The 144,179-nt window shown below is 40.4% G+C and overlaps 2 protein-coding genes, 1 long non-coding RNA gene and 1 pseudogene across 7 annotated transcripts; 3 read left to right on the plus strand and 1 right to left on the minus strand.

Moving 5' to 3' along the window:
* The first annotated feature begins 3,311 nt into the window (after positions 1 to 3,311).
* On the plus strand, positions 3,312 to 35,346 carry NAP1L1 (nucleosome assembly protein 1 like 1). Of its 5 annotated transcripts, none has more exons than XM_045811134.2 (16): positions 3,312 to 3,466; positions 13,291 to 13,328; positions 17,834 to 17,919; positions 19,417 to 19,519; positions 25,429 to 25,570; positions 25,839 to 25,919; positions 26,636 to 26,764; positions 27,726 to 27,797; positions 28,609 to 28,748; positions 29,406 to 29,551; positions 29,647 to 29,666; positions 31,502 to 31,624; positions 32,341 to 32,370; positions 32,882 to 32,932; positions 34,426 to 34,497; positions 35,212 to 35,346. In XM_045811134.2, exons 2-15 carry the CDS (start codon positions 13,312 to 13,314, stop codon positions 34,459 to 34,461), a joined length of 1,176 nt encoding a protein of 391 aa, XP_045667090.1. In that variant the 5' UTR covers positions 3,312 to 3,466; positions 13,291 to 13,311; the 3' UTR covers positions 34,462 to 34,497; positions 35,212 to 35,346. The 5 variants fall into 5 exon arrangements, with proteins under 5 accessions (XP_045667090.1, XP_045667091.1, XP_045667089.1 ...); XM_045811135.2 differs by having other exon boundaries at positions 34,426 to 34,469; XM_045811133.2 differs by having other exon boundaries at positions 34,426 to 35,346.
* A 3,028-nt stretch (positions 35,347 to 38,374) lies between these two features.
* Positions 38,375 to 51,061, plus strand: PHLDA1 (pleckstrin homology like domain family A member 1). Its single transcript, XM_045811143.2, has 2 exons — positions 38,375 to 50,081; positions 50,534 to 51,061. The coding sequence occupies exon 1, from the start codon at positions 48,868 to 48,870 to the stop codon at positions 50,053 to 50,055; it is 1,188 nt and encodes a 395-aa protein (XP_045667099.2). The 5' UTR covers positions 38,375 to 48,867; the 3' UTR covers positions 50,056 to 50,081; positions 50,534 to 51,061.
* A 12,889-nt stretch (positions 51,062 to 63,950) lies between these two features.
* On the minus strand, positions 63,951 to 67,534 carry LOC148108667 (uncharacterized). Its single transcript, XR_015727231.1, has 3 exons — positions 67,381 to 67,534; positions 66,073 to 66,232; positions 63,951 to 64,484 (listed from the first exon to the last, which is right to left on the minus strand). It is a non-coding gene; the product is annotated as an uncharacterized LOC148108667 (long non-coding RNA).
* A 10,005-nt stretch (positions 67,535 to 77,539) lies between these two features.
* LOC123801216 (26S proteasome regulatory subunit 4 pseudogene) lies at positions 77,540 to 79,548 on the plus strand (annotated as a pseudogene).
* Positions 79,549 to 144,179: the final 64,631 nt, after the last annotated feature.

Below are 144,179 nucleotides of genomic sequence, written 5' to 3' on the forward strand. Positions count from 1 at the left end.
ACCTGTGGACAATATCTTCATTGTTTCCTGTTTTTGGCAATTAGGAATAAAGTTGTCATAAATGTTCACCTCTACGAGTGTGTGTGTGTGAACATAAGTTTCCAGTTCACTTGGGTAAACAGCCAGGAGTGAGACTCCTGGGTCATACGGTAAGTGTATATTTAACTTTATAAGGAACTGCCAAACTATCTTCCAAGATGACTGTACCATTTTGTATTCATATTAGCAATGAATGAGAATTCTTGCTGTTCTACATCTTTACTAGCATTTTGTACCATCAGCCAGGTGTTTTGTTTTGTTTCAATTTGAGCAGTTCTAATAGATGTGTAATAATATCTAATCGTGGTTTTATTTTGCAAGCACTGCATTTTGCAGGTCTATCCCTGTTGCCATATTACATTTGATATTCTGCTGCATAATATTCTATGATATGCATCCACCACATTTCACTATTCTCCTAATAATGGACACTGCAATTATCTCCAAATAATACCATATAACTTATTTTCTTTATTTCTTATGATCTCAGATTTCAGTATTTATTTTTACCAGCGAATTGCTTCATAGATGAGGAAAAATAATATCCAAATATCCAAACAATATCTAAACCATAGCCAAAAATCTTCTTGCACTGAGTAGATTGTCAAATTTTCTCATATAGACAAATGTAGAATTGATGCAATTGTCTTCAAAAAAGTATCACTTAATAAAGTATTATGACTTCCAGTTTGTTTTCAATGACTTTTTTATGTCCTTTCTCCCTTTCTCACTTGCTTACTTTTTTGCTTCTTTCCTTTTACTTCATTCTGTCAAACAAATATTTATTGAATGCTAGCCATTATCCAAGCCAGGAGAATACAAAAACAAGGACACTGCCCTGTAGTAACTAATAATCTAGTGTAGTGTGTGTTTGGGAAGAAGGAAACATGGGAACACACATGTATACATAAAAAGTTGTTGGAAAACAGACAAGAGTATGCAACCAGATCTGCCTTGGTGACTTAGGGAAGATTCCCCAGGAAAGATAAAAACTTGGGCTTGATTTTGAAAGAAAAGTTGAAGGGGGGAGCAGAAGGTGTAAAAATACTTGGTGTGTTGAGGGTTTGGTGAGTAGTTCAAAGTCATAATGTATGGGGTTCATGACAGTGGATAGTGGGAGGTATGGCCAGAAAAACAGGATGGATTCAGATTCAGATGGACTTTGTAGGCATTATTTTGTCATGTAGACATCAAAGAGCCATTGCAGGTTTTATGACCAAGTAGATTTGATTGGACTTGTATTTATTTATTATTTTTAAAAAAGATTTTATTTATTTATTTGTCAGAGAGAGAGAGAGAGAGCACAAGCATGGGGAGCAGCCAGCAGAGCGAGAAGCGAGCTCATCGCTGAGCAAGGAACCCTATTGCGGAACTCGATTCCAGGACTCTGGGACCATGCCCCGAGCTGAAGGCAGACGCTTAACAACCCAGCCACCGAGGCGCCCCATGATAAGCCCTTTAAATAAGGGAGTGAGGTTGAAGCATCAGAAATTAGGAGCCTAGGGCCAGTTACTCAAATTGATGAGGCTTTCTGGAGCGGGATAGAAATCATCATGAAGGCTAACTTCTCAATTTGATCTCAGAAGTTCTACAACCACAAAGATTTAAAGAAAGGAGGTGAAAGTAATTTAGGTCATTTCTAGTGTGCTAATTAACTTACATTGTGCATAGCTTTAATTAGAATAAAATAATCTTGAGGCTTCCATTGAAATTAGTGTCAAGTGTATGTACATTTTGGGCACTGGTCTACCTAGTTTATGTATTGTGGATTCTTCACGAGGAGTCATTACTGATATTATTATAATTACTTGTTAACCTCACATCATTGTCGAATACAGACAGAAGGTTAAAAAAAACAAAATCACATTTGAAGAACCAAAATGAATGGGTAAACTGAGGCATCTGTAGCATATAGAGTGGAAAAGGCAACAGTTTAATGAGATTGGGGATGCCAGAAGAAAATCTATATCCTTTAAAATGGAATATAGTTGTTCAACGTGAGCATTACAATAGATGACTCCAGGCAGTTTGAAATTTAAAGGAATGAGAATTTAGAGAAGAGGTTCTCTAACTTTTTGGTCTCAGGACCCTTTTACACACTAAAACTTAGGGACGCCAGAGAACTATCCTGTGCATTCTAGATACTGATATTTATCATATCGGAAATTAAGAAATTAAAAAAGTATTCATTATTTCATCTAAAGACAATAAATCAATTAAATATTAACATAAAAGAATCTTTTATATGAAAAGTAACTACTTTCCAAAGCAAAAAAAAATTAAGTAGAGTGGCATTGTCTTATGTTTTTGCAAATGTCCTTAATGTCTGGTTTAACTGCAGATGACTGGATTTTATTATCTGTTTCCTTTTTCAGTGTTTCCGTATCACATGTCATGTAGTCTCCGGAAAACTCCACTCTACACTTGTGAGAGAATGAGAATGCAAAAGGCAAATGACGTTTTAGTATTATTATGGAAATACTTTCGACTTCCCCCTTGAAAGGGTCTGGGGACCACACTTTGAGAACCACTGTTTTAAGAGTTAACATTAGTCAATCCACCATCAGTTGAAAAATAGCCATGATGTTTCCACAGGCCTGAGGATTTAAACAAGATATATTTTTTCACCAAGATGAAACAACAGGGTCTTCATTATAAAGCATCCAGAGAATAAACAAACATTGTCTTTTCATCCATAAAAAGAACTGAAGTAGAAATGAGGGATCGCACGTTAGGTAAAAGGATGGAGGGGTAGGGATGAGGAGGCAGCCCCGGAAGCCACTGAGACCCACCGAGTTAGGAGACGCAAAATCGGCAGAAGACGCCGCCAAGGTGGTCAGGAGGAAAGAACTGTTGTTCTTTGGGGAAAATATGGGCGGGGAGGGAAAATGATTACCGGGGACCGGGGAGTTGCAGGAATTAGGCCGGGATAGGGACGAGCTGCAGCGGTCCCCCCTCCCCACCGCCCTCACGCCTCCCTGCACCAGGCCGAGGAGAACAAGGTGCGCCAGGGGCGAGGCGAGCGGGTCAGGGACCCTCCCGGGAACCAAAGGGTTGTGATTTCTTTTCCCGTACTGCGGGGAGAATAGAGATGGCGCGGCGCGTAGCAGGAGGCGGAGGCGGGAACCCAAGGACCCCAAGCACCGCGCGGAGGGTGTGGAGGTCTTCGGGGAAGAAGGACAGTTCTGTTGCTAGGCAACGCGTCCTGGACCCGCCTCCTGCTCGCGTTGCTAGGGGACGGCGAGGCCTGGGGGGGCGGTGGAGCGGGCCCTACGTGCTGACGCTAATTGTATATGAGCGCGAGCGGCGGGCTCTCGGGTCTTTTTTAGCGCCATCTGCTCTCGGCGCCGCCTCCTGCTCCTCCCGCCGCCGCCCTGAGTCATTGCCTGCGCAGCTCCGACCGCCTGGCTCCCCGTGCTAGCCACCGGTAACGGATGGGGGTCTGAAAGGGAGAGGGGAACGTAACGTAGAGTCGGTCAGGCGGCCTGCGCGGAGGGAAGGGACGGGGAGATGAGGCCCGGGGCCGCTGGCCTCCGGGGCCTCCCGGGTCGTCCAGTGAGGCCGGAGCCTGAGCCGTCCGCCGAGTTTCGTCCCCGTAGGCTGAGAAGGCCTCCGGGATTGGCTGGCGCTTTACTCGGGAACGGCTGAGGAGACGCGGGGGGTCGGTGAGGCCTGCGAGGCCCGAGGGCCGTGCTGATGTGCGCCGAGGTTCCCTGAACCCCACCGGCTTCTGCGCGCGGGCCCGAGCGAGGCCACGGTCTCGCCTCCCGGTCCCCAGCCGCACGGCCGCTGGCTCCTCAGGGCGCCCGGGGTGCGGGCCGGGTTCGAGTGCGTAGCCCACCGCTTCCTCGACGCCCCCGCTTCCTCAAAAATAATCCTCGGAGGGAGGCCGCTGGGGGATGGAGAGAACGGCAGAGGCTGCGAATTCCGAGGGGAGGGAGGGGATGTGAAGGGACGAGGCCCGGAGGGGGCGGGGAGGCTGCGAGGCTCCTGGGCTCTCCGCCCACTGGAGGCGGCGACGGTGCTGGGAGGGGAAACCCCGGCGGTTTCCCTAGACACGTGGCCGCCGCCTGGGCTCGACTGGAGACCGGGGTCTGGGTTGTCCTCACTTTACTGAGAGTTGTAGGGGGTGGTGGGATGGAAATTAATAGTTAATAAGTCCAGCCTTTGGCTTTCAAACTCCTACCTGCTTCTCTCTGGTCTTAATCTTTTTATTGGTACCAGAGGAAAGTATGGATGTTAGGAGATGGGTGATGAAGCAGGGCCTCCACTGCTAGGATTGTAAAGAATTGACGCTTGTAAAGGGGTCGTGTTAGCTGTTATTAACCCATGATTTTTTTTTTTTTTTTTTGTGCACTTCCAGTACAGTTAGACTTTAGATGGGTGTCTTAACCAGGATTTCATTATTTGGGGAGAATTGATCCGAATTAATATAATCCTGTAAACGGTTCTAAGATGAAAATAAACGATTTGGCCTGCAATGTCTTTAATTCTGTTAGGAGTTCTTTCACATTCTTACAAATTAGTTCCTTTATTGAAGTTCCCAGAACAGGTTACTTAACTAGTTGTTTTGTTTTTAAGATGAATGGGGGCTGAGTGGAGGAAGTATGGGTGGAAATGAGGCATAAATGTAAACTTAATGGGCCAGGTTTGTTGCCTGCTGTCTTGTTGGTGCCCCTACTAATAAAAGGAGGCAGTGAAGGGAGTCGGGGAATGTGGCCCTACTTGGGAGGGCTAGGCTTTCAGAGTACAAAAAGAATGAACCCGGCACGCAATGTCCTCAAGGAGCCCCTATTTTAGATCATCACTGTCTGATAAATGATTAGTAATTAGTTCTGTAAGGACTGCACTTTAAAATCTCATAACACTGTTTGCCTGATTTCAGAAGAGCTGTAAAACGGAATTTGCTGTGTTTGAAAATAGGTAGCATCAAAATATCTTTTAAAATTAATATTTAAGTCCTATTTTCTTGTTAACCTACATTAACACTCCTGTACTTACTTTACTTAGGAAGTAATACACATTACCTTTGGATAAGGGGAAAATCTTTGTATAGACTAACTTATTTTAAATTGTTTGGGTAAATAAGGTTTACAGTGATCTTCTGGGACTAAGTCTCATGCTTGTTGGAAGTTGTTCAAATTAAATGAAAATTTAAAAAAATTAAGAGTTCAAATTAATGGTCCAAATCTAAAATGTGCAATTTACTTCTAAGAAGACTGGTCCTGTGGAGAATAGATGGAATTAAACATTGGTCATGAAACCTTGACTTCATAGATTATCATATCTGGTCAACGTTATGTTAATTTGATAAATGCAGCTTTAAAAGAATTCATCATACCACTTTGAAAAAATGTAAGTTTTATCTGTTGCAAAGTACCTATTTTTGATATTGGGCCTGTTGACAAAATATGAAGCTAATGCTAAATGTGGCACATGACTGTTCTTGTCCTCTAGAGACTTAAAAATCAACCAAACCCAACACTTGTACCAAAATTAATTTAATCCAAAATGCTGTTTGCTCATTTTATTATTCAGTTTGCCCACATTGTCTCCAGGTGACTGACTGGATTCTAAACCCCCCAAATTATATTAAAAACACCCCTTTTGTAGGAAAAGGGGCTAAACGAGGCAAAATCTGTTTGACTTCAAGGGATGAAGAAGATGTCAAAATCAAATACTACATCTTCGCTCATTTTTTTGATTAGTCGTAAATTTGAAATGTTAATGAAAATAAGATTAGGATGATTCCTGATCAGTTTTGAAAACTGATGATCGGTCCATTCAGATCTTCAAGTCTAATCAAACCTGTAATTATTTGTATTTTTATTTGATTCTTTGAGTAAATATTTTAGAATCAATATTTGGACATCTTAAAACATGAGCAAAGCAAGCGTATTGGTTATCTAGATACAAAATGTTAAGTTGTGGTGAATGCTATAAAGAAAAAGTGGGGGACAGAGTAGTATTTATAACATTCTTTACATGAAGGACTTGTTTAATAGTGATTTTAAGTGCCATTTCTGTACTAATTTCATCTGAATAAGAAGTTCTCCTTGTTGGGCAGAGTAGGGTTTAGAAGGTGAGCGTTGTTGCTTTCCAAAGCCCATTCTAAATTGTTTAGTACATTGGTATCAGACCAGTAGATCACATTGCTGTACTTGCCTTCCAAAGTGGCCTTTGTACTTTTGGTTACCAACTCTGCCTTTTACACTACATGGTTTGATACATTTTTGTTTGTTCAGAAATTTTGTACCTTTTATTTTTTTTTATTTTATGTATTTTTTTTTTTAAAGATTTTATTTATTTATTTGACAGAGACAGCCAGCGAGAGAGGGAACACAAGCAGGGGGAGTGGGAGAGGAAGAAGCAGGCTCTTAGGGGAGGAGCCTGATGTGGGGCTCGATTCCAGAATGCTGGGATCACGCTCTGAGCCGAAGGCAGACGCTTAATGACTGAGCCACCCAGGTGCCCCAGAAATTTTGTACCTTTTAATTTTTTTTTTTTTTTAAGATTTTATTTATTTATTTGACAGAGAGAGAGACAGCCAGCGAGAGAGGGAACACAAGCAGGGGGAATGGGAGAGGAAGAAGCAGGCTCCCAGCAGAGAAGCCTGATGTGGGGCTCGATCCCAGAACGCCGGGATCACGCCCTGAGCCGAAGGCAGACGCTTAACCGCTGCGCCACCCAGGCGCCCCTGTACCTTTTAATTTTTACTGGGAAAGGGGGCTGTAATGTTGAGGAGCCTATTAATTACATTTAATTAATTACACTTAATTATTTTCTAGGGTAAAGAGGGTACAGAAGAACACAACAGGGATAAATAATGTAAGAGCACAAATTACTGCGTATTATTAACTAATTTAATGCTCCTAGAAGTAGGTAGTATCAACATTTTAATGCGGAAACTGAAGTACAGAGCAGTTAAAGGACTTCTCCACGGTTACATAACCGAGGAACGACGACTTAACGATGAGGCTTTTGTATTGGTTTTTAAAGGGAGTTCCCTTGATTTAAACTGTATGCTATACATCAGCTTGGAATTCAGAAGCACACTTGCTTGGGTTCCACGGTGCTCCAAGGAAAAGCAACAGTATTTATGGTCAGGGTGTCTTCCAACATGGAATTTGTTTACATACAGTTGAGTGATGGCTCCTAAGCTTTTTGTCTGCTGTGTGTGTGTGCGTGCGTGTGTGTGTATAATTCTCCTCCCTGCCATGTGATTAAATTGGTTTTGTTATTGCTGGGTGAATTTTCACCAGATTTTCAGTCCAACCCAGGTATGTTTCTGTGCTGTTGGATAAGATGATAATCTAGATAATGAGCTCCCTTGGACAAGAAGATACGTAGTGTTCTAAAATGGGAGTCCGTTTTGCTTGCGCCTCTTAAGACAGAGGTCAGTTCCAAGTTGGCTATTGACACTGGAGAATTGAAAAAGTGATCCTAAAGAATAGGGTATTCTAACTGTGAGGCTGTGTTGGAGCCAAATAAAGTATTGAGCCCCTCGGCCACTGAGAACGTTACTAATAGAACAGCGGTGTCTTAAATATAGATTTGCTTAAAGTGCATTTGGAGGGATATGTGAGGTCTCAGGTAAAGGGAAATCTTATCTTTGGGTTATTACTGGTTCCTTTGAACTCTTGCTTTAAAACATTTGTAATTCTTAATGATTGGTTGTGTCCCCATGAAGTAGTCATTTTACGTAAAGGAATATCAACTAGTGCATTACTATATAATCTTTGTTAACAGTAGGCTGATAGAGCAGGTACTTTGGTTTTTGGAATAGTGGACTCCGCATGGGTTTTGGAAGTCAGATTTTAATTACTAGGTTCTTACCCTTCATGTGTTGCTGAGTAAGTTGCTTTTATCTGCAGATAGGAGGAAAGCGTATAATAGTCCCTTACTGTGAGGAGGCTTCATAAATGTTAGCTTTCTTTACTCCTCATTGAAAGGAGAACTCATTCAGAGTCAGGTTTTCTGGAGTGGTGAGAGATTATTTGATAACACATGTCTGGACATCTAACTACTACAGGACCACAAATTATAATCAGTTTGTGGTTTAATTCGGTGGCTTATTTCCCCCCTTCAGTGAAAGGTTTTTTTTGTGTACAAGTTCTCAGGTTAAGATTTGCCTTCAGTCACATTATTATGAACCATGCCTTTGAATTGAGATCTGCACATTCCATATATTGAGTAGTGAATTCAGTCTTTTATTGTAGAGTGACCTTTTTATTTCTGGTAATGCTTTTCTTAAACTTTATTTTTTGATGTTAATACAGGGATACCAGCTTTCTTTTGGTTAGGTTTATATTTTACTTGGAAACTATATCTTTATCTTATAGATTATGTTTACCTTCACCACTGACTTAATGTTGTGGTAGTTTTAATTTTTAATACACTACACAGTAGTGATACTTAAAAATGTTTATTTAGATATATGTATGCAGTTATCCTTTTTGCCCCTTCATTTCTTCTTGGAAATTAGTTCTTCGATTTGGTTCACTTTCCTTCGGCCTGAAGAATATACTTATTATACTATACTTATTAGAGTGCTGGAGGCATTTTTTCCGGAAAATACATACCTGTTTCACATTCATTCTTTTTTTTTAAGATTTTATTTATTCATTCGACAGAGATAGAGACAGCCAGCGAGAGAGGGAACACAAGCAGGGGGAGTGGGAGAGGAAGAAGCAGGCCCATAGCAGAGGAGCCTGATGTGGGGCTCGATCCCACAACGCCGGGATCACGCCCTGAGCCGAAGGCAGACGCTTAACCGCTGTGCCACCCAGGTGCCCCTCACATTCATTCTTAGAAAGTGTTTTAGTTGGGTATAATATTCTAAGATCCTTGGCTATTTTCAGTACACTGAGGACTCTGTTGTCTTTTGGTGTCTATTGAAGAAAAGATAGCTGTGACTTTTATGGCTTTAATCTGAGTCTTTCTCTGTGTTTTTGAGATGACGTCTTTGTCTTTAATGTTTTGCCTTTTCATTGATAAATCTAAGTGTAGGTTTCCTCTTTATTTATCCTTTTTTTTTTTTTAAGATTTTATTTATTTATTTGACAGAGAGCCAGTGAGAGAAGGAACACAAGCAGGGGGAGTGGGAGAAGAAGAAGCAGGCTCCCAGAGGAGGAGCCTGATGTGGGGCTCGATCCCACACCCTGAGCTGAAGGCAGATGCTTAATGACTGAGCCACCCAGGCGCCTCTCTTCTTTATTTATCGTGATTGGGATTCGTAGGGCTAACTTCCATCAGTTCTGGTGGGATTTGTAGGGCTATCTTCTATCAGTTCTGGAAAACTCTCAGCTTTTGGTTTTTTTCAAATATTTTCTGCATTCTTTTCTCTTAACGCTTAGAACTTGTATTAAATCTTCGTTAGACTCTATTGTATCCTCAAATATCTTTTAACATCGGTGTTTTCTATCCTTTAGTCTCTGCCATATTTTGGAAGATTTCTTCTAAGCTTGCATCCCTCAATTATCTTTCTAGCTGTGTTTAGTCTACTGGTAAACCTGCCCATTTGGTTTGATTTCCATTATTTTTCTTTCTCAAAGTTCTGTTTAGTTCTTTGCCAAATTTGCTGTATCACCTTTAATTGGCTGTTCTTTGCAGATACTTCTGCAGACATTGTAGTTTCAAACTCAGTAAGCATGGTTGTCATTTGTCTTTGTTTATAAGTTTATAATCCTTTTGACAATATTTAAGTCTTTGGGACAGGTTTCTGTTGTATTCCTTTCTGTTGCCCTTATTGCTCTTGAAAACTACTTGTATAAATTATTTGAGGTCTAGGATGAAGTTGCCTTTCACATTTGGATATGTAGGTGCTCAGGAACACTATCAGGCAGACCACTTTAAGCTCATGGCTTGAGGTTTTGGGACAACACTGATAAGTGATTCTAGTTTATTTGTCCAAGAGAACTGGTTTATCATCCCTGAGAGTGTTGCACTTTGGGGTTCCTGCTTAATGTGTAGGGTCGCTATAAAGATTTCCCACCTTGGATAGGTCTGGGGCTTTTGATTTTACCTCTCAGTAGTTAAAACCTTGCTTTTATGATTTTAGCAAATATTTATTCTGGACTTGAAGTTATTTTATGCAGAGTTGATCTGTATAATTTATTTAGCTTGTCACTACCAGAAATGGAAATTCTTCATATCTCTTAGAAAGCAATTTCATGTCTGATAAATAAAAAATTCTCATTGATTTTATTTAATGTTGAGTGCAGTTAAGAAAAAAAAAAAACAACTAATGGAGGTATATTAACTGAAACCTGTGTTTTCTCAGTGTGATCTGATTGTCGGAGAACCACCTGCCTCAGAGGCTGGGTTTCTTGTTTAGAATGGAGATTTTTGGGTCCGCTCTCTCAGACCTCTTGGTTCAGAATCTGGGCATGGGAATTAATCTCTTTCTCTTTTAAATGAACTTATTTATAATTTTAGATTTATAGAAAAGTTGTAGAGGCATTCCTAGAGAGTTCCTATATGCCCCTTACCCAGTTTTCCGTAGTGTTAACATCTTAATGTCACCATGGCACGTTTACTGGTTAGTCTGTACATTTTAACAATCATCTCAACTAATTATTTTGAGAAATATTGATCCTGTGCTAAGATAATTTAAAATGGACAGAATTAAAAAACTTGCGTTTATCGAATGTTCAGTAGTTATCAAACACAAGTTAAGTCTTTTATGACAAGTAAATGGCATCCTGTTCTGTCTTGAATCATCTTTAATAAAAAATCAAAAGAATTTCATTTCAAGAGTTTGATCTAAATGTGACCCCCATGAAATGGACAGGGAAGGTAGCAGTATAGCCATTTTTCTGAGTACATGTTAAAATGTTATAAAAATCTGAAATTAGAAGTTTGGGGGGGGTGTTTTATGTTTTTGATAATTGCTGGACTTACCAGGCTGTATATTCAACCCAGCAAGTTCCAAAATATTAGTGAAATGTATTTGTATGTGGGAAAGCCAAATAATGCAGAATGAAATGTAAGTTCTCATTTTTTCCCAGTCTTTTCTTACAGGTGACTACTATTAGGTTTCTGGTATATCTTTACAGAAATGTTTTATTCATAAAGTATGTGCATGAGTATGCATGTTCATATATATATATATATATTATTACATATATATATTATTATATATATTACATATGTAATTACATAATAAGTGTGGCATTAGCCATTTTCCTGCCTGAATATGTAATTACATATTACATATGTAATATATAGTAATATATATGTTTTCCTGTCCAGATTTTGCCACATGCCCTGTGCTCTTTCCATATCTGCTTCATTTTTGACTGCAAAGCATTTCATTGTATGCACATTCCGTGCTAATACTAAGTTTATTTTTGGTGAGGTAAGTAATTGTAGCTGCTTTCTATATAAGCTTTATGTATTACTACTCTGAAGGATGCAATGCAGCGATTGGCAAAAGCACATATAATCCCTATAATATGAGTCCTGTGCTCTCATTACTTGAGAAAGATAGATCTTAGTCAAATAATCGCACTACTTTGTAATTACAAACTTGAGACGTCTTATGATGGAAAGAAATAGGGCTTTATAGGAGTGTGTACAACCAAGAAATCTTATTCAGCCAGAATGTACAGGTTGGAGAAGCCTCTCTGAAAAAGTAAAACTTTGAGCTAAGAGCCAGAGTTGTGTTAACTGAATTTTGGAAGAACCTTCTACGCAAACATGAAAAGCTCAGGCCTTTAATATTTTTTTCATGTTAGAGTCTCACAAGTGAATAACTAAAGCTGGAGATAGACATATTTAAGGTTTTTGATATTACTGTGGCCAAATTATTCTCCAGAAAGAAAATAGTTCATAGGAACACAAGCCATATTTAAGAATGCATGTTCACCACCATTTTCCCTGCATTTAGAGAAGAGCCTTGCTGATTTGATAGACAAACTAGAATCCCACTTGTATTTCTTTGATGACTAAGATTCAATATTTTTCTTATTTTTGAATTAATATTCATAATTGTTTGCTAAGTATTTTGTTAATGTTGGCTTATTACCCAGCATCACTAGAGAAATTTATCAATACTTTTAGAAATTATTTAAAGCAAAAAATACTTAGAGTAGGCTACATTATTAGGAAGAAATATTTTCTTCACAATTTCAAAGGATGGATGTTGGATCAGTAATAATACTCCACATACTAGCACTTGACTGCTAAAATCAGTAACTCTTCTTAACTCTTTAAGTAATAATCATATAAAACATGTTGATATGAGGTGTCACATCTTGTAGCATTCTGAGAGTTAAAAGGCTGTGGTTTTAATTACTAAAAGATGAAAAGTTGACTTTAATGTGGGATCCTAAGCTTGATTTAGATTATTTTTTTTTGGTAGTCTCTGTATTCATTAAGTGTGGCATTAGCCATTTTCCTGCCTGAATATAACCTTTAGGTTTCTTTTTACCTTCAGTTTTCTTTTTCTAAAAGCAATATTCTCTAAGTTAATACAAATCTATAGTGGGAAAGGATTTAGGGTGTTCTCCGATCAGTTCTAACAGTTTTGATGTCAGGTAACCAAGAGTTTGTTGACAATATACCAGCATATCCAGGGTAGCCTGGGGGCGTGGTCTTTATCGTGATAAGACATGAGGTACATCTGAAGAGTTGGGGAAGGTTTACTTGATATAGGTTGGGACCCAGAGCTTTAAAACTGTTGTTGTTTGAAGGGCTGACATTTGATACGAGGATTATTAAACTTTTTAGAAAGATCTCTGTGGGCATAATGGTGGTAGATTTTGGCTTTTTAACATGAATTTGATAAGAATTAATACTATTAAAAATGAAGTGGATTCTGTGAGGTACAAAGTAGTCTAAAAATTTAAGCAAAAATTGACCATTTGTAGTTGTTAAAGGAGTTTGAGTAAAGACCTCTTGTATTGTTCCTTTTCTGTGATATTAGCATACATCACATTCTTTACCAGCAGTGCTATTACGAAAATGTCCTTACATGGTAGATTCTAAAAGCCTAGTAATAACTAGCTTATTTTTAGCAGTATCCTCTTCATAAATACTTGGGGGGGCTAGTATGAAAGTCCATATATATGTGCTGTGATTTTTCTTCTTCACATTGTTGTGTTTTTAATGGCAGTATACATTCCTCCTCAGGATAGTTCTCAGTGTGGTACTGACTGAAAGGGTTTGGGCATCAAATGTTTTTAATGGTTTTAAATACATTATATAGATATATATATATTTTGTTAACATTGACATTTCTCTCCATAGATAATTTGGAGTTCTTACAACATGGCAGACATTGACAAGTAAGTGCCAGATAGTTGGTTTTTTTGTTTGTTTTTTTTCTTTTCCCAGAGATTTGGCTTTACTTTGTACTGTGATGTAATTAATAGCAGTAATAATAACATATTATAAAAATGTATGGTGAAGACTGATGCTTAGTACCTGCTGTTATAATAGTTGGGTACAGTGTATCCAAGACAAAATATAGTATATATAATCATAGTCTTAAATACAATAAACCGTTTGCTAGTGTTTATTCTTAGGAATGTGCTGAGCACAGTAATGAATTAGAAATATTTTCAAAATTCATTTTTATTGTACATGTATTTCCCAAAGACTTGACTTTTTGCATTTTAGCGCATTATACATACAAGATAAAAAGCGTGTGAAATGTATATGTAGAGTTTAAAGAGCAATAGGATAAGTAAAAATTACTATTAGAAGCCCAGTATCCCTCTTCTCAATTGCACCCTCCACCTTTCCTCTCCAGATGTGTAAGCACTGTCTTGGCACTTGTCTAAATCATTTCTTTCTTTTTCTTTTCATTTCTTCTTCTTCTTCTTTTTTTTTTTTTTTTTTTTTTTAGTTTTAACCTACACATTGTTAATCGATGTTTAATTTTGAAAATCTGAATAGCAGTCACAAACTTAGCTGTGTTTAAAAAGAAAAGCAATATTACCACTATCAGTTGAAGTCTCCAAGGTAGGAAAATGAAAAACAGAATGAGATTATCTGGGTCATAGTCCAGCTTCAACTTTCCTGAAGAATTCATTGGGCAAGGTCATGCACTCTAGAAACATCAGTTTAATGAAGTTGGCTTCTGGCAGAGTTCTAGTGTGGATGGATGTCTTGCAGAAATATGGTAAGGGAGAATGAGTGAGCTGCACTGTTTGTTGCTTATGATGTCACACAACCTAGGAGTAGGATAAAACAACACTTGGACACGGATGGGGATGTGATATGACTATCCAGAAGTTGACAGGCTCAGAGCATGGAGGTGGGAAGGCAGGAAAATTTAGCACAAGGGCATCACATTCAAGTACATATAAGAATCTGGCCAATCCTTCCATGCTTAAAAAGAATGGCAGCAGGTATTTTAGTGATAATGGCTTTCAAAGTGATTGCCCTCCTGTATTTTACTGCTCCAATCTGGATTGCTTAACCTTGGTGATCTAGCCATCATTGTGGATCTATTCTATTATCTTCCTGGGGTTTCCTTCTGTTTCTTCTCTTGGGTTTGCTCTTTGCTGTATCCCATGTTGTTTTCTTTTTTGCTTCTTTAATACTTTATTGGAAGAGTACAGGGAAATAAATTATTTTGAGATAAATGACTGAAAATGATGATTCTATCCTTAAGTTTGATAGTTTGAGTGTAGAATTCTCATTTGGGAATCCTCTTTCTTCAGAATTTTGAAGGCATTGCTCCATTATCACTTGGCTTCCAATATTGCTGTGTTGAAGTTCAAAGTCATTATAATTCTTGATCATTCATTGTATGTGACATTTTATTTTAAACATATATATTTCTGGAAGCACTCTGGCTTCAGAGTTCTGAAATTTTCACATTGGTATATGTATTTTTTAAATTTCTTGTGTGAGGCATTCAGTGGTGGGCCTTTCAATCTGCAACTTGATGGCTTTCAGTTCTGGAGAATATTCTTGACTTACTTTGTTGATTGTCTTATTTCCGTTTTCTCTTTCTGGACCTCCTATTATGTTATATGTTGAACTTGTTCTTCTGATTATCTTTTGTCTTATTTTCCATCTTTATCTCTTCGTTCTTCTTTCTGGGCAAAGCTGAAGAAATTTTATCTTTCAGCTCTTGTATTGAGTTTCTAAATTTCTGTTGTGTAGTTTTCAGGAGTGTCTTTATTCTCTGTTCCTGTTTTTTATAGCATCTTGTTCCTATTTCATTGATTCTAATATCTTTTCTCTGGATTGTAATATCTTTTCTCTGGATGTTTTTTCCCTGTATAGTATGTTTGCTCTTAAATTTTTCTTTCCCCTATTTGTTTTCATCTCCGTGTAAAAGCATTTTCTCAAATAGGAGGTAATACTTGGTTGTCTGCTCACTAAGATCGGGGTGGGGGTGCAGTTGAGAGATGTTTTTTAAAAAAGTTGGCTAGAAATTTTGAGTGTTGTGGGGTGGAGGGAGGCTTTTAATTTAGATTGTAATGTAAGTCATCAGGGTGGTTGTTTATTGTGAGAATCCCTATTGTCAGAATGATGTTTTTTTCCTGGGCTGGTCAGATACCCCCAAGGAAGATTATCTGGGTAAAGACCTGGGTTTCGGTGTTGTGTGGAATCCAAATTGGGAAAAGGTGGCTAGGGAAGGGTCTCTACATTGAACATTCTAGTGTGATACAGTCCTGTATCTGAGAGACTCTTAGCTCTATCTGTGGTCTTACAGTCTGAGCTCTAAGTTTAACCCTTTCCAAAGAAGGAACTGCTGTGCTTCTGCTAGGTCGAGGGAGAGAATCTGGGAATTTAACTGCTTTATCAGTTTTTGTTTAGTCCTCCCTATTTTCTCCAATTTCATTCCCCCAGCCCTAGTTCCAGAAACATCCTTTTTGATTCTGTGTTTGGTCTAGTTTTCAGCTTTTCCCACTGTTAAGTTAGATTTCAGTTCTCTGTAAAGTTGCTGTTGCTGCTCTCGTCTTCCTGTCCTTCAATGTTTGTCTGTTTAAAAAACCCTTTTATCATAATTTTAGTAGAGATTTTGGAAGGATTAAGATCAGAGGAGTATGTGCAATCTGCTATCTTAACCTTGCAACCTCATTTTGTTTTAAAATTTAAAGAAAAAATAAATTGGTTGTGACAGCCTGATTCCTCACCATCCTCTTATTTAATTTTAGATGGCTGTGAGCCCTAGGAGGGTGGAAGGGAGGATTCTTGTTCTTTAAAGCAGGAGCCAGCAAATGTTTTGTATAAATGACCTAATTATAAATATTTTGGGCATTTTGGGCCATATGGTCTCTGTTGCATTACTCACCTCTGCTGTTGTAGTGTGAACGCAGCCATAGACAGTACGTAAACAAACTTCAGTGGCTGTGTTCTAGTAAAGTTTTATTTACAAAAATAGTGGGCTGTATTTGACCTTGTGACATAGTCTCTGGACCCGTTTTAAAGCCATAAGATGTAGATGTTCAATAAATGATTAAAATCATACTGGAGGAATAACTGTGCTATGTGATCTTTAGTTAATGGCCCTTAAATCTAAGTATGTTTAAGTTTATACTAAATCAAAGATAATTTCAGAAATCTATTGTTTCTGATGGGATGGCTGACTTTTTTCTCAGTTTGAAGGGACATACATTTTGCTGTCAGAACACAGTTGACCTTTTCTGTATTTGTTTTTATATGAAAGATAGTATTTGTCTCTGTATGAAAGTTAATATTTCAAATGCTGTTTCTAAACATGAATGTGACTAAATCTGTAAACCAAATATTAAAATGTAAAATCACAGAAGGAATTATAGGAAGACCTACATGTTGACTTAGATAACCTTATTTCCCTTTTTAATTCTCATTGTAATTTCATGTTCAAAAACTAGATTTTTAAGATGAAATGGGGAGAATGTTATTACTTTTTTCCTTTTCTTTCAATGGTGCCATCTTCCTGGCTTTGCTCTAAGTATGAAGTAGACTCAGGTCTTCTTAACTTTTTGCCCATCTCCACTATGAAGGAAAGAAAAAGGAGGAAAGTCCAAAGATACAGTACAGGCCAATGTGATTGCCCCATAGCCATCAGGGATCCAGGATCCTTGTTTTTTCAAACTCCTTCATTCTGTTGACTTTCATTCTCTAGGATGCCTTATGGTCTAGCAGGGCTGTTGGAATTCTAGTCAGCACATCCCTGTTCTATGAAGGGAGCAAGATCAAAAAGGCCTCCCAGCTGTCTACTGTCCTATAAAGGAGGCTTACTCAAAATTCTATACATTTTGTTTTTTTAACTCATTGCCCGGAGTTACATAACCACACCTAAATAAAAGGTAGGCTGGGAAATATAGATTTTTAAAAACTTGGTGTATTGCTATCTCATATAAAATCAGGGTGCTGTTACTAAGAAGAGTGAAATCAGTGGATATTGGGTAAAGAACACATACTTCCTGACCTCACGTTCCTGGAACCAACCCTATCAAACCACATTTTTAAAGCTTGGAGTAGAGGGGCCCCTGCTGGCTCAGTCGGTGGGGCATGCAACTCTTGATCTCTGGGTTGTTAGTTCGAGCCCCACATTGTGTGTAGAGATTACTTAAAAATAAAATCTTGGGGGGGGAAGAAAAAGCTTAAACTATAAATTTTATATTCGATCATGTGCTTTTAAATGAAATTTTATGTACTTCCAGTTTGTGCTTGTTTATATATGAAGTTAGAAAGAAAACTGAATTACCTTCTGAATTTCCTATTTCATATTTTTGAAAGAGGCATATTAACCTAGAAAATGAAATGAAGTGTTCTATAATTTTTTTATTTATTTTTGGTAATTGGTACATTTGAACCTTGGTGTGATACTATGATATTGTAGCAAAGAACAGTCTGAACTTGATCAAGATTTGGATGATGTTGAAGAAGTAGAAGAGGAAGAAACTGGTGAAGAAACAAAAATCAAAGGTATTATTTTAAATTACTTCAGGAGCCAGTGATTGCTGGCACACGTCTTCTAGAGGGTAGTAACAAATACTGTTCACTTTTGGATCCTTGTCTGCTTTACCCATTGGCCCATACCTCTAGTTGAGTAACAGTTCGTGTGTATGTTCCCGGTGGGGGGAAGAACGGAGGGGAAGAGGGAGATGGAGATAGAGTGGTAATAAGGGAGGAAGGTATGAATATAGTTAGTGACCCATCAGAAGTTACTCTGTGTGCCCTCTGCTGCTGGAGTGACACGGCATCGTTGTGTCAAACAGCTGCCCGTGAGGTTTTTTTTTGAATTCAGAAATGTTACATGTGTTGGTGGGAGTTGTTTTTGGTGGTAGTTCTAAACAACACTAGCTTAGAGTTACTGGAAATGTTCAGTTATTTCATATGTAGAAAACATAAAGTTGTATATTTCAACCTTTTTTTTAATCCTTTCCAGCCAAACGACGAAAAAGACATTTATTAAATGTAAACAAAAATCACACAGTTTTCTTTAGCAAATATTATAAAGGGGGGAGATAGTGATGGTAGTGGGGAATTGTACTGCTTTAGGTTATGCCCTATAGGTATGGGCCAAGAATATTAAAGTACTAGGTGACTCAACTTTTCATTGTTGAGCCAGATGGAGGTTAATTGTGAAAAGACTACTGAACTTCAGCTTCAGCTTTCATCTTGCAGCATTGTCTTAAAAGATACGTAGATCGGTATCCTTAGTGGCCAATATTGACATTTCTAAAGGCATGTTGGTTATCATAACTGTACATCATCCAATAATCAAATTAATATTAGGAATTGACCTTTAAAAACATAACTGGGAAAATGCATGTCAATTTTGTGTAATGTCTGTTGACGAAAAGATGGTAATAGAATAATTTGTTGTGCCTAAATCTAGTTTATTTTTGGATTGATACTATTTTTAGACACCATTAACAACCACAGTTTGTTTGGTTTTAGTTACAACCTTGATTATCCCAACTGTTAACTTTCTCTATTGATACACAGAAGCACACTATACTATAAGCATCAAACAAACATTTAGGTTACTCACCCCACAGTCTTTCCTCCCAGGGTCGAAAGTGTCACTATACTTGGAGTTTTCCGATAATGTGTTGTCTGCCTTCAAAGCGTTATCTAGAGTCATAGTTAGGCATGTGGATGAAGCTTTGAGCTTCTTAAAAATGTAAGGTGAATGAAACACAAGGTGGTATGAAGAGAAAGGATATTTATTATTAATAGTAGTTGTGGCAGTGGCCTTGAGAAATGGCGTTGTTAGATCATTCAGAATCTGAACTTTTCCTAACGTCAGGTTTTTCTAGAGTGGATTTTCCTCAGCTTGCTGCCCATCTCTACTCAGGCCAACGAAATATGGGCTAGTCAGGAAAACTTCATGATTGGATTGTCCTATTAAAATAGCATTAATACATTTTCATAAAATCCTTTTTTCGATGCCCTTTTTTTTTTTTTTTTTTAAAGCGCGTCAGCTGACTGTTCAGATGATGCAAAATCCTCAGATTCTTGCAGCCCTTCAAGAAAGACTTGATGGTCTGGTAGAAACACCAACAGGATACATTGAAAGGTACAAGTTCTTCTTTTCCGTAGTCCTTTTCTATCCGTCTATAATCAGCATTGCAGGTGTATCTTTTTAAGACCATCTAGTACTTAGATATGTAATAGTGGAAAGCTAATGTCTGTTAGTTTCTAGTATAGGATTTTGGGGAGTTTAAAATTTTGTTGAATACCACCAATTTAGAGTTGGTCTTTTAAAGTTTGACTCCTCTCCACAGGAAGTACACTGTTCTTAACCATTTCTGAGATTTGTTCAGAGGTTTGCTAGAAATGCACAGAATTAGGAGAAATACAGATTTCTTATTTATTTCACTGGTTCTGTAAATCATTAACAATAGCCCATATATCTTATTCTGCTTATAATTGTTTTTTTACTTGGCTTTATGATTTTAAGATCCATCCATGTTGCTATATCTGTATGTAACCTCTCGTCAGTAGTTCCTAGCTTCTGAATGTTGTTACTTACCGTGATTTGTGTCCATTATGTTTGATTACATGCTTTTTTAAATAAGCTTTTTCTTTGATGGATATCTTGATTGCTTCTAAGCTCCATCAACACAAATTCCATTGTAATGGTCCTCTTTTGGCATGCCCTTTTAAAGAATTGTGTAAGAATTTTGGGGGCATATGTACTTACCAGTGGAATTGTTAGTTATAGGGTATGCAAGCTTTAAGTCCTTCCCAGCTTGTTTTCTAGAATGACTGTATATCCAGTGCATGAAGGCAACCTTCATCGTTGTGTTTCTGCCAGCAGTTGGCATCATTCAGCTTTATGGTTTTTTTTTTTTTTTTTTTTTTTTTTTTTTTTTACCATCTAAGAGGTGCAGGCTTATTTTGTTTCATTTGTACTTTTTGTTGTCTAATGAGTTTTGAGCTTTTCTTCATGATTGTGAGCCTTTTAGGTTGCTTTCGTTGTCCATTTTCCTATTGGGGTTTACTATCTTGTTTTGCAGGGGTTTTTGTATATTCGAGGTGTTAATTTCTTATCAGTTTTAGACTTCGTAAATAATCTGTTGTCATTTGTATTAACTTTATCCATAGCATTCTCCATTAAACAGAAATCCTTAATTTTTATGTTTTAAGTTTTTCGACCTGTGGCTTTTGCTTTTCAAGTTAAGAAGTCCTTCCTAGTTTCTTCTGCATTTCCTGTTGACTAGTTTTACCTTCCATCTTTAGGTCTTTAATAAACCCTCTGAGGGCCACCTTTGTATTTAGCTATGCATCAGGGTTTTTGTTTTTTGTTTTTGTTTTTTTTCTTTTCTTTTCTGTTTTTTTTCCTAGTGAGCTTGTTTCTGTAACACTTCACTAAACAGTTCATTATTTACTCATTTATTTGTGATACCACCTTTATTTCATATCAGTTTCTTATAAACACCTGTGTTTCTTTGAGCAGCACTCTTTTAATTAATATGGCCTTTTAGTATGTCTTAATAATATCTAGCAGGGTGATAATTTAATCTTTCTATTAATTTGTTTCTCCCTTTAGTATCTTGCTTACTTCTACCCTCCGCCCCCCATCCCCTATGGAATACACTCTTTAAGATTGGCCTTGGTTGATAGGAAGTTTAGAGGGGTTTTCACAAAACAGTCCCCCCACTAAAATTTTGATAGGAGTTATAGTGATGGTAGGGGATTATTCTTCTAATGTACAATTGTCTCATCCATATCCTTGTATTTATTGAAATCATACTCTTTTATTACAAAGTTTTTCTCATAGTCTGTTCTTGATTAATTCCTATATACTTTAGTTGTGTTGTTATTGTGGATAATATCTTATTTTTTATTGTATTTCCATGTTGGCTGCTGCTGTTGTAGAGAAGAGTGCTATTGATTTATTTTTATTTTTTATTTCCTTTGCTGTTGATCTTGTATCCAGAAATCTTGCTACACTTACTATAGTAATTTGTTCTTTTTTTTTCTCCCATAGGCAAAAGATCTTGTCTGCAAATAATGGCAGTTTTAGCTCTCATCTTTCACATTACCTCACACCAAGTTTATTTTTTGTTTCATTGTAACATTGGCTAGGACTTTCAGTACTGTTTTAAACAATTAGCATTAAACATGAGCATCTTTATCTTATTTCTAGTTTTAACCAGGAATGGATATAAAATCTCTCCATTAAACTTGGTGTCTACTTAGATTTTTTTTTGTGACCTTTTTCCCTGTATGTATTCAGATGGTCTTTTGACTTTTTCTTTGAATCTATGAGGTACATATTAAATACATTTTTGGAAACCTGTATTTCAGATGCTAAACTAGCCTTGCATTCCTGGAATAAATTTAATCATGTATTATTATTATTACACTGTTGAGTCAGGTAGTTAATATTTTATTCAGGGTCCTTATTCATTAGTGAAATATACTTGAGTGTGTGTGTGTATTTATATGCATATGTGCATGTATGTATATATGTATGTACAATACAGAAACTTTCATGGGATGGTAATTCCATGCCCTGGTTTTAGAGTCAAGATTTCAGCTGTTTAGTGACATAAACAGGGTTTATGTTTTTACTTTTCCCCCTGTTTTCAAAACAACTTGTATAAAATGGGAATTAACTGTTCTTTGAACAGTTGGTAGAACTCTTCTAAAAATGGACTTTGGCCTTTGGAGTTTGAGAACCCTTCTTTCTTGGATTTGCTCCATTCCCCTTTCAAGGTTCTTGAATTGAGGGCTTCGTTCATTTGATTTTTTTTTTTAATTATCTTTTATGGCCTTAATATTTGTTTTTGTAAATGTTCTATGAAAGTTAAGTGTGAAGATCTATATGCTGAAATTAGTAGCTCAGATTTATTGTGGTGTTCACATTCTCTTATTTCTGCTTATTGATCGATGGCTTGATCTAATAGTTTCTGGAAAGAATGTGTTAGAAATTTCCACTTAATCTGTTTCTTCCTAGAATTTTATTGGTTATAGATTGGATTAATATATTTTGAAGCTGTATTATTAGTTATATGTTTGTGATGTATATATCTTGTCCTTTTGTTCCAGTTTACCAGTATAAAATGTCCTCTTTTGTATTTGGTGGTGGTGGTGGTGGTGTTATAAATTGTTTTGTCTGATATTAAGGTACTATTTTACCTTTCTTTTGGTTTTTATTTACCTGGCATGTGTTTTTCCATCCTTGTATCTTATCTCTAGTAGGGAAGTTTGCTTCTTTATTAGTAATTTTAAACTCTTTGCCTTTCTTGAAAGCAGTATTGTTTTTGGACTTAATTGCTATTATTTTATAATTTATTCTACTTTGTTTCTTTTCTCTTTTTTTGCTTTCCATTGAATAAATCAAGTTGTCTTCTGCTGGTATCAAAGTTCCTGCATTCTTTTTTGTTATTAAGGTAAAGGGGCTCATATCCTAATACCTAAGTTTATTTACCCCTATTGATTTCTTAAATTTACTAATGTCTGTATTACTTATAAATATACATTCTCTAGTCCTCTTTTTTTTCATCAAGGCAACAGTAAAATTTGCCAGGATATTTGGCCACCTATACTTATATAATTTTTAAATTTTTTTAACTTCCTCAGAAATTATTTTTAATGAATGTAATGAGTATCTCTGGCCTATTTCCTGAAGCCTGATATGCCTCATACAATTTTTATTTTGTCTTCATATTTGAATAATAGTCTGGCTTATAAAATTGAAGTTCAAAGTTCTTAAATAAAAGTTCATTTCTTCCTGTATATGGTGTTTTCGTTTGAAGCCTGATGTCGGATTCCTTTTCCTGTGTAGGTTATTTGTTTTTTCATTGAACACATTCAGAATTTTCTTTAGTCTTTGATATTCATGAATCTCATTAACCTGTCTAGGGGTTAGAGTAAGGATTTGCATATTTAACTGTGAGAAATTTATTATTCATTTCTTTAGATATCCTCCCATTTTTTCAGATATCCACCTCCCTTCTGTCTCAGTTGTTGCGACTTTTGTCGTCCAAATCATAAATTTTCTGTCTGTCTTTCCTGCTGCCTTTCTGGAGAGCTTTTCAACTTTAATGGACTTCCTTAAGTTGAACCTATCCTGTTTACCCTATTGTTGGTTATTTGTTTTAGCTACTGTATTTTTCACTTTTAATATTTCTACTTTGTTTTAGATTTCTTGGTCGGGTTTCTTCCCTCATCTTTTTAAATATATTTACATTGTTTTGTCTAATAATACGGCTTCAGATGATAAATATTTCATTCTTTCATTAAAAATTATATTCCTTGAGGGTTTAGTTTTTTGGCTATAGAGCTCAGGCTCACTGGTTGATAACAGTTATTTCCCAATAATGATTATTGAGGGAGGAATAAAGATCAGGCTCTGGTTTGTGCCAGTCCCATGGAATTTAAGAAAAGCAATTGAAGTGAACCCAAGGAGAGTTCCAGTTACTTCAGACTCAAAGTTTGCTGTCAATTCCAGGCAGTTGTGTTTTTTTTTTTTTTTTTTAAGATTTTATTATTATTTATTTATGTGACGGAGAGACAGCCAGCAAGAGAGGGAGCACAGCAGGGGAGTAGGAGAGGAAGAAGGCTCCCAGCAGAGGAGCCCGATGGATGTGGGGCTCCATCCCGGAATGCCGGGATCACGCCCTGAGCCGAAGGCAGACGCTTAACGACTGCGCTACCCAGGCGCCCCTCCAGGCAGTTGTTTTTGACTGCTTGGGGAAGAGGCAGTCTCCTTTGGTTGTAATCCATTGTACCTGGATTGGAGGGGTGGAGGAATGAGTGCTTGTAGGCTCTCAGCCAGTCCAGCTTTCATCAACTACTGAAAATGCTGGCACTGGTCTCTGGGGGTGGTGAAGGAGTCAGACACTGACTGTTGTAAGGCAAGTGGAGAATTGCAAAAGCTTTCTTCGAGCCTGCCCATTTCCTCCCTTTTCCAGGTTGCAGTTCACCCTGTACAGTTGTTAAATTAGTCTTACTCAGAGGTTGCTCGTAGTATGTGTATGCTTGTGAGTGTGTGTGGTTCCCTGAAATAGTTGTTTTCTTCTTGGTTCTGAAGTTTCTAGGGTTGAATTCTTTCTGTTTTTCTGAGATAACGGTTTTGGGGGTGGGCAGCACCTCATGCTATTTCATCACCTTGACAAAACATTAAACTTTTCACTTTTAATTGTAAGAAATAAAAAATTGGTATCTGTAGATAATTTTTTACTTCTGATTATCTTAACTAAAGTAGTGGTTAAGTAAGAGAATTATTTGATTTATAGCAATCTGCTTAGTGCAGGAAATTCTAACCTGGATTCTGGATCTATTGTACAGAGTCCCTGAAGTTAGATAAATTTTGAGCGAACACGTTTTGGGTGGTAGGGGGATTCATAAATTTAATCATACTTCAAGGGGCTTATACCCCATAGTAAATTGTATGATTTATGAATTATATCTCAAAGCTGTTATTAACAGTCCCTTCATAACATACAATATTCTTTTTTAAATGAAAGTTTAAATTCTAAATAGAGACTAAAATACGAAATAATGTAGGATACCATCCTTTTTTCTAATATAATATCCTTTTCCCTAAAAATAGCTGGACTGGATTGGATATGCATACTTTTTTTAAAATCAAGGTTATTGTCCTTATTCTCCGTTAGGATGGTCAGTACATGACTTTTTAACTCCCTAAGATAGACTGTTTTACAGCTTAGATGCCGGCACTGACAAGTCTAATGCTGAACTTGATTATAATGAAAGATTTAGGGTTGATATGATTTACATTTTCTTATCACAGCTTACTGTATCTGTTTACATGTTCATTTTTGAAGTATTTTATAGTCAAGACCATGTATTTATGTTTCTTGAATTTTAATTAATTTGAATGAGTATACCTTTTGCTTCAAATTGGAAACCTCTCATTCACTAATTTTTATGCTTTACTTTTCAATATGATAGAAGTGTGACTTGTGTTTTACTGTGATGCTGCTTAACTGGTGCGTTCCAACCTTTCAGCTTGCCTAGGGTAGTTAAAAGACGAGTGAATGCTCTCAAAAATCTTCAAGTTAAATGTGCACAGATAGAAGCCAAATTCTATGAGGAAGTTCATGATCTTGAAAGAAAGTATGCTGTTCTCTATCAGCCTCTATTTGATAAGGTAATGCTTTCACTACTTCATTTTCTTTATCTGAAATTTGAGATTATAGTAAAGCTCTGGAAATATGAACAAACTTGCAGGTGGTTTAGTCTTTAGATCTCGAAGCAAAATGGTTATTAGAGGTATTCGGGAAAACTATCAATAATAGCAATTTGGGTTGTGGTATGCATTCATTAAATCTGTACACCTCTTTAATGAGAAACAGTTTCTGGCTTGGATGTCATTGTTTTTATGCAAGTTTTTCTTTTTTTTTTTTAAATCATTTTAGCGATTTGAGATCATTAATGCAATTTATGAACCTACAGAAGAAGAATGTGAATGGAAACCAGATGAGGAGGATGAAATTTCGGTTGGTACCAACTTTAGTGTGTTTTTATACTTTGGAAATATTTTATTATAAGATTGATGGTGAGTTAACGACAATCAGAACAGATGAGCCACTGTTAACGCTGGTACCATCTGTACCCAAATTCGTTTTTCCCTTACATTTTTTAGTATTTAAATTTTATAGATTATGTAAACTTTTCCTTTGAACATGATGACATGCAAAGGATTGTTCTTGGTTTTTCCACATGGTGAAATGGAGGCTTCTAAGTGACTTGCCTACAATTAATAAATGGCAGGGTTGTGACACAAACACAGTGTTCTGTTACATGACTCTGTTTCCCCAGCATTGCTATTTTAATGTTGGTTGATAAGGAGAACGTAATGTTTTGATCAAGAACACCAAGGAATGAGGAATTGGGCAAAGTTTATATTTATTTTTTTCCTGAAGCTTTAAAATTGTTTTCTCTAAAACTGTTTTCCTATAGTTCATAGGTTCTCCCTTAGTGGTTCTCACTTTCGGGAGGGGTATGGTAGTAATATTTATAGAAGTAAAGTTTGTTATGGGTAACAGCAATGATAACACAATTGGACTAGAACTTATTTGATTGAAAATTGCAATTGGTGATTGAGGATTTGTTGGTTTCTGTACTTCACTGGATGTAAGTTAAGGGGATGGTTAAGATTTTATCAAGTGGTCTGGTTTAGGAATTCAGTAACTTAATGCTATCATTTATCCAGGAGGAGCTGAAAGAAAAAGCCAAGATCGAAGATGAGAAAAAGGATGAAGAAAAAGAAGACCCCAAGGGAATTCCTGAATTCTGGTTGACTGTTTTTAAGAATGTTGACTTGCTCAGTGATATGGTTCAGGTAATTTTACTCATAAAAACATCAGTTTACCTCAAAGGGTAAAAACCTTTGAAATTTAAATGGCTGTGATGACTAATCTCTCCTCTATAGAATGATCGCTGTCTCTTGAAACCTGTTACCTGTAGTAGGAAAATTGCATCTTTGATTAATGTAGTAAATAAATTGTAATTCATTTTCAGAAATTAGATAATGAAATGGTCCCTTCGACAGTTTCTTATCTATTGAGCAATGTTTTGCATAGTCTTGTGTCTTCAGTGTTTAAGTGTTTTTGGTATTAGTGATTGAAGGAAGAAAACTTAAAATTTCACTTATGTTACCCCAAAAGACTTTTTCAGTCTGAAACAAATATGCTGAGGGACATTTACATTTTAAAAGAATAACATAAAGATCTTTAACTCTTACAGTTGTCACTTTTTCTGGGAATCCAACACAGATACCACCTTCTCTGGGAAACTTCCTGTCCTAATCAGAAGCATTTCTTGAGCCACTACTATGTGCATTATAGTACTTGTTGCCTTATAGTGTGATTTTTGAAAGTTAAAGTCAAGAAAAAGAAATCTCAAAACAGGGACTGCTTATTGCATTTCTACTTTGGCAAAGTAGAAAAGGACCTAGCAGAATGAAAGGAACAAGAAGAGCTGGAAAAGGAAATGTTTTTAAAGAAAACATGCCTGAGTTAGACTTGGTTTTATATTCTTCAGTCCATTCAGTCTGATGATAATGTAATTCTCTGTTAAGTCACTTTTTTTCTACCTTTGCCAGTAGAAATAAGTAGAGTTTATAAGTAAACTGCTTTAGTATAAGCCATAATATACATAAGAGTAGGTCTTGTGGCTCATAATTGTTACATAAAGCCTCACTATAAATGTCTCAGTCAGCTAAATGTTTATTGTCCAGTAATAGCACACTAATCCTGAAATGCCATGTTAGATACTCATTTTAATATTTTCTTAATTTGCAGGAACATGATGAACCTATTTTGAAGCACTTGAAAGATATTAAAGTGAAGTTCTCAGATGCTGGCCAGCCCATGGTAAAAGAACTTTGAAATATTTTCAGTTTTGTAGTATTAGATGTTTATAGGTGGATATATGGAACTTTCTAAAAAGAGGTGATATTCTAAGCCTAGAGATGGGTGAGAAAAGTTAAAACTCATACCTGGTACTCTTGTTGGTAGCAAATAAATGTTTGGATGTTGGTAATTGTGATGCAGAATTTATTCCTTTTCCTCCCTCTGAACATAAAACTATTTTTGAAATATAGTAAGTCCTTGATCCTAGAATAAATACAGATTAAAAAATAGCACCCTAAATACTTACTCTGTCTTAAAAGGCATGTGTCTGGGAATTACATAAAACAGAAGATGTTAGAGGGCCCCCACTTTCCCATGATGAAAGATCAGCTACTAGTTTCTCCCAAAAACCATCAGTATTATGTGAAGTATGGGCAAAGCTACTATAGACTGTAGATTCTTCTTTCGTGTGTAGTAAAGTTGGGCTGTTCCTCTGTCAAATTCGGGTTAGAAGATGATTTAAAGTCCTCTTTGTGAGGATGGAAGGAGGGAGGAGTACTAGGTCAGTTTATCCAGTTGTTTTAACTTATTTTATAAACATGTTACTAAATAGAAATTGTAAGCTGAGCTGAGTTTTATTCAGTTTTATTTTGTGTCTTGTTTTGCTTTTTTAACATAATTTGGGGTTTATCTGACCCTGTCCCAGAATAGGAAAGGCATTATCACCTAGAAGTTTATGTGTTTATAAAAATCAGCAGATTGAATTTTCTTACTTAAAGCACTTAACATTTGTGTTGCAGGAATTTCAATAGTATTTTTTTGTTTTTTTAAGAGTTTTGTCTTAGAATTTCACTTTGAACCCAATGAATATTTCACAAATGAAGTGTTGACAAAGACATACAGGATGAGGTCAGAACCAGATGATTCTGATCCCTTTTCTTTTGATGGACCAGAAATTATGGGTTGTACGGGGTGAGTTTAATTTTACTGCTTTCACAGAATATTCTGTCTCTTTTTGTTTTACTTGTTATTTGTGATATTTGGTATTTCCTAGTGTGTACTTGATACATAATTTATATCTAAACATTTCAGAAAAGTGTTTTCTTAGATTAGCACACCTATTTTCCTAGAATTCTCCTTGGCTTACAGTATTAGAACGTTTCTTCAAAGGAAAACACACTTAAATTCATTATACTGTGAATTTGTGCTAAGTCAATATATTTATTGAAAAGTGTTTAGAAATAAAATTTTTCTCTTTATATTGCTGTCGAAAGCATTTGAGCCAATTTTTCCCCTTGAAATTTGTAATTAAAAATAATATTTGGGGCACGTGGGTGGCTCAGTCAGTTAAGCTTCCAACTCTTGGTTTCGGCTCAGGTCATGATCTCAGGGTTGTGAGATCGAGCCCCTGGTGCCAGCCTGGCGTCTGCTTGAGATTTTTTTCCCCTTCTGCTCCTCCCCCTGTTCACGTGCATGTGCTCTCGCTCTTGTTCTCCCTCTCCCTTGTTCTCTATAAAATAATAAAGAAAATATTTTTAAAAAATAAATTTAATTAGATAAATCTTAGCTCTTCCAGCAATTAAGCATAGTATGTTAATTGTGATAGATTCTTGCCCTTTGTTTTGCAAGGTGCCAGATAGATTGGAAAAAAGGAAAGAATGTCACTTTGAAAACCATTAAGAAGAAGCAGAAACATAAGGGACGTGGGACAGTTCGTACTGTGACCAAAACAGTTTCCAATGACTCTTTCTTTAATTTTTTTGCCCCTCCTGAAGGTAAATAGTGTTTTAGTTTGGGTATTAATGGTTGTTTTATTATTAAGGTTTCTTTAGTTTCTTACTCATTTGAACTTCTTTTCTCAATTTTGCAGTTCCTGAGAGTGGAGATCTGGTAAGTTAAATTGGTCTTTATTTGTTGAATTGTTCACTATGAAATTAAAGAACTGGTTCTCAGAAGTGGGGAGTTGCATAGTTGCTACTTGAATTTTGTTCTGAGGCTTGCAGTGCATGGAGAAGACCTTTATGCATCTGAAATTATTTCAGAATGCCTGTTGTGCTTCCATTGAGAAATGCTGAAAGGCTAAAGTTTTCTTTTGAGGCTTGGAAGTATTGTGGGGGATTCAAGTTCTTAAGATGATCGTTTTCTTATTGAAACTAGGATGTATTAGGGGAGCCTGGGTGGCTCAGTCTTTAAGCGTCTGCCTTCGGCTTAGGTCATGATCCCAGCGTCCTGGGATCGAGCCCCACATCGGGCTCCCAGCTCAGCGGGAAGCCTGCTCCTCCCTCTCCCTTTACCGCTGCTTTGTGTTCCCTCCCTCACTGCCTCTCTCTGTCAAATAAATAAACAAAATCTTTAAAAAAAGAAAGAAAGAAAGAAACTAGGATGTATTAAATAAATCATTTGTACTATTTATTTACTGAAACTCCTAACCACATTCTGGTTAGAACTCTTTCTGTATTTGTTATTCCAGTGGAAACACGGTTTCATGTTGTGGCCATGTTTTATGTGACCATGTAGCCAAGAGCTATGATAGTGCCTGTGTATAGCCTGGAATGAGGAACAGCCTAAGAGAGGTCTGTGCAGACAGGGTGTAAGCTACATATGTTTTGAATTTGCTCGTCTGTTGGCCAGATTTTTTAACTTTAACTCAGTTTCGTAATTATATACGTACAGAATTAGAAAGTATGTTTATTTTGAATACTTTTGAGTTGGAATAGTTTCGGCTAAGGCTAAGACCAGATCTGTAAAAGGCAAGTATTTCTGCCTGTAAAGAGTGGTAAGTGACTTGGTTCAAAATGTCTTCCATGGGACAAAAAAGGGGACTATAAAACAGCACCTGAATTTTAGGTAGAACTACTTACGAACATTGAGAGTTTCATGCTATTTGCATGTCCGTGAGTGGGTTGGGAGTTTGTGTTGAAGTGATTTTTTAAATTCTGTTGTCAAATGTTTATGGTAACAAAATAGTCTTGAGTAGTTAAAGCTAGAACACCTGCACCTGTGATTAGAAGTCTTTCCCTCAAAAGTCCACTGCCAACTTTTGTGTTTTTTGGCGTTTATTATAGTGGATTATGTTGATGAATCAAACATTCATGGAACGTTTACTTGTTTGGTATCATGGAACTTAAATGGGATTATTTGAATTTTGAATAATGTCAGCACCATTTCTGTGTTGTGCTTTGTCATTAAGTAGAAATCCTAGATTGACTTAGGATTTATTAAGTAGGATTCTAACTCCTCATTTGGCATTATACATAAACTGCTTCTGTACTATCTTTAAGGAATCAGGAGTAATCCTCCATGTTCTTTCACTATGTGCCATATACCTAATGTTATTTAAATCCTGAGATTCTTTCTTAGTATTATTCCATTTGGTGTTTTCAATAGTGAATATTTATAAGGAAAATTATAGTTACATAGAAAGTTGCTTTTATATTTTAAGTCAAAAAACTGAGCAATAACCAGTTCTAGTTTTTATTTTCCCAAATTTCTGAGTATGTACACTGACTTGGTAACTTTCTTTTTATTAAAACCCAATGAACTTAAGGTACATACAGATGACTGTTTAATCACACACATAAGCTAATTTTAAAATGACAAAGTTAAAAGTGAAGTTGAATGTTGTTTCATAGAATTTAAACCCAAGAGTCTTGCATGTGCCTAATTAAATAACAGTTATTAAATTTTTGTGCCCTTTTTTTTTCTTTAAAAAAAAAAACAACCAGGATGATGATGCTGAAGCTATCCTCGCTGCAGACTTTGAAATTGGTCACTTTTTACGTGAGCGTATAATCCCAAGATCAGTGTTATACTTTACTGGAGAAGCTATTGAAGATGATGATGATGATGTGAGTGAATCTGAATCCTGCAGTGAAATCATTTGGTGAGGGTATGATGGTCACAATTGGTGAGCAGTTAAATGAATAGATGTAATTTTTTAAAAAACAGAATAATTCAAAGGCTAATTACTGATGTCCTATAGATAACTTTCCTGAATTGTTTTAAATATGTCCTCTTAGGATCTTTGGTAGCTTTTATTTTCCTGCTAATAGGAAGACTACTCTGAATTAGTGCAACTTTACCCTGTTTGCTCAGTGTTGTAGATGTGTTATGCTCTTCTCTTTGACTAAACAAAACATGCCTAAGATATTTTTTATTACTTAAAAATACTAGGAAGCATAGAATTTTTATCCAAAGGAGTATTAAGCAACAATTAAGGTGAAATTAGGCTGCCCTCAAATATTTTGGCTATCTTTATTTCTAAATGTCAGTCATTCAAATAGATTTAGGGCCTTTTTGTGCTGTGTGTTCACATAAGTACAGGCAAGTAATATTTATAGTAATAGTTGTCTGATCACACTTATGCACAATTGTACTGTATTCTTTAACTCTTTAAATTGTCAGATTGAGTGATTCCTGCAGCTGTTTAATTTATAATTAATTGCCTTAGGGAAAGTATGTTTTCCTTTTTTTAGTTGTTAGTGGATACAAAATGGCTGTAACTAATGCAGTTTTCAAATGTTTGTTAGCTTCATTCAAACTTCATCCTTTTTTCCCTTTTTAGTATGATGAAGAAGGTGAAGAAGCAGATGAGGTAATGTTTACCAAATGAGCAAATAATTCTCTGTTTAACACATTGAGAAGCAAATTGAGTGACTTATGTATTCCTTTGCTATAATCATTATTCTGTGATATGGGATATAAACCTTTTGGAAAAAAATATGGTTTTAGAATTCTACAGCCAAACAATGTATGTATGAGGTTTCAATAAATAAATTGCAAAACTCAGAACATTTTTTTTATTTCAAATAATTCTGTTCTGCTGCAGGGTTATCAGCTCTTTGAAGAAGTCAAAAGCTGCAGTAAACTTTTTCAACGTTGGCTGCAGTAAATCTTTTCAATAAAAGCTCTCTGGATGTCTCAAGTTGTGTTGGGAAATTTTTCATATTAGAAGCTTTCAATTAAATTGCATTGTCACCATACTCTGTAATCATGAAAATCTTTTGACTTATAGAGTAACTTGTATTAAAATTTCTCCGTACATTATGAGCCATTTCTTCCTACTGTGTACCTACTTCATGGATGCATTTTGAACTTTAATATAGGAAGGGGAAGAAGAAGGAGATGAGGAAAATGATCCAGACTATGACTCAAAGGTGAGCAAAATTAGTGCTGCTTTCTATTAAGTTTAAGGCAGGTTAAGTAAGAGTTGATGTTTCTTAATACGAAGTTTATTTTTGTCCATTAAACTCTTTAGTAAATCCTATTGACTGGAAATAATGTATAGTCCACTTTAATCACCACTGGCATTTCAACAGTACATGAAATTTCAATGCACGTTTCCTAAGAAATTTTAGTTTTGGTTCTGACTTTGTATTTTTCTTAGTCTCAGGCTAAATAAACCCTATGATTCTATTTTAATGTACATTATTTTGGGCTTTTTTATTTTTTTTAAGATTTTATTTATTTGAGAGAGACTGCATACGAGATGGGAGTGGGGGAGAGGAAGAGGGAGAAGCACCTTCCCCACTGAGCAGAGAGTCAGATACCTGGCTCTACCCCGGACCCTAGGATCATGACCTGAGCTGAAGGCAGACACTTAACTGACTGAGTCACCCAGGTGCCCTGGGCTTTTTTTTTTTTTTTTTTTTTTTTTGGTTTTTTAATAAAGAAGCATTTTATTTTTATTTTTTAAAGATTTATTTAGTTATTTTAGAGAGAGAGGACAAGTGGGGTGGGGGTGGGCCAGAGGGAAAGGGGAAGGAGAGAGGGAATGCGAGCCAGCGAGAATCCTCAAGCAGATTCCCTGCCTGAGAGCAAAGAGCCTGACTCGGGGACGCGGGGCTTGATCCCAGGACCCTGAGATCATGACCTGAGCCAGAAACAAGAGTCAGAGTTGAGCTGAGTCACCCAGGTGCCCCTAGGAGCATTTGAAATTTTTATTGCTTGTGTTCTTAGGTTTTCCCTCTAAAGGATAGCTTTATAAATAAAGGTCAGTTTTTAAATAATCCGATTGCAGGAGTGCCTGCGAATAGGGAAGCAGTACTGTTTGTTAGGTTCTCCCAACCACCTCTCTTCTCTATCTTTGAGACTCCCAATCTGTTGTTCTTGGGTATTTGTCATATCAGGGTTAGTAAAGCCCTTTGTCTCCCCCAAAATATGTAGTATATTATCAGGATTCTTTTGAAACTTTTGGTTTTTGTTAAATGCATTCATTCATTTGCTAAATACTGTAAAATATCCAGAAGATATTTTAAAATCTAGTGAGCAGGTAAGAGGGGGTAGTTAAAAATCAAATTAAATTTTCTAAAGGGTATGAATTAGTATGTTTGAATAATTGATCCATAAAAAGGCAAAAGTAATTGGTAATATGACTAACATAAATGCTTTGTTATTTTATTTTTTAAGGTTATGATTTGGTGTGTTATTCTATGGAGTTCATTCCGCAGTGTAAAATTTGGGTCTCGTTTTAGCATTTTTGTGACTTGGTAGTATTTGAATAAATAGTTTACCATCCTTGCTATACCATTTCTTTAATTTGGCAAAAATTTTGATGGAACAATGAGATAATTAATTACAATAATTACTGTTGAAAAGTAACTGAAGCAGGTAGAAAAAGATAGATTGACTTGTTGTTTTCCTTTAACAGAAGGATCAAAACCCAGCAGAGTGCAAGCAGCAGTGAAGCAGGATGTATGTGGCCTTGAGGATAACCTGCACTGTAATAGCCTAAACACAACTATTATTTACTTACAGCCTTATGTTTTTGTATTTTCTTGGTAGACTCAGTAATTTTTTTTAAAGGAAAGGAACTAATAATTTTAAAGACCAATTTGTTCTACTTAGCATTTTAACTCTAGTTTTTCTGCCACATCTGTTGATTGCACAAATTCTTTCACGCATGTTCATTCATCACTACATGGTTTGGTTCTTCCGGAGTAATTTTTATCATGTAACAAAGATTTAAGATTACAGCTATGAAAGCGAACAGAACTGTTAAACTTTTTTTTTTTTTTTGGCTTTGCTATCTTTTTCCTGAAGAACCAAAGTATTTTTTTCAGCTGGTAGTTGAATTGGGTTTACATTTGCTTGCACTAGCTGTGCCTTTCATTACTTTGTTACAGAAATGCAACAACTTACACTAAGATAATTCCTCATTTAAAAAACAAAAACAAAACTTGTTGAGACAAATATATGGTTAAGAATTTCCAGTAAGACCACAACTGATAACTTAGATTATTAATGGATTTTTTGTATTTTAAGTGACATAGTTAGAAACCTAATAAGGAAACCGTAGTTAAGAAACCTAACTGATAGTGTGGTTATTGGTTACTGTAGGGAGGTGAATAAAACCTTTTCAGAAGTTAAGCCTCATTATTTTAGCTGTACTTTTAAATTTAACTTCCATTAACTAAGCATCTTTTCTTTATGGTAGGGTCTACCTTCTGCTTCCCTGGAAAGGATGAATTTACATCATTTGACAAGCCTATTTCAAGTTTTTTTGTTGTTACTGTTTGTTTGCTTGTTTTTGTTTTTGCAGCCTAAAATAAAAATGTCAAATATAATTTTAGTTCTCACAAGATAATGTCTTAATTTTGTACTAATTCAGGTAGAAGCAGAGGCCTAGCTTGAATTAAGCATTGTACCCAGTTTACCATATTACGGAAGAGAAGTGTGTCAACTTTGGGAGAGGTACTACATCTGTTAATTAAGAAAGTATAGAAAAGAAAGGCAAATCTTAAAGGATGTAATTTTTTTTAAAAGAAAGATTAAAAGGTTGAAATTTTATTTCCTTTGATTAGAGCTAGAGAGAAGGCCCCAAGCCTCTATGGTTAATTCTGATTCTTACTGCTTTTAAAATATGAGTATGTCATTTACCCATGCTTCTGTTTACTATGTATTAAAATGGGTAGTACTGTTTACCTAACTACCTCACAGATATGTTAAGGCATATTAAGTTAAATTTTATGAAATGTTTCTCGATCTCATTAAAAGCTCAAAAATTTGGACGTATTTGTACAAGTATTATATTTAGCATTTTATTCATACCAGGGTTTGATAATTCAACTGGAAAACAAAGGTTTAAGTACCTCCATTCAGGATCTGGTCAGGCAACACTCTTGCAGATCTTTGTGTGGCTCCTATCTTAATAGAAGCTGATAGATGAGCAACTCTTCGGAAAGGTCCAAGGATTGTTTTTATATGACCATATTGTAGTAAAGTACTACAGAGATCATGGGACTAAAGTAGGAAGATCATTTTTAGTGGGGGGAAACGCCATTAAATTTGAGACTGTAGAGCCACATTTAAAATACCTCAGGCTAATTACTGTTAATTTTTTGTGATGAGCTTAAAAGCTTTGACAGTGAGGGTGGACTAAATGGATTATAATTAGAGGACGCCTAGATTTCCTGCTCTTAATAAAATTACATTGTTTTTAGAGGTGATAGTTTCCTTTTTGAAAATTTAGTGTTAAGATCTTGGAATGTGAACACATCTTATTTGTATAATACTATTCATTCCTCTCCTGAGATTTTAATTAACTACTGGAAATCCTTAACCAGTTGCGTTAGTTTGTAGGGGAAAAAATGCCATGAAACACCTTATGTTTTTCCTCTTTATTTTCAAAGTGCTTTTGGTTGCTTTGATTACACATTCTTTGCTGATTTTTGTTTTTCTACCCATAGCTCATTTGATCACAGCCTTTATGAACTTAAAAAATTTTAATCTGAAGATAGAATCCCATTTTTAATGAACTTAAGTAGCAGAACCACTATTTTTTTTTTTCATTCCTTTAGGTAATAGCTATTGCCAAAGTGAAGGGGCAGATACTGTTTCATCTTGTTACATAAAGGGGATGTGGTTTGCAGAGGAATTGTTTTCTTAATAAATTTGGCATCGTAAGGGATATCAGTGTTCATCTTTGCCATCTCTCCAGTTCCAAAATGGTTCTATTCCATTTTAGAAATTTGAAATATGTAATTTGAAATCCTTAATAAAATTTGCATTTAATTTTATAAAATGTACTGGTGATATTTTGGGTGTTTTTTTAAAAATATGAATATATATATATATATATACACACTTTTTTTTTGAAGAGCAGAGAGTAGAGATGTTAGAGTAGGCTATTCTGCACTTAGGCCAGAATGGCCTGTAAATCTGTATAATTTTAAAAGCAACCTCCCAAGCTCTGCTAAGTGGAGCTTGTTATTGGAAGACTAGAAAGGTTTTTACTGAGTTAACTATAGACGTTTTTGAGACACTTTGAATTTTGTCTTTACATTTGCAGTTTATAGTTTCCCCTCACTCAGGCACAGATTACCAAGAAGTTCTATTTTTTCTCTCTAGAAATGGCAGAATCTCATATAATCACCTATATGAGCTAATACTTTGAAAAATTTTTTCTGTCATTTTATGGTCATTCAAATATGGTAAGTAAACAGAACAATAGTTTCATAAATCACTTAGTTTTTTAGTTTAAGACGGGTGTCTGAAAGTTTATGTAATTTTCAGAATTCTTTACTGAAGTAGTATTAATATTTCTGTGACATAAAAATATCTTAATTGTGTGGAACTGGCTTACAGAGTAATCTTAAGAAAAATGGGATTCTACCTCTGTTTCCTTTTTAGCTCATGTAATAAAAACAAACCTGAAAGGCGGACATTAGCTTTGATAGAAATATTTTCATTATAATGTGAATAGGCTAATGATACTGATTAGTGTATTATAAGGCCCTAAGATAACTGAATTAACTGTTCATATTACTGCTGTTTGTAAGACAGTATGAATTTGTGGGTTTATCTGAGTTGTAGGCCATTACCATTATTAAAAGTAAAACTTTAAATTATTGTTTGTGAAAACCTTATACAATACAGAAATATTAAACTAATAATCAGATATTCTTTGAATGCTTGGTTTCAGGGCTTGGTTTAGAATTTTAGTCCATTTTTATGGGTTAGTCTTATAAAAATTTTAGCCTTTATATTTTTTGACTATTTAAGTCAAGCCAAATGTTATTTTAAATGTACAGAATAAATGGGTAGTTTAGAAGTATATGTTCTTAATAGGAACCTTAGGAAAGAGAAATCCTATGCTACTTTAGTTTTTGTTTGTTTTTTTAATCTTCTGCACTGTATATATACCTGGTAATTGTGAACTGGATTTTATTTTTAAAAATATGTGTTCATAATTTAGGTAATTTGCTACTTAAAGCGCTAAGTCTAATAGCTGAAAAGTAAATGTAAATGATAATGGTGAAATTAACTAACTTATAGATGTATAGTGGTGATTTTGTATACTGGTTTAAAAACCCAGGTATCAGAATATAACTTGGATTAAAAAACCAAGTTCTTGGACTAATTAGGGATCACTTATGTGACTTCTGAGAAATGGAAACATCTTTGTTGGAGTGTGAAATTACTTAAAGGATGAGTGTTTATCCATGAGAAATTTTTAATTGATGTATTAATTATATTTTCAAAAAATACAATATACTTTGTATCTTGTGTTTCTTCCATTTGATATCACTAATGTACTTTTAGGTTTTTCAGTTAAAAAAATTAAGGCATTGACTATCTTAAGTGTAAAATAGATGAGAAATGGAGCATAACAATTTAGAAATAATAAATTGCCAGTGGAAAGTAAGTCATTAATCCAGTTACTTGATTTTCATATTGGAAATTGAGAGTTTGAACCTTTTGTAGATCTCTTAATTACTTGTCTTGAGTTTTATTATTTTGAAACTCAGGAGAAAATGTTGCTTAGGATAACAGTAGATTTTAGTTCCTTGTGTGGTTTAAACTTAAAAAACCAAGAAGGAACTTGAGGATGAGTGATGAAAAGTGCCAGAAGTTGACAGACCTCCTCTCAAGAGTTAATGCTATTGACAGTCTCATAACAGTTGTGGCTCCGATAAATTCTTCATGGAGCAGTGAAGTAGTTTCTACCAGAAAACTCAAAACTTAACGTGACAGCTTTTAGCTGGGATTTCAAGAATGAGTAGGAGTTTCTGTAGTGAAAGATGGATCCTTTGAGCAGAGAGCAGGTGAAGGTACTGGAGGAAACAGACTGTGAAAAGTCCTGAAGTAGGACAATCTGAGGCATATGCAAGGTGTTGAAAGAATGGATGGAGATACAAGGGGCCAAGCCATGGAAGACTTAGTCATAGAAGTCCTTTTAAAGGATTTAAAACACTAAAAACCACCTGATGAGTATTTAAAGTGAGGATGACCCTTCCAATGAAGGCAATTTTTAAACTAAGACATGATAGATAGTGTAACTCTAACTCTGAAAATATAGTTGAAAGAATTCTTGTGTATTCTTACATCACCATTTATTGATTTTGCTACATAGTCCTATATTCTTATGCATACATACACACTTTTCCTAAACTATTCAATAAAGTTGCAGGCATCCTACCTTTTTACCCTCATGCTGCTTTTTTTCTCATTATGAAGATATTCTTACAGAATCACAGTACAGGTAATGTTAAATGTGCAATCAAATTTATTTTGACCAGTAAAAATAAAAACTGAATACACACTGAACGCTTTGAAGTTAATCCAACACAGTAGGATTTTTTTCCTAGCCTTCCTCCAGTCCATATTTGTAACTACCTTCATCAAGTAGGTGGACTCAGGAATGAGAATTGTGGATGAGGTTGCTCTGTAGGAATAAAAAAACATGAATAAAAATGGGAAAGATCTTAACATTTACCTGGAGCTCTTCATTGTGACGGGTAACCTAGAGGTGGACAATGAGATAGGTGTCTGTTCTGAAATAAGATGTTACTGGATTAGGCTAGTTGATGTAAGTTTCCAAACTAGAAGCTGGATCTGATCTCTGCTGTTCAGTTGACTTGATGAATGGGCCTACAACCTTTAGAGCAACTTCGGTATCAGCAACCCAGCCTAACCCGCGTTTGCATTGTTTCAGCTTTGCTTGGCTGCCTTTTCTTTCACCTTTTTCCTGCCACTAGTCGTCTGTGCATGTCTTATTCAACATAGAATCTTTTTTTCTTTGATTTAATACCTACTCTGGTCCTTCAGTTCTAAACCAGTTCAAGAGGTAGTGTAGGGTTGCATACTCAGTGTTGAATTTCCTAACTTTGGCCCTGGAAGATGGTACGTGTACAGCAAACTTTTGTACGTGTAGATCAATTAGGATTTATCTGGACCGTTGTACCAAACCATTCTTATGGGGTCTTGTTGCAAGATAGATGATGGATTCTCATTAGTTCAATCTCAGTCAACCAAGATAGTCTAAGGTCCTTTGTAGTAGTCAAATCTTACGTACTTGTTGGCTTATATTGAGAAAAATGGTACAACAGTGCTGGGTTGTGTATATTGTTCTGTAAATCCAGTGATTCTATGAGACCATGGAAAGTATCAGTAGTTGCAGTTACCTAGTACTGGATAAGAAAACCACTCTCAAAACTTAAAATATCGACAAAATTTATTTTGTTGAGTCTGCTTGGTTATAGTTCATTTCTGCTGTACTGAGAGCATCATTAGGGGCAGCTTTTGAAGGACAGGGACTGGAATCATCTGAAGGGTTTTCATGCAAGGTGGTTGATGTTGGATGAGACCTCAGCTGGGATGTAGCCACATCTCTACCTAGACACTGCCTTATAGTAGCGTGCATCCTTTTTATGATGACCTAATCTGGTTATAGTCAGTCACACACACACCCTGGTTTAATTACAGAAGGGGACTACATCTTCCTGGAGGAATGATAAGATTTTGGATGAGAGGAACTGAAGTCTTAAAATGGCCACAATTTTTTTATTTTTATGAAAACAAGTTGGCTACAACAGTTTTTCAAAATGACCAGAAACATAGAAAGTTTAAATGAAATATTGTATGCCTGTTAATGGAGAAAGAATGTTTTACCCCATCATATTAGAAACTTTCGTCATTTGACTATTCTGGACAATTGAGATTCCTAAACGTACACATAATTAGCTCATTCTTAATCCTAAAAATGTCAAGATTGATTAGTAAAGGAACCTTAAATGGTAAGTATAAGATGACCATTAAGTATAGATTCAGTTTTAAAGGGTAGGCATAACATTGTGAGCAGTTCAGAGAAAAACATTGCCATACTGTTTCCATTTTAAACTAGGTGGAACTTTGCTTTTATAGCAATATAGATCTTAATCATTTTTGAAAGATCCAAATGTATACCCATTTAAGATAATAGAAATAATGCTTTATTTAATCTTTATACTTGAGGATGGTAATTACTCCCTCTTTATACATAAAGATAGAAGTTGAATAACTTGAATGCGTCCTCACCATTGGTCTGTGTTGGAGCCAGTGTGATGTCCTCTGCTTATGCTCCTATCTACTCATGAGAGAAGTCTTCACTGGCTTCTTGCAGATATTCCTGTGTGCACTAGTGGTTAAATAGGCACTTCCATTAAGCTAGGGGTTTCAGGAAATCAAATATTTTAGAGCAGATAAGAGTTTATCTGAATCAATTTTAGGTAATTGATTCAGATATGCTGCCCCCTCCCCTGCACCTGGTGTGCATACATGTGTTGGCTGAACAAACCAAATGCAATGTGGGTTAGAAGGAGTTTTCTTCTAGGTGTAAATTAAACTTGGGATTGTTTGGGAGTGTCATAGTTCTCAAACAGGCTTTTGCTTTGCTGTCTATGGCATATGGCTTTCATCTTTTTCTCTTTTTTTTAACTGCTTCATTGGCTGAAATGGCTGCTGCCCCTCTTACCCATTTACCCATCACGTACAGGTTTTTAGGCAGCAGTGGTACTGAAGGAGGTAAAAGACTTAGCATCCAGTCCTCTTGAAAGAAGAGCCTGTGATTCCTGGTTACAGCAACAAAGGGAGACTGGTAAATAGGGTAGACCTAGACATCTAAAGCTGAAGCTGAGTTTGGTAGGAGTTGGGAGGACAGAGGTTAAGGTGAAGACCACATTGGTCACATATACTGAAGATCTTCAGGTTTAGAAAAAGATTGTTTCATCAAGGATATCCTGGAACATAAAGGCAAATAACTACATTTCAGAAATAGGTAAACAGGCTCCAGTAAGGTTTAGGAATATAGCCCAAAGGATTGCGTTCTGAGCAGAGTCCTGTCCTTCATCTGAGGCTTTTCACTTGATTGTGCATGATGCTTTCCTTGGAAGCTGGGTACACAGATGAGGTCGAGACAATGAAATGAAAAGTGTAAATGGGATCTCAGTAGGAACGACAACTGCTCAGTGTTCTAGTTTCTGATCTGTTAAGAGATGGTCATTGTTACTCAATTGATTTACCTAAATCAGGTGGTTTGTAGTTAGGAGTTGTGTGGCAAATTTGTTCCCTTTAATGTGAGATTTGATTTTCCTAATAGGTTTACTGGCAATGTGGAAGCTTGCCATAAGGTTCTGTCTTTGGTAAAAGCATCTCTCTACCTTTTTGGGCTTGGCTACCCCACAGAGTTCGTTTCATCCCTTTTGCTCTTTTATCCTGTCAGTCCTGTCCTCTGTGGCACAACCTCTGCCCTCCAGTTCTTGCCCTGCAGCCTGAATTCCTCTCCTAAAGTAACGTTGCCATCTACAGCACTCAAGCAAGTTTATCCTACCATTTTCCTTCATCCTTGTATTTTTGGAAAGCATTATCTACACTGCTTCTACTTTCCTCTAATGCCTAACAAAGGCCTTTGCTCATTTGCTGAATTTTTTAAAAACGAATAATAACGATCAAATCGAATAGTCTATCCTTTCAGACTATGTGCTGTGTTGTAATAGAAGACTGCAAAAGAGGGAGTCATCTTGCAGTCTGGTCCCTTGAGATCTGCCCAAGTGGCTATCGGATACTTGAGTTGTGAACAACAGGAGCATTTACCTAGTTTGAGTAGAAGTGGGCTTAGGAAAGGATATTAGGGCTCATGGGCTCTTGATGGGGGGGGCGGTGGAGGATGCAGAGCAGTGCTCAAATTTAAAACAGGTTCACTAGTGCTCCCACGGTCAGTCACTGGAGTACCTGATGCTTCTCTGCTACCACCCCAAAGGCTTCTAGAGTATCAGTACTTCAGAGCAGTAGCAGTTTTGTGGGACTATTTACAGCACCCAAGCAAGTTTATCATACCCTCTTAACCTACCTTCATTGGGCTACTTTCCTCTGCTCAAACGTATCTCCTACATTCTGAATTTAGGATAGAAAGAAGAGAGCTGGACCCCAGCTCCATTTCATCCATTCATATTTTCATTTGTCACTAAAAAGCTAATAATTACCTTAATGTATTACCTTAATGCTCCTGAACTCAGTTACTTATTCGACATCTTCAGTAAGGTGTCTCTAACCTGCCTTTTCTATTTTGAATATATTTTCAACCAGAACTAACATTTAGACTCCTTTGGTTTAAGTGCTGTCAGCACCATCACCAAGCTCTAGCATGATCCACCATCCTACCAGGTACAATGATAAAAACATTCATCTAAGATATTAACTACTGATCAGATTAGAAGTAGTGGGCTATGATTAGGAAGGAATCTGCTCAGCCAAAAGAAAGCTAAGCCATGGTATTTGAATAGGACTTTGGAGAACAAAAGTTTTGATAAGGTAGGAAAAGATTTGGTAAAGAAAAGTGTACAAAAAAGTGACGAGCTAATACAGGGTTGAGTGCAAGGAGAGTAAATTGTAAAGGCAAGTGGTGCTTATTCTGAGGAGGGCTTTCCATGCCAGGATAAGGAGTTGGAATGTTCTATACTGTGAGAGGTAATTAAGTTTTATATCGTCCTAGGAATAGAACTGGCAGCAGTGTAATGTATGGAATAGTATAGATTCAAGTGGATAGCCTATTAGAGTACATAAGAGAAAAAACCTGAATTAGGCTATTGGCAGAAAGAACAGAGATAGCTGATTGGCAGTGTTTGAACCACAGTTGGGTCGTAATACTTTTAACCCATGAATAGAGCGCAGCAAACAGCCTATGTACTATTCTGACTTGTTTTAAGCTGTGTTATACAAATTGATCACTAGGAGGCATCACTTCATCAGCTAGTGAGGTGAAAAAGTCGGCTAGGCAGATGAACCTAAGAAGTCTGGATAGTTCTGTATCTAATTGAGTTAGTGTTTAACCTTTTCAACTGGGCATTTTGGAGATTAGAATCTTCTTAAAGTATTTCTGCTGAATAGTATTTTAAAACGAACAGAATGGCTAAAAAGTCTAAATTGCAGACTGATTGTGGACCTTTGTGTGCTGGTGAGAGTGACCAAACATTTTCATAGATGACTGGGGTTTTAGCTATTTTTTGAAATACATTTGAACCTTGCTATATCCCGATCTTTAATAATACATTGCTGTGAGAGTCTACTGTGTACTGTGAATTAGGAAGTTCATAGATTTTATAATCTTGTAATCAAGTTGTAAACAAAAGTAAACAGTTCTTAATAAATAACCAACTTCTGTTAAGTCAAATGTCTTTAAGCCAGTATTGATTAGTAGACTTTTTAAACAAGTATTTGGCTATTTGCCAAGTAGGAGAAACTGCTGTCAACTCTGTTCCGTTACTGTTTCTCTATTCTTTTGATTAGAAACCAAAAGAATGATAGTTTGTATAAATTCCTCTCATAATATTAAATTGTGTGTTGCTCAGAAAAGTTCGTAGGACTTAGATAGCATCTGTAGGACATAACATTTAAGATCTAGAGAGAGGCCTAACATGTAGTATTCATTTTAAAAGATTATACCAAATACATACTGGTATGGCAAGTTTGGGGAGTTTTTTCATAGTCTTATATTTTGAAAGGATGCATTATGAAAAATCTGTCTAAAGCCTTTGAACACACTGATTTTCTTTTTATGACAGATATGAGTTTCTGATTCAGTTTAAGTTTCTACATATATTGAGCTCCCGTGTGCCAAGAATTGTACAAGGTGATTGGAACACATCAAAACAATGGTTCTTGCCCTCCCTCTTGAAGAGGAACTGAAATTACAGGCATAATAAATTATTCAGTAGATGCTAGAAAATAATACGTACAATGGGGAAATTAAGGGGAATGGGGTGGTTGCAATTTTAGAGTGATTAGATAGGCCTCATTGAGATGACATTTGAGCAGACTTGGAGAAAGTGGGATGACCCTGACGTTGAAAATAGATTATAAGACAAGGGTAGAATTGGGGAGGCAAGTTAGGAAGGAGTCCATTGCAATAATTCATGGGAGAGATGATGGTGATTTGGATCAGGGTGGTAATGAAAGAATTGGAGAGAAATAGAATATATAGTTTGAAGACCTAACTGATTGAATTTCCTGACTCAATTTGTGGATCGGGTATCAAGAGAAATAAGTAAAGGAGAGCAGGTATGCTTATAAGTATTTGCAGTACTGGGGCAGGAGTGCAGTGGAGACACAAATGGTTAAATATTAAAAGCTTTGTTGAAATATGTTCAGTACACCTGTCTTGACAAATAATATCTTCATAAACACCTGAAAAGCCAGATTTAAAGTCCAGTGCAAGAACATTGCACAAGAGGAGAGCTGACCCTCAGCATGCCCTTCTCTTCCTATCCCTGTCTGAATTGTATGGCAAGGCGGGCCTCCTGCCCATCTCTATGGATATGCTAGCTTGCATGTTCAAAGTCTGTCCACCCCCTTTATACACCAGTGCACACATCGATGATGTAATGCGTTCCTTAAACAGTTGAGCCCATTTAGGCAGGGTAATTGGAATCCTGAGTACCTAGAGTCAGTTTAGAATGAGTATGAACTCTAGGTAGGCATGTCATTTTTACTCTCAAATAAAGCTCAGGGCTCTGGATAAGGGCCTCTTGGGTTTTTGTTTTTTTTTTTAAGATTTTATTTATTTATTTGACAGAGACAGCCAGCGAGAGAGGGAACACAAGCAGGGGGAGTGGGAGAGGAAGAAGCAGGCTCCCAGCAGAGGATCCTGATGTGGGGCTCGATTCCAGGAGTCTGGGATCACGCCCTGAGCCGAAGACAGACACTTAACGACTGAGCCACCCAGGTGCCCCAAGGGCCTCTTGTTTTAAGGGCAATACTGCTCCAAGGTTTTTGGCCTGAGCAATTGTACAGGTGGAATTGCCATCAACTGAGAAGGGGGCTGCAGGCAGAGCAGATCAGGGTGAACAGCTATGTTTGGGAGCATATAATACTTGAATTCTGTATTAGATATCCAAATAGTACTGTAGAGAAGAGTAAATTTTCAACTTACAGTAACCCGGGCCTGAACATAACAATTGGAGGCTGTTAAAACGAAAAAACTTTATTAAAAAACAAAAAACCAAAACATTAAAAACATGGCTTTATCTCCAGATCGTTATTGAACCAGTTCAATACAGAAATTTGTTTTAACCAATCATATATAAACTTGTGGTGGACTCCATGCTATCCAGAGCAATATTTTTCAATTTTTTATTAGCAAAAGCTCTAGGAACCCTGTTTTCCACAGCCTAAAATCCCCTTAGACTCTTCCCTTTAGTGAACTACTCCGTATGTGTTCTCTTGCCTGGCATGTTAATATTATTAAATGTGGTAGCCTTTGTTTTATTCTTCGGCAACAAGCAGTTGGATATAAACTGAGGAGTCTCTGGCATGTCCCTGAAAATGAGAGTGGATGAGACCAACAAGTGAGTATAGATAAAGAGGAGAACCGAGGACTGCGCTCTGGGGCATACTAATACTAAAAGATGGGGGGGAGAGGAGGAACCTGTACAGGATCCTGAGAGTGATTGGGGAGGTAGAAGGAAAATGAAGAGCTATGTCCCTGAAGCCCAAGTGAAGAACTGTACTCGAGAGGGGAAGCTAATCACCTGTCAGGTGCTGCTGGTACACTAAGTGACGTAGACCGCTATAATACGGAATTTGAATCCGCCTTCTCAAACTGGTTTACCAAGCAGTGATTTCACTAGTTTGTTTTTGAGGCTTTGTTAACTTGTGACATTTTGTACGGTTTCATTGTATCTACAACTAAAGTTGTGGTATTTTGGGCAGAACAGTTATTTCCTGTAATTCATTTTTGTGTGTGTGAATTTCATTGTCTTTTTAAAAAACGGCTAACAGGACCATTTTTGTGAATTGGTTGTGACTTGAAATAAGAGCAAAGTTGTCAGTGAACTACAGGATTCCTACACACCTGAGATCTCTAATATTATCGATGCACTGTGGTCAGGGAAGGCACCTTATAGACTGACTTCGGAGCTGCTCGCAAAGTTACTTAATCATTATGAAATATCCAGCTGGAAATCGAGTGGTTAAGTATCTATAATAAATGCTTTTGAAAATCGTGCTGGTTTTCAGACATTTTGAAGTCATTTAGAATGTGCCTTCTGCATCTTGATTAACTGCAGAAGGCTAGATAACACTGGACATATTTTCTCTTAAGAAAATGTCTTGCCCTTCAAGATTACATCTTAGTTTTTTCCCCAGTCAAGTTTATATTGTATCATTTTTCCACGTGAAATGTCTTTCTCAACTACACCTGCCCTCAGCGACTCTGAGTTGCACACTATCCTTTGCACGTGAGCTGAAGAATGGCATTCTGTTAAAAAGATGAACAGCTGGTCATGTAGAAATTCTCTGGAATGCTCACTTGTCCCACGAAGGCAGGGAAAGAACAGAGATGTTAGGTGCAATGTTTGTCACTGGTATACAGAATTTCTCAACTTAAAAAACTTAATCTTACCAGAAATCTTTATATGATTTTAATAATTGCCTTTCTCCATAAAAGACTTATAATCCATTAATAATTTGAAGGCTCTGAGATCCTGCCAAGTGCGAATCAGTTGGACTCAGGACTGTGCTGGAATTGTCCCATTTGCTAAGACATTGTCTCTTAAGATTCAGGACCCTTCTGTGTTTAAAAGTTCTCCTGTGTTTCCAATTACCTTAGAGTTCAGTTCGAATTTTTGAGTATGACACAAAGGATTTGACTGTTCCTCCCCAAGCTCATTGCTCATTTCCTTGCTTGTTGAATTCTGTGTTTCAGCCATAGGAAACTAGCAGGCGAGCTAAGTCCACCCTTCTTTCTTGGGCACGAGAAGCAGTCTTTTCTTTGGCCAACTCTGGTTTATTTCTTCGTGTGTTTCTTCTTTGTATCCTCAGGGTCGGTACACAGTCGGGACTCTCTGTTTACTTGATGAATTTCCCCACCAACAGGTTTGGTTTTGGTTTGTGCTCTCTATTCTGCCTTGTTTCCCCGCATATCTATAGAATTTTTTTTTAAGATGCGAGAGTAGTAGGAGGGAGCTAGGGGCGAGTACAGCATTACCTTATCCAGGTCACAGATAAATGAGATTACAAAACATCTGGCCTGTTAGGCGTTTCCAAAGAGAGACCCGCGGAGGCCAGTCGGCTGTCTGGAGGGCTAAGCTGTGCCTAAAGTGTGAGGTCTCACTGGACATTCCCGGGATCTGTAACTGCTGTTGATTTACTGTGGTGAGATGTTGCAGGCTGTGTGGATGGGTCCAGAAGGAGGCTAGAGAGCTTGTGTCCTGGGTAAAGGTAAGCTAGTGCTAGAGCTCCGGGGTCGAGAAAAGGAAGGCGAGAAGTCCTCTGAAGTGGGTCACCCTTCTCTACCCCTTACAAACGGGACAGACGGTAGCGCTATTGCCTTGATTTAACAATCGCCCTCTCTGCTCCAGGAAGAGCTCATGACTGGAAGCAAACATGAGTGTAAAGGCACTGTGTCCTCTAGGCCTTTGTGCTTTGAGATGTTTACATAGGGTCCGGGAGAGGCCATAGGGTCTCGGAGCTCATCGCGAATCCCCGGGGCTGCTTCCCGAGGGCACGGAGACAGCTTGGCATTCCAGGCACTGCACGGTAGCCGTACCCACCCTCGCAGCCCCGTCCTCATTTTTTGAGGCTGTTAAGCGGAGAGTCCCGCGGGCCGGGGATAGGCGGCACAGTAGAATGGCCTCTCGGCGCCCTCTGGGCGTCGGCATTTGTCGCCGGGCAGCTGGGGCGCCCTCGGCTGTCGCCGCGGGCGGAGGAGAGGAGTTTCCGGGGCTCGGGTCCCTGCAGCCACCGCCGAGAAGGAGCGCGGAAGCGAGTGGGCGGCGAGAGGCGGAGCAAGGGATGTGGGGGGCGTGGACGCGGCCAGCTTTGGAAAGGCCCCAAGTTAATGAGGCGTGCGCCGGCGGCGGAGCGCCTTTCCGAGCTGGGCTTTCCCCCGCGGTGCGGGCGCCAGGAGCCGCCTTTTCCGCTGGGTGTCACTTGGGGGTGGGGGGGATGGCCCATTCAAAAGCGCCGCGAGGGGGCCCGGCCAGTGCCCTTCAGTGAGCGCTCGCAAGAGGACGGCAGAGGCCCGGAGGCTCGCTGCTCCGGGATCTTGTGGCGCATCAGGACGCGGCTGCCCGCTTGCCCGGACCCCGAGCCGCCGCCGCCGCTCTGCTTCCTGCGTGTTAGCCTCCTCTGCGCGCTCCGGGCGGGCGGCCGCGGGAGCCGCTGGGGCGAGGACGGCGCGCGGCTGCTGCTGCTGCCCCCGGCCCGGGCGGCTGGAAGTGGAGAGGCCGAACCGAGCGGCGCCCCTCCTTATGCCGGGAGGATGTTGGAGAGCAGTGGCTGCAAAGCGCTGAAGGAGGGTGTGTTGGAGAAGCGCAGCGACGGGTTGCTGCAGCTCTGGAAGAAAAAGTGCTGCATCCTTACTGAGGAGGGGCTGCTGCTTATCCCGCCCAAGCAGCTGCAACACCAGCAGCAGCAGCAGCAGCAGCAGCAGCAGCAGCAGCAGCAGCAGCAGCAACAGCCTGGGCAGGGGCCGGCCGAACCGTCCCAACCGGGAGGGCCAGCCGTGGCCAGCCTCGAGCCGCCGGTCAAGCTCAAGGAATTGCACTTTTCCAACATGAAGACTGTGGACTGCGTGGAGCGCAAGGGCAAGTATATGTACTTCACTGTGGTGATGGCCGAGGGCAAGGAGATCGACTTTCGGTGCCCGCAGGACCAGGGCTGGAACGCCGAGATCACGCTGCAGATGGTGCAGTACAAGAATCGTCAGGCTATCCTGGCGGTCAAGTCCACGCGGCAGAAGCAGCAGCACCTGGTCCAGCAGCAGCCCCCGCAGCCGCAGCTTCAACCCCAAGCCCAGCCTCAACCCCAGCCTCAGCCTCAGCTTCAGCCCCAGTCACAGTCTCAGCCGCAGCCCCATCCCAAGCCCCAGCCCCAGCCCCAGCCCCAGCCTCAGCAGCTCCACCCGTATCCACATCCGCACCAGCACCCGCACCCGCACCCACACCAACTACCGCACTCGCACCAACAGCCGCTCTCGCAGCCGCACGGCCACCGGCTTCTCCGCAGCACCTCCAACTCTGCCTGAAGGGGGCAGCACCCGGGCCAGACAAGGTAAGGTCCCGGGAACTCAGGCTACCGAGGGCCTTTCTGAGGAGTAGGTCTCGGGAGGCTGTTGGGAGGAGTAGGAAGCCTAATTTACGGGTGTGATGCTTGGAGGGAAAACGAGAAGTTGTTACAAGTTTCTGGAGGTGTAGAAAGAAGGGAAGCAAGCTGGAGCTAGGAGAGGCCGGGCAGACAGGGGAGGTTGGGGGAACTCGGGTTAGGCTGGGAGGCCTCGCGGACCGCCTCCCTCCCACTCTGGCCCGCGCGGGTCCGGTGGTGCGCTTCCCAGCAACGCCGCTGGCTCTGTCGGTGTCATCAGCACCGCTCGACTGTGTCTGGACACTCGAGGGAGCGACCCCGGTGTCTTTCTGAGCACGCTTTGTCCGCCGGACTGGCCCGAAGAGAGCTGGGTTTTGGAGGCTTCTGAGCCAATGACTTAATTGTCTGTCGTTTCTTTCCAGGTTTTGAGGACTAGAGGAAGTGGGACGAGCACCTTTCTATTGTCTTCACTTGAATCGAAAACAAAAGTCTCCCCGCCCCGCACCAGATCGAGTAGTATGGACATCACCCTACTGATAACTTGAGATTCCTCTTAGTTTTCTGCATACTCTTCATCACAATGCAGGAAACGGTTTCAGTCCAGAAGGCTTTATTTATGAACCTTTGAAAGGATCTTCCAGTATGGTGGACCTTCTAGGAGCAATGATGTACTGTAATTTTATCTTAATGTATTTTGATTTATGATTATTTATTAGTTTTTTTTTAATGCTTATTTTAAGACATTTCTGAATGTAGGCCATTTTCCAAAAAACTTTATTTTCAAAAACCTATTCCCTAGTAAATTCTAATCTTGGAAAAGAAGAAAAAAAAGTAGAAGGGCGGTGAAGGGGAAAGCATTAAGAATTCATTATTCCTAGGGCATTTTCAGAAGGTCTGACACTTTCATTGTTATGCCAGGTGGTTGAAATTAAACTCTGTGATATTACTTACTTTTTTTGGATTTTTTTTCCTTAGAGATATATCTTCTGTAGAATAGAAGTTTAAAAAAAGCTAAATGTTCAGAGTTGTATAACTATGAAAATCTAATTGCTTTTCTAAAAGGAAATTTATAGTAATGATATCTAATTCCAAATATTTAATAATAACCCAACTGATGGCAGGACGAGCATAGCATGAACGTATGGTAGGGCTGGGGTAGTGCAGGAAAACCTTGCTTACACCATCCGTTTGAAGGGACTAATAAGGAGATGTCTGTGATTTCTGAGTATGAATGCATTAGGCATTTCAAAAAACACAGTGGGGGGGAAAGAGAACCATTCAGCTTGTTTGAGAGAACATTTGTGCTCTTATCCACACTAGAGATTACCCTTCTCCAGGAGCTTTGCACACTCTACTTGAACCACATTTTCTGACCCTTTACTGTATTCTAGAAATATACTCTGGAATCTCATAGTTTAAAATACAGTTTGTAAATATTTCGAAGGACTAGGAGTCGCATAGCTTTTTTTGTATTCATATGAAAATAATGTTGATCAGAGAAACTGTTTTGCTTTTTATTGCTCTGTGAGAAATTTGAGGGTTCTATGTTTTGTAGTTAGGTTAGCTAAACTCAGAAATTGAAAAAGGAAGGACTGGATAAACACTGGATTTTCAGTAAGAAAACAACCCAGTCTTGTCTTAGCAGCTACTTGTTCAGGCCTCTGAGGGGCGGGGGGGGGGGGGGGGGGGGGGGAGGGGAAGGATGTGCTTTTAAAGGTGGAACAAACCCTCTTCTGTGTCAAATCAAAAGGATGGTCAAAGTCCACAAGGGCAGATGCTACTTAAGCTTAAAAAGAACCATAGTTGATACCAAATCCTCTTGGGGCTGAAAATCACTTCCTATCTGCATGGCTTTACTCATGATCTCTGTTTTCCATTATCTGTTTCACAAAGACCTGATCAGTATTTTTCCAGCATCCAAACTGGAATGGTTGGTATTAGGCTATTGCTAAATTAGGTAGTCAAGAAACTGGAATTTCATGCGAGAGATGTCTTTATTCTCCTTCGACCTAGAAAGGAGTTTAGATCAAATTACTTTTTAGTGTAATATTTAAATGATGAAATTTTGAGATCACAACTCTAATCTGAAAAGTTGTGGGGGACAACTAAAACTCAGACAAATGGCAAGCAAAACTTAAGGGACTCCCACTTCCAGTGGCTAAGTCACAGTTATGAAAATATGCTGCAAAGGTTAGAAACACACACACACACACACACACACACACACACACACACACGGATGGGCACACACACATGATGGGCAGTTCCGACAGCAAATCTGAAGAGTTCTTAAGTCGAGTGTGGTTTGGCTTCTCTGGAACAATTGCTGTGCTTTTTAGATAATGTCTTCTTGTGTTATTGTTTTAATATATGCAGATCATATAACCCCTGATTAAACCATAGTTTTTTCTTTCAAGTTTTTGTGCTATTAAAAAAAGTAAAATCCATACCAAATATTTTTAAAATTAGCATTTTGTGGGCTTTTAAAAGGCATTTGTATGTTGTAAGCTGATATATAGGCTAGGTAGTATTGTTGAAAAAAATATGCCCAGGCTCCCTCCTGGCTGCTGGAATTTTTTTTCTGCCCTCCCCCCCCCCCCCAATGGCTGTGGTTGTTGCTGGGGCCACCAGAATCATGGTTCCTTATCATGTCTTTCCACAGCCTTTATTCCTTGGTCTGTTGTGATATTTACATTGAGTTGACCCTCTTAGGGGCGCTCTAATCTGAACCCTTCTTAGTATTTACCTGTGAAATCTCAGAAATTGGAAAGGAGAGGAATAAGTGTTTTTGTTGTTTGACCCTTTGAAATGATTATGGCTGAGTCATTTTTTTCAGAACAAACAAAACATGCTTACCAAAACTCAACAAAACAAAATATAAATGCAAATCACTTAATGTGTCAGTGGCCGAATTCTACCATATTCTGTAAGAAAATGATACAAACCACCTAAGGTATTTTGAGGCCTGACAAATCACCTTCATGGAAAAAGGTAAAAATGATAATTTCAATCCAGAAAAGGAAAAAGGAAAGGGCAGGTCCAATAGAAAATGCACCCCCTAAATAAACACAATGTAAAGAGTTGGAAAAGGAATGGACAAGGACATGAAAAGAAATGTCCCCATCTGGAAACTGAACTTTTGTCCTTGAACTTGTGTTGACACCAGGCCTCGGACACAGTGAGCTCAATCACTGTTCGTTGGGACAAATGAATGAAAGAAGGAAAAAAAATATGTAACTCCCAGTATCCAGGAGGTGGCTTCTCTTGCGTCACACAGTGCTTCCTTCCCTTGCTTTCATGTTGTTCCTGAGAACAAGTACCACTGGGCAAGCTAAGCCTCAAGATGAAGCTCCTTAGACAGACTTTCTTTGCAGAAATGCACATAGATCTGCGTGTGCCCTACAGGGAGTGCTGAGGTCAGAGAGTAAATGGCTATAAAGGGCCCTTTCAAAGTGAGCATTTCCGTCATAGAGGAAGCTGGGATTCTCTCATCATGTAGAAATCAACCCGACTTTATAATTTCACTTCACGTGTTTTTTCCGATGGAGGTTAAAAACAAAAACGAAAAGCAACTCATTGCTTCAGGGAGCTCCCTTCCCATGTAAACACCATGGGGAAGTCTGGCTTAAGCTGAAAGGCCTGCTTAAACTCTTTCCTGCTCTCATACACCAACGCTTTGTTTCTCTTAAAGGCCCCACACTTTAAATCTGACACTACATGAGTTTGTTGCCAGTGTGTGAGTTCAAGCACATTGCTTGTTTTCTGTCCCCAGGGAAAGGGACCGATTTCGCTGTCCCAGCTGGTTTTCGCTGGGCTCCAGTGTTTGCAGTGTCCTGTGCAGTGGCAGGCTGAGAAGAGGATTTGAGACTTGAGTGAGACTGGAACAATCCCATGGAGCTCAGAGCTTTGTAGGTGAAAATGGGCCCTGGAGCATTCCTTCTTCTCTTTTGTAAATGTCAAGCTAATTTGCTTTTGCTTTACCAATAAACTGCCCTCAGCCGCAGCCTGAAATTTAAACTTGGGAATTATAGAGCTCGATATTGAGTATATCAGCCATTCTTTCAAGAGAAATACACATGTTGACCTAAAGCAATCTAAGATGTATTAATTGTGGAATTCTTTCGAAGGGGTTGTAAAGATCTGTTTTCTCAATGCTTGACACAGTTCGAAGGGTGACTTTTTGATCTGCAGTGTTGAACTGCCAATCTGGATTTACGGAAGACTGGATGGCAAAAGGGTCTATGACTTTGTTGGCAGGACATTTGCCAAATGGAGGATAGAATCCAACAGGGTTTTCCTGGGAGGGCACGACTGTCCAGTGAAGGCAGCAGAAGGACTCTGGAAGCATCTGCATAAAAGCATAAAAGCTGGTGAGACCTACCAAAACCTGCTCTAAAGTGACCTGTCGGTGATCAGTTAGGCCTTAGGGAAGGTTGATAATAGGTGGTCCTTCTGGATCACTGTATTTATTTTGAGAAGAAATATAAAACTATTGTCCGTTACATTCCACCATCAGTCTTCTGCTTAAAGTTTTAGAATAAGCAAATCTCGGCTTCTAAAAACCAAGCATCACCAGGTACCAAATGCTTTAGAAAATGTCACATTTGTGAACTTAATAGTGTGGTCGTAATTTGTGTAAATATGTCTCAAATGATTTTGGAGAGATGTGATTTATTTTTCATATTTTCAAAATGCATTCCATTTCAAATAAAGTATCCATTGTGATGACCAACCTGTGCCCCTTTTGGAGGCCTTGTTCACATGGCATGTACCATATGCATTCCAGTGGGAGACAGGTTCTAAGGGCTTGGCTGTCATAAAGGCCATGGCCATTCTGGGAAGAAAAGGACCATTTTTGAGGTTGGGAATTTTTTTTAAAGGCTTATTTATTTATTTATTTGGGGGGAGGCCTTGCGGGGGTGGGGCAGAGGGAGAGACAGAATCTCAAGCAGAAACCGAGCTGAACATGGAACCCCATGTGGGGCTCGATCTCACAGCCCTAAGATCACAACCTGAGCCGAAATCAAGAGTCGGGTGCTTAACCGACTGAGCCATCCAGGCGCCCCTACCTGGGAATTTTTTATTTTTTTTAAAAGATTTTATTTACTTATTTGACAGAGAGAGACAGTGAGAGAGGGAACACAAGCAAGGGGAGTGCCAGAGGGAGAAGCAGCCTTCCTGCTGAGCAGGTAGCTGGATGTGGGGCTTGATCCCAGGCCCTGGGATCATGACCTGAGCCGAGGCAGATGCTTAATGGCTGAGCCACCCAGGCACCCCCATACCTGGGAATTTTTAATAAGAATGTAGAAATTCACCAAGATCTTTCGGTGAAATAATCAGCTTTCAGAATGCTAATGAATTTGAGTTGAATTTTCCATAACACCCCAGAGAATGAGAAATGGTCCCTAGTGATTAGCTTGAAGGCAGTTCCCTCTGAGTTCCTGACAGATTTGAGTCCTTGGTCTCTTGAGACCCTGAAGCCTTGACTCTGAGAGAATCATTCTTCAAACAGGTTATCTATAAAGCTTCCTGTTTTGTGTTGAGAGCAGAAGAGAGACTTGATTCTTCAAAGGAAAATACTATAACTTTACTCTTACAATCTCCACTGGCATCTAAAAGACATTCCATCTCAAAAGACTTTCAAATGGGGAATTTGAAGGCAATTTTTTTTTATCCTTTAGCAGAGTCTTACAGTGATAGCTCTCTTACTCTGTCGTCTCTTTGTTTTTTAAAGAAGAAATGAAAAATGAGAAGACAAGTTACTGCCGCTGCAAGGGGGGGTACCATGTGAACAGGTGGTAAAGCCGGGTTGGAAGGGCCTCAGAGTCCTAGTACATGGGTTCAAGTCTGCGTTCTGTCACTTACCAGATATGTACATCTTGCATGTCTTAACCTTTTGGAAACTCAATTTCCTTCTCTGTTAAATGGTTAATAAACATTTCTACCTTAGGGTTATTGAGAAGATTTAGTAAGTGAGCACACATCGAAGTGCTTAGAAGCTACCTGCATACAGCAGATAAACTGGCTCAAGAATCATTACAGAGGCACCTGGGTGGCGCAGTCATTAAGCATCTGCCTTCGGCTCAGGGCGTGATCCTGGCGTTATGGGATCGAGCCCCACATCAGGCTCCTCTGCTGGGAGCCTGCTTCTTCCTCTCCCACTCCCCCTGCTTGTGTTCCCTCTCTCGCTGGCTCTCTCTGTCAAATAAATAAAATCTTAAAAAAAAAAAAAAAAGAATCATTACAGCCGTAGGAATTGTATTTTCCGAGATCTCAGCACTTCTTTTAAAGGGTAAGACCAGTTTGATGGCAATATCCTTGTATTGAACTTTGAAAAAGAGAAACAATCATCATTCATAGTGCTCCTATTTTCATTTGCTTATTACTTTCCAATCTTGGTCCACATGCTTATGTATTTTAAGCGAGTTACCGTTAAACAATAAAAAGACTCTTCTATGTATCCGTAGAGGCAATCACCCAGATTGCCACTTCAGGACAGGGAGGAGATTTGGATCCCCATGTATGGGAGTGTTGGTGGCTCTTGTCCTCTCAGAGAGTCCTTTCCCTGAAATTGTCCTTAGCCTTGTCTCAGGGAGAGCCACCTTGCTCTAGGATGCACCCCTCCTTGGGGATAGCCCACGGCCAGTAACTGGTCTGTGGAGAGTGGATAAAGACCAGGCCCTCTTGTGTCAATCACGACAGGTGTAAGGGACATCCCAGCTCCCAGAGCTCCCCAGAGAACTGTCTCAACAGCAAATTTGCACTGCAGTTCAGCTCCCTCTCTGACCAATCTTATTTCCCTTGTTCCCTCACAGGAAAGGTTCCTAGGAACCCTGACCCTCCTCCCCCCTTCCCACGCAAACCTCCTGCAACCAAATCAGAGTCTCAGACCTCTTTCTCAAGGAATCCTGTCTATGACTACGTCTGTGTATGAATACCTATCTAGAGAGAATGTATGAATATACATACTTATACCTCTGTATGTACACACATCTAATATTTATAAATATTTGTTTCTACCACCATGCTCTGTAGGAAGGCTGGCGGTATTGGACACAGCATATAGTATAACGGTTAAGCCTATGCTTTAGAGTAGAAGCTCTCAACCTGGAGCAGTTTTGTTCCCCAGGAGATATTTGACAATGTTTGGAGACACTTCCGGTTTTCACAGGGGGTGGGAGAGGTCAGGGATCAATATCCTACTATGCTCAGGACAGACAGACCTTCACATTATTTAGTCCAAATGGCAATAGTGCCAAAGTTGAGAAACCATGCTTTAGAGCCAGATAATCTTGTTCTTGTTAGCCGAGTTTCCTTGGGCAAGTGATGTATTTTAACTTCAGTTTTCATGTATAAAGTGCAGACAATGCTAGCACCTGTCTCATGGAATTGTGAACCCAAAACTAGGTAGTTCCATAAAGGCCTGGCGCTGTTCCCGTCACAAAGCATGCATTCAATATATGATAGCTATCATCCTAACTATTACTATTTAAAGTCTTATGGCAACATCATATCCCATTGTTTTGGGATATTCTTTCATTGATTCTCCTATTATTATCCAGTGAGTTTCTGTTTTTATGCTATTGTCAATACTGCTTCAGTAAATATCTTCACGTATGCCTTCTATTGAAAAGAGCTGGGACTTGGATTCTAGTTCTGACTCTGCTTAGTTTTGTGACATTAGGCAGCTCGTTTAATCTCTCTGAGCCTTAGTCTCCTCATTTGTAAGTGGGAATACTAGCCCGGCTCTCGAGGAGATAGTATGGACACCCCATGAAGCAGTGGTGAAATCTCCATGAGTTCAAGTCCCAGAGCTACCACTTAACTACTTACGGCAAAACACCATGCAAGTGAAAACATTGTTACTATCTGGATACTATTTTAAGAGGGATTAGATATTATATCTATATATCTATTATACCTGTAGATATCATATGTGTATATAAGACACATATGTATATTCCAATCCAAAAAAGCCAGATTTAAGAAATAGTAGGTTTTTTCAACTAAAAAAATAGCATCAAGTAATTCTGGTCTTTTTTTAAAATAGAATTTAAGCCAAATTTATATTTATATTAAAGAGGAAAGAATCATGTGAGTATAACATTACAACTGTTTGGAATTACCGGCAGAGGAACACCCGAGTAATGAGCTCACTGGCCATATGAATCTATTGAACAAGGTGTTCTTACTTGCTTTGCTTCTTTTTCAAAGACCTTGTTGGAAACTCTCAGCACACAGAAAGGCAAGTAAGTATCACAGTGTGAGTGTTCTAGAGCCCAGGCCTTGATCGCCTACGGAGTGAATCTGGTTATCAAAGATGGCACAGGTGGGGGCCAGAGGACTTTGGAGATTTAGACGATGTGGGTGCATTGCGGATGCGGGCAGGTCTCCGTGGTCTGAGGGTTGTTTGGCATCTGACTGTAATTTGAAGAGATTGTTAGCACCTGAGGATAGAGACGTCCACTTTGTTACCTGATGGTCACCATGAACTGCTCTGAGGTGGGGTCGATGTGAGCGTGGCTTGTTCCCTGCCAGGGCATTCTCCTGGAGCATTTGCGGTTTAGGTAGACTCCGGAAATGCAGACGGGAAAAAAGAGTCCATGCGGTTATGTTGCATTTTCTCAAACCCTGCCAGAGTCGCTTCTAATGGAGTGAGCAAACACGCACCGCCGTCCTGTAAGACCAGACATCCTGATGAATGAGTATTGACTGTTGGACAGAAAGAAACAGGAAATGACTCTTGAAGAGTCTCCACGGTTTAATTATGTCATTGTCCTCTGCCGGCTCTCTCCCGACGCCGATCGTTCACACAGGTCAGTTATTTTGCAATTATTCTGAGCTCTGCTGGAGCAAATTCTACCAAGTACTGCAGCTAACCCTGTCAGGGCTGACTCATCACCTCAAAAGCGCAGGGCGGCTTTGTGACTAATCATGGTCAAAGAAGCCAAACTTGTAATAATTTTAGGCATATTTGCTTTCTGGTTTTTCGCTGTCGAAGTAATAACCATTTCTACAAAACTTGGCTGCAGTTTGTAAACATGCACTTGAATGATCCTTCTAAGTAACACCCAATACGTATTCGTGTGTGTGTTCACTTCTCTTGCTAGTAACTTTCATGGCTGATGAAGACGGGTCGGTCAGTTTTTTGTTGCAGAACGTGACCTCCGAAGGGTTTGAAAAGGCATTGGGCAGAGCTGGCTTCCTCGGAGCCCTGAGCGTCCTGCTTGGAGGGTTAGCCCCACCCTGCCCAGACTCCTATTACAAAGCCGCGGTCTGTGGTGGTGCCAGGGCCCTCTGCAATTTCCTGTTGTCATGTTTCAGCACCACCACTGGAGGGAATGACTACATCTCAGTGGGAGAATAATTCAGTAACTTTATCCTTAGTCCCTGACAACAAAGGAGACTCTTAGGTAGATGTCAGAATATGAGTTGTGTTTGCAGGTGTGAAAGTGAATCTGATCCTTCCACAATGCACAGGCTCACTATTCAATAATTGTAATTATTGCCAGAAGTTCTAATTAAGTCCCCGATGCCTATAAAAAGTGCCAGGTAGCTACTGGGAGACCTGAGCTGCGTGATCGTCTCAACAGCTAGTGGACCCTTCTTTGTAGTTGCCTTCTATAAAATGATAGGCAATAATACCTCTCTTCTTCTTGCATAAATGGTGAGTTTGAGACCAGAGTTGAAAATGGAATTTTAGGAGTTTAGACAAAGTCTCCTTCATCCTTCCCCTTTTCATGGAGGAAGAAAATGAAGCTGGGCCGGGGTGGGGAAGTAGGGGAGTAGAGGGGAATGGGGGGGGCAAAGACCTGCCATGGTCACACAGCGAGTTAAAGTCGATTACCAGATTAGAACCTGAATCCAGCTTTCATGATTCTTTTTTTTTTTTTTTAAAGATTTTTATTTATTTATTTGACAGAGCTAGAGACAGCCAGTGAGAGAGGGAACACAAGCAGAGGGAGTGGGAGAGGAAGAAGCAGGCTCATAGCGGAGGAGCCTGATGTGGGGCTTGATCCCATAACGACAGGATCACGCCCTGAGCCGAAGGCAGACGCCCAACCGCTGTGCCACCCAGGCGCCCCTAGCTTTCGTGATTCTTAATTAATGTTTTTCCCACTGAACCACTACTTTGTGAGGTATGGAAGATAATTTACATAAATTCAAGGTGTTGCTGTTCTTGCAGATAATTACTTGAAGAATTCAGACATTACAACTTTCCCCCCAAAAGTATACATTTTTATTTAAATTATATAAACCATCTTAAGGAGTTTATAGACTTTGAAAATAAACCATTTACTTTAATTCAATTCCACAAGTTTAAAAAGTGAGTTGTAACTTAGAACTTTCAAATATAATCCGTGTGTGGGTTAACAGAAACCTTAAGCAAGAGGAAAATTCACAAAAGAACGCAGATATGTATTTTGCAAAGGACATATTTTAAAGTATGGGTGGTTGGGATATATATATGTATATATATATATATTTAATTTATTGAAAATCATTTATTTAGGAATTGGGTTAAAAAGCTGTTGGGAATTTATCATATGACTTCTAAAATATTCAGGGAATGTTTCTAGTGTTACTAGTCACCATTGAGGTCTTGGGATTATCTTTGAAGCTGAGAATGTTGAAGTGATTTAAATGTTTATACAGTTACTTGAAGAGGTAGCTGACTGGCTTTTCTAGCCTCTCTGTGTAGGTGTCAGGAGAAATACTCCCTGAAAAGAGTTTGTGGAAGGTGATGGACCCATGGGCATCCATGAAATCCTAATAGGTGGGATGGTAAAACTTGTTGCTGCCCTTTTAGGAAATTAGGGGAACATAATCCACATGGCTACAAATTCAATCATAAATAACAGTTTTTGACCTACCTAGGACATTAAATGCCCAAACTAGACAACTTGGAGATTTCAGAACGCCTACCTTTTAATGAGAGGGGAGGGGAGAAAGAAGAGTGATATTTAACGATGTTTAACGAGTGTGTATACTCCAGCAGCCGGTGAACAGGTTTTTGATTCAAAAATTATTATGCACCGCGGGTGACGCCATTATTCCCTCTTACATAAAATGACCTTTTACAGGGCTTCATTCATAGCACTTGGCTCCCTCCCGGAGTCACAGCGCTTGTCACAAGGCAGCGGGCTGCCTGCTTGTCCTTCTGCAAGTGATGACTGGAAGGGCTTGATAGGAAGGATGCTGACAGCCTCTCTCTGACGGCAGATTGTCAGCATTCTTGACCCGGGCACTTCAAGAGCCTGGGAAAACACTTTGATTTCCATGCGGCTTTAAAAAACAAGATCCAGTTGAACTGAGTGACTGTGTAACATAGGTCCACAGAGCAGTTTTTGTAGGATTAGGCCCTCGGTGCCCCTAAACAAATTCAGGACGGTATCGGTGTCATAATCAGGGGATCCTCTTATTTGTGCACGTTTAACTTAACATAGAAAATCAATATTCTTACTTCGAATTATTGCACAGCAATTAACATGCAGAACAGGGACAAGAGACAAAGAATGTATGCGAATTAGAAGTATGGAAAGAATCGGGTGTGAAATGGGGGGGGTGTGAGTTGTAAGGGTGACACAGACAGGCGCAGGGAGTGAAGAGGTCTTGCAAGAGAATGGAGGGCAAAGGAACGTATTTTTCGAAAGACTTCCTCAATTCATACTTTCCTCAAGTACCAATGAATATTTCCCTTTTTCTCAGGATGTAAAGTTCCTACAGACCTTTAAGGGTTTGATTTGTTTCTAACAAGGGATTATGAACATTTAAAAAAACTTTTTAAAAAATTAATTAATTTATTTATTTATTTTTGAGAGACAGAGAGAGAGAGAGGAAGCACAAGTGGGTGGGGGGAGGCAGAGGGAGAAGCAGACTCCCTGCTGAGCAAGGAGCCCCATACAGAACTCGATTCCAGGACCCCGGGATCATGACCTGAGCTGAAGGCAGACGCTTAACCGACTGAGCCACCCAGGTGCTCTGAACATCATTTTTTTAAAAAATAGAGATTATTTTGGAGAAAAAGGGAAATGACGAATTAAGATTTCTTCTCTTTGGGGCGCCTGGGTGGCACAGCAGTTGGGCGTCTGCCTTCGGCTCAGGGCGTGATCCCGGCGTTACAGGATCGAGCCCCACGTCAGGCTCCTCCACTATGAGCCTGCTTCTTCCTCTCCCACTCCCCCTGCTTGTGTTCCCTCTCTCGCTGGCTGTCTCTATCTCTGTCAAATAAATAAATAAAATCTTAAAAAAAAAAAAAGATTTCTTCTCTTTTGAAAACTGTTTCTCCTCTAAATGAGAACAAAAGGGAAGTAAATGCAGAATAAAGGGGAACTTCCGTGCGTATTATATAGGCTCAGATCTTTTAAGAAACAGTTTCTGTAATTAGGCTTGAGTTTGAAAAGCTGACATGAGACTTGACTACAGGAAGGGGTGAAGGCAATCCTGTCTGTCCCACAGCATCGATACCAGCTGTTGATTCAGACAAGGTTCAGAGAGTGCTTCCCCTGTGCCAAGATCACAGTGAGCGCTCAGTAAGGACTAGCTATAATAGTAACGATGAGACTGCTGGACGCGGGCAGATCTTTGTGGGGTCTGGCGGGCAGACTTGCCATGATTTTTTGCACTTTTTTTTTTTTAATAATGTTTTGTTAATAGCACACCTTAGCAAAACTGGTTGCTAATTCACACATACATAAGACACCTACTTTAAAACAAGAATTAGGGAATGCAGACACCTGTATCAAAATTGGAACGGTTTCTCCAGGTTTTGTTAACAATGGTGGATAAGCCTGATTCTACTCTAGCCGATTTAGCTAAAAAATAAACTTAGACTTATTTTTTCTATAAGTAGAAGATGTCTTTAAGAAAATTTATGTACAGGGAGTGGTGGCAGGGCCTACAGGGGATACAAATAGAAATAAACTAGAAAGTTTGCTCTCAAGAAATTTACAGCTGAAGCCCAGGGAAGATAAGACACAATACCCTTGGTGATCTAGCACTAATTGTAGTTAATAGAGTATTAGTAATAGCAGCAGAGCAACGAACATTTATTGGGTAATTAGTAAGTGCCAGGCCCTACACTACATGTTTTATAGGAATTATCTTACTTGCTTAGTATAGAGATCTTTGATGTAGGTACTTCAATCAGCATTAGATTTGATGGAATTTAACAAGTAGCTCCAAATAAGCATAATAACATAGAGATTTTCTTCTCCTTTATGTAAAGAAGTCCGGAGGTGGGCCGTTTAGGGTGGGTGCAGTGACTTCCTGGTCATCATGGAATCGGGTCCTTTTATTTTTCTCTTCCACTGCCCAGTTGGTACAGGGCATATATCCTCATGATCCATGGTGGTTGCTGAGGTTCTAGACATTTATCTGAGTCCTGGACAAGAAGAAAGAGAAATTGGGAGCAGATCAAAAGGAACACTTTCCAGATAAATATTTCTTTTTTAGAGAAATTTTTGAATTCCCATAGGATGACTCTCGCTTACATCTTATTTTCCATCCGAAGTTGCAAGGAAGGCCGGCAAGGCACATTGCCATCCCCACTAACATCAGGGTTCTGTCAGCAAAAAGAGGGGCAAGAACGATTTGGGGGAAGAGAGCTAGCAGGCTCAGTTAGGGTTCTAGTCACCCTCCAGTTAGCAGTTGAGAAATGGAGGGTTAGGAGTTGAAGACCTTTGCCAGCAAACAGTGGGACCAGGATTGTCATTCAGGCATCTAACTCTGTGGCCTTTGTATTTAACCCCTATGCGAGCCATGGCCATGTATTGGGGTGAAAATACAAGGCAGACTTCTCACAGATATCAGGGGATGCTTAGAAACACTAACCTACAGTCTTTTAGTATTGTCACAATTCTTACCAAGGTCTTACATGTTCCTTTCAAATATGGTAGTGTTGTAATGATGCTCAATTGGTTCTTTTTTTTGTTTTTTTAAAGATTTTTATTTATTTATTTGTCAGAGAGAGAGAGGGAGAGAGCACAAGCAGGGGGAGCAGCAGGCAGAGGGAGATGCAGGCTCCCCGCTGAGTAAGGAGCCCCATGCAGGACTCGAGCACAGGACCCTGGGATCATGACCTGAGTCGAAGGCAGATGCTTAACTGACTGAGCCACCCAGGCACCCCTCAATTGTTTTTTTTTTTTTTTACATTTGAACAATTTAGAACACAACTGATTTTTAAGACAAAAGATGAGGTTACTTTCATGCCTTTGTGTCAGACATAGGAGAGCTACAAGACAGATGGAAGGTTCTCAGAGGAATCCGGGGGCTGAAGCTGGGTCTCCATGGGTGGTGCTTGGGGGTTTTACGGCAGCCAGCCCTCGTAGAGACCTCATGTCTGCCCACATGTGTAGGTTCCACGGCAAGATCCTAATCAGGGAAACAGAAGAAGAAATGAATGATTTTCATTCATGCTCAACAAGAGGAGCACGCTAAGTGTTTATTATATGCGGAAAGCTTCTTATTCTTTAGGGAGTTCCTTCAAGGGTCAGCAGAGTAGTGCAAAGAATCCTGGAGTCTAGACTTGGCTTTGCTGCTAATGAGCTGTGTGATCTTAAGCAAATGACTTCACCTAAAGTTATGTCTTCGATTGTTCCCTTTCAATGATAATATTTTACAATTTTTAGTTATTTCTAGACTCAACTGCCTTTTTTTTTTTTTTTTGAAAAGAGTACAAACTTTTAATTTGGAGGACCTGGGTTCTACTCCTAGCTCTGCCTCTCCTAAGCTGTGTGACTTTGCATGAGTCACCTCACATTCTGGAACTTCAGTTTCCTCACCTGTAAAATGAGAATAATGAAACCTGCTCCATAGAGCTATTGTGAAGATTAAAATAAATAATATTTGTGAAGGTGCTTTGTGTATTAGTACATGATCAGTCAATGCAATCAGTATGTTATTAACCCGATGTAGCACTTCTTTTTTTAATACTTAATGCATTCTATCTATTTTATATCCAATTAAGAGAAAGAGAGAGGTTGATAGATATTTTATGTCATCTCTGTCTGCATTGGGAAAGCAGGAAAGGAAGGCATTTCTAGCTTATACCCATAGGTCAATATATGGTCTCTTCTGTTCACCTAGTTAAGTTTAGATACAACACCAAAGACCTCTTTCCCTGCTGGGAAGCCTGTGTCTGTTCAGGCAAAACATCTCCGAAGAGCTTGTCTCCAGTGTGTGCTAAAGAGCTTCCCCGTCTCATGACCTCTTTATTTCCATCCATGGGAGCCACAGACAGTGAAAATCTCCATCAGCTCACAAGACCATCTGTCTGGATTCTGTGCTTTCCCCTCATCCTTCCTTTAGGAAAAAGAAGGATCTACAACAAGACACGCTTACTTGTAGGGTTTTGTTTTTGTTGTTTCGACAGTCCCATATGCCTTCAACTCAACCTCCTTCAGCTCCTATCCAGTGAAAACCCAACCGTACAGTGAGAACTGCTGACCAGAATGATGGCAGCCGCTATGTGACCCAAGTGCCTGGTTATTCCCTAGAACTGGAATCAGTGTTAACATGATCTAGAATTATTTTCTACATGCCGGCCTGAAAAGAAAATGGGTACTTCTGAAAGACTTGGTTTAGGTGGAAAATTTATTTGAACTGAACCCTCTATTACCTGAACACTCCAGTGAGCAGTGTTTACCTTTAATAATGTAACCAGAGACAATAATGATTGAGGAAATACTAAAGATGTAATAAGAGTAGTTACTATTTTGTTCCAGCACTTGCTTTATGACGCATCCTTTATCTTAACAGTGCTACTAGGTAGGTACTGTTATCTCTCCCTTTTTCTGATAAGAAAATAGAAGCTTACAGAAGTTAAATAAGTTCCCAGGATCAGAAGAAATGACACAGATCTGGGAGACTCCAGAGGCCCTGTTCCTTCCACAATGGGAGGCAGACTTCCAGCCCTTCAGACTTAGCAGGAATGGGGGACCCCAAACACAGCTGAGCTCACCTTTTCCTGGGGAGAGGGGGCCTTGGCAGAGGGCAGCTGCGAGGCCAGTTTGACTTTCCAGAGAAGAGTGTGGTGCCAGAGGCCATCACACAGCCTGCAGATTCTCTTCCCAGACCACCCTGCCAAGCAGTCTGCGAGCTTTGAAGTTATCATTTTATTTCTGGAGGATGGGGTTGTGGATCAAGGGGAAAAAACATAAAGACTAGTATCATTTAGCATTTATTTAAAAAAATAAATACACACATGCCTTTATAAGGAATGGAATGGAAGCCTTGTCTCCCAACTGCAATGACAGGATGACTTCCTGGGGAATTAATGGGAACATCTTGTCATTGCAGAGACCACCCCCTCCACCCCCCCCCCCCACCACCTTGCCAAGACCGAACCCTTGGCCTTATCCGAGGAAGACACATAAATCACAGTGAAGGGGAAGGTTGGTGGAGGACTGTCCAGCCAGTGGGGTGAGGACACCTGCACAAAACACAAGTGGAAAAGAGACAGGGGGATGGGGACTCAAGACCTGGCCCACTCACCGTACTTCCTTCTTCCTGTTCTCACCATTTTTTAGTAATTTATCAAATTTGGCCCCTTCTGACCCTCTTGCTTCTCCCCTTTCTAAGAAACATAAGCATTTTGAGGGGTTTGTGGTATCACAGAAACGATGCTGTCCTAAGGTTGGCCTGCAGCCCCTCCTTCCCTGGCTCTCTCATCTGACTGCATCCCACGGCCATGGGTGTTCCGGCCAGACAATACAACATGAGACCCCTTACGTCGGTTTCTTCCAGCTCCTTCATCATTTCTGGGGGACCCAGGCTGAATCCGCAGGGCCCCAGGAAGTGAAGGTGGAGCTACCCCCCCCCCCAGCAGGTGGGGCTGAGGCTCAGTGTGGGAGCACAGAGGGAGGAGCTGCCCCTGACCTTCTCCTCCCAGCTTTGTGTCTCAGTTGCCTTTAGAGCCTCTGCAGAGCCCCAGAGCAGAGATGCCTCCCTCAGTCTGCAGAACAAGGGCTCAGGAAAAGCTGTGGAATCCAGGCTTGCTATCCGGTGTGAGAGGCACCTCCTTGTTATAAGGGGCCCCCTCTCTCTCCCACTGGGAGCAAGTGTGAGTGTGTGGAAGACATTTTCCTAGGATGACTAGTTTTCTAAGGAATGTGGAAGTTACAGAGAGGGCAGACATGTAAACAGCAAACAACTTTCCTAGGAAGCAGAAAGGGAAGAGATTTTGAGTGCAGATGCAAATTCTAGCCCTTACAAAGAGAAAATTAAGGGTGAATAGCCTGGAAGCGTAATGAGGCTCTCACATTTTTACCTGATTCCATCCGATTCCTTCTACAGCAGGTGATGATGTTGCCCAGTAGTGAACTTCTTTCCAAGAGTTGCATTTCTGTACTCCCCACTCTACCCCCACCTTGGTCTGCAACCGCATCCCTCCAGTGCCCCTGCACTTGACATCTGGGCAGTCTGCCTACTCTGTGGATGGGGACCTTCCCTTTTGACTCCTGCCCACAGTCTGTGCCTCCCCCCGCCCACTCCTTTCCACACGATCTGCTCTCAGTGCGCGTCTGACCACTTAACATGAGGGTGCTCACAGTACTTTCTAGAAGGAGGCTTCTCTCATGGAGTGCACGGGCCCTGAGAGGGTTAGGATCCCAGGAAAGGAGAAGCTCCAGTTTCCCTGGTGGTGAGCACATGCAGTCAAAGTGTATGATAGCACATCACCAATGAAGGAGAGAAGCTGGAGATGGAAATGGGGCTCGGTGGAGGATCAGAATTACAGATGGCAGAGGAAAGAGTGAGGCCTTGTGGGAACCCACAGGTGGGAGTAAGCATGCATGGCACAAAGGGGAAAAGAGCTGAGCCAGTCTCCATTAGTATTATAGTCTTGTTAAGGATTCCTAATGTCCCCAGACCCCTGATCATGGAGATAAATGCATGGGCAATGCTGACAGTGGTACTTGGTTGGACCCCCACCTGTTCACATTTGCCTCCTCCCCTTTTTCCCTAGAATGTATAGACAGGCTGCTGGATACTTGGTGTTGACCATTCAGTCAAAGCTATTATCAGCGTGACTGCTGCCATGTCCTCTTTCATGGCTGTCTTGGGTTTGTCCCTGCAGTGACCACAGGACCTTTTAAGGTCTTGGAGTTGAGTCTGGCTCTTTCAATTTACACTGTCATCCACTGAGGAACTTTGAGAGGCCTCCCTGGTCTGTGCCAGATGTCATTTGTGACCCCCTTGTGTGTGATATTGAAGAGTGTCCAGCAGCGGAGGTCCCCACACAGGACCTGCCCTTAGCTGCCTTCCTCCTGGGTGGTCCCCAATCATCAGTTCATCTCTCTTACCTCCCCACTGCTTTTCCAGGAAATCAAGGCAGCATTTGCTCAGGAGTGTTAATCCCAGTCTACCAGGTGTCTACCGTCAAGACCAAAGTCCCTTTGCTGTTTTTTTCTGGGAGGCTTAGGGCTTCCTCACACAGATAGAGAGACCCTGGTAGCCTGTCCCATTTCACAGTTTCCAAAATAAGCATATAAATTAGTACCCCACAGTGACATATAATTTCAAAAGTAGCAAAATCGTTCTTCATGGACAGACTTGTAGAGACCAGGCCAGACTTGTGTTTTTAAGCAAAAACAGAGACTATTTCAATGAGGTCTTATTAGGCCCTGAGCTATTTTTGAGGTTGAGTGCTGGGAATCCTTTTGACTAATACAAGGCAGAATCCCTTTGGGCACATTGGACCACCCCCAGAGATACAAAGTGGATTGCAGAGGCATTCCAAAGAGAGGCTGGGAAAAACCTGACAGGAAGTATTCCCAGAACACTCTACTCCCCAAGTCCCTGTTGGCTAATGACTAGGGCATAACTGTAAACACAGCAGAAGAGCTTCAAAGAAGAGCGATTTGTGTATGTGAACCTCAGCGACTCGGCAAACAGAAAAAAATGCCCTCCTGGCTTTTGCCAACTCATAGCACCCCATATGCCGGGGCATTCTGACTTTCACCAAGCAAACACGCATGTCTATTACCCACACCATGTCCAGGCCCTCAAACACAGCCTCCCCAGTGGGCTCCATCTTTCAGCCAGATTTTCCTGGCATTGGGAAGAAGAATGATGGCTGAGACAGGAGAAGAGGGGAAGAGGAGGCCAAGATGGCGGGTTACTGGATCTCATCTGATGTCCACACAGGATGGGTTTCTGGTGATTATGGTTTTGACATGCATGACCTTGCTGATCTCCCAGTTAATCCTGCTGAGCACGGCCTGGCCTCCCAGAGCAAGGCCTACGTGAGCTTCAGAATTAGATAAGCCAAGAGCCAAAACTCAGCTCCGTCGCTCAGTAGACTTGATAGCTTACCGGACCTGTTTTCTCATCTGAACAATGGGACTGATAATGCCTGATCCATGGGTAGGATAATTTCATTTTGAAATTATAAATAAATATATTTTAGTGCTTGGCATACAGGAGATAAATATTGCTATTGTTATTACCCTTCTAGTACTTCCACAAGTATTATAAAGTAGTGACTGGTCAGTGAGTGCTTATCATAGGCTGGGGATTGGATTAAAGATTGTAAATACACCCATTTTGTGATCACCCTTGTATTATAAATTTTTTTTTTCAAACCATGATTCTTAATACAGTGGAGTGCTGCTATATGTCGGTTTAGTTAAATAAGAATCTCAGCCAGAAAAGGGAGGTTTGAATAGAATGACATTTCTGTTCGCATCTGTTTACTTGAAATTCACTCATATTTCACAAGTGATCTCTATTTGTACCAAGAAACGATATCATATTTCAGCAAGCGTTAATCCGGACTGTTCCTAAACTTCTACATGATGTTAAGAATTGGGACATTTGGCTCTATAGGCTAGATTAAAGACCTAGAGGTAAAAGGATAAACAACAACAACACCCCCCCCCAAACCCTCTACTTTTAGTTAAACAGTCAGTTAATTGAAACCTAACTATTAGGTATCAACTGTTTTAATTATTTTACTATCTGACATTATCTTCCTCGACTCTGCGTCTATACAGATACAACATTTTTATGCCACCTTCCACTTCTCCAAATTTTCTGGGCTCTTTAATAAGCGGACAGGAAACATTTGCTGTCCTGGACCATGTCTGTAAAGAGTCTAAAATCATTAGCTTGTGATACGTCATGTGCCAACACATTTAGTTCGGCAGGAGTCAATAGCTTTGGTGATTCTCACACTGAGTGCCCCCCTCTAACTGAGAAGTGCAAAGGCGCCCAGTTAAATAAAAACCTCCCAGTGGGGTGTGGAGGGCTGTTCTGTGCAGAGCAAACTCACGGCTCCACCCCCACTTTCCCGCAGGTGTCTGCTAAGGACTGTTTGCCCTGTGCCTCCCCTGCGATAGAAAGGTTTGGTTTTGTTTTTAAGTCATTCGATCTGTCTAGCAGGTCGAGGTGATCTACTTTTCCTGGGATACGCATCGAAGGTTTAATACATTTTTCTCTGACCTATAGTCATTGGATGAAGGCTACAAGCAGTAGGGGGGGGGGAACATGAAGGAAGGGTCATTGATCCGTTCCTGGAGCCTGACTGCGGTAGGATGCTTCCTGTCTCGTACCTCTTTCGATTCCCACAGTAAACTGTACATTAGTTCTTGTTATCTGAACTTCACTGGTGAGGAAGCAGAGAGGTCAAGGAACTTGCCACCAACACATAGTAGCACCACCAGGATTCAAACCAGGGTCTTTCCAATATTCACTCTGGTATCCCAGACGAATGGCACATTCAGAATAACCGGGATATCAGCGGTAAGAACACGTACTTCGTCGTGAGAGTTCACGGATTCCAGCTCCAGCTCCCCCATTGCGTGATCCTGGGCGATCTCATGCCTCTATAACTCAGCTTCTCGTCCAGAAAAAAGGGAAAATGAGAATAATAATAGTAGTAGTAATGCCTACCTCAAAGATCTGCAGCGAGGATTAAATGAGGAGGTGCCCACAAAGCCTCAGCACCCGGCAGAGCCTTAAAACGTACCGCCTGTTACTCGCGCTCTTTTTACTGATGAAGGACATCGTAAGGTTTATTGAGAAGGATAGCACAACAGTGGCTTTTCCTGGCATCTTGTCAGAACCTTCATTACCAGGGGTAGGATAAGAGAGGCGGTAATAATACGTAATTTAGGATGACAGAAGTAAGGGCTAGTGAGACTTTCAGTACGAACTGGGGGGAGTTTGAGTGCGGTGAAAACCCAAAATCTGTGCCTGAGCCTTGAGCAGCTGGACTGATGTGAGGCCCAGGGGGACGGAGGAAGGAGCCCTGCTCTGCTTCTACCAGCAAAGGGAGCGGAGGGAGAATTCCTATTCTGGCTGCCTCTGAAGGACTTATTGACAAGGACTAGTGGCTTTTGTCACCACTTACCCCAAGGTGCAGTCCCTTGTAGCTATTTCTTTTTCTAAAAGATTTTATTTGTCGGAGAGAGAGAGCACAAGCAGGGGGAGCAGCAGGCAGAGGGAGAAGCAGGCTCCCCGCTGAGCAAGGAGCCCGATGCAGGACTCGATCCCAGGACCCCAGGATCACGACCTGAGCCGAAAGGCTCAACCAACTGAGCAACCCAGGCGTTCCCCTTGTAGCAATTTCTGAGCCAATCCTTGGGAAACTGGGGGTGGATGGTGGCGGCAATGGGGTGTGTGTGCGTGTGCCGTTTGTGTGTACTTGAACACATATGTTTGTATGTGTGTGTGCATGTGTGTTTGAGAATACTCAAGAAACAAGAACCCACCGTTATGTGATTCTAGTCCATCATCTCTCCCCCTTTCATTTCTTCATTCAATACATATTAAATAAATATTGAATACGGATTATTCAATATTTCATTATTTCATTTACTCAACAACTATTTATTGAATATTTCCTACTTGCCAGGAACTTTGATAAGGTCTGTGTTAAAAACTTGAGTAAGACACAATTCTCTGTTCCAAATGAACTCACTGATAAAGACAGACGGACAGATAGATGATAGATAGATGTGTGTGTGTGTGTGTGTGTGTGTGTGTGTGTGCGTGCCTGTCACTGGAGGAGTCTGGCAGAGGTGTTTCAGATGATCAGTTTTCTACCTGTCAGGAGAGAACATGAAATTCGGTTAATAGCAAACCATGGATTTTGCCCCCAAATTAGATTTAGACGAACACCTTATAAAATACAAATGCTGTTGAAGTAACGGGTTGAAATGCATTCAAGTTCCTGTGTATGTAGTCAGTGTGCCTGACAATGACTGACTCGAATCCATCTGATTTAAATATAGGACAGGGGTGTGGATATGGGTGGAGGCCAGAGTGGAAGACAGACCTCCCGCTTGTCTTGTATGGTGTCAGTTCACCCTTGGGAGGGCAGCTCCTGGGGGACACTTTTCTTCTGCCTGTCTCTATATAATATCCTTTTGTGGTGTTGGCACTAATTTCCTTCAAGTAAAAAAGACATGCAATTTGCTATAAAGTAGTTTTTAAGGATTTGTTAATCAAGCCATCACTCTATTAATCTGTTGCCGAGGAGCGCTCCTGTCTCAGTCACAGCCTTTCCCCCGGGAGAAAGCGAATAAGAAGCCCCAGAACCTCTCAGACAGTGTAACATGTGTGGGATTTGCCCGGGTTGGTGAAATTCAAGCTTGCTATTTATTTTACTGAAATGCAGTACTGAGTCTAATGAAAGATGAAGATGTAGATTAACCCACTGAATAATTAGCTCTGACAACAAGGTGTAAATAAAGTCTTCCCTCCAGCCTCCTGGGTTCTCAAGAAGACTCCATGCTGATTTCCGGACTCTCTGGGGGAGAGGGGGAACAGACAGGTTCTGGAAGGTCTTCGGTGCCAAGCACAGCTGCTCGCCTTCCTGGTGGTGTGTCCTCGCACATAGTTTGGTCTTCTCAGTCTCGGTGTCTCATCTGCAGAACGAGGATGATAAGACCCATCTCATAGAGTTGGTTGTTGAAAGAGCCAAATGAGATCTTACGTACGGTGATGTGATCTTGGGCAAGTTATTTAAATACTTTATGCCTCAGTTTATCCATCTGTGTAATGTCGATAATGTGGATAATAGTAGTACCCACCTACTGGAGCTCAGAGAATTAAAATTAGTTAATATACACAATATCCATAAAGTGCTTAGAGCAGTTATTGGCACATAATCAGCATTATGATGACGGGGATGATCGTATCATCACGTCAAGCATTTGAGGGTGCTCGATAAGTGGTAGTTCTTATTTTAGTATTTTTTTCTTTAATCCCAGGCATGTCATTTTGTTAGAGTTCTGCTTTTATCCCTCAGCTTTCTAACTAGATTACCTAGGATTATTATTTTAAACAGACCTAAAAGTTTGGGCACAATGATTTTTCTTCCTGTAGTGGTCCGGGATGCATCAAGATTGGAGGTAGGGCTAGGGCTCTGCTTCACAGAGCCACTGGGGGACCCATGAACCTCCTGACCAGACTCTCCATACATTCGCTTCAGATTCAGACTCAACTAACACTGGCGGGCCTATTAGATGCTGGACACTTTTACAATCACATTGTAACACAAGCATTATTATACCCATTTTATGGATGAGCAGTCTGAACTCAGAGAGGTGAAATCATTTGCTTACAGTCAGAATCTGCCCACTACTCTTCTCTTTCTTCCAATCTCATAGCATTTAGAGTCTACCAAATCAGTATTCAATCCTCTCTGAGTTTATAAGAACCCTTCTTGCTTCCCCAATAAAAATGGAGTTAAAGCTTCTAGGTCAAGCTTGGGGACTCCATATGTTTTTCAGATCCCTGGAAGGTTCTTACACAGGGTGCTGGACGTCAGGATTACTTGAACCTGAATATAACACAAGTCTCATTGGTGAGTTTACTAATGGATCTTTATAACTTAGGTGTTAGCCTTCATTCAGGCCAAACCCAAGACCATTCAGACTTCAAGTTACCTACAAACTTCTTTCTTTTTCTTCCTCTTAATGCATATTGAAAGACACACTGTCTCCTGAGGAAGTATACATGCGCTTTGCCCAAAGTTTTCCCACCCCCACTCCCCGAGCCCCCCATTACATGGAACATTCCCTTTGCTCTTGAAAAACAAATCTTAAGCAGAAATTCACAGCTGTGATTTTTCATATCCAACGTTCCATGTTTGACTTGACGTGTAAAGAGTGGAAATGCTAGCTCCCTGACCCCTGAAAGGTGCTTGCAGTCTTTCCTCTGTGACCCCGTTGGGGGCTGGGAGGTCCTCAGAGCCAGCGGGTCAGGAAAGAAAACCAGCCAGGTCTCAGATGACGGTGATCCCAAGGGGCTGGTCAAGAGCAGGAAAACGGCAGTGGTGAGCTTTATGGCTTTGTTGTGCCTCCCCCCCTTCAGAGATTTTTATCATAATTCCTTAAAGCTGGTAATGACAAAACAAACATTACAAATGTTAGGGGGATTGCATTGCACTGGGGTTCTCTTTGGCTCCCTCTCTCTCACAGCTGCAAGTGCTGCCTCTTCCATGTTATTAATTTAGAGGTAATCAGGTTTACATTTGCAGCTGTGCAGCATATGTTTTCCTCAAACAGTCATGGCCACGGGCACTAGGACAATCAAGACTGGAAAAAATGCCAGCATTTTTTCCCTCTTCTGATGAATTAATAATGTTTTTTCTTTTAATGCTTGGTTTTGTATGATTTTATCAATAGAGTATGGCAAACATGTCTTGAGCACCTCCCATGTGTCCAAGGTATAGGCTCTTTATAAATGGGATCACTTCGAAATATACCATCTTGGTTTTTAAAAATGGTTCTAGTTTTATTAGTGGAGAGAGAGCTGAGGGCTTGACATGCTACCTGGTAGGAGACAGGATATGAAGTTAGACACAGTAGGACACCTGTAACACTATAGTTGGACTGTTCCATCAGGAAAAAGCTGATTAGATGTTTCCAGCTGGAAGTTGCTATTTCCTTTTCCAATTTCAATTGAACTCTAAATCGTCCTTAGGTTACTTTGATAGAAAAGCCCCTACTGCTATAATCTGGTTTCTGACCCAAACACAAAAAATGTCTTTACTTTTTGGGTAATCTTGTAGAATTCAACAGACTACGATTCCTTTGAAAGAGATTTTAACTGAATTATGGTGTGCAGATGATAGATAAGCCAGGAACAAGGCTTGCCACAGAGAAATCCTGAATGGCAGGATGTTTTTTTGGTGTCTAAGCTCCCCTGTTTCTTTCTCCATTCAGTGCAACCTGTTCATTCTCTTGCATTAAATGACACTATCAATACAAATAAAATCCACTTGCAGAGTTACCTAGCTAAATTAGCCCCTGTATGAAATGGTGCTTATTCAGCAAAAATGCAATTCATTTGATTTTGTATTTTTTAAAATTATCTTTTCACTAGCTTTCTGAACATCAGGCCTTCATGCTAAAAGATGATCCAGCTCAGTGGTGGGCGGACTACAGCCCTTGGGCAAATCCTGCGTCCACCTGCCCATTCACGTACTCGTCTCCAGCTGCTTCTGCATACCAATGGTGGGGACAAATAGTTGTAGGGCTGGAGTTGCTACAGGCACAGGCGGGGCTAGCTTTGAGGGCACCCGACTTGTGCAGTTACATGGAGCCTCGGGGTTTGCAGGGTCTATGCTGATTTGGTGCTCTGCTGCAGCCCTCTTGAAGTCATTAATAATTTTTGAACAAGGGACTCTGCATTTTTCTTTTTTACTGGGCCCCACCTGTAGCTGGTGCAGGTGACAGAGACTGTATGGCCTGAAAAGCCTAAATATTCATTGTCTGGCCTTTTACAGAAAAGTCTGCTGAGCCTTGATTTTGCTGATCTTCTGTTTTTGTATTTGTAATTATTTAAATCATTTAATGTGTATAAGAATGACCTGGAGAGCATGTTTAAAATGTAGTTACTTGGGCCCATACTCAGAGATTCTGATTCAACCAAGGTCTCTTGTGTGGCCCAAGTATTTACATTTTAAAAAACCCTAGCACCCCTCAGCTGACAGCCAGCAATGAAACAGGGACCTCAGCCCTTCTACCGCAAGGAACTGCATTCTGCTAACAATCTGAATGAGTGCGGAAGTGGGTTCTCCCTCAGAGCGTCCAGATAAGATCTCAGCCTGGCCAAGGCCTTGATTTTAGCCTTGTGAGACCCTAAGCAGTGAACCCAGCTAAACCTGCCCAGGCTTCTGACATTCAGAACCGTGAGCTAGTAAATGAGTTTTTTTTTTTTTAAACAAATAATAAAATAATATTAGGAAGCCCGGTGATGGTGGTCATGTCACTGCTTCTTGGGCCACCCCTGGAGAAAACCTGTGGGCCTTTCTCACCTGTGTTTGGGCTATCTCATTACACACAGGCTCACTGATTCACCTGCCACGGGCCCCGCCCTTTGACACTACTTTTGACCTCTTACTGTGTTGCTAAAGATCTCTTTGTATTCCCCAATCTCTGCAGAACAGGGCGCCAGCTCATGTGTATGGCATTCAAAAAAAAGCCTTCCATTCTGGCTTCCACAAAATCCATTTCCAAATGTCTCCCACCCCAGCCTGGTACAGAGGAAGCAAGTCAAAACCAAATTCCCGTTTTTACCTCCGAGTTTTACCACTCATCAGCTGTGTACCCTTCTATGAGCCTCAGAATCTTCACCTTGAAAACTGAGAAAATAATGATTATGATGTACTAAGAAGAAATACAGCAGCATTTCTCCTGTATGCTTGCCCCAAATGTCTGAGCTCATTCTAATCATGAGAAAACAGCAGACAAACCCAAATTGACGGACATTCTACACAATGACTGACAAGTACTCTTCAAAAGTGTCAAGGTCATGGAATACAGGGAAGACCAAGGAGACAGGACGGTGACATGCAATGTGGGATCCTGGATTGATCCTGAATCAGAAAAAGACATTAGTAGAGAAACTGGTGACATTTGAAGAAGGCTTATTTTCCAGTTAATAATATTGCACCAGTGTTAATTCCCTGTTTTTGATAATCATACCTCAGTTACGTAAGGTTTGTTAGGGGAAACAGGGTGAGGGATACGAGAAAATTCTCTAGACTATTTTTGTGACTTTCATGTAAGTCTAAAACTAGTTCAAGATAACAAGTTAAAGAGGTGGAAAGAATAAGATACACATTACAGGGTTGTAAGAAGTGAGAAAATAACAGCTAACTTCAGAGGGCATTTAATAGGTGTCAGACCTGGAGAACTTTAGGTGCACTAAGTCATCCCAAGAACCCTGTGTAGTGGGTAATGCCTTTCTCAGGTGCAGCACCCGGCACTTAGTAAGATCTCCCTGAGTCCCAGGAAACTTTCTTCTATTCATTGCTTCCCAAACGTGTCCACTTTTAGAGTCTCTGTAAAGCCCATTGGGGCTCCTCTTGCCACTTTGGACTTATTGACCTCCTATTGTCTGCAAAATTCATTTAGCACAAACTTTGTGCAGCTTGGTATTGTTGATTTTCTATGTCTTTTCATTCCAGCTGGAAACGAACTTCTTGAAAGCAGAAGATTTGAATAACTCACAGCGCCTCACACCAAGAATCGTGGATGTCACACATGGCTTGCACCAATAATCTTGGCTATCCCAGGATGACTTTCATCAGGAATTTTCCAAGTACCTCATCATCCTCAGATTTCCAGGGCTCCCAGGTTCATCTTGTTTGGGCTTGGGACAGGATCTCTGGCCTTAGTAGAATTGGAGACATTTGTTTCTAGTGCAGGAGGGAGTATTAGCCGTTGGCTTCTTGGATGGTTTCCTGGAAAAGCACACATTGCAGTCAATCGGACTTCTAGAGTGACATTCAGCCATTATACTTTTTAAAAATTGTTCTTAACACATAACAGGAGGGTCGTATTTCTTTTTATTTTGTCCTTGTCATCCTTCTTGCCACCTCCAGGGCCATGACCACCACTCTGACTCTGACCCATCTTGCTTCAGCCACTCAAACTATCACTGCCGGAAGAAATACGAACCTCCTGTACCAACTAGAGTGGGGGAAAAAGAAGAAGAAAACAAAGGGACCAGATGCTGCCAGCAAAGCTGCCACTGGTGACACCTCACACTCCGTGCTGGTTACAATTATTGAAGTTAGAACTAAAGACTGTCTTCTCGTGGAGGAAGAATTCATTAGAAATTGGAGCAAATGAAGCCTTTAGAAGAAAAGCAAGAGGAGGAAAGATCTAAGGTGGATAATCTGAGGGGGACCCCAATGTCAGTAGGAAACTTGGGAGAGATCACTGATGACAGTCATGCCATCGTGTCTACCTCTGTGGGCTCAGAACACTATGTCAGCATTCTTTCCTTTGTAGACAAGGACCTGCTGGAACAAGGCTTCTCTGTCTTGCTCAGCCACAAGGTGCAGGCCGTCATAGGGGTGCTCATGGATGACACAGATCCCTTGGTCACAGTGATGAAGGTAAAAAAGGCACCCCAGGAAACCTATGCTGATATTGGGGGGTGGGACAACCAAATCCAAGAAATTAAGGAATCTGTGGAGCTTCCTCTCACTCACCCTGAATATTATGAAGCAATGGGCATAAAGCCTCCGAAAGGGGTCATTCTCTATGGTCCACCTGGCACAGGTAAAACCTTATTAGCCAAAGCAGTAGCAAACCAAACCTCAGCTGCTACCTTGAGAGTGGTTGGCTCTGAACTTATTCAGAAGTACCTAGATGACGGGCCCAAACTCGTTCGGGAGTTGTTCCGAGTTGTAGAAGAAAATGCACCATCCATTGTATTTCTTGATGAAATTGATGCCATTGGAACAAAAAGATATGACTCAAATTCTGGTGGTGAGAGAGAAATTCAATGAACAATGTTGGAACTGTTGAACCAGTTGGATGGATTTGATTCAAGGAGTGACATGAAAGTTATCATGGCCACAAACTGAATAAAAACCTTGGATCCGGCACTTACCAGACCAGGACGTTTTGACAGGAAGATTGAGTTCCCCTGCCTGAAGAAAAGAGCAAGAAGCGCATCTTTCAGATCCACACAGCCAGGATGACGCTGGCCGGTGATGGGACCCTGGACGACTTGATCATGGCTAAAGATGACCTCTCCGGTGCTGACATCGAGGCGATCTGTACAGAAGCTCGTCTGATGGCCTTGAGAGAACGTAGAATGAAAGTAACAAATGAAGACTTCAAGGAATCTAAAGAAAATTTTCTTTATAAAAAACGAGAAGACACCCCTGAGGACTGTATCTTTAGTGGACCACAGCTGCCTTCAAGGAAATAGTTGGGAGTGTCCCGACCCCGTGAAGGGATGAGGTTGGGGAACTTGCCCAGAGGAACCCACGTTCCAGTTGATCTTTCTTAGCAAAACTTCCTGTGTACCTTTTTGAGCGTGACGTGTAGCGCGCCCCCCAGGCTGCCTTCATCTGTTGGTTAGTGCAGTGCTCCCTCCCCGATGGAGCGTGCTCCTTCTCAAATAAAAAACACGTAACATGAAGTTTACCATCTTAACCATTTTTATAAGTGTACCGTTCTGTAGTGGGAAGTATATTCACGTTGTTGTGAAGTAAATTACACTCGTACATTTTTTTTAACCTCTAAAAATACTTCAGTTATCCAGAATAGATGACACTCTCACTACTTAACAATAAAAGAGCTAACAATAAAGTCATTCAATAAAAAAAAAGGGTCAAAGTCTTAAAATGACATCTCACCAATGAAGATAGACATATGATAGATAAGCACATGAAAAGATATTCAACATCATTAATAATCAGGGAAATGAAAATAAAAACCTCACTGAGATACCAAAGTTGAAGATACCAAATGCTGTCAAGAATGTGGAGTTAGGGGCGCCTGGGTGGCTTAAGCGTCTGCCTTCCGCTCAGGTCACGATCCCAGGGTTCTGAGATCGAGCCCGTGTCGGGCTTCCAGCTCAGCGGGGAGCCTGCTTCTCCCTCTCTCTCTGCCCCTTCCCCCCACCCCATGCTCTCTCTCTCTTGTTCTCTCTCTCTCTCAAATAGATAAATAAAATCTTTTAAAAAATTGTGTAGTTAATAGAACATCATCCATTGCTGGCAGGAATGCAAAAAATGACAACCATTTTGGAAAACTGGTTGGCAGTTTCTTAGAAATTAACCTTATATTTATTTTTTTTTAAAGATTTTATTTATTTATTTATTTGACAGAGAGAGAGAGAGCCAGCAAGAGAGGGAGCACAAGCAGGAGGAGTGGGAGAGGAAGAAGCTGGCTCATAGCGGAGGAGCCTGATGTGGGACTTGATCCCAGAACGCCGGGATCATGCCCTGAGCTGAAGGCAGCCGCCTAACGACTGCGCCACCCAGGTGCCCCAAATTAACCTTATATTTACCATATAATCTAGCATTCCTACTGTTAGGTATTTACACAAGTGATGACATATGTCCACACAAAAACCTGCATGTGAATGTTTACTAGGCAGCTTTATTCATACTTGCCCCAAACAGGAGACAACCAAACGTCTATCCATTGATGAATCGTGAACAAATGGAAGCACATTCATACTATGGGAACCACTCAAGAAAAAAGAATGGGCTACTGATCCACACAACAGCATGGATGAATCTCGAATGTATTACAATAACGGACGGAAGCCATGTTCAAAAACACCATTATATAATTCCTTTAATATAACATTCGGAGAATGCAAAACTACAGGGATAGACTAGGGTCAGGGATAGGATGAACTATAAAGTTTGTAGTGAAATATTCCTTATCTTGACTGTGATGGCAGTTGAAACAAACTTGGACGGCTTGTTATGATTGTTCAAATTCATAGAACTGGATACCTAAATTAATTCAATTTTTACTGTATGTAAATTATAGTTCAGTTGACCTCGCTGTAAAAATACTTTAACTGTTTCATATTTCAAATAGTTGGCTCCTTAATTTACCATATTGCTGTCAAAACCTAATATGTAGGTAGATCTTAGTTTTCTCTGGGAAGTCCCAGTTAATGCTTGTTTACCTGGTGACCTAGTTGGTTTAACATTTGTCCCAGACAATAGAAACCTAGTTTGGATGATATATTAAATAGTTATGGTAGGTATTCTCATTGTACTTCAGACAGACTTTTGAGATACCAGGCCATTAAGCGGAGTGGCCCAGGATATTAGATCAGCGCTAACCTTTCTTCTGAGGAAAAGTGTAAGTTAGAGCACATTCTCACCGCCCCCTCAGGCTTGGTCTGACTGACAAAATATATGGCACAGATTCCAGAGTCTATTTAATTGAAATACCTCACATGTGAAATAGATATTATAATAGCGGAGTTGCTGAGGTGTTAGAAAAAAGTGACTTAGCGAATTGCTTGGTACAAAGTCAGTGTTCAGTAGTTGCTATGATCACTGTTGTCACCTGTTGTCATTGTTGTTATCATCATCATTCCCTGTGAGTAAAGAGAATTTTCCGAGGGCAGGAAGATCACGCCATGGAGGTGGACACGGTTTCTGTTCACTGAAGTCATATGTGCTTGGCATTTGCAGCCTCTTTCCTCGCTCATGAAGTGCACTTACTGAAAACTTGTTCCTCGCTTACAGCTGGGTCCCTCCCTGAAGAATGACTTGTAGTACCTTCAAGGACCTCCCCTCTCCATTGCTGGCCACTTGCTGGTTGCTTGTTGTCTGGCGTTTCTAAGACAGTGTGAAATCTATTTAAGTCATTTCAGGAATGCAGCACACCCAAGGTGTAAGACAGCCAGAAGCATGCTTCACCTGCGCCCCTGCTTTGTTACTGAGTGTGGTCAGATCAATGGTTAGATATTTGAGTTAGTGAGTCAGGATATTTGAAGAAAATGTGAAATTGAAGTATGATTCATTTGAACCTATGGAGAAAGAGATTCTTGCTTAATGTTTTATTGAGAACCCTCAGTGTGAGCCGCCGTGAACCTCAGGCAATTAAGCCGGATGATATTTTCTTTGGACCAACAAATGAGTGCTGTGTTATGGTATAGACTGGGAATAAAAAGAAACAGAAGATCCAGAACCTGCTTTGAAGACATTTATACTGGAGCTGGGAAGACAAAATGAAAAGACACAAATCAAGGAAATGATAATATGGAATAGAATTAAATACTACATCCCATGGAACGCCCTAAAGGATTAATAATAATAATAATAATAATAATAATAATAATACAAAGACGTGAGTTAAAGGAGAGATGAATATAAATGAGTTGTGGTCTGGGCAGGTATTTAAAAGCTCCCTTCGTAGGACGTTAGTGTCTCTTTACATGTGACTTAAGAATTTAATTTCTATCACCAACAGGGATTTCAGAAAATCCTAGTCCTATACCCAAACTGAGTGAGAAGCAGTCAGTGCATCTGGAATTAAAAACTGAATTCAGTTCATTGTTAACAGATGCAAGATTGATAGGGGTAGGAGATAGCTGGGGTTGGGAAACCAAATACTCTCCAAATGTTCAAAAGACTTATTTGTGAACTTTTAATAGCAAGTTGCTATGGAAACTTCTGTGTGTGTGTTTTAATGAATTATGGGAATTCCACTTTGCCATGAGGGAGATGGGAAGCAGAGGTTAAGAGGAAGCTTTAAAGGGCAAATAAGCCCTCTCCTTTGATAGTCTGCTCATTGATGGATAAACAAAATGTGGTGTATATACACAAAGGAATATTATTCAGCCTTAAGGAAGGAAATTCTGATACATGCTACAACATGGATAAGACTTGAAGATGGTATGCTAAGTGAAATGAACCAGACACAGAAGGACAAATATGGCCTGGTTCCACTTATACGAGGTACTCAGAACAGTCACATTCATAGAGACAGAAGGAAGATTATTTATTTGAGGGGGGGAGAGGGAGAGAGAGTCCCAGGCAGACTCTGACACAGAGCCCTACACGGAGCTTGATCTTGAGACCCTGAGATCCCGAGACCCTGAGATCACGACCTGAGCTGAAACCAAGAATCCGATGCTTAACTGCGTCACCTAGGTGCTCCAGATTTTCAGTTTGAGATGAGAAAGTTTGAGGTGAGAAAGTTCTGGAGATGGATGGTGATAATGGTTGCAACATGGTTGTACCTAATGCCACTGAACTGAACACTTAGAAATAGTTAAAATGGTAAATTTTATGTTAGTGTATCTTATCACAATTTAAGAACATTTCCTAAAAAATTACATGAGTATGCAACTAGTATTTCCCTGAATAAGTATCCTCTTTACTTATAAAGAGCAGTTAAGAATAAAAAGTGTCTCCTCCACTTCCGTGAAACATTCCTGTGTGAATCCCAGCTAATTAGATTACCTGTCAAGCCAGGCAATGATTACTGTGATGGGGGATAAAAGAGTCTTATCAATTTTAGCCTCACAAACCCAAACCTAGAAGTGATAAGATATAAAGTGTGGTACCTTCACTGATACTTACTTATGAGGTCACCTGAGCGTTGAGGGTATTCCAGGTACAGGGAAAACAATGGGTAATGGCATGCAGGCAGGAATACGTATGTGGGGGTGGCGGTGAACGGAGTAAAGGCATTGGGTGAGGGGCAGTAGAGAAGCCATCCTGATTGGAAGGAAGATTACATGAAAGCAAGAAGTGAGATAAAATGATGGGTTGTGTGAAGTCAGACTACAGAAGGAATTCAGGTTTGGTGTATACGTAATAGGCCTTGGCAGATTCTTATTCTGGTTTTGTGTGCATTGTGTATGTCAAAATATAAATCCTTTCCAGTGGGGAGATTGCATTCTTGAGAAAAGGTGGAAAAATATGTCCTTGAGCCTTCAGAATTCTTCATGCCTCTTCTAAGGGCTCTGCTATGTGCAAAGATTCTTTAAAATGCAAAGCTTTGTGCATGAAAGAAATGAAGCCATTGCAAAGAAGGCAAATTATATTTGCACAGTGCACAATGACTACACTCCAGTGATCTCAGTAAATGACACAACTGATAACTGAATTCTTGAAATCCATTCCTGGGACAAACTGCCGTAGCTAGTTATCTGATCTGCTTTCCTTGAAGGCTGAGGCGAGGGTCACAATGTGTTGACTTGTGGCATAAATACAAATGTTCCCTTCACTTTTTTTCTTCTGACATCATCTACTAGCTGGAGAACATGGAGACCTTTTGTTTGATTTGGAGAAGGCAGCGTATTTACCAATGGCTGAAGGGTGATTAAGAAATAATGTAACTTCAAAGAGTGTGTGGAGAGAGGCCTAGGTAAAGATTGCCTGGATCTCTTCTAGATACTATGGGAAGTTGACTTGGGTTAAATTTGAACAAGTCCTGTTGCATAGGTCATTGAAAGTTAAGAATAAGCTTAACTTATTGTAATAACATGAAGTTGTAAAGAAAAATTGTCTACAATGGTAGTCTCTCGGACTGTTTAAGAGGCTCTGTTGTCAGGATATTGTAATAAAATTGCAAAATCCCAGTACACTGCAGTTGATAAAGGTAGAGTGAGCCATTCTTGTGTAATCAACAAATATTACTGACGAGGGGAAACAAGGTGTTAACACAACTGCGTCTACATGGATAGGTCATATGTTGGAGACAAGTGCTATTAATTTTCAGGGGTAACTAAGAACCAGGCTGAGTCAGATTCATTCTTTTTGGCTAATGAAAAGTGAACATGAATTATATTAGTGCAGAAAAGGGCCCAACGATAGTTTCCATTTCCAGCAAAGCTGCACAAAAAATTTAAAGGGTAGAAAGTGCTCAGCATGGGTCATTTGTCATGAAGCCCGGCTTTCTGTTTAGCACAACTAAAGGTGCTTTGCCAAAAAGTAAAGACCAGAAGGGAAAATACTCACTTTAATTTTCAGGCTATTGTGTTGCTGTAGACCTGCTCTCTTCAGCACCGACTCACACGCGGCTATTGAGCATTTGAAATGTGGCTAGCCTGCACTGAGACGTGCAATGCATACAAAATATATACGGGAGTCTCTATTTTTTAGTACAAAAAAATGTAGAGTATTTTATTGATGATTTTAAATATTGATTTCATTGAAATAATAGTATTTTGACTATATTTGGTTAAAGTTAAATAAATTATAAAAGTTCATTTTACCTGTTCCCATTTCCTTTTTTTTTGGTTTACTTTTTAATATATCTGCCAGAAAATTTGAATTCCGTAAGTGGCTTACATGATATTTCTATTGGATAGCACAGGTGTAGATGTACCACACTGAGTTTAAGCACTAATGTTTTTCATTGATGCATTTCGTTCTGTTAGCACAGACATAATAAGTTGAAAGTCAGTTAAGAAAGAGGAATCAGATTGTCTCTCTCTCAAATAAATAAATAAAATCTTAAGGAAAAAAAGGGGGTGCCTGGGTGGCTCAGTAGGTTAAGTGTCTGCCTTTGGCTCAGGTCGTGACCCCAGGGTCCTGGGATGGAGCCCCAAGTTGGCAGGGAGTCTGCTTCTTTCCCTCTGCCCCTTTCCCATCTCATGCTCTCTCACTCTCTCGTAAATAAATAAAAATCTTAAAAAAAAAAGAAATCAGGCTTTTTAACCCCTAAATTATTCTTTCAAAAAATGAACAGTTTCATTTTACAGAGGCTTTAAAAATTACCCAATGTGGTTATCTTTCATACAGTCTCTTTCGCATTTATTTGTTTAATGATTTTTTTTCATTGTGCTGTCATAATGATAACTTTCTATTCTTTGGAAGAATTAGATCAGATGATTAAATTCCCTTCCGAGTATTTAGGAGGGGGCAGCCAAAGAAAGCTGATTTGAATACAGGGAATAAACAGTAATTAAACTGTAAATGTTGATTTTCTTTTGAAGTCCACTGGCGTGTTTGGTGTGAATAAAGAGCACATTGTCAGTTATTTCTGCTGCCACAGTTAGGGCACGTGAGAGTCGTTGAAAGGCTACGTTAAATTGGGGAGTTTCCCAGGGCCGCTGAACTGAAACTTCTCTTGTTTATACTAAAGCCTGGATAATTTTTTTCCCCCTCTCAAACAGTACACATTGATTTTAGATAAAATCAGAGAGGCTTTTTCCCCCTCAATCAAACTCATGTACTTTACTATAACCTGGAGATGAGCTTTTGAAACCAGGAAATGTGACTTCTCACTGAAAACCAAAAAGGGCTTCTTTCCACGGTGCATTTTTGGGAAACTTTCCATAGTTGTTCTCAACCCCCGCTGCTTCTTAGACTCACCTAGGGAGCTTTTCAGACTCCCAGGATCCAGGACCCCCTCCAGAGCAATTATTGTAGCTACTCTGGAATAGAATTGAGGGGTCAGTAAGTGATTGTTAACACTCCCCATGTGATTCCAATGCGTAGCTGAGGCTAGGAACGCCTGCTGCAGTAAGCCGAAGACACACCTGCGTTCCCTAGCTTTTCCCAGAAAGACTCAAGGAGACAGGTTTGCAGTATGTGAGTCAGAGAAGTGCCTCTGGCTTTTTTCCCTCCAGTTGAAAATTAAGAGGGGCTGCACATCGCTCACTCTGAAGCACATGGCAATGTATACTTTTCTCATGCTCTAACGTAAACACCGAAGAGACTTTGATGATAGTAAAACCTTCACACGTTTAATGATTAATTGGGCTAGCATTATTCAGGAGAGGTGATGCGGGTTATTAATTTCTTAAGACCACATACACAACATACACACACATACGAAGTCAAGATGTTATCTACTGCAAATATATTTTCGTAAGTTTTTTGTCACAGAAGTAACAGTTTCAACTGGATTCGAAAGAGAACATTTTCAGCAGGGTGAGTATGGCAGAAATTGTGCTGAATTATTTTGGGTTTAGTTGGGTACTGTCTTTGCAAATGTAATTACTATGATGAAAACCAAATTTTCCCCTTGTGAAACTAGTTGGTCCTTATGAGTCTGACTCTCTTGCATTTAAGGCCTTCCAAAGGAATTCACGGGGTGGAGGTGTTTTGTAAGTTGTAAAGCAGTAAGCAAAGTAAGTTAATGCGTTATTTACATTTTGTGAAGTTTGGAGTTTTCATGTTTAAAATTGATATCAAACAAGAAATCCATATTGCGGGTAGCCGGGAAAGGTGATTCATTCTGGGGTGGCACTGTCGGGAATGGATGGGGTGGGCTTCTTTAGAAATCTCAACATGGATGGAGGGTAGAGTCTAAAAATCCTTGAATCAGTGGCAATTTGTTGTTGGCTGTTTATTATCAACGGCTTTGAGAGGTTTGTTCATTCATTCAACAAACGTTCATTGATGGTCAACTAGGTGTCAGGTAATGTTCTAGGTGCTAGAGACATAGCAGTGAACCAGGCAGGAAAATAACAAAACACCCACCTTGCTCTCATAGAGTTTATAGTCCAGGTGGGGGAGACCAAGTAAATTATGTAAATTATGTTTTAGAGAAAAATAAAGAAAATAAAGAGGAGAAAGCAGATAGGAAGAACCAGAGTATGGTTTATCATGTGACTGGGGCCAGCCTCTGCAAGGTGACATCTGAGCAAAAGACTGAAGTAGGTGAAGGAACAAGCCACAGAAGTTTCACAGGCAGCGGGGACAAGTAGTACAAAGGGCTTGAGGTGAGGGTGTACCTGGGCTTGCCAGAGAAAATACAGGAAGTATGAATTTCAGATAAACAAGACCTATGTTTTAAATAGAAGTATGTGCCATGAAATATTTGGGGGAATACCTATACTAAAAAATCACACTGTCCAGTTTTTTATTTACTAAATCTGGCCACTCTAGGTATACTTAACATATTTGGAGGAGTGAAAGGGGGTCAATGGGTGGCCTGGAGTGAGGAAAGGGTACAGTAGACGTAGATGAAGTAAGAGAGGCAGCGGGGGCCAGAGTGTGTACAACTCTTTTGGTCACTGTAAGAACGTTCCCTTTTACTCCCGCTGAGACTGGACATCACTGGAAGGTCTGAGTGGAGAGGTGCTGTGACCTGAGCCAGTCGGCCCTCCATGTCACACGAAGAAGGACAAGGGCAGAAGCACGGAGACCAGTTAGGAGGCTACAGCAACCCTCCAGGTGAGGGATAATGGAGGTGCTGAGAAGTGGTGAGAGTCTGGCTACCTTCTGTGGTGAACCAGTAGTGTTTGCTGATGGACTGGATGCGGGTGCCAGTGGAGGAGAAGGGACTAAGGAAGATGCTGTTGCCATTCAGTGAAAGGGGGAAACTTCAGGTGGAGCAGGATTGGTTTGGAGCGGAGGAGGGGAGGAACGTGCGTTCATGTGTGACATGTTCAGTCGGAGATGTCTGTGAGATATCCAGGTGGATGTCAAGTCGGCACTTCGAGGTATCTTTTCAAATCGCAAAATCTGGAATTGTTTCCTTTCACCCAAGTGAGAAGGGAAATGAAAACAAGGGTGAGGAATGGGCAAGAAGGCTGCTTAGAATAAGGTGAGGTTCATAGCCCTGCTTTTGGGGACTTTACTGGGGGGTGTGACTGTCTTAGGGAGCTGAGAAGTACGGGCAGCTGCCAGTGTGTGGCAATCTCTTGAATCCCAGGGGAAGACAGGTCACCAGAGCCCTCAGACGACAGATGGAAGGGCTGAGCTGCATATCACATCTCCACGCTTCCAGCTGCCACGACCTAGCTGAGTCACTGACGGCTCCACCACCATTCAGTCACTCCCCCACCCCCAGTGTTCTTTCGTGTGACCAAGTTAACCCATTCTTGCCACTTCCCCTCAGAATAGAGCAGCTGTGAAAGAAATATGTGGGAGTTATTCTCCACACAGATTACCTCAGAAGAAAAGAAAATCTCTATGTGGGGTGAGACAAGCCTTTATTATTATGCTGTTGTTGTTCACAACCAGTCTTTGGCCCACTGCTGTGATGAGTGAGGCTCTTCCCACCTGAAGCTCACACGGCTCGGCCTCCACTCCACCTCTGGGAGCCCTCTCCTTTCTTCAAAGGTCTTCAGGAGACTCCTGATTCTTCCCTTCAGAGCTTAGGCGGCAACAGATGTTATCATCTCATCTCTCCCACCCACTAAAACTTGGCTCCTCCTCAAGGCACTTTCACATTTTCCCACACTTTCCTTCTTGAATCTTTTCCTGTCAGCTTCTATGTTTGCTCCTCCCCTTCTCTGTAGATGCTGTGAGAACTTGGCAATTGTCTCTCTGGCTCGTTTTTTGTTCCTTATTCTCCCCCTTTCTCCTCCCCCATTGTATTTCTTTTGACTTGCTGTATGCTGAGATTTGGTTCGCATTTTTATTCTATCTGACTCTAATCAATAAGGCTCAGAATGGAGCTTTTTGGTGTGTGTGTGTGTGTGTGTTTAACCTTCATTATGTTACTTGTGGGTTTCTTAGTTTCATTGGAAATCAATTATACATTCCTAATAATGAAACTTAATTTGGGCAAGTTTTGGTGATTTTCCCCCATGCCAAGTCTATGCTACGATTGCCAGCTGGGATAAAACATATAACAATTGCCATTAATATTTTGTTTCGAGATTATCAAATTCTACTCGAAAGTTTCCCACCGGTTTTATTCTGGGAAGAAGTTACTTGATCCAGAGTTCTCCATGGTTCAAGTCAATTGGTTTAAGTTGTTTAATGACTCTGGGTTAACTGGAACTCAGATTCCAGTTGCACACGGTACCCGGGCTCCCTTTGTCTGACCCGCTCTTTTCCGCCAATTAGCTGGGTTTGAATTCAAAAGCCTTTTTTCTCTGATGCCAATTATTGTTGATTATCTTGGCAAATTCTCACTCTGTTGCAGTTAAGGGCAAGTTTTCAATCTTCATCCATTGCTGTCTCAAATGTGTTTCCCCTTTCAGGTCCATGAGGAGTATAATATGGGTGAAATTCCTTGGAAGGAAATGCCTTCTCCTGCCTTTAGCAAAATCTGCTCGGTAGCCAGTGTTTTTGTGGTGAGTCCTTATTGTGCTGCTAGACCTTATCTTGCACAGGCCATCCTGTCTTTGGCATCTACAGTTTTCAGATTGGTTGACTGGAAAATGCAATGTGAATTTCAGTTTTTTTAAGCTGCCACGTAGCGAGCTCTTATTTTGTGCCGGTCTTTTACATGGAAGATACATTCCATTCTCACAACCCGTTTTACAGATGGAGACGGATCCTCGGAGAGGTTAAATAACCTCCCAAGTTAGAGACAGTAAGTGTGGGAAACCAGGGCTTGCATCAGATCTGATTCTAAAACACATGTTCCTGAGGACAAAACTTCCTGATGGGATATGGGGTTTAAACTAAACCAGCAGATGAGAATCAAGATGATTCCTTTCCCTTCTCCCAAAGATGTTAGTTTCCCTGGAAAATTTCCAACTACTGTGATACTCATTTGAAATCTAAAAATTGAGTTGTCTTTGCAATGTCCTCCCTCTATTCCTGGAGGCAGAACCCTGATTAACCCAAAGAAATTCTGACTCTCTAATCTGTGCTGACTTTTAAAAAATAGTCTTTTGAACATAGTGGGTTCCGGAATCAGAAACCAACTGTTCTATACTGTACATCATCAATGGACGAAACAGCTCTGAAATGCCAAACTATGGGGAACATGTACTCATTAAAAACAGACTGTTTAATTCTTCCATGATTGCTACCCAATGGCTGTTCTAATCCCAACGCATATGACAGATCCTCCGTACATTGTTGATAGATTAGTTCAGGTTAAAAATGGAGGTAGAAGATGAGAGAGCAATTTGTATTATCTTTACTGTTGTTCCCAGCAGAAGGTCAGAAGATGAATTCCAAATGAGACGCTGAACTCAATCGGTCTCTTTCAATGTGTGCTTGATGAGGTGTTTCTGATGGGGCTTTTATTGGTCAAGCTTGAAAGATCATCTTTTCAGAAAGGTCAAATTCGCCATTATCCAGGAAGAGGGAAGTCAGGCTGCTAGCACTTCTGATGCTAGGTATCTTCCTTTCTAATTTCTTACACATCAGAAAGAAATATAGAAAATATGCGTATGACAGGTGGGATGTCCGCATGGAAATAAAGACTTTATTATGTTTCCCCTCTACTGCCTACTGTGATTACATACATACCTGAGTGTAAGGGAAAGGTGACCTGAGTCAGTGTGGTAACAAATATAGTTCACTTGTTTCTTCTCCTGCCCCCAGACTTATAGGGCCCATAGAGTGTGATAGTGAAAAACTCAGATGGGTAACAGCTCTAGGCTTAAATCTTGGTTCCTTTACCAATTAGCTTCATTTTGGGCAAGTGAAACGATTTCTCTAACTTATAGTTTCCCATCTATAAAGTAGGGATAAAAATAGTACCTCTATGGGAATGCAAGCAGGTGCAGCCATTCTGGAAAACAGTATGGAGGTTTCTCAAAAAGTTGAAAATAGAGCTACCCTATGCCCCAGAAATTGCACTACTGGGTATTTACCCCAAAGACACAAATGTAGTGATCCGAAGGGGCAACTTCATGCTGATGTTTACAGCAGGAATGTCCACAATAGCCAAACTATGGAAAGAGCCCAGATGACCATCGACAGATGAATGGATAAAGAAGAGGTGGTGTATATACACAATGGAATATTACTCAGCCATCAAAAAATGAAATCTTACCATTTGCAATGACATGGATGGAACTAGAGGGTATTAGGCTAAGCAAAATTAGTCAATCAGAGAAAGACAATTATCATATGATCTCACTGATATGTGGAATTTGAGAAAGAAGACAGAGGATCACAGGGGAAGAGAGGAAAAAATGAAACAAGAAGGAACCAGAGAAGGAGACAAACCATAAGAGAGACTCTTAATCTCAGGAAACAAACTGAGGGTTGCTGGAGGGGAGAAGGGTAGGAGGGATGGGGTAACTGGGTGATGGACACTGGGGAGGGTATGTGTTGTGGTGAGCACTGGGTATTGTGTAAGACTGATGAATCACAGACCTGTACCTCTGAAACGAATAATATATTCTATGTTAATAATAACAAAAAACCCCCCAGTACCTCTATGCTATGGTTATTATGAAGATTAAAAGGATTAATGTCTGTAAAACTGTTAGCAGAGTACCTAGCATACAGTCAGTATTGAATAGATGGCAGCTGTTTTTAAAAAAATTATTACTATAGTCACAGAAAATATACTAGCTCATTAGCTGAAAATACTGCTAGGATAGACGTTTATAAAGGGAGTAGCAAGATAATAGCAGGACTCCCTGATACCAATTGTATGTAAATCATTTAGCAGTGCTCAAAGGATCATAGATCATCCTGCACTTCCGTGCTGTGAGAGAAGACTGAATCACTTCCATTTCCATCAGTAAATGCTCGGGGCAATAACAGGGTGCGGACCGAGAAATCCTGCCTGTCTACCTGGAAATGACTCAACTCCTTTCTCTAATTTAATAAAGTGGGATAATGTTGGTGAGGGTAAGAAGAGAGAATACAAAAGTAGCTAGAGAGGGAAGTAAGGATGGAAGGGAAAGGAAAGGTTCTAAGGTTAGCCTAATCTGCATTCTTGAACTAGGACCAGAACATCATTTGTAGCCTAATGTCCTCTAGGACTTGACTTACCAGGCACAGATCAGAGCTCTGAATTAAGCTGTGTGGCATGTGAGCGCCTAATTCCCACTCTCCTAACCAGCAGGGGCAAGGTTTCTTAGCCAAATTCTTTCTGAGGGCAAAGGCCTGGGTAATTTCTTTGAGGGATGGTATATTATTTTATAATAAGGTATCCAGGATGCTGTGCTATTTGTAGACCCACATAAGGAGAAAAATTGCATTAAAAAGCTCATCTTGGAGTGGAGGCAAATGCCTTTGAACTCTGCAGCTCAGCAAGAGGTCACCAATTCCCTGGCTATTGATTGGTGAGCAGAGAGGCTGTGGCAAAAGCACTTGTGTCCATTACTCTAATTAAGGAAAGGTTTGCCTTCTCCTCCTGGGTGTTGGCTTTCTACTCTGTACATGTTTTTGGATGAACTATGTTTACCCTTTGGATTAACATTTTGAAGGCATGCCGAATTTGTTTAAAACTATAATCACAACCTGAATGTTGGACTATGGCTGTGGACAATTCTTCAGATTGTGTTAGGACGACTCCACCAGTTATTTTAAACTCTGCCCTCCTGGAGCAGACACTGAGCTCCCATCTGCTTAAATGTAAATGATTCTGTCAAATTCATTCCAACTTTCATACTTGTTTGAGTTTGGTCTACTTCCTTGAAGCAAGCCAAGCAAATTCTCTAAATACCAAACAGGATGGGGATTCCAAGGGGCGTTGGGTCATTGTTCCCCTCTACGCTGCTCCTCCACCCCCACCCCAGCTAATGGTGGAAGGTGTTCAGATAACTGCTTAAGACAACATGCCAGTGGATGCTGCCAGATCATCCGCGATGCCCGTTCAACTGCTAAGTTTTCTTAGAAAATCAATGCTTACTCTGTATTCTCAGCCCCCAGCTGCATTCTCCTGACCTGATTATCTTGCTCTCTTCTGCCAATGGATTTGCATCATTTTTCGTGTGCCTTGTTTCACTGCCCTGTCTCCAGCTCTGTTGAGACTGTCTGTGGGTGGTTTCCCTGTACCGAGATGACAAGGGCAAAGGGCAGAAGCTTCCATGATTCATTTCCTCTTTGCTGCATGCAGTGGATGGTTTTCTGGGTGAGTCACTCAGATGCCAAACACAGGAGGGATTTTCTTCACATGCAGGCCCCCAGGCTCTGCTATGCCCTGAATCGGAGGAACTAAGTTCTTAATATCTCCTTAAAATTTTTGTGTTTTTTTTTTCTGATGAGTTCATAAGCCCATTTGTATCCCCTTTCTTTGTGTCTGATGACTCTGACTTGTGAATGCTGCCTACCCCTTGGAGAACTTTCTGGTATCTTGTGGAGCCCCACTGAATTCTAACTAGAATAATTGGACTTTAAAAAATCGATCCCAAACATACTCCAGTATTAAAACTGTCTCTGGTAAGTCATCTATCCCGGAGTGTTAACATCAGTCTACTTGTGGCTCCTCAAAAGTCTGTCTTTCTCTTTCTCTCCCAGAAAACAATCTATGGGAGGAACATGGATGTCAGCTGAGGAAGATGTTGAAATTACCGAGAGCTAAGCTCTGTGGTAAACTGTTTTGTTTTTTTTTTCCCTCAGTGATGGGAGGGATATTATTTTCTTTCTTTTTTTAACCTTTTAAAAATCATGAAACAGAATATACAAACAGAAAACATAAATGTATAGTATAATGAATAATTATAAAATGAGCACCCCTCAATCAAGAAATGGACCAGGGCAAGCCCAGAAGCCCCTCCTTTGTTTACCTTCTACACCACACCTCCTCCCTCCTCCTTAGAGGTAACCACTATCGTGACTTTTGTGGTAATCACTTCCTTGCTTTTCTTACCGCCTATGTTTGAAACATTGCTATTTTCTAAGGTAATATCTCTTTTATCTTCTGCTGGTGGGACTATATAATTCATTGTATTAAGTAATGACCATGGGATGACACTGGGCTGCAGCTGTATACATGTCCTGTTCTCTCCCTCACCCCCAAATTCTGCAGAACTGCTCATCTGTGTTTCCTGTGTCGTGAACTAACAATATTCCTACTAGGACACATGTTTACAGTGAAGACAGTAAAGAGGTGAAACAAACATGAAACTTTCAGTGGTCTCTCTTCTGTGTTCTGGGTTTCTTGAGCTGCAAGTAAAATTGAACGATTTTGTAACAGGAGTAGGAACGCTCCTCTTCTGCCCATACTGTCCTCCTCTCTTTCACTTTCCTGAGAAGTAGCCTGGCAAGGTCTAAAATCTACAGAACTTGGACATGAAAAGGACCCATTTACTGGCCCTGGATTCTCCCCCACGTTGCCTCCTCCTTTGAGAACATGCGTGCCATTTAGAATATTTCATCATACTCTTCACTGAAATTCCCCACAAAGATTCTTTGGCCTTCTTTGGTCTGTCATAGTTTCTGCTGAATGAGAAAAAAAAGAGAAGTGGGAATGGGACTTAAAACCTGATTCTTTTTTTTTTTTTAAGATTTTATTTATTGATTTGACAGAGAGAGACAGCCAGCGAGAGAGGGAACACAAGCAGGGGGAGTGGGAGAGGAAGAAGCAGACTCCCAGCAGAGAAGCCTGATGTGGGGCTTGACCCCAGAACGCTGGGATCACACCCTGAGCCGAAGGCAGACAACTAACCACTGCGCGACCCAGGCGCCCCTTAAAACCTGATTCTTAAACATTTTTACTTCCTGTCTTCCTTTACTTCCTTCATTGGCTCAGGCAGGTTTGTGGATGAGGGAAGGAAAACCAACATTTATTGCACCCCTAATTTTGAGTCCATTATCTTATTAAATTTTAATTACACTATGGGATAATAATAACGATGATGATTATTGTTTATTTTTAAACTATTGACCCCCTTCACCTAGGGGTACCAGGCACCAGGTCATAGAGGTGACCAGACCCATGAGGTCAGGAAGCACAGTAGTGGCCTTGAGCCTGTGGTCTGCATTGTAAGCGTAGAGTGAGAGAAGCTAACCGGAAGACGGTGAAGACAATATGGCGTTGGATTGCCCCAGACACATCCACTGCACTGTAGTGCTACTCACTGTATGGTGCTGTTTGCTGCCTGTCCATCCTGGACCTTATCCAAGAGGTGGTTCCAGCACCACCGGGACTTTTCATGTTGCCTATAAGGCAGTTCCCCAGTGTGGTTCCTGTAGCTGGTGTTTCCCCACGAGAGGAGAGCAGGTTAAATGCTTGTGTGAAACAGTTTGGTCAGTCAAGGAGCAGGTGTTGGGAAAATAAACAAGGCAGGGATTTAATTTTGGAGTGTGTCTGGAGGTGGTATTAACGGAGCATGTTGAAGTTATTTTCAGAGGTGCTTATGAATTGTTCAAATCCATGTCATTAACTTTGGGAGGGAGAAACATCTGAGTCACACTAAATGTGGAACCTGAACAAGTCTCAGGGCTTGTCACAGACGCCATTGACCTTGGGCCATTGGCTTGGCTTTCATTCATCCCACAGGGTTTGGTGCCGGGTGTTAAAGGATATTTTTTCAGAAGAGGAAGTTGGAGAGAGCAGTGGTGGCAGCTCCTGCTTCAACATGTCTCTTTTAACCCATGTGAGATGAGGAACAATTTTTCACCTTCACCCTGGCCTGGTTCTATACTGTAACTCCTTTGAAGTGATTATATTGTTGCTATCTTTTTATGAAATGCTTTTCCTTCTTTTGTGATACGTATGTAGAATGATTTGTTCATTCTTGATTTATTCGTTTAATCAACATTTTGGGGTGCCTGGGTCGCTCAGTTGGTGAAGCATCTGCCTTCAGCTCAGGTCATGATCCTGGGGTCCTGGGATCAAGTCATGCATTAGGCTCCTTGCTCAGTGGGGAGCCTGCTTCTCCCTCTGCCTACCACTCCCCCTGCTTGTGTGCACTCTCTCTCTCTGGCATATAAATAAATAAAAAATCTTACAAAAAATCAACAAACATTTTTTTGAGCTTACACTAGGTGACTTGCGCTGTCTTAGACCCTGGTGATACACAAATGAGCAACACAGATAACCGCACAATTTATTTCATTTTAAAATTTTTTCATTTTTTTCAATAAACTTTTATTTTATTTTATTTTTTTAAAGATTTTATTTATTTATTTGACAGAGAGAGATAGCCAGCGAGAGAGGGAACACAAGCAGGGGGAGTGGGAGAGGAAGAAGCAGGCTACCAGCGGAGGAGCCTGATGTGGGGCTCGATCCCAGAGCGCCAGGATCACACCCTGAGCCGAAGGCAGACGCTTAATGACTGAGCCACCCAGGCGCCCCTCAATAAACTTTTAAAACACAATTATGTAATTACAAGAAAAAAAGCTGTTTATGTGTGTGATCCGAAGGAATGACAAAAAAAAAAAAAAAACAAAACACAAAACCACGTGTAACACTCAGATGCAGGGAAATCATGAGAGTTTTACTAGGCGATTGATGTACTAGCTTGACAAGAAAATAGCCACATGTGTCATTTTCCTTGCTTTTTCTCATTTCTGTTTCTACTCTGGCAGAAAATTCTTAAATTATGCTTTTGTGAATCAGCCCCTTCTCTAAGTCATTGTAGGAGCATTACTGATTTGTTTCCTGACTTAGTGGAGTTACCAGATCTTTCCATATATCTAAGACAGGTTAGTGTCACATAGTGTTAGAATTGGACAGACCTCCAATGTTTATCCTTGAGGAATTGTATTCCAGATGGGGACGTGATCAGTGGCTGGTTAGTAGCAGCGGGTCCTGTACCTCTGACTCTAAAATGGAATTCCTGCCTGATTTGTCTTCCTGACATCTGCTCCACAACTGACAACACTTCACTATGCCACCGGCTCCTGTCTGTATCTGACACATATATTTATGTACTGACTATAGTGACATTGTGGCTAATATATATTAAGAGTCCACTGGATACGAAGCAATAAGCTGGGAGCTTTATATGCATGACATTATTAATCTTTACAATGACCTTTAAAAAAATATTTATTTATTTGAGAGAGAGAGGGAGAGAGGGGGCACAAACATGGGGAGGGGCAGAGGGGGAGGGAGAGAAATCTCCAAGCAGACTCCCTTCCTAGTGCAGAACCGGCTGTGGGGCCCAATTCCAGGACCCCGAGATCATGACCCAAGCTGAAATCAAGAATCAGACATTCAACCCACTGGGCCATCCAGGAGCCCCTCTTTACAACAACCTTTTAAGAACAGCATTATTATTATTATTATTTTCATTTTATAGATGAGGAAACAGAGTTAGAAAGGCGAAGCCAATGGCTCCCTTGCCAGCTTTTTTAAAAAATTAGATTATCTTGAAAAACAAAATAAATAATGATAACATTAGATTAAATCCAGAGGAAAATATCCATGAGTCCATAATGATATTGATAAATAATTGAATAAATAAATTGAGGAGAAGGAATAATTCCTCCTTATAGAGGATTCCAATTAATAAATGTAGAAGGGATGAGGGAAATGGAAAAATCACCATTGGAACACTACAGCAATAATTGTGGCAGGTATTGGTGCATGAAAGTTTAAGAACAGTATTTGCAGTTTCAAAGTATCTCCCTGAAGATATTTACCAATTAAAAAAGGAAAACTAGGGGTGCCTGGATGTCTCAGTTGGTTAAGTGTCTGACTCTCAATCTCAGCTCAGGTCTTGATCTTACATGGGACTGCATAAAAAGAGCTAAATCAAAGTATAAATGCAAGGCCTGTTTTAGTGTGTTTGCCTTCTTTTATATTTGACACAGCTCATCTTTTGGGTTGCTTCAGGGTCTGGCAAGTAGAAGTTCCCAGCAGGCTGGAATTTCCCACACTTGGGGAACTGGTTGCCAAACAGGTGTGATAGGGAGGAAGAGCCCACATCCTCTTCCTCCTCACCACCTCTTGCATCAGGCACAATAGTAGCCCCCAGAGATGTCAAGATGAATGTGGTGCAGGCCCTTCAAGTAACTCCGGGCCTAGTTTGGATACGGACTCATGCATGGTTCTGACGGGGGATTGAACAAGTCAGGGCAAAAGGAAGGTCAACATTGCTATTGGAACAAAAAATGACCATCACCATTTTTACACACAGGGGTGTCGACGTAAGTTACCCAGGCGTGATGGCTCTATTCTTAGAAATTGGGCTGGAACTACTCCTTTGGATAGTGGACCTCCTCTCCTCCAACATCGGGGCTGTGGTCTGGAAATTTAGAGAACTTTTTGCTCCGCATAATCAAATTGCAGGAATTGGGGACCGTTACTCAGTGCCTCAAAGGCAACTGCAAACAAACAGGCATGTGGAAGTGGGGTGCAGCCTGTGCCCCAGATTTCCCCAGATAAATCAGAGGAAGAAGGAGCTTGGAAGAGGTAGGGTGGGCAGACACTTTGCTGAGTCTGGAGTGGAGAAGTGAGATAATAACAATACAATGTAGCAGAGTCCCATGCTGGTTGTAATGGAACCACAGGAGAGAGGATCTGGCTCTTTGATGGGGTGTGGGTGGGGGGCTACAGGCATGAAAATCTTGCAGAGTATACCATACGTGAGATTAAAATATGAGTAAGAGTTCATCAAATGTTTGAGGTGAAAAGAGCTTTCCAGAAAGAGGAATCATACATTAGTGAGTAACCGTCCCATCTCTCAGGACTTTTTGATTTTTTTCTTTGAGTGAGGTATGGTATCTGCATAGGGCTTCTGCCAAAATACAGATAAGTTTCCTGGGAGGGTATTATGGTCATGTAACAGCAGCTTCAGAGGAATATACCAAGTGAGTTTTGTTAAAGGAAGAGAAAAAACCGGAGAACTCAGCTTTGGGAGGCCAGGTGCCATCCCTATGTCTAACCCTATTTTGGGCTGAAATGGGGGTCCTGGGCATCCAGAGAGATACAGAACAGTCATGCTCGATGAAGGGAGTGTGTGTGCGTGCATGCGTATGTGTGTGTGCGTGCGCGCATGCGTGTGTGTGTGTGGGTGTGTGTTGCAGGGCACAGGTTCCAAACACTCCCTCATGAGCCACGCTGGCTTTGACAAAATGGCTGGTCTCTCATTTAGATGGGAGATGATTAACCATTCAAATCGTTACTATGTTTGAAATGAATAACATGCAGAACAAAAATGTGATAGTAATAATGAAATGGCTAGTGGTTATTGAGAATTCATTTTGTACTTTATATGCAATTTCTCATTTCAACCTTCCTGCCATCTGGTAAAGTAGCTACTATCATTAGCATCTTCACTTTGCAGAGGAAGGGACAGAGAAGGGATGACCTAGCTTGGCTGTGGTCACAGAGCCAGTAGGGGCAGATCCTAAATTCCAGAGCAGCCTCTTAACCACTAGCTGTGCTGCATCGCTGCTGCTGGAAGATTCAAGCCAAGATTTGAACATAATCGTAGTGATTACATGTACACTAAATGTCTTCTGTGAGTTTCCCTTCATGGCATTTTGGGTGAGACAATACTGTGCTGGACCGTCCTGTGCAGTTGCAATTACGAGTCCTGATCCCCAACCACCAGGTACTTCCCAGTCACTGTGACCACCTAACATGCCTGCCCACGTCCATTTTCCATGCCCGACTCCTAAGAATGGTGGTAGGCTCACAAGGCAGGACCTGAGCTAATTAAACCCGAAAATCTGACCATGGGCAAGAACTTGGGATAACTTGGTGACTCTGGGCAAGCTCTTCAAGTGCCCCAAGCCCCAGTTTTCTTCATCAGGATAACTAGACTGGTTCTCCAGATCCCACAGGATTGTGGTGAGGAACCTCTAATATCAAGAGTGCTTCAAAATAATTAAAGTAGAATGTTGTGCAAGGTATAAAGATAAATAAGAAGAAGCCACTGCCCACCTGGAACTCACAGCCTCGCAAGGTGAGCGAGGCGATAATCAACCCTTTTAAGCAATGGAGTGCTTCAGAGCTTTGCTCTACTCAGTGTGGTCCCTGGGCAAGAATTGCATCCCTGCGTTGTAAAAATACAGAATCTCAGCCCTCATCCCAGCACTACGGAATCAGAATTTGTCTCATAACAGGATCCCCAGGTGGTTTGGATGCACACGAAAGTTTGAAGAGCTCTGGCTGTAGAGCACACAGGAGGGAGCGAGTAAGTCTGTGTGTTGCAGTGATGAGGGACATCTTCCAGAGAAGGGAATGCCAGGCTTTGAAACAACAAGTGGAGTTCCAACAGGCAGTGAGAAAACAGAGTAAATAAGAGCCTGCTAGGTAGAAGCATAGAGTTTCTCTCTGTGTAATTATTTCTTGGTTTGAGACATTGCAGCTCTAAAAGGAATGACAATTTATGTGTAAGCAGGAAGCAAGAGGGCCTTTGAGTACTCAGGTTCATGTCTGATAATATCAATGCAGTTCAACAAACATTATTGGACATCAATTTTTGATTATCCTTCAACACATATGTGTTCCAGGTATGTGAAGGAAGGGTAAACAAAACAAGTGTGTTCTTTCCCTAAGTTCTGAACCCATAAAAGCCCAGGTTAGAATCCTGGAAAAACCATATCCCATTTCTCTAAATGTGGGAATTTTTAAGCCTTGCCATTCCTCAGTTTCCACATCTGTAAATAAGATCATGATGGCACCCATTTCGTTGGGTGTATGAGAAGCTTACATGAGTAATACATTTAGGGAACTAGAAATGGTAACAGAGTAATAGAACAAGTTTATTGGGCACTTTCTGTAATTAGTGGTTAGTGTGGGCAGAGTAATTGGAAATTTTGGAATAAGTTAAACTTTTCTGAAGACCTTTTAAGATTCCCTGGATGGCCAAATCACCAGTCTTTTCTACCAACTGACTGCAGAGAACACTGAACGAGAGGGCAGCTAACATTCTCCATGGTACCCAATTATGAGCTCGTCCAAAGACTTTCCTCTTTAGCTATTTCATCCTGGCTCATTCCTAGTTCATTGTGGGACCATGAAACAGTCACTTCTCTCCCAGACCTCAGGATCCTCATACAGATAATGGTGATAATCATTATACCTGCGCGTAGGGTTGTTATCAAGACTAAATGAATTACTATAGGTAAAATGCTTAGAACAGCACCTGATTCATATTAAACAATTGATAAATCCTAGCTATCATCATTATCATCACTCTTCTTTTTATTATTTCCCTTAAAGAACTATCTGGGGGCACCTGGGTAGCTCAGTCAGTTGAGCGTCCGACTTGTGATTTTGGCTCAGGTCATAAACTCATGGGTCATTGGGATAGAGCCCCAAGTCAGGTTCCATGCTCAGTGGGGAGTCTGTTTGAAGATTCTCTCCCTCTGCTCCCCCCCTTCTCTCTTTCTTTCTAAAATAAATAAAAATCTTTAAAAAAAAAAAAAAGAACCATCTGGAAGTTAAGCACAATATGGGGTATCACTCACATATTGTCAAGGTTGTTTCTAACATATAGTGTCCTTTATGCTCAAATCCTTGGCTCTTCCACCTCTCTTGCTTGAGAGAAACTTGATTTGGTTGGTCGTTAGGCCACACAGAGTATTCTTAGTCTATACCTGCCATGCGAGCAAAAAGGGAAAGGTGATATATATCCTTAAAAGAGGCTATCTGTTAAGAATTCCCTTGCCATCACCACCCCCCAAACCCTGTCACACACACTCTCTCTCCAATTTGAGAATGTGGACATTCGTTTCCAAATCTGTGTCCTTATCATTGGCAATTCCTTTAAAGGGGACAGACAGACTGCGTGCGTCTATAAAGATGTAGGATATGGCAGCTGCTTTAAAACTGCCAATCAGCTACGTCTCGTATTTTCTGTCCTGCTACGCTGGGTAGTTCATTGTCTTACCTTTTTCATTCCCTTTTCATCACTACACAATGTACTATTTCACTCTGAGGAGAAAATGGAACACCTGTTGTAACTCTTTGAGGATTTTATTCTGCGTTTTCTTGTAAAACCAAACCAGAAACCCCCACTGGCAAAACCAGCTGTGCCTCATATTTAAACACAAACTATAAAGTGTCAAGGGAAAGAAAAAGTCAGTTAGCCAATGAAAACAGTACGCAGGGGGCCAGAATTGGTTTTCAAGATTTATGAGCTGAAAGCAAGTCACACTTTAATGAATATTATGTGAAACCCATCTTATTCATGGAAGACAGGCTTTATTTTCCTATGGACACTTACACGGAATGCCTCTTTTTTGAAACTCAAGTTGTCTCCTTAAAATGATATGCATGTCAGAACGTTACAATAAATCTTCTGAACACTAGAAAATAATTGATGGTTTGGTACCATGGAAATTATATATTTTTCCTCTAAAATGTGTCAGATTTTTATCTACTGGTACATGATGTGAGTGAAGTGCCGGGACACAAAGCAGGGTCTTATATTTCCACTTGCTTTACCCTTGGTTTGAGGTTCTTGGAATTTTGAAAATAAGGCCCAAATTTGATATACGGAGTAAGACATGGATAGGATGTGTCCTCAGTGTCTTCAGTACTTTTTCCGCCTATGTTCCAAATTCTCCTTCAATCCTGGCTGCCACAAGGAACTCTACCCCCACTTCCCTACCACTCCCACCCCCAAATGGCATCAGGAAAAGATGGACTCTTAGTGTGGATATGGCCTTTTAGAAGAGTATTTGCATTTAAAATGTCTTCACTAAGTGTGGAAGGAAACACTGATGCATCCGGGGTATGTAAGGAATTACTATGGTTTTGTGGGGGAGTCTCCCATCCTAGGGGCACCTGTCAAATTATATTCTCTATGTTCCTAATGTTGTGCAGTGCAGAAGCCCTAGAGGAGGAGACCATAGTTAGCTTCTCAGTGTTTCTATAATCACACTAAAATACTAACTAGGAGCCTCCCTGTCTGGCCTGGCTGGGTATGGGAGAGACAGATATAGAAACAATCTTAGAAGTGAGGCAAACCAGCCTGACAAAGAAATGAACTGAAGTATCTGTTAGAAATGCCTTCCATCAGGCGGGATGGACCCCTGTGCTGGAAAAGGAGGGTTGACCAGTTGACCAACTGTGAGTGACTGACACTCACAGATGTTGACTTTTCATGCTGTACTCAAACTGAGTAGAGCTTGAACGCAGAGGTCTCAGCCTTCTAGGGAGGCACATCAAGAATACAATGTAAATTTCCCAGAACTAGGTAGGAGTTCTTCCTTTTGCTTGTGAAGGGTGATGATTTGGAACATCAGGCTATAGTCTCCAGGTAAGTCAGATTACGAGTCCTTTTCCAGATTAGGGTATACTCTACAATGCCAGGACAGCTCTTCAGTCTCTACTTTGGGAGGTGATACATTTATTTAGTGGTTAAGAAACAGAATTTGATGTCAGACTGAAGACAAATCCCTCTAGGGCAGGAATGGCATCCATCTCATTTGTTGATATACTTGGTTCTGCCTGGCACAGAGTATATACTCAATAACTACTTGTTGCACGTTGACGGAATGAATAGATGGATATATGAATGAATAATCTGTTTGCAATCCCAGAGCTGCTATATTTTAGCTTTATGGCTTTGGGCAGGCTACCGAACTCAGTCTCAGTATTCTTGTTTGCAAAATTGGAAAAATAACACTTACTTTACAGTTGGAAGAAATAAAAATCTAATGTATTGATAGCCCTTAGCACAATGTTTTCATAAAGATAAGCTTTCATTATAATGGTAGCAGAAGCAATAATATTAATAGCTTTCATATTCACAGTACGGGGTTGTTTTTCTATGGGGGAGGAAGTAAAATACCAGGTATAGATTCCTGTGGCAGCCCTGAGAGGATGGACACATGAGATCTGCACTGCAGTTGAGTCTTGGAGTGTTTTAAAAGGTTTGGCCATAGCAAAGACGGTAAAAAAGCTGGGGTTGCGTCTTAGAAAAATTGGCTCAGTTTGAAAGGGAGGTTGTTTTTTGGGAAGTCACTGATGTGTCTAGCCTCAAAGTTCAGGCCATTTCTACCACAATGTGCCACATATGACTACCTGTATAAAGAAGAGAGGGGCTAGATCCAAGAATGCAGGTGTGTGTGTGTGTGTGTGTGTGTGTGTGTAAGGCCTGGAAGGCATTGCCCTGTTTGGTAATGGAGACAAAGAAAGTCATGGGGGGAGTTAGTGGGGAAAAAGGGAAGGATGTATGTTAATTAAAGTAAATTTCTGGGGCGCTTGGGTAGCTCAGTCGGTTGAGCATCTGACTCTTGGTTTCAGCTCAGGTCGCGATCTCATGGGTCATGGGATCGAGTCCCACATTGGGCTCTGTGCTCAGCAAGGAGTCTGCTTGAGATTCCCTCTGCTCCTCCCCCTCACTGGTACACGTGAACACACTCTCTCAAATAAATAAAAAAATCTTAAAAAAGAAATCTCAATTCCTGCTATTTTTCCATTCTGGCTAGGACTGGACTTACATGTGACCTTACCTATGGGAAGCATGGCTGATATGCTGACACACTGGGTCCTCTAACAATTATGTAAACTCATTCTTTCTGGTGAAAAACAATGACGTTTGCTAGCATGTGATCCTATACTACTTTTACAGCCAATTTTCATGGGCTTTGCTATTTACAAAGCACTTGCTAAAAGGGAATCTCTAAAAGGCATAAAGAAGAACCAAGAGAGAAAGTTGGTGCCATGAGTGTATCTTATTAGCCAGGGTACACCAGGCATTAGGCTAGGTATTTTATATACATTATATCTAATTTTTACAATCCTTCCTTCCACTTCATAGATGGGAAAACTGAGACAGAGAGAGGTTAAGTGACTTGATATGTTGTGAAGTCAGGATTCAAACTCAGGTCTATCTGAATTCCAAAGCAATGCTCTTTCCAGTACTCGGTAATAATGTGTTGAGGATGCAAAGTTAAGCAAGGCCCTCACTCTCTGCCTTTGTCTTCTCTCATCCACAGTTATCTTTCATCATGTGGATGGGCTTAGTGATAGGAATAGATATGTTGATGAAAAATAATCACTTGCTATTCCAGGGGTAATGCCTATGTCTTTTTTTTTTTTCCTAGAGTAGGCTTCATACCCAGTATGGAGCCCAACACGGAGCTTGAACTCACAACCCCAAGATCAAGACCTGAACCAAGATCAAGAATCGGATGTTCAACCTACTGAGCCACCCAGGTGCCCCAAACAATGCCTATATTTTAATAAGAACTTTGGCCATTGAGTCCTTAATATGTGCCGGTCACTCTGCTAAGAGCGTCACATTCACGATCTCATCTAATTGTCGTGAGCCCATGAGCTGCGCACTGGTATGCAGTGGGTTGGGATGAGTACGAGCACCTTCCAGCTCTCTGCTGTGCCTCACCAGGGTGGGGTCTGCAGCCCTGGCTTCCAGGCGAGACTTAATAGGAAAATTCCCCGGGGGACTCCTGTTACCCACGGTCACAGCATTCTCCGCGGGACCACAAAGAGCTGGTGTAGGCCCTTTCCCCTCCAAGCAACAAGCCCGTTGTGAGTGCAGATCTAGCAGTCCTCCCTTATCCGCAGTTTCGCTTTCCAAGGTGTCAGTTACCCACAGTCGATTACAGGCGGGAGCCTGAGGGTCCTTCCGACGAATCATCAGAAGGTCAGCAGTCGCCTACGTGTGCGTCGCAATGCCGACGTCATTCACCTGGCCGCATCTCGCAGTGTGGGCATTTTAGCATCTCACATCCTGAGAAGAAGAGTGAGTACAGTACAACAAGATATTTGAGAGAGAGAGAGAGAGAGAGAGAGAGAGAAAAGGAGAGAGAGAGAGAGACCTTATGCACATCACTTTTATTACGGTATAAATGTCTCTCAGTGAGCAAATGGAACAGCTCTGATTCGAACTTAGAGGCCAAATGCCTGACAGGGAGGTCTATAGCGGATAATCTCCGCCAGACGGTACATTCTTTGAGGAGTATTGCGTTTTGTCACCTTCGTAACACGTCGGTACAGAGTCGGGATTCCGTACTTCCGGTTACTGAGCACTGCCCTCAAGAGGTGACCGCTTCAGGCGACTGGATGGTGCAAGGCAGAAGGTAAGCCTCAGTGCTTTTTAATCGACCTGTACTAAAGCCAGGGTTATTTTTCTCTTCTAGATCTGACCGCTATGTGCTCCTTTTGGCCAGTTGTCTTCAATTATTGTGGTTCTTTCACATCTACCTTTCCCAGCAGTTTACAGCCTTTGCATTCTGGTCACATTTCACTTTTAACTAAGCCTTCCTGCTCAGACCTCTTCCCTGTGTGAATAAGGTTTGATTTCCACAAAGAGCATCTTCCAGTCAATTTCACACTTGGCCATTTCTGAGCGAAAATATGACCGTGGTGGAGGAGACATTATTTCTCAGAAATGGAGGGGGCTCAAAGCCCTTGATTGGTTTCAGGGCCCCACTCTCTTTGGTGCAGTATTCACTAGAGAGATTCGGCTCGTTCTTAGGAGCTTCCTGTGGGCCAGCTGCTACGGTGGGGTTGGCAGGTACCAGGTGTGACCGACACACATACCTTCCTCCGAGGCCAGGGCCCTTTGAAGTGCCGCAAGAATGTCACACTTCAAAGAAACCTCACTGCAGCTGTCACCTGGCTATCTAGTGGAGGTCAGGGAGTTAATATGCAACCACAGACCCAGTCCGCCCACCTCTGACCAGCACCTGGGAAGCTGAAGCACATTTTCCTCCAGTGCAGAGGATTTGAAAGCATTGCTCCTACTTTATCTCAGCAAGAGCTCAGTGCCCTGAGTTTTTAGATAAAAATCCATTGTGTGTGTCCGTCCAACAATAAAATAAGTAAATGAGCTGCATCTTTTCTTTTCTGAATAGGAATTGTTTTGTAATGAAGTAAGAATTTGCAATTACTATTAGCAGGAGTTTAATTATGGCACTAATTTGTGAAAAAAATTGTGAGGCTTCCTACAAATGTGGTATCTTTATCTGAGGATCACAATGCATTGTATGCAAATTAATGAACTCTCCTGGGCTTGCTGTGCACTCAATTACTGTTTTAAATTTTCCTTGGGCATCCAGCATTCTGGGGCTGAAGTGGGAGGCTAAAGTTTATTTATAAATTGCAGCAAGATGGGTGCAGATTAGATCTAAAAAAGGACTTCCTGGTTGTGATGTTATTAAGTGCTGGCCTGAATCACTGTGTCAGTTTTTAAAGACTTGCATGACGAGGACTTCCTGCCACTTTCGTGGTGCCCTTTTACCACTAAACGAAATCCTCCTCTTCCTCCAGTAGAACAGGCTGAGTCTTTTACTTAAGCACAAATAATAAAATATCAAAGGAAAGAAAAAGAGGCTTGTAGTGGGTGACCTAGGAAAACCCAAATTCTGTGAAGTCTGTGAAGTCTGTGAAGACAAGGGCAGCAAGGTGTCGATGCCTCAATTAACATCATAAAGAATACATTTTTCACGGGGTAGCTTTTACTGTTGTTCCTATTTGCAAATTCAGACTTTAGCTCCCTTCCCCTCTATCCTCACCTACCAATAAAGATTATAGGTTCTGTGTTTTTAAGAAATAGGATAGACAGATATCTGCATGTGTGTGCTTAGGGTGGAGTTTCATTTCAGATTTCTGTCCAATGTCTGACAGATAAACCAGCCCTGCTGTTCTAATATTCCTTCTGTACCTGGTTTATATAGGCTTTGTGTTTCTTCTACCTACTCTTCCTTGGGCAGGGAGAGAAAAAACTTGGGAACACAACAGGCTCTTTGCAAACTGTCTACAACTACTCTGATGGTGGAAACTAGCTCACCTCTCACTGTTCCCCAGTCTCCTTCTGTGAATGTCTCACGGTCAATTAGAACCATCAGGTTTCTCTCTCCCAGTGTCTTATAGCTTATTAGAACCATTAGATGTTTCTGTAGCTTTGGTGCTAATCTTTGCATGTAGTTTTCTTCTACCCTGAGGAGTCAGTGTCCTTGGACTAAACAGAGTGAATAGAAGGCCACAGGAATTGAAAACAAGGGTTTCTAGAATTGGGCTTAGTTCAAAATCTGGTTCTATCATGTACTAGCCATGGGAACTTGAGCAAATTTCTTAATCTCTCTTCCTCACTTTCCTCATCTGTCAAATGGGTACAGTAATAATCCCCACCTTACTGAAAATATGGGAGGGTTTGCATGCAAAACACTTCATAAGCACATAATAAGCACTCAAGAATGCTATGATAATAATAATCATTACTGTTAATTAATCGGACTCCAAAAATATTAGAGTGAGTCTTCTAGGGAAAGACTCATGCTTATATCTCTTCCTAGATCCAAAGCACCTTCAATTATTATAGTGTTTCTCCAGATGTGGGTTGGATCTTACTAATGCTTCCTGGAATCAATTTAAGTGGGTCTCAGTTAGCCAAAGAAAAAAGGAAGAAAAGCAGTACACTGGTGGGTATTAAGGATAGTATTGTTTTATAAAATTTTTGTTTCTATTATACATGTATACTTATATGTCATATATGTTTACTTACATACTTAGATATGTATATTTACATTTATACCCACGGGAGGAGTACTGAATACAATGTAAAATGTCTTATTTCAACTGTAATTAAAAAAGTGAAAACCATGAGGCTAAAACATACAACTTGAAAAGGAATGCTTGTTGCAACCCTGTGACTCCTCTGTGTCATGGGTTATATACTGAGCTCTTTCAAAATGATAGGGTCTTTTAGAAATAGGATTAGAAAAGTCATAAGTGCAGCCAATGAGGGAAGAAAGGAGTCATTTGAATGACTTACAGAGCAGAGAGGAAAAAAAACCATTACATATGTAGTATGTAAATTATAAAACTTCATTCTTTGAAAAGTAGATACATGCAAAGGGTTAATATCCTTACTGTATAAAGCATTCTTACAAAGTATATGAATAGCTAATTCGCAAAAGAAGTGAATAGCAAACAAGCATATAAAAATATCTTCGACCTCATTAGTAGTAAAGGAATACAAAGGAAAACAGTAAAATTATTTTTTCCACGTATCAAATTAACAATTTCGTTTTATGGTATTACCAAATGTAGAAAAAGTTATAGGGAAGTAAATACCTCCACACAAGACTAGTGAGAATAAAGATGGGTAAAACTTCTTTGAGGGAGCAATTTGGTGATTTCATTGCAAAAATCATAAAATTGTATCTACCTTTTGAGTTGACAACTCTACTCGAAAGAATCTATCCTAAGGCCATAATAAAGCCAGTGAACAAACATTTAGCAAGCAGATGTTCATTGCAGGAATGTTATAGTAAAACACTGGAAGATAAAACATCTTATTTAAAAAAAGATGGTTGATAAAATAAACTTTGGTACACTGATACAATTGAATAAAAAATAGTCATTAAAAATAATGCCATGGTTGGCTTCTGGAATAATTCCCCTTTGTGTGGGGACTGGTGCCCACAGGCAAATCCCACCTTGAAAGGAGACTTTCTTTCCTGGGACACCAGACTTCTCTGAAATTACTAAAGACTTAGACCTTAAGTTTTATAGTTTTTCCAAAGTGCACCAGATTGAATGTAGGTGTCAGTGCTAAATTGAATAGTAAGAATGTGATTGACTTTTAGTAACATATAATGTAGTAGAAAAATTGAAGGTTACTTATGCATGGGCCAAGTAGCCCACACTTGCCCTGCTGTTCCCCATAAGAGCCGGACCACACCCAGTTCAGCTTTGGCCTCCCTTCCTGGGGCCTGATGCAAGGGTCAAGCATTCCGGACTGTGTGTTATTATTACACCCACCGATGGAACTGTTGTCCCTCCCCTGCCTGGCCCAGGAGAACCCAGAGCTATGAACTGGGGCCTACAGTGCTTGCTACTTTCAGGGTGCTGCCCACCTGCCTCCCTGTGGTCTGCGGGGAACTGTGGTAGCTGTGGCACTTACTCTCCCAGCTAGCAGACTTGGGGACGCATTTAGTCTTCCTTTTTGTTTACCTCATGTCTACTGAGGCTAGCCCACTAGTTAGGATTTGTAAAAAAAAAAAATGCTCCTAGACCTACCTTTGAAATGTAGAAATTAGTCTTTAATCAGCTGGTAACCTGTAGAATGATGGTTAATAATACGGCAAGTGAAGAAAGCAGTTATGACACAATATTATATACAGTATAGTATTTTAGGAAAAATAGTGTGAATTCATACACGCTAAAAATAGGTTGAAAGGGAGAATATAATATTATTGATATTATATATTATATATTTTGTTATTATATATAATACACATTAGTTTTATGTAATTATATATATAATTTTATGGGAAGTATATACACCATAAAATTAACAGTATTTTTTTTCTGATTGGGAAGATTCAGGTGATTCCTCCTTTCAGTTTCTTTCCCTTTTGTAATTTTTCTCTAATAAGCAAATATGACTTTGATAATGAAGACAAACAAAACTTTTTGTCATTGCTGTTGTCTTATTTGCTGATGCATGGGTCTTACAATGATATCTAGTGTACAATACCCTCTCAGTAAACATCACAGAGAGAGGAATGAATGGAAGTGTTGAGCATCATTGCTTCCATTGGGAATGGAAAGCAGTAAAGAAAGCTTTTAATTCGTTGTTCCCATCACTTCCTTCAAATAGCCGGGGCTTGTTAGGTTCACAGGTTAGAGTTTGGTTAGTATGTGTTGAAAAACATAGCTTCCTTTCTGCTTCAAAATCACCCATGGCTTTGGGCTCCTGGTTGTGTGTGCTTTCTTCCTGTGCAGAGGGTTCCTGCCTGCTGACCCCAGAGGTCTGGCTACTGTACCCCAGTTAATCTGTCAGCTCAGGTCACCTGACGGGTCAGATAACCTGAGGGCGTGAGATGATGAGGAACTTGGTCCTTGGTGTTCCACTCAAGTCTGGCCAGAAGTTGAAGAGAGATGGCACAGTGGCTACAGTGTTCTTGTTTCTTCTTCTTCATGGGGTTGTTTTGAAGCATAAATTAACTGACGCCCCAGGTGTGGGGATGGGAATGTGGCACGTGATCAGCACATGGAAGTTCCTCATCCATGGCCCTCTCCCCCTTCACGGCCCTCTATACTGGAGGCTTTCCTTTGGAGGCTTGGGTAGCTAATTATTTCAAGCTGGTGTGGGAATTTAATTCCGGAGATTGATTGGTGGATCAAAACTTGGATTGTTCTGATCAAAAGGAGCACCACTCTGTACCTCATTAAGTGTCTTTTGGCATTTTGTCTTTTCTTTTTTGGCTACTCTTCTGCTCACACCCCTTTTGGAGTCTGCGCTGATGAATCTAAAGTTTTCACGGTACCGCAGGGTTTGTGGGAACTGAATACATTTCTTCAAGATCTAACATAAAAATAAGTCCTGGTCCCACGCCTAAAAGAAGTCACTGGGAACCCAATCAGAGTCGGGCAGCGAGCCCAGGCCCAGACTAATGAGACATTTACATTCTAGGCCTTCCCTTTCACTTTGGTCTTCGTGGGATGCATTGTGAGTGTGTCCCGCGGGCGGAGGCCCTCCTCGCCTCCTAGTTTGGGGCCGTGCACTCCTGCAGAAGAACAGGAGCATTATGAAAACACAAACAAATCCGACATACTTAACAAGTGACAAATCCTTAGCTGAGAGCAATTACTTGTTTTTTGTAACTACTTATTTTTCAGTTAAATTCCCTTCTGAGTCTTTGCATCTTCCATCCATGTTCAGCCTGTTTATTGCTACAAATTGTTTACTCTGACAGGAGGTAGAAGTAGACAAAGGAAAAATATAATTTCATTTCCTTCAATATTTGTAGGAACACTTGGTCCTAGGGTCAATATTTGTTGAAGTTTTAGGAGAGCATTTTAACCTACCAGATTCAGGAATATTTATAAGGCATCTAGAAGAGAATTCGGAATTAGAAAGTAAGACTTAGGGGGAAGTTGAAGGCACGGTAATCATTTTGTTTGGAGAATAGCATTGGCTTTCTAACAGTCAGATGGTCACTAGTAGATGGAAAAGACAAGAGGGAGAGTACTTCTGTTTAACTTAGGTTAAAAGAAGTATTTTTTCTCTCAGGTAATGGATGCTAGTATAGCAAAGTGTGTTTTTTTTTTTGTTTTGTTTTGTTTTGTTTTTTCCCCCCAAACAGGAAAGCTATTTGTGCAATTTGTGCCAGCGTGAAGAGAAGAGAACCCAAAGGCTTTGCGGGTAAACTTGCAGGTTTTTTCTAGGATAGGAAGAGTCCAAAGGGAGGCAGACAGAGTGGCTCCTGAGTTAAAGAATTGTTGTTTCAAATCAGGGGTGAGAAGAAACAAAGTTAAAGTTCATTTCCAGAAATCTCAGATTCCCAGATTTGGGAACTGCTTTTCAATAATGGCTCTTTGTGTAGTACATTTTTATTTGTTTTAAGCACGATTTCAGAGGTGTCAAGAAAAATAATCCCAAACTTGAAAGTAAGGGAAAAAGAGGAAGGATGTTCTATCAATATCACATTTGGGGAAATGTTTAAAAGGCCACCAAGGATTATATAATTATTCAAAGAAAAATACCTTTTGTTTGACATGCTGTTTTCTACCAACAAGGCCTAGACTCTGTGAGGTTACATGATGATTTATAGATTTATATCTGGTAGAAAAGATAACCCCAAAGATTATGTTTTCATTGTCCTGTAGGACATTGGCCAATTTTATATTTAACCTAGCACTTTTATTCCTACATTCTCCTTTACAGATTTGTATAAATACCAGGTCCCCACGTGCCCTTGGAAGCAGCTTCCATTCTGCTGGCTCCCCCATCAACAAGTTGAATATGAGTTAACGTGTGTTTGTTCGTTTGTGTGAGCCATGTTTTAGCTATTTAAGAATCGGGGCGCCTGGGTGGCTCAGTCAGTTAAGTGTCAGGCTCTCAATTTCCGCGCAGGTCATGATCTCTGGGTCGTGAGGTTGAGCCCCTCGAGATGGAGCCCTGCCTCGGGCTGGGTGTGGAGCCTGTTTAAGATTCTCTCTCTCCCTCTTCCTCTGCCTCTTCCTACCCCCCTCTAAAAAAAAAAAATTTAAAAATTTTTTTAACTATTTAAAAATCACTCTTTGACAGTGGAATTTGATCTCTTATTTTCTGAGAAAGATTTCTCATTATAACTTCTCCTCTGCTCTTTGATTAGTGAGGAATGGGGTCATGATTTTACCAACATATATTTTTGTGGAGGCCGCGTATATAATTCCACCTGTATTCTTCCAAAGTGTTTTTAAACCTCCGACAAAACTAGTTCCTGATTTTCATCAGTGTGCAAAATCTGTCCTTGTTCTTAAAGGAAGTTAGGGTGAGTGAGACGTCTTCATAGCAATCTAGGAATGTTCTCTAAATAGAAGAATCAGTGTTTAATGTAGTTCGTTACTGTCAGGGAACAGGTCTTGTATACATACAGTTTTTGCTGGCTTCCGTGTTAAAAGTTAGACCTACCCATATAAATGGTTTTGGAGTAAAAAGACTGAATTGGTTTCCAAGCAAACCAGCTCTTTAAAAAAGAAAATACACTGAGTCATAAACAGTTGAATTCAGTCAGGATTGTTTGTTCATTGCGTGAATGAATTTGACTCCTTGTCCTTGGATAATGAGCCACTTGAATTCAACTGCGTTTTGGTGTGATACAGTTGCATCTTTGAAATTTTGGAGCTGCAGAATGATCTCGAATAGTCTTAATTGCTTACAAAGGAAAACAGGCAGGCAAGAGAAACGGTGCCACTTTAAAAGCAAACAGACACATATCTAGGACTGTAGCAATTCTGTCTCTTCCATTCAGACAGGTAAGATCCCTTTATAGAAATAAATACCTGATACCCAGAAAGGAAATACTTGTTATATGAACCTATCTGGTAGCTGGAAATAAAACTCATGACAAAGGAACTCCGAGTGTTTATCTTAATGTTTCAGTATTTAAAATCAGAATAAAAGTACCAGTGCTCTTTATAGACATAGATTTCTTTAGGATACTCGTTCTATGGTTAAGTACTTAAATTCTTGCTTAGAGGTGTACATAAATGGACTGCCAGGAAGAAGTTTTTTTCTTATTGAGGGCAGTGGGTAATGATAGAAAGTAACAAGACGATGTGTTTTAGAAAGCAGTATTCACCAATTCTGCTTTCCCGTCTGTTTCATAAATATGGTTTGGCCTTTGTTTAAAATTGGGGTAAGCTTATGTTCCTCATTGTACCAGTTCCTTTATCAGCTTATTTTCAAGGCAGAGTATCAATCAATATTCGACAGGAGCGAATGCTTAATTTTCTAGGTCAGTGTATTAAAAACTCTAAGAGCAAGAAGGAAATTCTACACTCCCGTGATTGATAAATTAGGACTAGTTAAAAAATAAAAAGACTTGAGATACAATTTTTTAAACACAATTTTACTAACCAACATACCAGTTACTCATATTTTTAAGGCTGATATTCTTGGTATGGTGTATTTGCAGGCATCTAAGTTATAATAATTAAAAGTGGACAAACATAAACTCAGATTTACAAAACTGTTTTTAACTGTTGTGAAAGCTCCCTGAAGATAAAGATGTTTATTATTTGTTTCCCTTTGACTAGTAAGGCATTATAAATAAATGTAACAAAAAGCCTTTGATCTTTTTTTTTTGAAAAGACTTTGATCTTAATAAAATGTCTTCAAATTTTAAAAAAATTGTGATTTGAAATTGTTGAAATCAGTTTCTAGAACCACCCCTACCCCCAGGCTATTAACATTTTCTTGGTCTTCAGTGGTTTGTATGTTTGTTTTGTTTTGTTTTTGACTATCAATTATCAAACCAATTGATAATGGATGACTGCTGTCTTCTCTACCAGCCTTCAAAGCTCTTTATCTCAGTATGAAGGTTCCACTAATTCTCTAGTTCTGCAGGTGTTAGTTAATGTTGGCTTATCTTAAACAAGCAATGTTTACGTAATTCTTTACTGAGGCTTCTCATCTAGCTTTGATTAATTTGGGGAAAATAGAAACGATGATCTGAGAACTATTGACCCTTAGGCACAAAATAGTTGGTCAAGTTGTTTTCATTTTTGTGTTTTTTGACAACTACTATTTAGAAGGAGCCAATTATAGCAGCAATATATACTCCTAGCTGGATAAAGAGAAAAGAATAAAGGCTCATATGGGCCCAAAGTTAATCCCCAAGGCTAGATCAGCAAAGAAGCCTGTTTCTCTTTTGTTCAACAACTTCTAGGAGGGGGTCTTCTGTTGCAGTCAAAAAAAACCTGGTAAGTATTCTTAAAATCTTTCCCCCAGATTCTTTTTTTAATTAATAAAATGATACTTGGGTGGGTTAAATTGGTGATGGGGATTAAAGAATACACTTATCATGATAAAATTTAATACAGAATAAAATGATACTCAATTGTAAATAGAAGAATAATGATAGAGATAAACTATAGTTCTCATTCTTTCAGAAATTTCTGCATTTTGTTTATGTAATGGCATATGGCCTGTAACTGGTACCTTTAAAAAAATAAATTAACTGACTGCATTTTCCTGTGGATAGGCAGATGAATCTTAGACCATATTTACTAAATGAAAGACATTTTTTAAAACTTTTCCTTGAAGTCATTCTTTCACATTGTACACAAATTATTTAAAGATGACTTTCCCACAATACAACCAGCCAGCTTAATTCCTCCAAGACATAGGAATGACTTAAGACTGTTTTTAGTTTTCCTCAGAAAAGCAGCTTTAGTGAGCTCTGTGTCTGGAACTTGACGAATCTAATGTAATCAGAGTCATCCTGAAGCAACAGTCCCCACGGCCAGAAATTGCTCAAAATTGAAAGAATATAGTGGCCCTCAAAGGAAGTAACTTAGCTCAAAGCATTTGTGGAGGGGTCTGGACATTTCAGGAATTTTCAGCCTTCGGGATTTAACAGGTGGAACGCAGAACAGTTTGTGTTGCTTGGTCTACCTATCTAGTAGAAAGGTTCAGCTCCAGCCCATCCAGAATTGGCCAGAGACAAAACTGTGAGGCAAAGTTTATTCCCATCCTTGTCCTGATTGGCTAGCATCGCAGATAATCTTATGGGCCCTGGAGTCAGACAGCCTGAGTTCAAATGCTGACTCTACACTTGCTAGCTCTATGACTTTGGGTAAATTGCTTAAGCACTTTGTGTCTCAGTAAACCCATGTGTAAAATATAGATATCAGTGGAACCTACTAACATGTGAATATATTGACTTAACATGCATACGGAACTCAGAAGAACTGTCTGGTACAGAGTAAGTGTTCGATAAATGTTAGCTGTTTATTTTCATAATTCTGCCTCTGGTATACTAGGAGTTTCCTATGTATTTGTTTTCCTATGTTCCTATTATTTGCTTCTTTTTTTCTTTTTTAATGTTTTTTTTTATTATATTATGTTAGTTACCATACAGTACATCCCTGGTTTCTGATGTAAAGTTCGAGGATTCATTAGTTGCATATAACACCCAGTGCACCATGCAATACGTGCCCTCCTTACTACGCATCACCAGCCTATCCCATTCCCCCATCCCCCACCCCTCTGAAGCCCTCAGTTTGTTTCTCAGAGTCCATAGTCTCTCATGCTTCATTCCCCCTTCTGATTACCCCCCTTTCTTTATCCCTTTCTTCTCCTACCGATCTTCCTAGTTCTTATGTTCCATAGATGAGAGAAACCATATGATAATTGTCTTTCTCTGCTTGACTTATTTCACTTAGCATTATCTCCTCCAATGCCGTCCATGTTGCAGCAAATGTTGAGAAATCGTTCTTTCTGATAGCTGAGTAATATTCCATTGTATATATGGACCACAAGTTCTTAATCCAGTCATCTGTTGAAGGGCATCTCGGTTCCTTCCACGATTTAATTATTGTGGACATTGCCGCTATGAACATTGGGGTGCATATGGCCCTTCTCTTCACTACGTCTGTATCTTTGGGGTAAATACCCAGTAGTGCAATGGCTAGATCATAGGGTAGCTCAATTTTTAACTTTTTAAGGGACCTCCACACTGTTTTCCAGAGTGACTTGTACCAACTTGCATTCCCACCAACAATGTAGGAGGGATCCCCTTTCTCCATATCCTCTCCAACAATTGTTGTTTCTTGCCTTGTCCATTTTTGCCATTCTAACTGGCATAAGGTTGTATCTTAATGTGGTTTTGATTTGAATTTCCCTGATGGCTAATGATTTTGAACATTTTTTCATGTGTCTGTTAGCCATTTGTATGTCATCATTGGAAAAGTGTCTGTTCATATCTTCTGCCCATTTTATGATTTGTTTTTTTGTTTCTCACGTATTGAGTTTGAGAAGTTCTTTGTAGATTTTGGATACCAGTCTTTTATCTGTAGCATCATTTGCAAATATATTCTCCCATTCCATGGGCTGCCTCTTAGTTTTTTTGACTGTTTCCTTGGCTGTGCAGAAGCTTTTAATCTTGATGAAGTCCCATAAATTCATTTTATCTTTTCTTTCTCTTGCCTTTGGAGATGTGTCATGAAAAAGGTTGCTTTGGCCGATGTCGTAGAGGTTGCTGCCTATGTTCTCCTCTTGGATTTTGATGGATTCCTGTCTCACATCGAGGTCTTTCATCCATTTGGAGTTTATCTTTGTGTATGGTGTGAGAGAGTGGTCAAGTTTCATTCTTTTGCATGTAGCTGTCCAATTTTCCCAGCACCATTTATTGAAGAGACTGTCTTTTTTCCACCGGATGTTTTTTCCTGCTTTATCAAAGATTGGTTGCCCAAAGAGCCGAGGGTCCATTTCTGGGTTCTCTATTCTGTTCCATTGGTCTATGTGTCTGTTTTTGTGCCAGTACCATGCTGTCTTTGTGATCACAGCTTTGTAGTACAGCTCGGAATCCGGCATTGTGATGCCCCCAGCTTTGTTTTTCCTTTTCAACAGTTCCCTGGCGATTTGGGGCCTTTTCTGGTTCCATACAAATTTAAGGACTATTTGTTCCAGTTCTTTGAAAAATGTCATCGGTATTTTGATCGGGATAGCATCGAAAGTGTAGATTGCTCTGGGTAGCATGGACATTTTAACTATGCTAATTCTTCCGATCCATGAGCATGGAATATTTTTCCATCTTTTTGTGTCTTCCTCAATGTCTTTCAAGAGTGATTTATAGTTTCTAGAATATAGGTCCTTTACGTCTCTGGTTACGTTAATTCCAAGGTAACGTATGGTTTTTGGTGCTATTGTAAATGGGATGGATTCCCTAATTTCTCTTTCTTCGGTCTCATTATTTGTGTATAGAAATGCAACTGATTTCTGAGCATTGATTTTGTATCCTGCCACATTACTGAATTGCTCTATAACTTCTAATAGCTTGGGAGTGGATTCTTTTGGGTTTTCCATATAGAGTGTCATGTAATCTGCGAAGAGAGACATTTTGACTTCTTCTTTGCCAATTTGGATACCTTTTATCCCTTTTTGTTGTCTGATTGCTGTTGCAAGGACTTCTAGTACTATGTTGAATAATAGTGGTGAGAGTGGGCATCCTTGTCGTGTTCCTGATCTTAAGGGAAAGGCTTCCAGCTTTTCCCTATTGAGAATAATATTTGCTGTAGGCTTTTCATAGATGGTTTTTATGAGATTGAGGAATGTACCCTCTATTCCTACACTCTGAAGGGTTTTAATCAGGAAAGGATGCTGTATTTTGTCAAATGCTTTTTCTTCATCTATTGAGAGAATCATATGATTTTTGAATTTTTCTTTCTGGATAAAATCTAAGACACCGATCGATTTGCAAATGTTGAACCACCCTTGCATCCCAGGGATGAATCCCACTTGGTCATGATGGATAATCCTTTTAATGTACTGTTGGATTCTATTAGCCAGGATCTTGTTGAGGATTTTGGTGTCCATGTTCATTAGGGAAATCGGTCTGTAATTCTCCTTTTTTGATGGGGTCTTTGCCTGGTTTGGGGATCAAGGTAATATTGGCTTCATAGAATGAGTTTGGTAGCTTTCCTTCTGTTTCTATTTTTTGAAATAGCTTTAGGAGAATAGGTATTATTTCTTCTTTGAATGTTTGGTAGAATTCCCCAGGAAAACCGTCTGGGCCTGGAGTTTTGTTTTTTGGAAGGTTGTTTATCACTGACTCAATCTTTTCAAAATTAATTGGCCTGTTTAAAAAATCAATTTCTTCCTGTTTCAGCCTTGGTAGTTTATAGGTTTCCAGGAAGGCCTCCATCTCTTCCAGGTTGCTTAATTTATTGGCATAAAGCTGTTGATAAAAGTTTCTCATAATCCTTCCAATTTCATTGGTGTTGGTTGTGACCTCTCCTTTTTCATTCATTATTTTATTAATTTGGGTCCTTTCTCTATTCTTTTGGATAAGTCTTGCCAGTGGTCTGTCAATTTTATTGATTCTCTCAAAGAAGCAGCTTCTAGTTCTGTTGATCTGCTCTACTGTACTCCTGGTTTCTAATTCATTGATTTCTGCTCTAATCTTGGTCAACTGCTTCCTCGTGCATGGATTAGGCCTGTCCCTCTGTTGCTGTTCCAGCTTCTTGAGGTGAGAATATAAAAACTGCATTTTAGATTTTTCTATTCTTTTGAGTGAGGCTTGGATGGCTATGTATTTCCCCCTTAGGACTGCCTTTGCAGTATCCCATAGGTTTTGGACCATTGTGTTTTCATTCTCGTTGGTCTCCATAAATTGTTTAAATTGATTTTTGATTTCCTGGTTTATCGAATCATTCCTGAGCAGGATGGTTCTTAGTCTCCAAGTGTTTGAGTTTCTTCCAAATTTTTCCTTGTGGTTGAGTTCCAATTTCAAAGCGTTGTGGTCTGAGAATATGCAGGGAATAATTTCAGTCTTTTGGTATCGGTTGAGACAGTTTTGTGTCCCAGAACATGGTCTATTCTTGAGAATGTTCCATGGGCATTAGAATAGAATGAGTAGGGGCGCCTGGGTGGCACAGTGGTTAAGCGTCTGCCTTCGGCTCAGGGAGTGATCCCTGCGTTATGGGATTGAGCCCCACATCAGGCTCCTCCGCTATGAGCCTGCTTCTTCCTCTCCTACTCCCCCTGCTTGTGTTCCCTCTCTCGTTGGCTATCTCTATCTCTGTCAAATAAATAAATAAAATCTTAAAAAAAAAAAAAAGACTAGAATGAGTATTCTTTGGTTCTGGGGTGTAGTGTTCTATATATATCTATGAGGTCCAACTCGCCGGGTATGGCATTCAAAGCCCTTGTTTCTTTGTCTCTTTTTTCTTTTTAAATTTTAAGTAGGCTCCAGCCCAGCATGGAGCCCAACACAAGGCTTGAACTCACCACCCTGAAATCAATACCTGAGCTGAGATCAAGAGTCCGATGCTCAACCAGCTGAGCCATCCAGGTGCCCCCCTATGTATTTGCTCTTAAGGTTATTTTGTGTGTGTAATAATCACATATCTAGTTTTAACAGTACATTAAGAAAAATTAATGAGTGAGTCAGGAAAAATTCTAGGGATGGAGAAGCCTTTCCAATTCTCAGATGTATAATCACCTAAGTACTGTTTACTGCAGGCTCACAAGTTACTAGATAAGCAAAGTGAAGGAAAATTCCTGTTTTGAGAGCAAAGGTTAGGGTTTTCCTTGTGATACACAAGGAGGATAATTGATAAAACACTAAAATAGAAAATGTCCTGTTCTTAGTGACAGGGGTTTGTTTCTTTTATGAGATAGACCTAAGGCTTTCCAAGTCTTTTGTGTACCCAATCAAAGCTACCTCTTTTTCTCGCATATTCCCTTTACTCGTACTCATCCTTTAGGTCTCAGCTTGGACATGATGTCCTCTGAGAAGACTCCCTTCCCTCCTTAGTTCCTATAAGAAACTTTCCCACTTTCTAAACCCTAGTTATAGCACTTAGCATGCTGCATTGGAACCAGCAGTCAACCTGTTAGTCTCTCCCATTAGATCGTAGATCCATGAGAACAGAGACATTATCTATTTTGCTTATTGTTGTAAACTTGGCCCCTAGCACAGTGCTTAGTGCATAGTAGACGCTCAGTAAAATTTTGTTCTTTTACATAGGGCATCCTAAGACCTTTAAACTTTGGTGCTGGTGGCTGTCAGTTCTGAGCATTAGTAAATGTGGATGCTGAAAGGGTTGGCTTGCTGGGTGTACTCTCGCATTCAGGGTACACAGGAAGGAAAAATGAGGTTCCTGGCAATGGGCATGTGCTTCAGCTTCTACTCACTTGCTTTCTTACTCCATGCTTCACTCTTCAAATAGAATCTTTAACTCCTGAACAATGAATCGCCCCTGATAAACCTATTGCAGGGGCTGGGGCTGGACAAGACGTGTAGTAGGCATTGGGATGCGGAAGAGGCCAGTGACTTTCCTGTTCACTTTTGGACCATCCCAGAATGTAACTATATTTGTGCAGAGCTCCCATCTGTGGATGCCCAGGTAGAATTTCCATTTCCATTTTCTGGCCTTGGGCTGCTCTGTGACTTCCTCCAAAGGTTTCTGAGTATCTTCGCTGGATAACTTAGGGTTAAACTACCTTTTGGAGGAGATAAATCTTACCTGAGTCATTCAAAGGATTCTTATTATTCAGATTTCTTTGTAGGTGTCAGGTTAGCCCGGCTGGCCGGACCTGTGGCTTTCCTTTTATTATCTCATCTGCCTGTTGATCTCACTTGTTCATTTCTTTTTGCTGAATGAGGATATTAACTGGCCAAACGGTGTGTATACTATATGCAAAATGATGTTGCTGCTCTGTCAGAAAGGAGGAGCCCTTTACCTTCTTGCCATTTGAATGAGAAGAAAAGATCTATTAAGAAGGTTTGTGCTGGGTAATGATTATGTGCCTCTATGTCTTTTAATTCCTGCTTTAAAAAGGAAGTGACTCATACTGTAGATAAACGGAACTTGAAAGAATGTCTGGCTTATGCAAAGCTCTTATTTATATAGTAGTCTCTTTCATTCACAAGGAAATAGGGACTCAAGGACTTTGGAGCTCCTCCCTTTTTCTTCCTGTTCTTTGATACCCTAAATGATCTTGGGAGGATTTTCTCTGCCCTTAACATGTCCTCCTACCCCCAGCCTTTCCTTTCTCCATTGGAAATAGGAATTGCATGAATGTAAGAGCAGGGACCAGAGAGATAACTATAAGAAGTTCCTCTATCTTACGTTCCTCACTCCTGAAAGGCTCAGTCCTTCCACCACTAGTATTTCATGTCTTCTTGTCTGTCTAGATGAAGCTATATTTACACCCTACAATGTCTTCCCCAGGGTTTAATAAAGCAGTCTAGAGTACAGGTGAGAGCATGTGCATGTGTAAGCTAAGACCTGGCTCAGTCTCTCTAGCTGCGTGCGTGGTCTTGGGCCAGTCATTTAATCTTTTAGCCAATTTCCTCACCTATAAATGGAAATCCTAATACTAGCTGGGTCACAGGACTGCTATGATGGTGACATGAAACTTTAGGTAAAGCACGGCCTAGTAACTGGCCAGTGGAAATCTCATCCAATACTTGAGATTGTCATTAATAAGAATTATATTTGTAACCTGACTTAGTCTCTATTTTTTGATTTTAGGTTTCCTTCCTTCCTTCCTTCCTTCCTTCCTTCCTTCCTTCCTTCCTTTTGCCTTTTCTAAATCACTTCTTCAACTTCAGCTATTTTGTTTCTCAGTATTTGTTGAATAAATGAATTTGATGAGTGAATGGTAGTGATTTGTGTTCCCAATTATAAGAGACTACTATAGTCTCAAAAATTCTGATTTGTTCTTGAGATTCCTGGGCAGGCAGACCGGTTGCAGGGTGAAGAGTTGATTCTTCTCTATGACAGAGTTAAAAGAGTTTCCTAGAAGCCAGGTTTCCTTGCCCTGCCCACTGGCTTCTGAACCGGAGGTGACCTCAGGCTGGTGTGATCCAGAACAACTCCCACTTAGGCCTGGCAAACGGCATCCGGACAGGGCAGTAGGCAAACAGTCCTCTCTTGTTTTCCTTTCCCTTAAAATAACCCTTCATGCACTCAAAGACAGTTATTAACTCAGTTGCAGCTCAAACATTAGTTCAGGTATAAATGACTAATAAAATGAACTCTTGAGTTTTTCTCAGAGAGTCTACTTTTTTTTTTTTTAATATTTCTTTTGCTCTATGAATCCTGCTTTGTTATATATTCATTCATTTGTTCTCCCCATCCCTTTCTCCTACTCCCAGCTAACCAGTGGTAAATGGAGACTCGAGGGCTTGACATTAAGGCATTAGTGGCACAGTCCTTCCATTTACCCATTCAGCAACCATCTGGGAACATGTCCTCTGTGCCAAACAGTGTACTAGATGTTGCATGTGTATTAAGTAAAAAACAAGAGAGAGAGAGAGAGAGAGAGAGAGAGAGAGAGAGAGAGACATAATCCTTGTCTTTATGGAACTTAAACCTAGCCTCATCTTTATGGGAGATTTTAAGGCTTCATTAGGACCCATCCAACCCTCCCAATTCCATAACTGTCTTAATTCTATTTGACTTTCACCTCCATTCCACTTCAGCCATCCTTTTACATAGGCACTTCATGGGCATTTACAATTACACTTGACCTTGTCATCACCCAGAACCGAAATCTTCAACTCCATAGACTGCCTTGCTGACTACAGCCTCCTGTCCTTTCAGCTTTTTTTACCCCCATTTTCCAGGCATGCATTCCTTTGAGACCCCCAGCTCCTTTTTCTCCCAGTCTGTCAGCCTCTGCTATATGCTCACATCCCTTACTGTCCAGCCTAGACAGGATGATGGCTTAATGCTTCAATTTGTCTTTAGCCAATACCATCACATCCCTTGTACCTCCTTCTGCCGTCATATTCTTCAGGATCCTCTCCCTGTACCAGTGTACCTTCTACACGTCCACTTTTTCATCAAGCTTGTGAGTGCTGCTAGGAAAACAGTCATTCAACTTTGTCACAACAAATGTATTATCTTCACCTTTAGGCAGGCTTGTCTAAGTTTGGTAAACTTTCTATATGTCTGTGGTTATCTCTTTCTTTCATTCTCCATGATTGCTTTATTTTTTTCTTCAGGCTTAATTTTTTTTTTTTTGTGAAAAAAATTTTCATTATGGAAAATTTCAAACATACATAAAAGTGGCATAGTATCATAGACCTCCATATATTTGTTACTTAGTTCATGGCCAATCTTGTTTCATCACTGGCCTCTATCACACCACCGGATTATGTTAAAGGAAACCCTTGGCATCATATGATTTCATCCGTGAACACTGTATGTACTCTAAAAGTTAAAGACCATTAAAAACCAATCAGCCCCATCTATTCGAATGCTCTTCCTTCTCTTTGTTTAACTCAACGCTTGAGCCTCAGGTCCGGGGTCACCTCTTCTAGGAAGTCTTCTCTGACCTCCAGCCCAACTTAGGCATCCTCCTTACCCATCTGCTTCAGAAATGTCTCTTGATAGACTCACTGTTCCACCCTTGTCCTCCTGGTCAGTGCTCACACAGGTGGCTTCCCAAGTCATGGTATGTTCCAGCTGGAAAGGATCACCCCCTGATTTTGTAGGTTGAGATTTGTCTGTTTGCACCTTGCTGTCTTTAAGAAGGGAACCCAAACTCCCCATGTTAGCCATTCAGAAACTGTTTACCAAGGATCTGCCGAGGGCAAGGCTCTATGTTAGACACCTTCAGGGTATAAAGGTAGAAACCTTTCCTCAGGTTGCTTAGTGAGATAGAGGAGGTAAAATATCCACTTACCCAAGTAGAATACAGTCATAAAGAGGTTCAGATCAAATGCTTGAGACCTCAGAGGAGGGTGTGATAAAGGGCCCTGAAGTCGCCAAGGGGGTGGAGGAAAGCCCTGTGTGGGGTTAACGTTTGAGCTGAGGCATGAACACAGATGGGCAGGGGACAATTATGGGGGGAAGAATATTTGAGGCAGAGAGGCCATGAGAGAGGAGGCAGAGATGAATTTTTATTTTAAACCATGGACACAATTTTCTGTGTATCTATCTGAGAATTAGCAGGCTCTTTTCTTTCTTTCTTTTTTTTTTAATTATAGAAATTGTATAGCACTGAATCATGGATCTTCTATAATTTGAAAGATATTTATATAGTATAGATATATTATCCTGTATTATTATGTTATTTTGGCTGCCTGCTTTTTCCTAATGTTCAAAGAGGCAAAAATTTGATAATATTTGTTCATTCAATAATCAATTATTGATCTTTGCTAAGAGCTAGGTATAATAGCATCTACAAAGATAAGGAAGCTGAAATCACTGCTCCCAGGAAATGATAGTGTTGTGGGTGTGGTAAGAGATAGAAAGGTTATCGGTTGGTTAAAATACAACATAGCAATAAATTACTCTTGCTATAGAAGCTCAGCCAAAGGGAGCCCCTAACTCCATCTGGCTTGGGGGTAGGAGAAACCGTCAAAAAGGATGTGAAACCGGTCAAGCAGGTGGGGTGGAAAAACTTCCAGAGAGAGTTACAGTATGTTAGGAGTGAATGGGAGGTGAGAAAACGGAACTAGGGAGTGTAGCATTTTGTACTTTTGCAGATTTGCAATAGGGCTTCTGCAGGCAGTGTTTCTTCACTGATCCATATTGTTTCACAAGAAGAGGAGAAATAGAACCAGGAGGAGGAGAAAGGAGAGAACCTGATTCTGCAGATCTGACTCTGCAATTCATATGCTGTGTAATTGAGGAAAGTTATGTAATATCTCTGGGTATCTGTCAGTTTGGGCACAAGCCAGATTTTTTTTTTTTTTTTTTGAGAGATGGAGAGTGTGGGGGGTGGGTGGGGAGGGAGGGGCAGAGTTAAAGGGAGAGAGAGAATCTTAAGCAGTGCACACTCAGCATGGAGCCCTAAGTGGGGCTCAATCCCACAACCCTGAGATCATGACCTGAGCCAAAATCAAGAGTCGGCCTCTTAACCTCCTGAGGCACCCAGGCGCCCCAAGCCAGATGATTTTTAAAACCTTTTTCAGCTTACGTCATCTAGGTCTCTATTTTCCATATCTTTTCCTTTGATGACGAAATTGAACATCTATATATTGATGGACACTGGATTGAGATATTTGGCTCAATGTATGCTGGGAAATAATGAAACCCATTTTCAGACATTTTTTCCCCCATGACTGAGCACTGTTGGGTTTACATCCATCAGAGTGGCTGTTCATCAGCAGTTTTTCTTAGAGGGAGGAAGGGAGGCATTATTTTATTTATTTATTTTTAACATTCTAACACCTTTCCTTGCCTCAATATCAGTACTGCTCATGAACTACATATTATGGTGATAAGAACTGAAATTACTCATTGACATTATCATGGGGCTATTTTGAAAACATTATCTCATGTTCATTTCCTAGAATATCATCAAGTCTCTACAATATCAGTTCCTTAAAAGAGCATGTTGTTTTTGTTCCAGCTGAAGCCAAAATATATTCGTAAATTTTGTCTAGTACTACCAGCTTCCTTCTCTGATACCGTGGCCAAAACCATAGCTTTCTGCAAACGAGAATCTGGTAGAGTTTGCTGAATTTGAAGTTAGCTGTTTTCAGTAATTTGTTCATCTTTACTCTTTATGTAGATTATCTGCATTGTAGGTTACTTTTGGAGTGTCTCAAATCCTGAACTGAATTTCTTTCATCATTTCCTGTGCTTTTGCCATGTTTTTCTTCAGCCCCACCCTCTGGTCAGTCACTGTGTGTTCAGGCAGAGAGAACTCATTAACCCAATGTTAGATGAAGCAGCATTTCACAGTGGAATCCATCACAAATCGGTATTTTATATATTCCCAAAGGTAGAAAAAGGGCTTTCATATTATCTGAAAGTTTAGTTTGACTCCATTAATGTGGTAAAGTGGTTGTCTGAAACTCAGACACTTTTCTTGTGTGACCTTGAACTTTTATTCATGAGACCAGATGAAGTGAGCATTCATTAGTGTCTCTATAGGACTCTTTTAAAAACTTCTAATGAGTTCCAGTTTTCTTTGCCTTTTCTGATAATATTGATAGATTCATGCCTTCACTTATCCAAAACATTTAATTCATTTTAAAAAATACTACGAAGTTAATTTTAGGCAACATTCTTAAATGCTTTTGAAGTGATAACAGTTAAGAGGGAAGAGAGTCAGCAGTGTTTTGTGATATCCAAATGCAGAGGCATACACAGTAAGAAAATGTGGAGCTTCTAGGAGGCCCAGGGGCTTGATGGCTTAGATTTCAGTCACTGGGACTTGTTTCAGCAATGGTCTGGCCTTCACTGCATGAGTCATAAACATTAGAAGAGTCCATACCTTCAGCCAGAAGCAATGGAAAAGAATTTGTTAGCATGGAAAATATGGGATGGCTATATCAGGTCATCAGTATGACTCCCAGGGCTGAGTCTTTTAGACCTGCTAATAACTTTTTGAGTGAATTAATGGATATGAGTAAATACACGTTAGGACGTTGCTGGAGCCTTATTAGCCAATGAGCAGAATTCCTTGCAGGGCAGCTTGAGACTGAGACTAGTTCGCTAATGAATTTACTCAAATGATCATTTGAAGGCTGCTGCACAGAGAATTTAGTAATAAACAATTCTGCCTACTATTGACCTTTTCAACTATAGCCTTCCTTCCTAATAACATCTGATACACAGCAATGAAGACTTTTCTTGTCAGTTGATACAGCCCTTTTTTTTCTCTTTTAAAAGAGAAAAAAATTTTTAAATTTTTAAAATTTTTAAAATTTTTATAGAATATATGGTTTATTAAAATTATAAGGAACATACTAAAAAAGATATATAGAACTATTCCTACACCATTAATCTGTCCTTGCATATCAAGCAGTGTTTTTAAAGCTTATGCCAGGATAATGTCTTGGATGATACATTTCACCGTTACTTTTCAGATCATCTTTCTGGATAGAGTAGTATAATGAAGGTCGGGGTAAATGCAGAAGGGTAGGAATAAACACAGAGATTTTTATTGAACACTGCCCAGTTTTTAGGTAAGTTTTTTTTTCTTTTTTTAGAGAGGGGGAGAGGGTCCTCTTCTTTTTTTTAGAGAGAGGCAGAGGGAGAGGGAGAGAATCTTAAGCAGGCTCCATGCCCAAGGGGGAGCCCAATGTGGGGCTTGATCTCACAACCCTGAGATCATGACCTGAACTGAAATCAAGAGTCAGCCGCTTAACCAATTGAGCCATCCAGGTTCCCAGGTAGTTTTTTATATTTAATATATCATGTTGGCTAATTTAGGAGGGAAAATTATTCTTTGAGTTCTTCTTTTGTATAGGTTGTTTCACTTGGCATTTTCTGGGTCTGGAGGGTAAAAAATGATAAAATTGGTAAATAGCAATGAACATGATTATGGAAAAATGGAAATTAATGATGCCATGAAAGTGTTAAATTCCTGTCAGTCAATATGCATGATTTTAGTTTTACAGGGATTTGACAGTGAGTCTTCTGGCCTTTGGGCAGTCCCTTGGAAAGACTGTTATTGTGAAGGATCAAGGAGAAAAGTCAACTATTATAGCAGTCAACAGTGCTAGTTTAAGAAAAGAGAACTTTGTAAAGGAGTGAGAATGTATGAGAAGAGTTACTTCAGATAGGAGGTTGGTGGACAATGAACTAGAAAGTGTGGCCACTCTGGGATGAAGGTCAAGGATAAGCAAAGAGCAAAGGTGGCTAGGGGTCAGGCTATTGTATTTATTGTGCGTGTATTTCATGGAGTGTAGTGTGTGTGTGTGTGTGTGTGTGTGTGTGTGTGTGTGTGTGTGTGTGTTTAGGGAGCTAGAGGTTGAGGCATACTGGAAAGGAGACAGTCTCCGTCTAATCAAATTATCTGCTGTGACCTTACCTCGAACTGATTGTTGCCATGTGGACCTAATGTTGCCAGGTAGTCTCAGTTTTGAAAAGATGTGGGAAATATGGCATCTTAGAGGAAATATGTATGATTTTAAATGTAGCATCACATTAAAAAATTGTGTGAGCCAAACTGACCATATCCACCAGCTGATAGAACCTGCTGGTCACCTGTATTCTAGGCTGATTTCAGAACGACATAGCTACATGCTGAGATTTGTGCTACTTATTAGTTGGGTAACCTCAATGTCTTGATCTGAGTAATGGCCATGAGAAGATTCAGCACATAGGGTTGTTTTGAAAATTTAATAAGATAATTTATATAAAAACCCCTGAAAAAAGATTTGCTCCTTCTGTGTTGGGGAAAGATCTAGCTTTCCTTTCAGAAAGATGCAGGGAGAATCTATCTTTGTCTTCCTCACTTGACATTTCTTGCTAATTTCCCTCAAATGTTCCCCCCCCATCTCCCTACTAAGACACGTCTTAGAAGGTTATTCCTTAGTGTACAGAAGGTGTTAAGAGGCTGTTAGGGCCAGATGGAGAAGAAGCTTCATCCTGCCAGTCAGCTCCAAGGGTTGGGCTGCCCAGCCCCTCACACTGAGAAGAGTCCGAAGGCTTTCCAGGCTCAGTGTAGAATGGTGTCCCAGTCCATTGGTGACACCTTCTACAGGCCTGTGGGGAAGGAGTAGAAATACATGCTAATCCTGTGCCTAGTAAATATAAATGTTCATTTAAATTGATTTGAGAATGAGGAAAGGGAAATAAATTTGTCTGTATCTGACTCAGATTTGTTTTAGGTCATGAACTAAGGGCCAGAGACCATGTTTTTAATGGGCTTTACTTCATAGTTCCATGTTGTTTTCACCAAACATGATGAATCTTCAGTTTTGAAATTATAAATTCTCTAATACTGTCTCTTCTTCCCCTTCCTTTTCTCTCCCTTTGCTTCCATTACCCTCTCCTAATTTCTGTGTACAGAAAAGGAGAGATATCCCTTTGAATCCAGTAAACCCATATTGTAAATAAAGGCTAGATTTCATCTATGAAGACTATTGAAATATTATAAGATCTGGAAACTTTGGGTCCCAAGTTCTTCAGGGTCTTTCTGGTGACTTTTTTCCAGAAAAAGACTTGCTCTGCCTAGACTACATTTAGTTTTCTTAGGTAAATTAAAAAATCCTTCCATCATGGAGACCTGGGGTGGCAACTTGAAATGTCTTTAGTGACCAGGCAGAGTGTAAAGGAGGCTAGCTGTGGGAAGGCAGCAGCCCAAATGGGATAATAAATGGCACCTGCTCCTGGACTGGACACTGGGGTGAGCTGGAGGGCACATGCTCATTTATCCTCAGTTTCTATTGATTGTTGCAAGGAACTTGGTGCCCAGAGCTTCAAGAGCAGACATCCGGGTATATTTGTGGATATTAAAGCATGGTGGGGGCAGATGTAACATGTCTGTGGACTGGGTTGAGCCTCAAGGCCTTCAATTCCTGACAGGGAATTAGGGAGTGATCAATGATGTGAAGAGCAGGTAGTCTGAGATCTTTACTTATGAAATTAGAGATGTATATGTGTGTGGGGGGAGATGGGAGTGGGCAGTAGTGCAGAGAAGTGAAGTTTTAGTAATAGTCACTACAATGTCTTGAGCCCAAGTCCACTGCATGGAAGACTCCTGGAAGAGAAAATATGCAGGGACAATAGCAGCAGCGAACTTAATGCTATGCATAGGATGCACAAATGTAGGAGGAACATACAAAAAAAGCAGACAGGAAAAGAAGAGCATGGAACGAAGGAAAAGAGCTATCAACATTTTGCAACTGGCATAATGGAGCCCTTTTAGGAAGATATTGAAGAATGCAGTCACTGAATGTCCTTTCAGATACACAGGGACATGACTGATGGCGAACCAGGAAACAGGACAGGATTGAAAGAAAAACTGATTACCCCAAAATTGACTAGTGATCATTTACTTGCTCCTAAGAAGGTACTGATGCTCAAAGCCAGACTTGTAGGTAAAGTATGTTTATAACTAGTTGCTTAGGATGGTATACTTATGTATTTCTTGACTGTAAGTAATTTTCTAGAAGATTCCTTAGTGTGAAAAGCTCCACCAGGTGTATCAGTTGGATTGGTTACAGCTAGCCCCCAGGACATGGGTTGAAAGGCAAAAAGAAACCACAGAGATCATACGTTACCTCCTTTTTACAGATGAGGATCCTGCACGGAGAGGAGTAAAGACTTAACTAGTGTCACAAAGCTTGTAATCCATCTGGGACTAGAACCTACTCTCCTGTCCCGAACTCAGATCTGATCTCTGTGTTCAGATCCGGACAGCAGTTGCTATCTCCAGTGAGTTTCCCTGTCGCTGTCCCTCTATCTGCCCACCCAGTGAGGAGGAAAGGAAGGCAGAGCAGAGAAGGGACAGTTGGAATTACAAACTAGCATTTGAAAGAAACCTGGGCATATTTGTTGTGCCTTCCCTTTCCTCTTTTTAAATTTAGTGATGCCCGTAAATAGGATTCCTTGCTGAAATTACCCTTGGTGAATAAAGCAAAGTTCCTACATGTAGGTGGAATCTAATAAAAAAAATCTTCTTATTCATCATATAAATTCATGTTAAGTTTCTTGACATAGGAGCTAATTTTCCTACATTTAAAGACGTAAACAGAGCATATACATTATATTGGAACATGATTAGTGTGTGTGTGTGTGTGTGTATATGTGTTTTAACATCTAGACTTAGTTTTAATTAGAGTATTTTGGTTCGGATAGGTAACAAGATAATTGAGGAGATATGCTAACTTACTTTAGTTCTGTGCATTTGTGTTGTGGACAGTGATCTTCTAGCACAGAGATCCTTAACTTGTCATACCACCTCAGGACACGCGGCTTAACTTCTAGGCTTCACCAGGGCAGGGACTCTCAAGAGAAGAAGGTAGTGCACATCCCAGAGGTGTATCTGAATCTGATTCATGGTGGTGGGCTGGGTGGTAGAAGTGCATGTAGTTTGAAAAAGCACCCCTCAAAGAGTATGACATCCCGTAGTGGGAGGTGTGTTGCCTCCAAGGTCTGAGAGTAAAAGGAACCTTAGAAAATATCCCCCAACTTCTTGGGCAAAGGAAGAGTTTATGGAGGCTTTATGAGCTATAATAATATTGTGTGTGGGGGGAGAGGGGCAAGGAGTTTTGGGGAAAGATGCCCCAAAATAGCCATTCTCTCCAAAAGCAGTCCTCATTGTTTATAGTTGCTCCAGTGGGTGAAGGGAGTTTCCTTCCCCTGATTGTGAACCTCCTTCGTTTATTAGCTATCACCAGATTTTCAGAAGCAGGGAGGGTCTTATTTCTGTCCTCTCTGGTTCCTTATGGGTAGAGGGGTTGGGTTAGAAAGAAAGAAACAGATGTGTGAATTTCATCTGTTGAAAAAATAAGTACAATGACTGTCAATGTAAGTTCATTGATTGTAGCAAATGTACCAGTCGGGTGCAGAATCCTGATTGTGGAGGAGGCTGTGCAGGGGTGGGGGCAGCGGGTATGTGGGAAATCTCTGCACTTCCCGGCAATGTTGCTGTGAACCTGAAACTGCTCTGAAGAATAAAGTCTGTTTAAAAAAAAAAAGAGTATACCTTCTAGTTCCTTTTCAGCACTTAGTGTCCTAGAACTTCATAGATGTTTATGTGAAAATCACGGAGATCCCTGCGCTAGAAGGAGTGCGTTGACACATTCCTTTTGTCTTGCTTCTCTTTATCTTTCCCTCCTCTTCCAACCATTTCCCACCTCTTGTAGAGCTGCTGATTTTGAAATCTGTTGCCCTCTCTCTCTATGAGGTTCAGTTATGCTCAGGACAGTGCTTGGTATGTAGCAGATGTTCAATACATTTTATTGACTCAAGGAAGGAATGAATGACCCTGGCTTGGAAGCTTTGCAGTGAGATTAATCTCCATTCTATAAACGCAAGGGGCATTTGTTACGTGTTAGGGGAACTTTGGCAATTTGGAGATTTTTAGCCCATATATATTTGTCAGGGGTTAAACTGACTCTGATGTTTAGAATAGAATGTTATAAATGGAAATCAGTTTTAGAGATCATCTAATCAAGTGCTGGCATTTTAAAAATAAGATTTCACGTGTGCGTGCTCCTGTGTGTTTGAGGAAACAGAGGGCAGAGAGGTTTACTTATGTGTTCAAGGTCACAAAGTTGTAAGGAGCAAGCCTAGTATTTTGAAGCCCAGTTCTGCTGACTCCTAGTAGCACATTTGTGTTGTGGCTATTCTCAGAGAAGACCTAACCTAGGAAGATACTCGGGAGGTGACAAATGCATGCTGGTGGTGTCCTTCTTCTATGGGAATGTAGATGTCACTTATATATTTTTCCTTCTCATCAAGCTAATTTCCACTACAGAGAATGTTTTTACTTCTAGGGAGGGCTATGTGGCTTTATTTCCACCCCAAACTGAAGTTATAAATAAGCTTCAAACACACACACACACACACACACACACACACACACACACACACACACTTTCACTTAGCTTGCTGACATCAAGGAATTCTGAATGTGATCTTATGTAAATTTGGATTCCTGCTGAGAGAAGGAAATTCAGTGAAGTGGGCCCTGCTGATCACCTATAAAACATTAAGTTATATCTGTATGATCAAAACCGTGGCGGGGGAGGGGGAGCAGGGGGTTGGAGTACAACACTTATCTTAGACTTATCTCAAGTTAAGCACTTCCGTCATGATTGGCTTGAAAACACCGCCTGCCTGGTGGTGAGAGTCTGCTAACACATGAGCTGGCAACAGGAACAGAGCAAGCAATCAGTTGAAGTGAGATCTTTGAGAGCATCAAGATGTCATTAAGAGAAAATTTGAAGGCCTTTGGAATTAGATGGAGAGACGTTGAGTTCACTTTATGTTTAATTCTTTAGAAAATATTTGTAGTCTTTGCTTGCCATCCTGGCTAAATTACTGCTTTCCTGGCTGCCTCCTGGCCTTCCCACCTCCACCCCAAACATCATAGAGTCATTTTGGAAAAGAAATGATTAACTCTGATGTTAGCTGTGGTGCATTAGGACATTTGGATCGATGGAAAGAAGAGGTAGAAATGAAGCCAATGGGGTGGGTGACCCGTGAAAATGATTTAAGAGGTAGAAAATCCATAGGACCTCTTGGAGACTAAACAGTAATGGTTGAGTGGTCTTGACACCTTTTTACTGATTACTCTTTATCACTTCTAGAAGGGTACTGAGGATGCATTTCAGTATAAATTACATTAGTTTCATATACTTCACATCACACCCTAGTACATATATGACTTTTGCTGTTGTTTTTATAAAGACCCAGCTAAGCCTACAAATACTTTTGTGGCCTTGAAAGATTCACTGTAAAGATACAAGGGAAAATGTTTCTGAGTTTAATTGAGTTGAGATCTGATTAGATCCTAGCTTTAGTATTTTCTCTCCCTCCTACCCTCCCTCCTTCTTCCCTTCCTTACCCTTCATTTCTCTTCCTTTCTCTCTTTTACTATTCCTCTTTCCCTTCCTCTTTCCTGTGAAGAGAGGAAATGGAAGGAGAAAGGTAAGGCCGGAAAATGTGCTTTATAAACTCTTTATCCCTGCCAGGATATAAATATTTAACAATTAATAATAAAATTTAGACTTTGAGTATAAACAATTTCCCTTCTCTGCTTTTTGTCAGATGAGTAACTAGGGCTTGGCCAGAGAAATTTCATGAGGCTTTAGGCTCCTCCATTCTAGGGGTCCCTCTTCCCGCCCTGTGGACCGAGAAGGGGGGGAAAGCTCAGGTCTTTCTGCAGCACCCACGTGGGGCATGGGTTTGCACTCCTGAGCATCCCCCTTCTGGAGGTGAGAGCGGAGAGGCACCTGGGTCTGGGCTGTTCCTTCTGCCGCTGGCTGTGTGTGTGTGTGGGGGGGGGCGTATTCTGTACAGTGGGGAACATATGAGCAGCAAACAGTCCCGCTACTGCTGCTCTAGCCTCCCCCTCCATGGGCTTCCTGTGGCACCTGGTCTGTGGGAGGAGCTCAGAGCCTTTTGATTGAATTTGGCCTTATAAGGAAACTGTGGGGTAGTATCAGAGCCATTTCCTCAATCTCTTTGAAAGTTTTCATCTAATCCTTTCTGGTGTGTAGTATCTCAAAAAAATTCTCCCTACCTGTTACCCTTTCTCTCACCCTGAACACACCCTGGACGATGCATTTCTGAGACTATATGGATGTTTACGCTTTTAGCGAGACAGCATTCGCTATTGGGGAAATAGGGGAACGTTTGTGTTGTTTTCTCCATCTAATTTAAAGCAGGGTTTAAAAAAATGCTAGTCTTGGGGGCGCCTGGGTGGCATAGCAGTTAAGCGTCTGCCTTCGGCTCAGGGAGTGATCCTAGTGTTATGGGATCGAGCCCCACATCAGGCTCCTCTGCTATGAGCCTGCTTCTTCCTCTTCCACTCCCCCTGCTTGTGTTCCCTCTCTCGCTGGCTGTCTCTATCTCTGTTGAATAAATAAATAAAATCTTAAAAAAAAAAAATGCTAGTCTCAACCCGTTAGTGGTCCAACAACTCGACAGAGTGGGCTTCAACTTGAAGCAGCATTTTATTTATTTATTTATTTATTTATTTATTTATTTATTTATTTTTTAAAAAAGATTTTATTTATTTATTTGACAGAGATAGAGACAGCCAGCGAGAGAGGGAACACAAGCAGGGGGAGTGGGAGAGGAAGAAGCAGGCTTCTAGCGGAGGAGCCTGATGTGGGGCTCGATCCCAGAACGCCGGGATCACGCCCTGAGCTGAAGGCAGACGCTTAACGACTGAGCCACCCAGGCGCCCTGTGCAGCAGCATTTTAAAAGGGAAAAATTGAGTGGACAATAATCAGGGCGAGCACTGGTTCGTGGCGCTTCTGTTTCGGTGGCACATCCCCGTGGGGGCGTGTATCGGGCTATGGAGTGAAGCGCTTCCTTAAGGTGAGTCCACGGGGCACTCACCTTGATGGAAGGCATTCATACTTTCTTGGTTTAATTTAAAGAAGCAAATGTGGTCTTTATAAGATCTTAAATCACCCAGTTAATCACTGAGGTTACAGTCCCAGAGCAACTACTTTACCTGACCAGAAGTAAGAACTTAATAGATCACAGGGCTAAAATACATCGTTTAAATACCTATTTGTACCAACTATTAACACCGAGCCAGGGGCTGATAGAGTCAGCTCGCTGGGGCCCCACCTCAACAGCTAGCTGATCATATTTTGTAAAGACGTCATCTGCTTCTTTAAAAAGTCCTTTTGTATTGTATTGGGAAGCTGTGGGAACATACTAAAATGGTGGTCAGGGGAGATGGAAGGGGCTTTTCCTCACCCCAAAGAGCCTTGGAACAAACAAGGTTTTATGTGGCTCAGGGTTTTCTGTTGTGTTAGATATGTGCGGTCAAAGGCAGAACAGAGCTGAAAAGTACAAGAGGAAACCTCCTGGTGACATCCTCTGTTCCTTTTGCAGCTACTCGCTGTCTTGTTTGCAGGGCACAGAGGGGGTGACGGCCTGATGTGCTGATCTAGTCATCTCATTATCTGTATGGGGTCTCTCCAAAGCTGTAGAACTCCCAGAGTGGGGTCGTATCAGAGGAAATGCATCTGGGGATGGTGTTCACAGCTGGAGAGGAGGGCGGTAGAGGCCTGCCCGGCTCTGCAGGGAAGCTCATCTCAAGTCGCTCCTGAGGACACAAACCTAGCACTGGAAGGGTTAGAAAGGCTGTGAGTGCCACACACGGCTGTCCCTTTCCTGGTGTGTGCAGCTTGGACCCGAGCTGCTATTTCGTCTGACAAGGATGGAGGCTTTTTCCCCTTTGGGCAATCTGCCCTGTATTGTACAGAGGAAGGCACAAAGGAGCCAATTGATTTATAGACTCCTTTTAGGGAAAACAAAACAAAGCAAAGCAAAACAAAACAAAACCCCAATGAAACTAAGGCTATTTTTCCATCTGACCCTGGGGTTTGCCATTCCTGAAAATAGTGCGTCTTGTATGGATTCACGGCTTTGGAAACACCGCCTATCATCGAAGGGCCCATCTTTAGTCAGGTCAGTGAGGAAAGCTCATTTAAGCTGTTTTTATTTTTATTCTATTCTAGAACTAGCCCACATCTTCCTCTCAGACAATGTCATGGTTCCCCAGACTCAGAAGCTGACAGGTGACTTAAGAGAATATACTGATGTCCCCTTTGGAAACCAGTCTTTTAATTTTGTCTTTATTCTTGCTCCTCCTCTCCCCCCACCCACTCCCCCCAATCTGTTATTTGAGAGGCCAGGACAAAGAAATGCAAGAGGAAGGCCATGACTTGCTAGTGATCACCCCTACCTCCAAGGAACAATAGGGTGTCCTTGTGCGCTCGGTCTGGACCTCTTGAATATGTTGTCTGCCAGTCTAACTCCTTTTTTATGTTCATATATAAAAAGAAAAATAAATTGGCATATCGTAATGGGAGAATTCACCTCAAGCATGAACATCAGAGGTACGGCTTTAACAGGAAAATGCCTCCTGTCCTCTCTTCTCAGGATCTCGGCCTTTATTCCAAGACCTTTGAACTCGCATTGTTGCTGACTGTGGTTAGTGAGAAAGCGAGAAAAGAGGAGGCACATTTAATGCTGTGGATGGGCCCACAGCGTTTTTCATTCAGTAGAAGAAACCGGACACTCGTGAGGGAGAGGGGGACAGGTCAGCTGTGTCTTGATTGTTAAGCTCCTGGAATATCTAGGCCTCTTGTTTTCTTGTCATCCTGTTATTTGGTCATTAACCCTGCTGCCCAGGAATTGAGTGCTGGAAGGATGAGGGGATAAAATTAAAACCAATGAGAGTAAATGTAGTCAAAAGGTATAGACTTCCAGGTATAAGATAAATAAGTCCTGGTTGTAATATACAGCATGGTAACTATAAAAAACAATAACAACAAACAAACAAACAAAAGCCCCTACAAGTAAGCATTTCTGTTAGAGAGTAGATGAATCTGATTCCATTTAATAAAAGAGAGTTTAGCTCAATCTTTGTCCTTCATGTGGTAAAAGGAGGGTGTCCCCTCAATCTGTTCTTTATTTTCTAGCCACTGCCTTTCAGTAATTTGATTTCTCAGGGTATTTGACCAGTCAAGCATATCCTGACCCTAGTTACTGAAGTGAATCGAGAGCTAGCTGTACGTCTGCTCATTATTTTGCTTACTTCCTAGTCTAAAAGCAAGAACCATTGCTCACACTCCAAACTTGGGCCAGGACTTGGCATCATACAGTGTGATTCGAGGGGGGATAGGCTCCCTCCCCACTAACTTTCCCACTACCCAGTTGTACTACCTGAAACTGTACCAGTAGAGAGTAATTCATCTGGGCTAAATAATAGTTTTATTTTTCCCAGGGAGAAGTAAGTTTTAAAAAAACTTTCTCAGGGTGCCTAGGTAACTCAGTCAGTTAAGCATCTGCCTTCGCTCAGGTCATGGTCCTGGGGGTCCTGTGATTAAGTCCCTCATTGGGCTCCTTGCTTGGCGGGGAGTCTGCTTCTCCCTCTCCTCCCTCCTCCTGCTCTCTCTTGATAGCTCTGTCTCTCTCTCTCAAATAAATAAATAAAATCTTTTTAAAAAATTACAAAAAACTTTCTCACTTTTCTAGAATTTTGAAATTGGTATGTATTACAATTTATGAATATATTATAGTGTTTTTCCCCCAAAAAGTTTTATTGCACTTATAATGCATTTTCAGTAGATGGTAGCTTAGAATATTATCAATATTATATATTGAGCCACTATTAGTTAATCATATCTAAGCATGAATTGTTTTAGAATTTTTATATCTGGAAAGCTACCTGAGAAAAGGCCTTTGTGGAATTAGGAATGCTAATGTATATTTTAAGTTAATATTTATGGATCATCTTACAATGTGCCAGGCTCTGCTTTTGTTAACATGATTTCACTTGATCTTCAAAATAATCCTGGGGCACTTGGGTGGCTCTGTCGATTAAGTGTCTGCCTTTGGCTCAGGTCATGATCCCAGGGTCCTGGAATCGAGTCCTACATCAGGCTCCCTGCTCAGTGGGAAGCCTGCTTCTTCCTCTGCCCCTCCCCCTACTCGTGCTCTCCCTCTCATGCTCTCTCAAATAAATAAATAAATAAATAGATAGATAGATAAATCTTAAAAAAAAAATCCTCCAAGGCAGGTATTTTCTTTTATTATTATTACTATTATTGTTATTATTATTATGGAACTCTGACTCAAATAATTTGAATGTCTTTCATTTATTTACATAACAAATATTTATTGATATTTATTATCTACTAGGTAGCAGGCATTCTTTTTAAGTACCAAGGTCTCAGAGATGAATAAGGCAGTTACAGTCTCTGTTCTCAGGAAGTGAAAAACAAGCAAAAATAGTGAGGTAATTTCAAATATTAAATGCTCTAAGGGAAGTAAAACACAGTGCATCTGGAAATTACTGATTGTTGCAGGGCTTACGATGATATAGGTGGAGGGAAGAGCAGGTGCAAAGATCTAAGGCTTTGCTTAAGTCTTCGTGACTTTTCAAGGTCACCCAACTAGTGAGTGGCGCTGGGTTTTAATCCATTTCTGAAATAGTAAGTGGCAGTGGCATGTGTGGAAAGTTTTGCTTATTCAAGGTGAAGCCATGAGCGTTATCAGAGCATGTTATTTGCAGATATTTGCAGAGCTGGAAAAGTGCCGGGACACCTGGGCTGCAAGGTCCACCCCCTACCCTTGGAACACTAGGGACTGCAGAGGAAGTATTTGTTCTAATCATTTCTGGAAATGGGATTGTTCTTTGATGTTTTCTCATTCTGTTTGCCTGATGACCACACCAGAATCAGACTTTTTAAAGGCCTCTCTTGCCTAATGAACTAGATGCTTTGGAAAAATCTGCCAAATAATAGAAATATTTCTCTTTCAGCTTAACTGCTGACCCAGACTAGTCAGAGAAATGGCCTTTCAAAGGATAAATCTATGAAATTCCATTTCTGGGGGCAAGTGCCTTGATTTGCATTGAGCATTGTTGTAAATGTCAACTGTCCAGCCCCCAGTGTCAGCTTGAATGGCCAGCAGTGTTTATCCTCCCAAGAAAATTGCACTAACTTATTCAGCGCATGGTGGGGGCTGTGAGACCGTACTGTTTCTTGTTAACCTCAACCATACCCCTCTTATCTGTCCTCCTTCCTTCTTCTTCTGTGAGTCACGTCCACATATTCCAAAGTTATGATGAAATGCTGACTTCTTCCCTTCACTGGGCTGTTAGTTTTCCTGGGCTGGTCTGCTGAGCTGGCATTCCCGTGACTGATCCTATGGACGTTGCTGGGAGGGTAGGAAAATGTGAGCTGGTGGGAGAATGTGAGCCAGTTGAAGAGACTGAACAAAGGGACAATATGTGGCAGTTTCCCTCCCTGCAACTGGAAATAGATGTGAAGACCAGGGCACACATTATTCCAAATAAAAATCCCCTAATGTGTGTGCTGTTCTGTTTGCCACCGCATTCCTAAGACCTAGAACATAGTAGGTGTTGAATAAATACTTAGTGAATGACTATCACGGCAAGTTATCTACCAGTTTAACCACACTCCGCATGGTCTTCTCGGTACCTTTCTCACAGACACTGCTGGGCTTTGCCAGTTCGCTCGTGAGGAAGGGGTTGAGACTAGAAAGGGAGGGAAGCCTGGTCCTATTGCTGGGCTTGATTGGCTGCAGCTATCATGACTCTTTTTCCAGCTGCAGAGCAATTTGTGTGTGATAAATGGTACAGAAACATGTCCCTGGCAGCCAACTGGCCTCTCACCAGTTCTTTGCAAATACCAGACAGAGGCGGCTCTGGTCTTGTGCCAGGCTGAAGACAGCAGGAGCAAACCTTGCAGGTTCTTAATCCTCACATGGGGCTCATCCTACCTCCACAGCTGTTGTCTCAGCTCCGGATACTGGTTGACGAATTCCTTGTAATTTTCCTTTGGAGAATCTATGAAGGAAATGTCATTCTCCCACTTCGCTCTGCTTGTATGTGTCTGCTTTGGCAGAGAATCACTTTGCTTTCTTTCCTTCTCCACTCTCATCTCTTTGATTCAGAATGTTCTCTTCCACTGGGTTACTTCTTGTTCCTGAAGGTACAAAACACAAGTTTGGTTTGATCGAAACATCAGGAGGATGTGTTTGGTCACTTGAGGTGTCTAGATTAATAATTTGGAGTGTCTTAAAATCGATTTTATCTGTCCTTCCATCAAAGCTGCATTATGCTGAGCCAGTCGAGGAAAGATAATTTATATAAATGAAATGTTTAGTCCAATGACTGAGGGGTTATGCTACCATGTTTCATGGCGTTTGCGACTCTGACATTTTCACAATTAACACCGCAGAATTTGAGAGGTATCTTTCTTATAATACATGTCGCATGTTAATTGACAGTGTTATTTTTCTTTTTTGGTGATAAATAAAATAATGGTGGATGGAGTCCTAGATTTGTTTAAATAGGCACTTAATTTTGGCCAGAAATGTCTCAATTTTTTATAAGACTTTTTTAAAGAGGAGTTTTAGGTTTATAACAAATTGAGAGGGAGATACAGAGATTTCCCATATATGCCCTGCCTCCGCACATGCACAGCTTCCCCCACTATCAACATCGCTCACCAAAATGGTATTTTCTTTTTAAAAACCAAGGTTGAACCTACATTGACACATCATCATCACTGAAAGTCCATAGTTTATTTATCTTAGGGTTCGCTCTTGGTTTTGCACATTCTTTGGGTTTGGACAAATGTATAATGACCATGTCAATTATTATAATAATACACAGAGCGGGTTTTTTTTACTACCTTATTCATACCCCCCCATACACACCTGCGGCAACCAATCATCTTTTTATTGTCTCTATAGTTTTACCTTTTCCAGAAAGTCATATAGTTGGACTCGTAGAGTATATAGCCTTTTTGGATTGGCTTCTTTCACTTGGTAGTATGGATTTACATTTCCTCCATGTCTTTTCATGGCTTGATAGCTCAATTCTTTATAGCACTGAATAAAATTCTATTGTTTGATGTAGCATTGTTTATTTAACCATTCACCTACCGAAAGACTTCTTGGTTGCTTTCAAGTTTTGGCAATTATGAATAAAACTGCTATAAACATCACCATGCAGGTTTTTGCATGGATGTAAGTTTTTAGCTCCTTTGGGTAAATACCAGCAAGTGTGATTGCTGTATTAAATGGTAAGAGTATGTTTAGTTGCATAAGAAACCACCAAACTGTCTTCCAAAGTAGTGTTACCATTTTGCATGCCTATCAGCAATGAATGAGAGTTCCTATTGTTCACAGACTCGCCAGTATTTGATGTTGTCAGTGTTCCAGATTTTGGCCATTCTAATAGGTGGGTACTGGTATCTCATTGTTGTTTTAATTTGCATTTCCCTGATGACAAATGATATGGAGCATCTTTTCATATGCTTATTTGCCATCTGTTTATCTTCTTTGATGAGGTGTCTATTAAGGTCTTTGGCCCATTTTTAAATTGGGTTTGTATTTTTATTGTTGAGTTTTTTTTTTTTTTTTTAAAGATTTTTTAATTTATTTATGTGACAGAGAAACAGCCAGCGAGAGAGGGAACACAGCAGGAGGAGTGGGAGAGGAAGAAGCAGGCCCATAGCGGAGGAGCCTGATGTGGGACTCGATCCCGCTACGCCGGGATCACGCCCTGAGCCGAAGGCAGACGCTTTAACGACTGCGCTACCCAGGCGCCCCTTTTATTGTTGAGTTTTAAGAGTTCTTTGTATATTTTGGATAACATCCCTTTATCAGATGCCTCTTTTGCAGACATTTTCTCCCAGTCTGTGGCTTGTCTTCTGATTCTCTTGATAATGTCTTTCACAGAACAGAAGTTTTAATTTTAAAAGTCCAGCTTATTGATGATTTCTTTTATGGTTTGTGTCTTTGGTGCTCTATCTAAAAAAGCATCATCACACCCAAGATCATGCAGATTTGCTTCTGTGTTATCTTTTAGGAGTTTCATAGCTTTGCATTTTACATTTAGAAAGAGAATGCATTTTTAATTTTTTGTGAAGTGTGTGAGGTCTGTGTGTATGTGTGTATTTTTTTTTGCATATTTTGCAGCTAGTTGTTCTAGCACTGTCTGTTGAAGAGATCATCTTTGCTTTGTTGTATGACCTTTGCCAAAGATCAGTTGACTATTGGTTTTGTTTTGTTTGTTTGTTTTTCTAGTCAATTTTTTTCAATTTGGTGTTAGTTATTCAGACTACTCTAGAAGCAAAATATTCTACAGTCAACCTATTTTTAAATGTGTTTATAATCATTCTTATTATTTTGTATACACGTGGATAGAGTTGTATGAATGAGGAGAAGAGCTAGGAGTGAAAAATTTGGGGTTCTACTCCTGCTTTGCCTTTAGCTAATTGTAAGACCTCACATAAGTTCTTGCCTTTTAGCCTCTCTTTTCTTGGCTGTAAAATACCTTGTATTCAGTGATGGCAAAGGCTTTGATTTCATGGCTGTCGTTCCTTCCCATGTGTCTGAATATTCAGAGTCAAAAGCAGGAGGGGGCAGCAAGTCTGGATAGTACTTCCTCAGAGTGAGGTTAGGACACAGCGACTTGCCAGAACCTCTCGTGCTAGACCAAATTAGTCTTCTCTGTAAGATAATGATCCCATAACCTGAGCATATAAGAAGAATTCATAGCTCTCGAGTGCCAGTAGAGTGCTGGATCTATTGTGCTATCTGCTTGTTCTGAGTTGAATTGTGTCTTTTCAAAACTGTTGAAGTCCTAACCGCCCCCGCCCCGTACTTATGGATATAACTTTATTTAGAAATAGGATTTTTGCAGATGATCAAGTTAAGATGAGGTCATTGGAGTGGGCCCTAATCCAATATGATTGTATTCTTGTAAAGTGGGGGAAATTTGGACACAGAATTTGACACACACACAAGAAGAAGGCCATGTGAAGAAGAAGGCAGAGACTGGAGTAATGTGTCTACAAGTGGAAGAACCCAAGGGATTCCCAGAAAACTACTAGAAACTAGGAGAGAGGCATGCAACAGATTCTCCCTCATAGTCCTTGGGAGGAACCAGTCCTGGCAACACGTTGGACTTCTAGGTTCTAGAACTGTGACACAGTGTCTGTTGTTTAAGCCACCCGGTTT

This window comes from Ursus americanus, chromosome 17 (assembly GCF_024610735.1).
Source record: "Ursus americanus isolate L20-20 chromosome 17, mUrsAme1.1.p, whole genome shotgun sequence".
In the NCBI taxonomy this organism is placed as follows: domain Eukaryota; kingdom Metazoa; phylum Chordata; class Mammalia; order Carnivora; family Ursidae; genus Ursus; species Ursus americanus.

Excerpts from the sequence above, each read along its gene's own strand:
- NAP1L1 (XM_045811133.2), top strand. Across the intron at positions 28,749-29,405 it reads GAAATTATGGGTTGTACGGG|GTGCCAGATAGATTGGAAAA; the intron begins GTGAGTTTAATT and ends TTGTTTTGCAAG. Across the intron at positions 29,667-31,501 it reads TTCCTGAGAGTGGAGATCTG|GATGATGATGCTGAAGCTAT; the intron begins GTAAGTTAAATT and ends AAAAACAACCAG.
- PHLDA1 (XM_045811143.2), top strand. The coding sequence starts at position 48,868 with ATGAGGCGTGCGCCGGCGGCGGAGCGCCTTTCCGAGCTGGGCTTTCCC.